Source organism: Perognathus longimembris, chromosome 8, assembly GCF_023159225.1.
Source record: "Perognathus longimembris pacificus isolate PPM17 chromosome 8, ASM2315922v1, whole genome shotgun sequence".
Classification (NCBI taxonomy): domain Eukaryota; kingdom Metazoa; phylum Chordata; class Mammalia; order Rodentia; family Heteromyidae; genus Perognathus; species Perognathus longimembris.
This window is the reverse complement of record NC_063168.1, coordinates 65,639,433-65,783,611: the sequence shown is the minus strand read 5'-3', so window position 1 is coordinate 65,783,611 and position 144,179 is coordinate 65,639,433. Positions and strand designations below refer to the sequence as shown.

Genomic DNA, 144,179 nt, shown 5'->3' with positions numbered 1-144,179 from the left:
ATTTTGTCATGGCATCCTGGCCTCAGACAGAAGGCATTATCTTTTAAATACCAGCTATATCTTAGACACTCTTTCTCATTTAATCATTTGAACTAAGACAAAGGAGGATGAGTTAGTTCAAATTTGCTAATGATGAGAATAAAGTTCAGTATCACATAGCTAATATGCTGGCAGATGTGATCATATATTGACCTCCACTCCAAAGCTTTTCTGAATTTGGAGAAAAAACTATGGATTCAAACACATAAATGAAAAATAAGGATAGAGAGGATTGGAAAGGAGGTAATGTGCTATTTGTACTTACCTTTTCATCCTACAGGTGAAACATTCCACTTTGAATGTAGGCTGTCTGTTTATTTCTTATTGATATCAGGGATACTAGCTACTCCTTACGTTATAGAGATTTATTACATGTGTCTTTTAATTTCATTTCATGTATATTAAGAGATAATTTTTTTTTACAATATCTGAGGCCAAAATCTGTGATTATTTTTCTTTTTCATAGTCATATGCCTCTAGCTTGACCTCACAGTCTCACACTTGCTAGGTAAGTTCTCTACCATTTGAGCCCCTCTCTCAGCCCTTTTTATTTTTAATTATTTTTTAAGTAGGCTCATGTTTTCTGTTCCTTCCCTGGACCATGACCCTGCGCCTGCATCTTCCCATGCAGCCGCAATCACGGGTCCACGCCACCATGCCCATCTTACTGGTTGAGAAAGGGGTCTCATCAAGATTTCCTGGGGCTGGTCTAGAACTGCTTCTGGCCCTTGTTTATTTTTCACTCTATTATTTCTGAATGCTATTTTATACTCAAGAGGCCTTCTTGCTCTACAAGTAAAAATGGTTACCTGGGTTGCCTCCTAATGTTTCATGAGTCAGTCATTCATGTGTAGGTATTTCAGGCTTGGATATAGACCTGCCAGGACCTTGCATTTTTGATTCAAGAGGAATGTTTCTATGTTTTCCAAGTAGAGTTTTTATTATAGCTCTTCATCAATCCACTCACAATTTTGGGTAGAGAATGGGGAGGAGCAGTGAACTCTTTATTCTTTGGTCATACGCCCATCAAAAACTATGTCTGCATTTGCTGTTTGGACTGTGTAGCACTCAGAACTCTTCAATTTTGAGACTGAACTAGCAGCTGCATGGGATTATGTCATCTTCCTTAGCAGCTGTTGGGAAGGTAGGTGTCCACTCATGGTAGCCAGAGAATCTGACAGAGGCAGGGAGCAGAACCCCTCTCCAGCTCTTCCTTTACCTACACAGACACACAGCTAGCCCCAGTGCCAGCTTCCTGCTCCTCTCAGTAAAGTTCAATCACATGATCACATTCTTTTCAGTATATTACAGTGAGAACAGACATTTTGGAAGTAAACACAAAGGCTTCAGTTGCACCCTTCCATCTTATTTTGGGGCTGGATATAGCTGAATGAGACCTAGGAGATTGGGAGTAAAATTCTAGGATACCAGGTACTTGAAAGATGAATTGTAGTCACAAACTCTCAGGTTAAATTGAAACACCTTTGCACAACTGCTTAAAGGTAATAAAAATAACTAACTAAATAAAAATAAACTGCACAGAAGAAGGATTTCTGCTGACCAAAAACTTAAATAAGCTTCTTTGATGTTTGTTCAGAGTGACACAAGAACAAAGTTTAAGTTTGCTTTACATTTCTGGTGGACAGGCAATACTGAGCTAAGGAGATTTACCTCCCATTTCTGTTATCAAAAGACTTTGTTGCTATTGCTTGAATAAGCAATGGAAAATTTGACATCTATCAAGTACATCACCTAGATCTTCTCCTTAAGTTGTTCAAAGTAATAAATTACAATGATTGTAATAGTCAAGTCCTCAAGAGTACGTGAACATTTAAGTCACATTGTTATATATGTGTAAATTATCCAAGAAGCCACATTGAAGGATCGAATCTTGGAGCCTTTATTAGAACATTAGCAGTCTGCAGGCCGCCAGTTGTTACAAAGGCCTGCAGCCCACACATACCCTTAACACTATCAGGAAACAGGCCAGAGAGGGAAGAAAGAACAAAAGCAATACCAACAAACCAATTCAGCTCCAATGGAGAGCTGACTTGGGACGCCATGGTAATGAGAGACGAGCCAGGAGACAGGACACAGGATTCCAACATGGAGACAAGTGGCATGGCGTAATGGCGCCTGAGCTGGCCTAACCCTTAATAGGGTCAGGTCAGGGGGCTGGGTCACAGGAAGCTCCCAGTTCCAAGCACTTGACAGACTGGTTCAGTAACCTATAGGCCAAGTGCCCACCCTTATCTCTAGGGAATCAGGAGCACCAATCACCTGGGGATGGGACTTCCCTTCCTCTAGGAATCCAGGCACACACATCAAGACAAGATACCAGATAGTATAGCTCGCCATGTGGCCAATGATGGTGCTGGCCAGATCTGACCTCCAGATTACAACTTCACTATATGCTGTTGTTCTAATGTAAATCTGGACTTGAATTTGATTATAATATTAGCATCTATTCAAATGTTTTATTGGTTTATGCTTTTCTGGTTTCCTATCCTTTGTGAAAATTTGGCATTAACTGTGTTCTAGATACAAACAGAATTTTCATAGCTTTTTTTTTTTTTGGTCTTTAATAAGTCATATTATAGCCATTGGGATCTACTATTTTTTGAGAATATAGCTATTACTAAGGTAGTCATTTCTTCTGTTGTTATTGATATATGTATTTTCTCTCTTCTTCTTGAATCAGTTTCTTAAAAATTTCTATTATGCTTAAAATTTATCCTTGTTTTATTAGGATTTTAATAACATGTACTATAGCCCCTCTTCTAATTGAGATTTTTTTTTTCTTACTAACAGATTTCTTAAAATTCCTTCTCTGGGCTGGGAGCCAGGGGTTTATGCCTATAATCCTAGCTAATCAGGAGACTGAGAATTGTAGTCTGATGCCAGCCTTGGCAGAAAGCTCTGTGAAACTCTTATCTCCAACTAACCAGCAAAAAGCTGAAGGTGAGGACGTAGCTCAAGTGGTAAAGTGCCCATTGGCAAGCAGAAAAAAGCCAAGTGTGTACAAGGCCCTGAGTTGAAGGCCTAACACTGACATAAAATAGAAGTGTGAACAAATAAATTAATACATTACTAAGCAAACATGATTTCTGCTCTGTTATATTTTTTGCTTATAGCTTTTAATGCTTTATTGTCAAAGAATATTCTTTGATTTTATTGTACCTCTATTTTATGTTATTTTTGCTTTTAATTTCATTATTTTCTTTTATTTTCCTCTCATTTTTTCTAGCATCTTGAATGCTACTCAATACTTTTGTTTAATCAGAAGATAGCTGAATTTGTGAAGTTTCTCATATTCTACCAATACAGATCTGCACTAATTTTGTCCTACGATTTAAAGGTAATTTACTGAGTAATAAAATACATGATGAAAAGTCTTCTGTAACGAAATTTGTTTTGGGCCAATCACTTCCAAGCAGATTTTCTGTTTTGCCATGGAATTTCGAGATGTGTCCAGCCATGTTTACTTCTCATAATTCATATCAGATGAACAAATAAAAGAACCAAGGTAAAATCCTTATAGGATGTACTTAGTATACCTTGGGCAACATTTTGGAATCCACTGGAACCACTTTAATTACATAAAGATTGTGTTTGTGTGTGTGTGTGTGGGGGGGGGCATGTGTGCTGGTCTTAGGGCTTGAATCTCAGTCACTGAGATTTTGTGCTCAAGGCTAGAGCTCTACCACTTTAGCCATAGCTTTATGCTTTACTTCAGGCTTTTTGGTGGCTAATTGGAGGTAAGCGTCTCACAGACTTTCCTGCCTGAGCTGGCTTTGAATTTTGATCCTCAAATCACGGCCTCCTGTGTAGCTAGAAGTATAGGTGTGAGCTGCTGGTACTTGTCACACGTTGTTTATACAAGCATAGTCATACTGTAAACAGTTAATGGTCTGAATTTTACAAGCCATCCATTTCTTTTGCATTACTAATTTGGAAAATACCTATTGAACTGTACCTATACTCAAACTTTTGATTTTGAAAATTATCAAAAATAGGAGAGCTCAAATTAATAAAAATTGTTAATACTTTCAACATGTCCATTCCACATCTAAAATGAAGCATCTTATTCATCCTATATGGCAATTTATGTTTCATTATCTTCATTTATGGAATTAGTGTGGGACAGAAATTTAGTATGACCATTAAAAACCTTTCTATGATTCGCTATAAGGCATTTATCTTATTTGGTGTTGAAGATTGAATTTAGGGCTTTATGCATGGTAAGCACATACTCTATCACTAAGCTTTACCCGCAGCCCTCCCATAGGGATTTAAAGCCGTTTCTTTTGTCTTCTCTAGTCATTTCATTTATTAAAACTAAAATCCATGACTTTATACATAGCAAATTCGTTCCTTAGGAGTCTATTAAATTTCATCTCTGCTCTACATTTCCAGAGTTTAGAATATGGACTCCAGCAGCAATAATTATCTTTGTGATACTCAGCAAGTATCTTAACCTCTCTTTAAGCTTCAATTTCTTCAAGTGTAAAATGGAGACAATGAGTGTGCTTATCTCTGGATTTTTCCCAGAGTTCAGAAAGTACTTAGAACAGTCCTGGGGATAATGTCAGTGCTGCATTAGCTAGCCATTTTTATTAGAATCTGGGAACAATTGCAGCTACCTCCATTGAAAACTTTCTTGCTGACTTTCTTCTCATTATCAGAGTGCCTTTTATGTGTGAGGGACATACACAAATTGTCACCATTTTATTCCCCATCGTCTGCTGTAGGAATTATAAATCTCAGCATGAGGAGCTAAGAAAAATGAAATCGCTGTGCAGACACCACAGTAGTGGTAGAACTGAGATTTGAATCCACATTTTCTTGTTACTGCTGTCTACACATTTTTCCTCTTTATCCCTCAGGCTATGGTCACTATTCTCCACAGAATCTATTCAGTAGCTTAGGGGTAAGTCATGTCCTGCCTGAAGGCCGTATAAGGCCTGCTGAATTATGTGATCTGGCCCTGCCGAAGCAACTCTAGGCAGGACTCAGAATTCATTATGTTCAAGGAGCTTTTTTTTTTTTTTTTTAATATAACAACACAAACATCAATACCACTAACATCACATTCCAGTGGCCCTTGTCAGAAAGATTTCTGCCGTCACTACAGCAAAACTTCATTGAAAAGGTTGGTCATAGCCTGCCTTCCCTCCCTCCCTCCCTCCCTCCCTCCCCCCTCTCTTCCTTCCTTCCTTCCTTCCTTCCTTCCTTCCTTCCTTCCTTCCTTCCTTCCTTCCTTCCTTCTCTCTCTCTCTCTCTCTCTCTTGCTTCCTTCCTTCCTTCCTTCCTTCCTTCTTTCTCTTTCTCCTTCCTTCCTTCTTTGGTATGTCATCCTTTTTTTTTCTTTTTTCTTGCTTGAACTCAAGACACTGTCCCTGAGCTTTTGTGCTCAAGGCTAACGTTCAACCACTTTGAGCCTTATTAAAATTTGACCCTGATTTAATAGTTAATTGGAGATACGAGTCTCATGGACTTTCCTGCCCAGGCTGGCTTTGAACCACAGCTCTCAGTCCTGCCAAATAACTAGGATTACAGGCATGAGCCTTCAACTCCTGACTATGTCACCCATTTTTGGTGTGACATACATCAGGTTTGGAAGGGTCTTATTCTTTCTATCTCTCTTATGGAATAGTTTGAGGAGCATACTTGCTCTTGTCTAAAAGATGTGGTGGAGTTCAGTGGTGAAGAAGCTATCTGGTCCTGGATTTTCTTTTCTGGGGAACTTTTAAAATTATTGCATTGATTAAATTGCTTGTTACTCATCTATTTAGGTTGCTTTTATACTTGGGTCAAGTTTAGTAGGTATTGTGCATCTGGAAATTTCTTTACATTTTCCAATTTATTGGAATACAGATTTCCCAAATATTTTGTCATGATCTGGATTTCAGTGTTACTCAAGGTATCACTTTCAATTTTATTAATTTTAATCTTTCTCTTTTTCTCTTGATTGGTTTGACTAAGATTTATATATTTTCTTAGCTTCTCTGGGAACTGTATCTTTGTTTCATTGATGTACCCCACTGTTCTTTTTATCTCTATTTTATTAATTTCCCTTTGATTTTTTTTTTTTGTTGTTGTTATTTGAGTCCTGTGGCTTCAACTCTGGGCCTAGGTGCTGTTCCTGAGCTATTGTTCTCAAGACTAGCACTCTACCAAAGAGCCATAGCCTCACTTCCAGATTTTTTGGTAGTTTATTGGACATAAGAGTCTCACAGACTTTCTTGCCTTGGCTGGCTTTGAACCTTGATTCTCATATTTCAGTCTTATGAGTAGCTAGGAGTATAGGTGTGAGCCACTGATATCTTTTTATATCTGCTAGGTTTTCTAAGACATTGAGATGCTTTATTACAGTATTTATTTGGGATCTCTCTGGTTTTGTAATGGGATCAGTCATAGTTATATGGTTCCTTCTTAGAACTGCCTTTCTGTATCCCACAGATTCTGATAAGTGGTATTTTCATTTTCCTTCCATTGCTTTTTAAAATTTGATCCTGATTTCTTTAATGATCCATTAATCATTAAAGAAAATATTTTGCTCAATAGCTATGTTTCTGTGTTTTGCTTATTGGTTTGCCATTTATTCCATTATGATGAAATAAGATATAAAATTACTTTGTTTTCTTTATTTATCAATACTTGCCTTATTTCAGGATACTTGCTATTCCTTTCTTTCCTTTCTATTTAGAGAATCCTTGAAACACAAAATAACGGTTTTAAGTATTTAAGTATTTGTCCAGTCTGTCCCCCAAAACCCAGCATCTTTAATTTCTTTTCTCTTGCATTTGTAACTCTTGTTTCTTTTGGAGTGGGGAACATGTAATGGCCATTATATTTGTTTTTAGTTTTGATAAAATCTGTCTAACATGAAATTTACAATCTTAACTAGTTTCAAGTGTAGATTGTAGTGTAATTAAGTGCATCCACATTGAGAAGCCTCTGTAGAATTTGCCATCATCCCTGATTGAAACTAAGTACTCGAAGCACGAAATTCTCATTCACTATCCCTCTAGAACCTGGCAACGAAGAGAGGAGTCCAAAAAAAAAAAAAAATCTAACTCACCAGGGGTCCTGAGCCATTCCTTGGACAGTTCACTTTTTGTAGCGTTATTGAATTGATTGATTTTACTGTGCTCCCTGGGGGAGACAAGAAGGAGTTGCAATTTTGGCTTGAGATTAAAGTGGACAGCTGCAATGTTCAACCTTTATGAGCTGTCAGTGCTGGAGCATGAAATGGGAACAAGGTAGTAGAGAGTTAAGTTAGCTGGATCCTTATTTGCCACCAATTAACTTAGATCAATGTCTTAGATCAATCTCTGGGGAATTTTGATGTCCACATGCCTTGATTCATGCTGGAAAGTCTCTCTCTCTTCTTATGCAGAACTATAATGGTGGACTGTTTCAGGATCTTATAAAACCAATTCTGCCTCAAGGGTCAATTGTTTTATTTTTCTTTATTCATTTAAACCTAAGGGTTGGAAATTGAGAGAGACAATGCACAGTAAGGTAAAAAAGGCAGAATAAAAAATTTAAAAAATGAAAAGGTAGGCTAAACACACGGATCTGAGACTTGTCTAAGTAGGTATGTTTTCTGTTGGCATCTATTCAGTGGCTTTCAATCTTTTTTTTTTTTTTCTTGCTGGTCTGGGGACTTGAACTCTGGATGTGGGTGCTGTTCCTGAGCTTCTTTTTAACTTTCTATCACTTGAGCCATAGCTTCCCTTCAAGTTTTTTGTTTTTGTTTTTGGTAGTTAATTGGAGATAAGAATCTTATAGCCTTTCCTGCCTGGGCTGGCTTTGAACTGAGATTCTCAAATCTCAGTCTCCTGAGTATCTAGGATGACAGGCATGAGCCACCAGTGCTGGGCCTTTCACTCAGTCTTAATTGCCTGAATCTCAGTATCTGTGATAAGAACTCAGGAGTAATGTTTTACACCTCTGAATTCCTATTCATCGTGGGCTGTGCTCTTGCAAGTACGGACAACAGGATTTTGCCAATTGGGAGCAGACTTTTCTCTGTAAGGCCAGAGCTTTCTGGAGGATATAATGTTGCACACATTTTCATGGAACTGGCTTGCTTTCACAATTTTCATACCTGATTGTAAAATCTTGGAAAAGTCCCTCTCCAAGTATGCATTGATATTCTTTCCCATCACGTGCCAGATGTAACATTTAAAAATCCAAGGGAGGCACCCACAATTTTCCTTCTTATTCTGTAAGATTTAACTGGTTTGTCATATTTCTAATCACAAAAGAGTCTGGTGAACAAAATCTGTTTTGGTAGGATTATGAAAAAAATGTAATCCTTTAAAATGTCCTACAATGAAAAGATAAATTTGAAAGAAAATGTTTTAAAGAGTGTCACCCCATGTGGCAAGCATTGTTGGCTTTGTGACAGGGGATCTTTGTCATTCCTTCACCTTAATAATGCAGTAAAACTCTGGCTTCCAAATTGTTGGCAACTTTGAGATTTTTATGACTTCATGAAAAATCTCAATTTTTCATTATTTGAGGAAGACTTCTAGGACTTGGGAAATGGTTTTGACACTATTTTTTTAACATTATTTAAAATTTCAGATTATGAGCTAGAACTCTCCAAGAAACTCTCCTAGAGGAGTGACAGCTAAGGCAGGGTGGAGAGCTTCAACAGCGGTTTCTGCTTCTTCAGTGATTTGCTCTGTGACTAACAGAAATGCTCTTTGTTCTCTGTTCCAGAGGAGAGACATCTCTGCCACGCAGCACATAGATTTATAACTCTGGCCAAAGGTTTCCACAAATACAGATTTCTCCCATTCAAAGTCCATCTGTGGGTGTTCTCAGAAATTAAAACAACACATTTCTGTCTGCTTTTCTCTGGCACTGGGATCCTTGAGAACAGAATGCAAAGGCATTCCCAAAGAGTTCTTTCATCTCTGTTAATAGTGACTGGCTCAAACAGGCTGGTGTTGTCTACCTTATGGGTTTTATCTCTCTCTGTGTTTCCTTTTCTTTGAGATGGGTCTCACTTTGTAGACTAGGTAGGCCTCAAACTCACAATCTAATATCCTCATTCTCCTAAATGCTGGGATATGGGAATATGGCAGTTACAACCCCCACCCCCACCCCGGTGTCTCTCTCTGTCTCTCTCTCTCTCCAAATTGAGGTCATGTCAGCATTGACTCAGGCAGTCCAGAAGAAGATTTAGTCTATTGTGACATTTATAAGGTTAGCATAAATGGAAGGATCACAACTGCAAGATGTGATGAAAATGCATTTGTTTTCCCACACCATCCATTGTAGTGTTGCAATGACAGAAGAAGAATGTTTTTAATGAGCTAAAAGAACAAACCAAATGAAGACACGTGCCAGGAATACATTGGAAGATGTGAAAGACGCAGGAATATCACAAGACATCTGATTTCATATGAAGAATCTCCATCATGTCCTGAGCAATAAATCAGAATGTTCCATGGCTGAACTTCTCTCTCACTCCTCCTGGGAATATAGGCATCAGGGAAAGCATGTGAACTCTTTCAGGCCTTATGGGTATCTTGAACAATTTATTGCTTTGGTATCCCACATAAACATGGCAGAATAACAGATAAATCTCACCCTGCTCCTCAGCAGTGGGGTTTGGCTTTGATGTCTGCAGTCCATGTCACAACACCATTTGAAAAACATTTCACTTGCAGCCAATATAGTGATGCTAAGTAAATCCACTGCAGTGAGCAATTTCAAGTAAGGCGTCCATTCTTGAGACCAGCCCTGAAAGTAGTGGAACTCAGTTTCTAAGTGCAGTCTGATCTACCGCAGACTGGTATGTGGTATATCACTCTTCAGGTATGGTATCAACCTTTGAATTATTTAATCTGAGAATAATCCAGTAGGTCTAAGGTACACCTGAAAATGAAACACTACCAACCAGAGATGGGAAAGAAGGTTTGTCTATAAATTCTGATAAGAAATCTTTGATTCAGTTCTTGAGAAATTCACTGTTTAGTGGGAAAGTAAGATTAAAAAAAAAACCTCAAAAATAATAATTGAAGTGCTTTCTAAGGATCTGTCTGGGGTGGTGTCAGAATTCCCAGAACAGTCATACAGTGAGATCAAGGGTCAGGGTCAGGGGAGGCTGCTACCATATCTACTTATAAGAAATTCAGAGTACTGTTGTAACATCCGTCCCGAAGATGACAGTTGCCTCCCAAATAAACTCCTCCCAAAACCATTCTGAAGGACTTCGTTGTTCTCATAAAGGGGCTATATATTTGTCTGCATTGTCAATGGATGGAGAAGGATTCCAAAAGGCTTAATTCTTAAACATAGGTTATAATACTATTTTTAAAAATTTTTAAGAGTATGTTTAGGGGACACAGGGTTTATGATGCATGTATGTAACATGTAATGATCAAATCATTTCTGTTTTCTTAAACGTATCATTTTCTTATGTTGAGGACCTTGAAATTCCTCACTTGTAGTTTTTTAACAACAGTAACAGAAATTGCTCTAAACTATAGGGCCACTGTTTTTAACCTTTGGTCCACTCACTGGTTTGTTTGCTGAATTAATCCTCCTCCCTACATGTTTTTCTCTACAAGCCAATTCTTTCCTATCTTCCAAACAGAGCCTCTGCTTGTTTTTATATAATTCTATAACAGATCTCTATATAACCACTCATATCATTTAACTGCGTGAGACTTTATTTCTTCGGGAAGATAAAAGCATCATTACTTTCAATGCAGTTTTCTGATTTACCTGATGCAAGATGATACTTTACTTGGTGCCTGCTATTTTCCCTTCCCTACCTTCCACACACTTCAAAGTTGTCTGAATTGTCAACGCTCGAACAGTATGACCTTGACTGTTACATTCAGTATGAGATCTCACTTTATAACTAAAACCTCACAAAAATATACTCATCTCCTGAAAAGTTGGCAGAATTGAGTGAGCTTGAAAATTGGAGACCCTGAAGCTTCCAGAAGAGTTCAAGGCCTTCCACTTAAACGCCATCTTCCAGTCCCCCTGTGAAGCTCTTTGTGTCTTATAGCTTAGGGTGTTTCGTCTATCTAGGACCGGATCTGACTCGTGACTCAGAAGACAGCCTGACAAAAGGAGGTTCAAAATTGGAAACCTCTTCTTCATTTATCTGTTCTCACTGGTAGTGTTCTAATGTCCATTATTCCACTGGTCTGCAAAGATGGCTGGGGTTACAGGGACGACCCTTCTCCCTATGGGCCAAAGTGACTCCAGTTGTGTCTTTTATGTGCTCTCACTGTCTCTTTGTGGGGGATGACATTTCCCTCTTTGAATAAGGACTAAACTCAAGAATTTTTAGCCAAAATTTTGACCAAAGGCAGGGCCATTTCAATTACCCTGGAAATGAGAATGGTCATAGCCAATGGAGAGACGGATGTTTTCAAAAGCCATAAGCAGTTCAAAAGTAAATGTGCAGCCACTGATATGATCAAGAAGATTTTCTTGTCAGATATGTTATGGGACCGATTTTAAAGATAGATTAAAGAGTAAGTTTTATTGAGATATAATTCACTTGCTAATCAAATTTATCCAATTAAGGAAAACAATTAAGTGGTTTTTAGAATAATCACAGAATTGCGCAATTGTCACCACAATTTAATTTTAAGATCCTTTTATCATTTCCAGAGAAACCCCTTTCAATAGTTGTCACCACCAAATGTTCCAAATTTTTCCCTTATCCTAGCCAAACAATCTGTTTTCTGTTTCTATAGATTTTCTGAACTGGACATATATAAGTGGAATCATGTAATATGTGCTCTTTGGTAACTGGCTTTTTTCACTTAGCACACAGTTTCTAAGATTTTCTCTGTTGTAGTGTTATCAGTAGGTTATTCCTTTTTATGTATATATATATATGTATATATATATATATATGCCAAGTTTTCTTTATCCACTTACCAATTAGTGAACATTTAAGTTATTCCCACTTTGGGGGCAATAGTAATAGTGCTGCTATAAGCATTTGTGTACATTTAGCTGGACACACATTTTCATTTAGATAGAATGGATAGGAAGTAAATGTAAAATTGCCTGCTCATATGGTAATTATATGTTTAACCTGTTAAGATCTGAGGGAACACAGACAATAGTGGGAACTTTTCCTAAGAAGATGTTAAGAAGTGAGAGTAAAAAGAGCTGTCTCTAGCCAGGCCATGTTAGTTCTCATGACCTGCTTATCAAGGGTGGTAGCTGTAGTGTTCCCAAGGCCATTCTTAGAAAACCAAAGTGAAAGCTTTCTTCCCATGATCACAACGTTTAAGATTCTTTTTTAACTCACAGAGAAAGGTAGGTAGTTTTTCTACTGTTTTAAGTTATTTTTATATGACAGGTCTCTGAAGCACTTAGGGGGAAACAGTGTGAGATCCATTATCTATCATCAAATATACATCTGTTCACTAAAGGTGAGCTGTCGAATGTAATGTAATGTAAAGTTATATATGACTTAAAAATTAAATTAATTCGAGGAAGAGCTTCAAGTTTGCTTCCTGATCACACTAGCCACATCTCTTGTGCTCATTGGCCACGTATATTTGTGGCTATAATAATCCACTGTATGGCTGAGGAACATTCATCTTACTCCATCAGTTTCTGTTTCTCTTGGACAGGATTGTTTAGACAATCAACCTGCTGTTGATTTTTACCCCTTTGCCTAGAGGAACTGGGCATTGTCTGGGGACATTTACTGTTGTATAACTCAGAGGAAGTAGATGTTGTTGGCGCCTACTGGGTAGAGTCCAGAGATACTTCTAAACACCTTGAAATTCAACACCTGGACATTCCCAAATGTCAACATTGCCAAGGCTGAGAAATGTCTAAATCTTATGTCTAGATCCAATCAGCATTTTGTCAAAAGAACAAAAGAATCAAATAACCAGATTTCAAAGTCCATATATATGGGTTCCACTTTGAAGTGTCTGATTAAAGAATATGAGGAGAGTTTAGGGATGTGTTAGTCTAAAGCTTTCAAAGTGATTCTCAGGATTGACTATATTTGAAACTATTGTGTTAGGCTGACTTTCAGCTCTCAATTCCAAAGAAAATCACCTGGTAAGCATTAGCAGTACTCCCAGAGTAAGTTAATGACTCCAAGGCCATTACCTCATTTGCTTAATTTCTCCAATTACCTACCTCTCAATTAATAGGGTCATTAAACACTTAAGACTTGCATTAATTTCCCTCCTCTCTCTTTCAATTCTTTCATTCTGAATAAATCTAGTTTGCAACTGATTACATCTTGTTAAATATTGTACACTTTCTGTTTACAAACAGAACAAATGACCTAGAAAATGTTTGGCAGCTGTCTTTGTTCGTTGGCAGTTAATGGAGACTGGCTGGGCAATCAGGATTACTAGCCCTGTAGACGGCATGGCAAGACATGATCTAGTCCATCCTTTGTTTCCAAATACCTTCAGACACACAAGTAGAATCCCTTTCAAATGGTTTAAAGTTGCATATTTTAAGATCAATATAAGTGATGAATATAAAAGGCATCTAAGTGAATTAATTTTAGTCTTAGCTTTTTTCTTGTTCATCATTCTCTAGAAAATTAGGTAAAGGAAAAAAAAATACTGCTCTCAAGATAGTGAAAAGGTCCCATACTGTACCAGTAGAAACAAGAAGGAAAAAGTTAAACATCCCAAGAGGAGAAAAGGGGACTTGAGACAATGAGATGTTTTCAGGGGGAAATTTTCATGGAAGAACCAACATCTTCCTCTTTACTCACCCAACAACTACTGCCGGTGGCTACTTTGTGCCAGGCCCATTGTACAAGGAACTGGGAATAAGTAGGCAGAGCTCTTCTATTCATGAAATCAAGCCTCCTGGAAGCTAGCCAATCAGTTATCAACTTTTTATTGTGTGCCTGCCATGTGCCAAGCACACAGACAATTATTACAATTCTAAGTGATAAGATGCATGAAGGACGTGGTACAGTTAATTCTGGAACTTTGTTGAAGCACAGACATTTCATTCGCAGAGACAGGATCGAAGGGCACTTACCCACCCTCACCAGTAATTAATCTTGCTATGGAACTTAACATCAGAAATTTGGAGACAGGTTACAATATTTCAGTGGATACTTGTCTTAACTGTGCCTTCTTCAGAAAGTGGCAAACAATTGTAACAGAGAGTCTACTGACAGAATTAACAATTTATTAATTCCTCCAATTTTTTTTCTGATAAAACTAACATATTTTGATTCTCATCCATAAATCTATTAGCTATTCCAGTTGTGAGATTACTTAGGAAAACGATGGCTTATAGTAATCAATCAAAAACGGTTAGGTTGGGGCTGGGGATATAGCCTAGTGGCAAGAGTGCCTGCCTCGGATACACGAGGCCCTAGGTTCGATTCCCCAGCACCACATATACAGAAAACGGCCAGAAGCGGCCCTGTGGCTCAAGTGGCAGAGTGCTAGCCTTGAGCGGGAAGAAGCCAGGGACAGTGCTCAGGCCCTGAGTCCAAGGCCCAGGACTGGCCAAAAAACAAAAAACAAAACAAAAAAAAAACGGTTAGGTTTAGTCAATATGCAAATTATACTTAATAATAAAAGCACATAAAGTGAAGAAAATGGATACTTATAGATAATACCTACTATCATATGCCTAAAAGATAATATTTTGAGCTGGGCACTGGTGGCTCACACTTGTTATTCTAGCTACTTAGGAGGCTGAGATTTGAGGATGTTGGTTCAAAACCAGTCTGAGTAGGAAAGTCTATGAGATTTTTATCGCCAATTAACCATGAGAAAATTGTATGTGGAGCTGTAGTTCAAAGTGGTTCAAAGTTATAGTTCAAAGCTCTAGTCCTGAGCAAAATTTCTCAGGGACAGTGCCCAGGCCCTGAGTTCATGGCCGACAACTGACAGAGAAGACTGCTTTTTGCCTTCACCTCTATCTCTGTCTTTTTGTCATTTTAAAGGAATGAAGGAAATAGAACACTTACATATGGGCACAGTCTCCTCTTATGTCTCCATTTCCCTTTCCTCAGACTTCTTCCCAGAGGAAATGAAGATCTTAAAATTGATAAACTGGCCTTCTGACTCCCTCAACTCTATTTTCTCACAAAGCCTCATGATATGATATGAATTACTCCATAAGCTTCTGTAGCTCCACCATCTATTCAAATGGACATCCTGTTTAGCCCTCTAAAGTCTAGTGTGTGCTGCTTTTCAGCTGCATCCCCAAACAAGTGTCTCGCTTTCTCCTTTTGCACAATTGACCTCATGTTAACTCTGTGCCTATTCCATTTCTTTCTTTCTTCCCTGCCTTAATGGTATTACCCCAGCATTCTGTGTTCTGCCTTTGCCTGAACAGTCCCTCTCTCCTTCTATGCTTAATACAGTGTCACGTCCTCTATCCATGACTTCGGGTACCCTACCTCTAATAGCAATTGCCTTTAATAGAAATATTTCCTTCCAGAAATACTTGGATCAGCTGCACTTCTCCCGAGAACGTACTTCATCAAGAGGGTTCCAACTATCGTCACCTTATATTCCCTCCTATATTCTAAGTCCTTACGTATTCCTAGGTGCAGACATAATTAATGCATGTTTGCTAAAAGTATAAGTGAAAATAAAAGACTCTGGAAGGTCTGAGATGTTCCCACATTGCAAGCTTGACAAATCAGCTTGCCATGCTATGTCTTAGGTGCTGATAGAACCTGTGAGCTGAGAACACGTGAGTTGAAAACTCTTATTCAGAGCAATAGGAATGAGTGGAGGGTCCACCTGATTGCACTGGTTCCTGGAGCTCCAATTCTTAGTGGGGGGCCCTGGGTGTATGCCACACATGGAGAGGTTGTGTTATAGGTGCGGTCACAGAGCCCAGACGAGGTGCTTCTTAACATGAAGCAGAGTTTGAGAGCAAAGGTTACTGCGCCTCTTAAGGGTGCTCACTGCAAACAAGGCCTTGAGAAAAATCCCAGATAAGAAGTGGTCAGGGTCTTGTATTTGTGGCTTACCCAACAAGGCACCTAGGAGCTTGAGATACCTGCAGACATCATGTTAAAAAAGTGTGTGTGTGTGTGTGTGATGACAAGAAAATGATATAAAGCAGATATGAGAATTTAGTATGCTAACCTACACTGGCCAGTCTAATAGTTCCTTCCTTAGTCTCCACTGTAGTGTGGTAGAAACTCACAAGGAAGGCTTGAAATGTTAAGGAGTTAAAGCATTTAAGAAGGCAGTTAATGTATAACAGGCCATTGTGTTTTAGAAAATACTAGCTAAAAGTGCCAACAGTGAAGATTTGGTTCTTAAATAAATAAGGTTCAGGAAACTAAGAAAATAAAGTAAAATAGAGCAACGCAGTCCTTGGTAATGATGGATTAAAAGTTTTAAAGGCACTTGTGAGATTAAAGGTATTGGCCTTTTGTCAGAGTTGATGTGCAGGTGTAACACAAAGCACTTTATTTTCACACACTTACCAAATGCTCATGTGTATCTTTTTGGCTACTTGTTATTGTACGTCAAGTAAGTTTTACATTTTATCCAGTTTTACCTTGACATTTTGGAGATGTTGAGAACATCATTTAAGGTACCTGCTCTCTGTTTCATCACCAATAATGAGACCCCAAATGTAGATTATACAATCCCTGCCTTCTCATGTGTTTTAACTTTTATTGGATACTTCAAGGTCTTCATTGTGAGATTTTAGGTTCCATTATCATGTGTATCACATATTAATGACTATTTTGTACTTAAAGAAATCTTTGTTAAAAGACTATAGCTCTAATACACATGGATCAACAACATATATTATTTATCACAGTTCAATTTCCAACATCTAAAAGAATCCTTTGCTACAAGGACTAGGTTGACTTTCAAGTGAGATTTTAAGTTCTGTTTAATTTTTTAAAATGTTGACTTGTATCTTGTCTTTTCCTACTGCCTCCTCATTATTCTTTAAATCATAGAACTTATAGAAATTTCCACTTGGAAAAAAATTTCACTGGTTTTCTAAGTTCCTCTCTATGAATTAATTCAATTCCTATTCATGTTCAGAAAAAAACCAAAAAACGATTTGTGACAACCATTATGAGACAGTAGGAGGTAGCCAAGGTAAGAATATATCTGGATGACATTTATGATTGTTTAAACAGAAAATAAGATATTTAAGAAAGCCCAACTTGCAGAACAAGCTGAATGGCAAGGAAGTTTCCGTCAGAAGTGAGGAGGCCATAGAGACTGGCAGAGATTGGGAAGAACATAAAGAGACAGCATAAAAAAAATGCCCCAGGAGAACATTTTTAGGTGAACATTTTTAGGCTTGGAGAAGTAAATGCAGGCTCTAAGTGACTGTAAGAGGAGTGTGTGTGTGTGTGTGTGTGTGTGTGTGTGTGTGTGTGGGGGGGGGGGGGGAATATGGGCATTGGGAACATCCAAGAACAAAGAGGAGGCTAGAGGCCAGGCATGAGGGCCACATAGGTTAGATATAATCCAGAAAGACATGTGCCAGAAAATGATAGGAGAGGACCTGAGATGGAGGGATAGCATCAGAGGTAGAAGGGAAGGAGCGTGGAGCTGGCTGCAGACTGAAGGGCTCTGTGCTTGGGAAAAAGGAAGAGCTGTGTGAAAAGGAAAAGCGGCGGATTGCTCAAAGAAGTGTCTCAAAGAGGGAACAGGACAGGATGTCAGAGAGAAGAACCTGAGTATGTGTAGGAATATGAGCCTTAGGCCTTGTAGGAAGGAGGGCACGCGGAGCCAGGTAAGAGATAGAGGAACTGAGAACAAATGCTGCCCTTCTGTGTACTGTGTAAAATTTTCATGTGTGCCACTCTGGAGATAACATGTACTCCACTTTGAGAGAACGTTTCAAAAACTCCATTTTCAACCAATAGAGAATGGTCCATTCTTTAGTCCAAATACATGTTTTTTTTGTGTGTATTTTCACATTGTTTCTAGTTGATATTATTATACACACATTGCACCAAGTGGCCATGTGACTAAAGCGTTATAACCATAAAAATTTCCTTAAGAGATATTGATGAGGAGGAAGAATGGACGTGGAAAGGAGGATACCAAGGAGAAAGGATAGAAACTGTGTTAGGGCTCCAGAGGTATACTTTTATAATTTCCCCAGTTAACATGAATACAAGTGTGTGTATGTGTGTATCTGAATGATGGTATTTATTCCATCATGTCCTCTTTAACACTAAGGATTATTTTAAAGAAAAGATATGAACTTTAATTGCATGATAAAGAGACATTATCCTTTAAGAAGTGACAGGTTGACTGCAGGTCCCAGGCACGGACCAAACGAGTGCTGCCTCCTAGTGGCACTAAAAAAAACACAAAAATTGACAAGACAGCAAAGTCTACAAGGCTCTGTGAACAAGTATCAATTATTAATATGTTAATTTTACGTAGGGATAACATTCTGGAAAATGGAAGACACAGACAATAAAAAGAAAAACAGAAAAGCAACAAAAAATTAAGGGGGATTTCTTATCCATCATGATAGACTACGTGACGTGACGTATCTGGTACACTCAGACTTGATTACTTAAGCTGAGTGATGCTAATGAAGAAAACGTTTCAATGGCAGGCTCTGAGCAGAGGTCATGTGCTAATGAGACTGACTGCATCATGTGCATTGAACATCTGTTTCTCCTCGGAGAATGGAAGACAATGAGGCACAAAGAGACTAAGCAGTTCGTCCAGTCACACAGCATTGTCTTCTAACAAAATTGTCCCACTGAAAGGAACATACCTAACAATAATATCCAGAGTCTTAGACTCTTTTTTTTTTTTTGGCAAAACAGGTTTATATTTATTTTTACTTTTGCAAAAACACTGCTCCTCTGGGACAAAGGAGGAAGTCGAAGGGGAAAAGCTGTAAAGGCAAATGATTATCTTTGTCCTAAAAAATGAAAACAAAACAAAAATGATTGTCTATTGTGGTTTCCTTAGTTCTGTCCTTGCTTCCCTTGCCTGCACGGGAATTCATTTTCCTATCCTATCTCTCACTTAGAATCAAGGAAGATAAACCATATGCTCATATTGATTCTCTGAGATTCAATAAAAAAAAGCATAAGCACATCAATAAATAAGTGTTTGCAGATTACAAGTAAGAGAAATTGCTTAGGTTATTCTGAGAAAGCATAAGTGAGTTTAGTGGGTCTTAATTTTTAAAAATCTCATATCCCTATTGCACTTGTATCTCTGATGATTGATAAATTGCTTAGATTCTTCAATCTTTTCTTTTAATCCTAAAATTACATACTACCTGACTTGAAAAATGACTTCCAACCATGCTATTAGAATCATACACTTTTTTAATTTCTGGAAAGCTTAACAAAAAAGTTTCACAAATATTACTAAAGTATATACATTCTTCTTCTTCTTTTTTTTTTTTGGTGGTGTACTGGGGCTTGAAGTCAGTGCCTGGGCACTGTCCTTTATATTTTTCCACTCAAGACTAGCACTCTCCCAATTGAGCTACAGCCTCACTTCCAGCTTTTTGGTGGTTAATTGGAGATAAGAATCTCATGGACTTTCTTGCCAAGCCTGGCTTCCAACTATGATCCTCAGTTCTCATTCTCCTAACTAGCTATGATTACAGGCATGAGCCAATGGCACCAGATGTATTGTTCTTTTAATGAATGCATAGCATGATTTTTTTCAAAAATGTATTGTGGTAAAACATACACACCATTGTGCATGCATCTTTAATATATTGATTAATGAGTTTTTAGACACTGGAAGCAATGATATCTTGATTTGAAAATCTGCTTAAAACATTTTATTTTATAGTAAGGGTTTAAAAAATTCTTAAGGTTTCCAGATAAAGCAAATTTCTCAGTTAAGTTTGAATCTCACAAATTAATAACTTCTCAGCATTTTAGTGGATCTGGAGTATAAGTATTCTAACTATTTGCTATTTATCTGAAATTAAAATTTGATTGTTTTTCTTTCTACTTCCAAAATCTGGCAGACCTACTCTTCTTTAATTCTACAGTATGTCTATTAGCAGCTCAACATGTATCAAAATGTTGTGTGCTTCTAATGCTGAGTTTGCTAGTCACAGAAGAATATGCATGAGATAAGGAATGAGGCAAAGGGTCCATGAAACGAAGTTTCAATGATGCTAGTATTTAAAATAACTGCCTATTTAGTGCTTGAAGGGATTGTTTTTTCTCCAGGGAAATGAACAATAATAAATGGAAGCAAGGCAGACATATCTTTATTTTATAAATTAGGAACAAGGCAATAGTGAAAGGGCAGGGGAAAGGGCCACTCACAGAGGCCCCTTCTAACAGATCTCAAGTAAGAAGGGAATATTAAAGTAAAAGATGGGTCTGTGTGGTAGTAATAGAAAGTCTCAAGGCCTGTACTCATTATGAAGAGACTTAAGATAGTAGCTTTAGAATTTGTACATTTTATTTTCAAGTGTTAGTAACTGCAGAATGACTACCAAAATCACATCCATCTATTACACTTGAACATAATTAAATATGTATTCTAATAGTCATTTCAGATTGTAACTAAAAATTATCAAGTAAATATCAAGAGGTTTAGAACCAGTGCAGACAAAAAGTCTGGTAGACTCCATTGCCAAAACAACCTGCAAAAAGTAGGGTTAGAGGCATAGCTTAAGTAGTAGAATACCAACTCAGCAAGTAGACCCAGTGAGTGAGATTCCCAGATAACACAATACACATTGAAATACAGAAGAAGGTTCAAATAAATAATATAACTCAAAGGTGAAACAACGAAAAAGGTACAGTTTAGCATAGGAATATATAGTAGAAACAAATTATAACATAAAAATGAAAGAAAAGATTAACAAAATTTGTCAAGGAAAAAGGAAGATGACATAAATAAAGTACAGGATAAAGTAGGAAATAGCCACATGCCACACATATAAATTTTAAAATAATATGAACACACTGAAATTAGGTTAATATAATTGAAAGTTTACTAAGGATGAATATCAAAAAGTACAACGACAAAACTCATGGAAGTACCAAAAAAAACCAACTAGTGAATTTAGAAGGTGAACTAGCATTAACTAGTTAATTTAGAAAGTGAAAATTTTTCCTACCTCCTAACGCCCATGTCCAAATGACTTTATACCTGAGTCACTAATTTCCCAAGGAACTGTCAATTCCTGCGTTTTATAAATTGCTACAGGATGCCATACATAAAAATAGTGAGTGTTAGTTACCTGGTTCATTTTATCAGGCTACTTTTAAGTGATTTTTTAAATCAATAATTTCAAATTTATACAAAGTGACATTTAGTACAGAAAGAATAGGTTCCCCAGTTTGAGAGTCGACTGCTGACATGTCCATTTTAACTCCAAATATTTGACTGATTTTTTTTATTAAGAAGGATTTTTCCTCTACACAACCAGAATATACAATTGAAATTAATATCACACTTGAATCTAGACCACAGAGATTCAATTCAAAACTCCCCCAAACAGAAAGAGACGCACAATACAATTGCTGTGCCATGACACACAAGCCTAATTGGTGCTCCGTCAGCAGTCACTCCTTTCACCAGCCTGTGGGTCAATGTGCATCCTTTGCACAATCAGGGAAGCAAAGCCACCTCCCTCCCTGCCCCCTTTATTGTGCACAGCTGAACAAGAAGCTCCATCTTCTCCCTCACCTTAGCCTCACTAGGAGTCCCCTACCCTCCCTGACCCTCCTTCCCAGTTCCTCAAAGACAAGACGCGGCCTGAGGATGCTCAGCTGCATCCTGCAAAGCTCAGGCTGGGGGCTGCCCTTCACTTCCGGGGTACAGCATATCTGCTCCACGGGGAGAGCAACTGTGGGGTGCCCCAAGGCGCATGCGCGCAGACCCCCAGCCCACCAAGGTCAGAACGGGCCGGCATGCGCGCCGCCATCTTGGGCCCTGGGGCTGCCCTGAGCTGTGCTGAGGGGATCTAAGTAAGCTGGGGCCGCCCTTGTGCCTGTTGGTTCCGATGGAGAATTCCCGTCTCGCCATCTCTCCCGAGATCCTCAGTGGATCTGGCTACTGGGGCCGGGGGCCATCTGCAACCTGGTGGAGCCCTGGTCCTCCAGCCTCTAACCGGCTGCTGTCCCCCATCCCCCCTTCCCCACCCCGGACCCCCTTTGCCCTTGGGCTGCGGCCTTCCACCCCGGCCAGGCCAGGCCAGGAGGCACAGACAGGGTCCTGCTGTTGGGGGTTACTGCTGTTGGGGTGGGGGTCCTGCTGTTGGGGGGGTTCTGCTGTTGGGGAGTCCTGCTGTTGGGGGGTCCTGCTGTTGGGGGTCCTGTTGTTGTGGGGGGGGTCCTGTTTTTGTGGGGGTCCTGCGGTTGGGGGGTATCCTGTTGTTGGAGGGGTCCTGCTCTTGGGAGGGTCCTGCTGTTGGGGGTCCTGTTGTTGTGGGGGTCCTGCTGTTGGGCGGGGGGCGGTCCTTTCAGAAGACAGCGCCAGAATAAGAGGTGCTGTTCCAGAGAAACTTGTTCTGGATGAGTTACTTAAGTTGAACGTGTTGCACATTGTTTTAATTCACTTGGAGAATGAGGTGGACACTTACATGTTTACTGAAGTGTCAGTAAACATTTAATTCCCTTGGGGAATTATAAAAATAAGGGGAGTCCTTTGTAGCATGTCATCTAACCCAGAAGGTTAAAGGGACCCCCCCCCTTTTCTGTTTTTCTAGTTCTTTATCTTAATTTATCTGCCCACCGTGTAGCCCTCACACCCTTCTCCGTAGGCGTGCAAACACTTTGGTGTGTTATATGCATCGCTCAGGTAGCAACCTCCAGTCTTAACAGAGTTCCTAAGGCCTCTTCATCCGTCAATAAAAATATATTTAACTTAGTCCTTTTATTAGTAATTACAAGGAATATATTAGATGCTGTGTAATTTTCTGCTACCCCTGCATTAACACTCAGCTTGTGTGTTTTACAGCTTTACTGAAGAATTAATTGAGGCTCAGCAAATTGCACATATTTGAAGTGTAGAAATTCAATGGCACTTGAGTGTGTATTAAACCTATGAAATGATTACAGTCAAGACAATAAACACTTCCATTACTCCACCCTCCTCCTAAGTTTAGCTTAACCCTACATGCCCCTCCTCCTTAGGCAACCACAGATATATTTGCTTTCTGTCACTATAGATTGCTTTACGTTTTCTTTTAGAATTTTATATAAATGGAATCCTACCAACTTGATTTTCTCTCTGCCACTTTCAGTAAGTGTATTTGGAGACTCATTCATGTTGTGGTGTACATTTATATTTTATTATTATAGAAAAATTTCAACTATTGAAATAATTTATGGTTCTGTTGTTTATTGTATTGAATGATATTTGGATTTTCTTCCAGTTTCTGACTACAAGCCTTTTATATACAGCCTCTTACAAGTTTTTGTGTTGATGTACATTTTATTTCTTTTAGGTAAATGCCTAAAAGTGGATTCTCTGGGTCATATTTAATATACAGATTTGATATTTAAAGAAACTATCACAAGGAAGGAAAGGAATTGCCAAACTGTTTTCCTTAGTAGTTGTACTATTTTATTTGTCCATCTTCTGTCTGACGTTTTCAGTTACTACTAAATATGTCATGTACTTGGTAAGGTTACATTTTGTACTCAACTATTTTTGTGGGCATGTAGTGAGTATTAGTCTGGTATGATTTAATTTGTATTCCTCTAGTAACAATGATGTTGAGCATGTTTTTGATGTACCAACTTTCTATTTATGTAGCTTTATGTAGCTTCTCCCCCATGTCTCCCAATACCTCCCAATACCTCCATCTCAATTGACCTGAATCTAAGTTTATGTATGTACATAGGATATAATGGATGCATTCATCCACCCTTCCCTTCCCATTTGTGTTCTGTTTTCTTCTCTGGGCTTGGTATGTGTATCTCAGTAGTCAATCTTCAGTGCTGAAGATGATGGGTATAGTCCTCTCTATTCAGTGTAAGGAAGCCTGGCTGTAAAAATGATTGTATTTATAGACCCCTATCCTTGAGATTGCAGCAATCCATGATGAAGACTAATTCCAGTTACTTCTCCAGTATCTTTAGATGAATACAGAAGCTAATATGAGTCTCTGTGCTACTCTGTTATAGTCTGCACCTGCGATTCAGAAGACACACTGTGCTGTGCTTTCCATTCTCCTGTTAACATGCTCACTGCCACAATATCCTCGATGTGGCTGTCTCTAGTAGCAGTGCTCTGCCTGGCTGAGAGATTGTATGACGATATCTTTGCTATGTTTAGTTCTGAGACATAGGCACGCTATGTCTGGGCCTTGAGCCTATGATGGAGTTATGATATGCTCAGGAGCCTTGGGGCCTCAGTGCAATCTACTAGGGTCTGCTGTACAGGAACTTACGGTGCCGGAGGTAGTATTGTTGGTATTGTGTGCCTTTTTGGATACCTCCACACCCTTGTTATAGTCTTTGAGGTCCTGCTACATAGGGGCCTTCAGGTATTTAATTTTTAACATTTGTCTTTAAAAATTAAACACTCATACAAAATTTTAAAGCAGAGCACAATGAATTCCATTGGATTTACTCATGGATTATTTAAGTGGTGGCTCTCTCATCTTTGTATCTGAATCTGTGTTGGATCTTGTCCAATTGTAGAAGTTGGTAGATTGTTGCATATGTCTCAGCTGGATATTTTTGGAACTGTGCTACCAAACATAATAAGGCAAATTACGGAATGAAGTTCTGTTAGCTCATGTTCATGACAATGGCTTTATTTTAAAGTTTGATTCTAAGGGAAACAACTTTCCAAATTTCATATACCTAATTCTGAATTTATGGCAGAATCCTGTCTGAATCTTTGATACATAAAGTTAGCACTGTCTACATCATTGATATGTTTGAGGGCATATAATACTTAGGATTGGATCTAGATCATCTTAAATTTATGTTTTAAAATGATAGTGTTTATTAATTGTCTAAAATAATTGACAGACAGTAGTTATTTTGTTTTGCATTTACTCTGGATTACAGTTGGCTTTTGGATACATACTTAGGGGCTTAATCCATGACACAATGTCCATTCTTCATGATCCTGTTGAGCAGGCATTGTAGGTAGGTAGCAGGTTGTTGTAGGAAGTGGATTGGCATTTACAGAATAGGTTATTCTGTTTACCTGATTAAGAAATTTTTCCATAGTGAAGCTCTTTGGTGAGTATCACATGGCCAATTTACCCACAAACCTCTCCTCAGACTTGTTTGAAATTTATCTTCCTGTCTTTTTCCTTCTGAGCTCTGTATTCCTACTGGACATCGTGGCTCAAGCTGTAATCCTACTTACTTGGGAGGCAGAGATCACAGGATTATGATTTAAAGCCAGCCTGGATATAAAAAGTTTGAGAGTCTATTCAGCCAATGACTGGGTACAGTGGTACATGTTGGTGATTCCGAGAGACATGGAGAAGGCCCAAGGAAGATTATAGCCCAGGATGTCCCAGACACTAGGCAAGACCCTACCTCAAAAATAACAAATTTGGAAGGGGGCTAGTGGCATGGCTCAAGTGGTAGAACACCTTTCCTAGCAAGCCCGAGGCCCCACGTTTAATCCTCATTACCACAGACATAAAAAAAGAAAACCAACCAAACAAAAAATTCGGAACTGTTATATCCTGGAGTAAACACCAAATGACATTAACTTGCATATATCTCTAACTCAGTCAATTTCGTCTTGCAGCAACTTAGATGTTTATCTACCGTAAAGATTTCTTCTAATTTCTCAGGCAAGGCCTCCCTTGATAAAGCCTCAGTAATGGATTGCAGGATATCACAGGTATTAAGTGAGAGCTGCGAACAAACCAATCTCAGATTTTCCCCCTCTGATGTAATGACACCCCCTCGCCCACCCATAGGCCAATTGTATTTTTTATAGGAGGAATAGTAGTACTATGAAAGAGAACATTTCTGATAGCTTGAGTAATCTGTTCATAAAACTTCCTCAGTCTTTTGTATATTCAAAGGCTTATGCTGTTTTTAGCAGTCACAATTAATAAAGGAGTCCTTCTAGGCCCATCTTTTTTTTTTTTAAATACCTAATAAAGTGTAGCATGGTTCCTGAATGGATTGTGTATTTTTTCCTTTTCCACTTACAGAGGTGAATGGCCAAAAAATCTTTAGTTGAATACTAGGGAGACAGTTTTAGGTGAACTGAAACCTCTTTGTACAAACATTTAAACATATTTTAAAGTGATTTTAAAAAGAAGTCAAAAGAAAGTTCTAACTGTCTAGTATTGGAGTTTATGGGTGCTTGGTTTTGCCATGATGGAAGCAACTACAGGTTTAGAAACTGTAACTGAGTGAAGACCTGTGACTACATAGTTAAAGCTTAAGAAAGACCTTTATGTCCAGAAGCTTTCTGCTTTTTTACAAATTAGGATCTCAGGGTATTGCCTGTTGATTTTATTCTCAGAGACTCCAGGATCAACTAAATATAGACAGGAATCTCTCTAAATGGCCATGACACCAAATTAATTACTGAGGAGGAAATAAAAAAAAACACAGGTATCCAGAAATCTTATCTTTTCCTAGGTTTTCAGTATTTGTTTCAGTTTGTGGACTTGAGTCTTAAGAACAAGAGTCTTGTTCTGTTATTTGATCTTTTTTTTTTTTCTGGGATAACTCTTACACTTTGGGAAGGTATTATATTCCTGTCTTACATGCTTCTCTTTCATCCTTTTATCCATTTTCCCTGAGGTTTTGGATGTTCTGTTGAGAAATTTTCTTCTATTTATCTTTATTTTGGTCTTACTTTTCCTCATTATATTTTTATATATTTCATGATTGTGTAGGTCTTCCTAATCTCAGTTGTTAGCTGCCTGCCCGCTTTGTCATATAAAATATATATTATCCTTTTTTGATGTTTCTGAGAATAAGAATCCGATTTTTGGAAAAAGCTTCTTTACTATTTCTTGCAATGTATTTTTTCCCTAGTGAAAAGAAATGGTTCCTTATAAGTGGCTCCCTTCTATTTTCCCTATTGCCCATCATTCTTTCTATCTAATCCTTATAAAGAGAAACCGATGCTTAGCAACTATTGATTCAGTCAAGGAGGAGTTGTACTTTGTTTGCTCATAGTAGGTAGCCATTTATGTCTGAAATTGGGTGTGATATGTTCTTGGCTATGACAAAATATCTGACATAAACAGCCTGAAAGTACAAAGCATTTATTATCACTGACAGGTTTAAAGGTTACTATCTGTGGTCAACTATAGTTTCTGGACCTCTGGTGAGGTAGGAAATCCTAGGGAAAAGGCCTGATAGTGCGCAGTTACTTACTTCATGGCTGCCTGCTGGAAGAAAGGAGATATAAGAACCACGGCATGCATATCTTTTCAGTCACTGATGAAGTCAAGGTCTTCATGACCTATTCACCTCTCAATGATTGGATCCCTTAACCATGTACCAAGCCTGCAATACCTAAGCCTTTTAGGGGATAAGACTTCCTCTCCAAACCATAACATTTGGGAGTATTTTATTCTTCATGAATATTTGTCTTATCATTTTTAGGTCCTTTGACCTGGAGGTTAGCATAGAAATAAAGTTCTCTACTATAGCAAAGGATTTCTCCATTTTGTGACCTGTCACACTAATGACAAGACCTGAATATACCTAACTTGCCTCAGTATCTTTCCACTCTTAGCTTCCTTTACTGTTACCTAGTCCTTCCCTTATTGTTCTTGGTCAAAGAGGTCCCTGGGGTTTCATACTGATGCTGCTAGGGTCTGAATCCTCCTAATTAACATTGGGCAGAGAGTGCAAACTGTGTGTTCGCTAGTTGGTTGACATGCCATTTGCTCTTGTTTCTTTTCATTGACTCCATTGAATTATAGATTTTTCTAAGGAGTTTGCATAAGGGAAGGTCCCTAGTGAACCTTGTTTATCCCCTTCTATAATACCACATCTAACATGGAGTAGAAATTTGTTTAGGTTTTGGGGAAGTAAAGGTATTCCTATTACTCATACCTGTATACATATGTGTGCATCTTTGTTTTTTCAATAAAAATTTCTAACATAGAGAAAGAAGTGAACATAAATTTTGTTTTTATTACCAATGTCTTGTCTAGTATATACAACTTTTATGAACAAGTTTACTTTGATGAAAACACAACTATTTTAAAAATGTATATGTAAAATTTATATAATGTTAATTATGTTTAATTTTTCATCCATCTGGTCCAGAAGCTAATTATTGTTTATTTTTCTTTTTTAGAAAATGGATTCCACATCTTTCTTACCAACATTTTTCGATGTGGACTTGACAGTATCACATATTGAATGTCTTCATAAGGATATTCTGGTGAAATTTCAAGGCAGCTATAACAGTGAATGTCAGTTTGACTACCACATATTGCAGAAGGAAATACAGCATATTTCAAAACTGAAAAATAATGTGGACATTGATGAATTTTGCTTGGTGGAAGAAAGAGTAACTGGAGAATGGTATAGAGGAAGAGTCATGGAAAAGAAAAATGAACTCTATACAGTACTCCTGATAGATCGTGGTGAAAAGCTGAGAGTTGATAGTACTCATGTTGCTTCAGCCTGTGAAAATTTATTTGAGCTCCCACCACGGGTTGTATGTGGTTATTTTGCCAACATCCTTCCAGTTGGGGACAAATGGTCTCCTAAGGCTTTAAATTATTTCAAATCATTAGTAGGAGTGCAACTGAAAGGTTATGTACAAGCTATTTTGCCTCTGCAAATGCTGCTCCTTGAAGTGCCAAAAGTTATATCTGGGGCCCTTGAACTTCAGTTAGGAAGATTTATTGATGGAGATTCATTTCATCTTATTGTAGAAATGTTAAAAGAATTCCATAAACAAATGCCAGACTTACTACAGCATAAAGGATCTGTATTGTCACTAAGTAATAACAGTTCTTCACTTGACGTTCAGCATGTTCTGGATAACTTACAGCCATCTTTGTCAGTAGGAAGTTTTGAAAATATCAAGGTATCATCTGCACTGAGTCCAGGTAAATTTTACTGTCAGTTAATTAAATGGATCCCAGAGCTAGAAAATTTGACAGTGTGTATGAATTTGCATTATAATATCACCAGTGAAGACACCAATCTCACTTGTGATAATTTTGGACTACTCTGTGCTGCTAAAAGGAGAAATGGACAGTGGTATAGAGGAATCCTTCAGGAACTCCTGCCCAATAATCACATAAAAATTTGGTTTATGGATTATGGGAGTACTGAGGCTGTACCCTCTGTTCATGTAAAGAAACTGAAACAGGATTTTATTTTATTACCACTGTTTTCATTTCCGTGCTCTCTAACATATTTACGTAGTCCAGACAGAGATGCTAGAAAACTTCAACTGAGTGTGTTCAAGCAAGCCTTATTAGGACAAATTGTATATGCACACATCGATTCTTTCAGTAAGGATGAGCATTTGTATTATGTGACATTACAAACTCAGGAATCTGCAATTAATTCCAAAGGTCTGCTGAAGACTGTAGGTGTACAAGCGAGTTGTTCAGCGTCTGATTCAGAAATCTCCAACATCTTGAATGAGACAAGTGTTTCTGTTGTAAACAGCTTTGCAGTTGATGGTGTTATTGGAAATGATGAACAGCTGATAGATTGTCTAGATAAAAAAGACATTTTAAGATCAGGCTTTCCTATTAAAACTGTTGAAATTGAGATAGAAGCAGCTTACATTGCGTTCGTAGTGTATGTCCTAAACCCATCAAATTTCTGGGTACGCCTTAATGACCATCAGAATGATTTTCAAGCTATAATGAAAAACATAAACAAGCATTATGATCTGTGTGAAAATGATGAATTGATTCTAAGAAATCCTGAACCTGGATTATTCTGTTGTGCCCGATATAGCAAGGACAGATGTTTTTACAGAGCTGTCATCACTGAAGTTAATGGTCTTAAGATTACTGTTTATTTTTTGGATTATGGAAATACTGATTCCATCCCATTTTTTGATGTAAAGATTTTGCTTCCTGAGTTTTGCAAGCTTCCTGCCTTAGCTGTTTGCTGTTCACATGCACATCTATTTCCTGTGGAAGATTTATGGGTAAAGGCAGCAATTGATTATTTTAAAAGAATTGTTTTGAACAAAGCAATTTTGCTCCAGGTTATAGCAAAGAAAGATGACAAGTACATGGTGAATATTCAGAGTCTTGAAGCCTCAGAAAATATTGATGTCATCTCTCTTATGTTACAAGCTGGATATGCAGAATACTGGGAAATAGAACCACAGTGTTTCCTAAAGTCTGTAAGCAAATGTTCTGTGTTACATTTACATTCTAAAAACAAAGTTAACATTGCAAAAGTCCTGTCTTCCCTTCTTGAAAGACCTAAACCTAAAAACTACCAGTCCAAGAAGCTGGAAGAAAATCTCTCATCTTTGCACAAATTCCCAAGTTTAAAAAATCCTTTTCTCCTGACCCCTCCTGCCTTATCACAGCCTTATAAAGAATGTATGTTTAAGCCAGGAACAGTTCTTGAGGTCAGATGTTCTTATTATTATGGCCCAGTTGACTTTTCATGCCAGCTTCAATGTAAGTTAGAAGAACTAAAATTTCTAATGGACAAAATTCAAGCTTATTATAGCACCCATTCTGACCCTTATGAGACCGGGCAGGTTGCTTGTGTTGCTAAATATTCCAAGGATGGGAAGTGGTATAGAGCTGCTGTTTTGAATCAAGTATCAAAAAAAGAAGTTGACATATTATTTGTTGACTATGGTTACCAAGGAAGAGTTTTAATTAAAGATCTCTGTGCCATTAATCCACATTTTCTTTATTTGGAAGCCCAAGCCTTCAGGTGTTGTCTTAACCATTCAGTTGAGCCCAGGAGCTGTAAATTATTTGACTGGACAAGAGAAGCATCCAGAGACTTTGGAAATTTTATTTCTTTATCTAGAGGGTTATTGACTTGTATCATATATGCCTTAGTTCTTATACATCCTAACTGTTTATGTAACTTGGTGGATTTATGGTCATCATTTGCTAGTGCAAGAAAATTTAAAATTAATTGTGGCTCCACACCATATAGCATGCTATCAAAGCCTCTCCCCTTATCATTTAGTTTTTATAGCTACTATTATTCTTCCTTTAATATAAAAGTTGGAAGCGAAGAAGAGGTCTATATATCTCACATATATAGTCCCCAAAATTTTTATTGCCAGCTTAGTAGAAATAATAAAGACCTAGAGATGCTAGAGAAAAAAATAGCAGAGTTGATTAGCCTCAAAAATTGCCCAAAGTATGATTCTACTAAAATGAGATTGTGCATCTCAAAATATGTAGGAGATGGTCTCTCATATAGAGCTTTAGCAAAGCCAACAGATTCATCATCTGACCTTCTTGTGTATTTTGTGGACTTTGGAAATAACCAGTTAGTAGAAAAAAACATGTTGAGGGCCATTTCTAATCAGTTTCCAGAGTTACTGTTCACACCCATGCAAGCTATTCAATGTTTTTTGTCAGATCTTAGAGATACAGATATCCCGGCAGAAATCAATAGCTGGTTTGAAGATAATTTTGTGGGGAAACGACTAAAGGCTGTAATATTATCCAAGGAACCAGATGGCCAGTTAGGTGTAGAATTATATGATGAGTATCAACATATAAATCATACAATTAAAATGTTACTTAATGCTTATGGAAAAAAGCATTCTGACCAAGCACAGTGTGTGAAAGAGAGCAGTAAGTTAAGTGAGAATAAGAGACTTGCCACTGCTTTGAATGGCAAAATAGTAAATACTTATCACCATGATGTGATAAATAAATCCAGTCCACTAACATGTCCCAAAAATAAAATGGATCAGTTAATGTATCCTAAAGGTATACATGCCAGCCTTGGGAAGCCACTCGTGTCTTATACAATTGAAACTACAACAGAAAACCAAGTGAAGACGTCATTTAGTGATAGGCCTAAAAATAAAGGCGTAAAACCCATCCTTGGCTCAGCCCACGTTGCTGATGAAAGTGATGTGGATCTGAAGTCAGGAAAGGTTGTATCACTGTCATTTAACAGAGACTTAAATCCAGCAGCCTCCAAAAGCCCATGCAAGTTTATGAGACCACAGATCAAAGACCTTCCTCAGCTCCATGTTCCCTTGAATGCCCAGGTTAAAGGGTATCTATCAAATATCAGTCATCCTGCAAGTTTCCATATTCAGCTTACTGAGAACGAAAATGTCATCACCAGACTTGAAGATGCTCTAAATGAAAGAAGAGCAGATCGAGTGAAGGAGCCAGGCCTGGCTGAACCTCAGGTGGGCGATATTGTAGCTGCAGAATACTCTGGCGACAGTGCCATTTACAGGGCAGTTATTAAGAAAATTTTGCCAAGGAATTCTTTTGAAGTGGAATTTTTTGACTATGGCAATACTGCAATAGTAAATATAGCTAACATTTATGAAATCAAGAGAGAATTCCTAACTATTCCTCAGCTAGGAATCCATTCTTTTCTTAGTGGAGTGAAGTGGCATGAGCCTGAGGAGATTTGGGACAGCAAAACTGTGGATTATTTTGCTTCCAGAATAAGGAACAGGATTGTTTCTTGTGAATTTTTGAAGAAGTATGGTCACAAATGGGAGGTAAATATAATTTGTGACGGGAAATGTGTCACTAGTGAACTACTGAAATGGACAACTTGCTCGAAACTACAGAAGATGGTATCACAGGCCCCTCTCATTCACTCTCAGAAGGTTAGCTCAACTGATGATAATGCTGCGAAGGCCCAATCAAACCATTATGAAAGTTCTCTGCTCCTTCAGCCATCTGGGCAACAGCTGGTTAAAATTCCTTCTGAAATGTTCAAGCCTTGCCAACTTGAAAAAGCTGAAGTACTTTATGTTTCCAAGAGTGGCAGATTTTATGTGAAGTTATCCAAAAATAATAAAATTTTATCCTACTTAACAGGGTTAATTACCAAAGAAGAAAAACGACCCTCTTTCTTATCAAGGGAGAACATTGAAAAAGGCTTGGAATGTTTGGCGCAGTCTAACAAAACTTACAAATGGTACCGGTCCAAAGTAGAAAAGAAGTGTGTTGATGAGAAAGTGCTTGTTTTCTTAGTAGATCATGGTAGGTATGAAATAGTGTCTTCAAGCAATACCAAGTTACTTAGCAATGAAATCAGAAATATTCCAAGACAAGCTGTGCCTTGTAAATGGATTTGGTTAGAAAATTCCAGAAAGATGCCATTTCCATTCACTCGGTGCTTATTTGCTCACTTGGAAGTGAGCATCCTTTTCCTGAAATATTTAGACCCTGCTTGGGAAGTTGAAATTTTGGTAGATGGCATGTTACTTATGGAGTATTTAAGTCTGAATATAGTTCAAGTTGGAAAAAGCAAAATTCAGTCCACAGGAAGTATGTTCAAAGTGCAGACTCTCTTGTCACCATGTGTACGGAGGTCGTTTCCTCAAGCACCACTCCGAGAGGGTAGGCGGTACTCTGGGATCGCCACTGCTGTTTGTGATCCTTGGGACTTCAGTGTTCAGTTAGAAGATTCTTTCGATGCAATGAAACATGTCTTCATGTTGCTTTCAGATCTTCCAGACACCTTGCAAACACTGCCCAAAGAGCTGGTAATTCCTGGTTCTAGTTGTTTGTTCAAATATGAATCAGAAGATCAATGGAACAGAGTAGAAATCTCTGGAGTCTCTGATAAGTGTTTGCTTCTTGTGTTGATCGACTATGGATTTTCTATTTATATACCTTATTCAGACATAAATAATCTTAAGGCTGCCCCAGAGGAGCTTTTGAATTTGCCACGGCTAAGTTATCCGTGCTGCTTGGATGGCGTTGTACCTGCCACAGGAGAACACTGGAATGAAGAAGTCACAAGTTTTCTTCAGGAGTTTCTAAGCAAACAAGGCCTGGTTTTTGAGCTTAGGGAGTGTGGCTCTGAAACAAAGCTGAAAGTAGACGTCCTTCATGACAAAAGTAGTTTGGCAGATATATTAGTTGCAGCAAGTCTTGCAACATATTCTAAGGATTCAGCTCATCTTGGAGCTCCAATTACTGAATCTACTAAGATCCAACATAAATTTCAGAGTAAACCTATTTGCCCATTGTTGGATCAAATTTGTGATAGAGAAGATACAAATTGTAGCAGTAAGACTCAAAAGTTGAAAAAGATACCTATTAAGAGGAAAGATGTCTTTAAGAGCCTCTTAAGTAGAAGGCATACTAGCAAAAAGTCGCATTCTAGAAATTTAACATGGGGAAATAAAGTTGATAGTAGGAAACATAATGGCCAAGGACTCATTATATCTGATACATATGAAGCAGCTTCATTCTGGGAACTGCCTAATCACTTGAAGAATAACATCCATCATTTTGAAAACCATTTTGAAAAAGCACTCACTGAAGGAATACAGAAAAATAACACAATGGACTTAAAAACTGGAATAAAAGCATTGGATGTAAGTGAAGATACTCTGTCAAGAAACTTAAAAGGCAAGTGGCTATTTTCTTTAAAAATTTTATCAGCATAAAGTAGTTTCATTGTGGTATCTACATAGTGCACAGAATGTACTTTGATCAAATTTGTCTCATGGTTATGCAGATAGCCATTTTCAAAAGTAGTTTCTTTTCTATAGATTGATTTTGATTGTTTTTCATATACTGAAGTTGTCCAAATTAGAAATATTTTATCACACGAAACCTTACTAGAAACTCTGAAGAAGTAGGTAAAGTAGGAGTGATCATTTGGATTATACAATGCTGTTGAATCATCTTTACCTTTTTCTTCTTACTGGCAGAATTGAGATTTGAACTTGGGGCCTTGTGCTTCCTAGGTGAGTGCTCTTCCACACGAGTCACATCTCCAGCCTATATTTACCTTTTCTGAGTACTAAACTTTTCAGAATATTGTGGAGGATTTTAACCACACTGAATGTATGCACTCATGATATTTTACAAATACTTCTGAGTTTCACAAAATTCCTGAGGTCCCTAGACTTCAGGTAGATCAGTCTTGATATTACTAGTTAGCTTCCTGGATTCATTCTGAAGAATGCATTTTCCATTACATGAAATATATCTATTTTTTTTTTACCCAGTATGCTGTTGGCATATTGCTCAGCTAGTTAAAATTTATAGAATAAACTATAGCTTAGTTTCTATTAGACACCAAGCTGATTTTAAAATAGTGTTAAAACATTAACTTTTTATATTCTATAGGATTGTCTGATTCTGCTTACGTGTATATTAATTTATTGTACAGATTCATTCCTGTGGATTTTGTAGGCTATGTTCTTTTTAATGATCACTTGTTCTGATTTCATAAATAATGTTTGTTCCATATTACAACTAGATTCATAACAGACTAAACCCTGAAATATGTGAAGATGTCATGCTTTTATTGATGTACTGTTAGAAAGTGTTTTACTTAAATTCATATTTATGTTTTTATAGGGAACTGATAAATATTTCAAAACTTTCTCTGTTTCTTCTAACTTTTGAATCTTTTATCATTATAGTAGTGATTATGGTTGTGAGGGGGCAGCTACTGTGTTTTGAGTGATTGCTATGTTCTATTCACTACAATGAGAGTGCGTTATCACTCATTTAATCCTTACCACAATCTATAAAGTAGGTTGATAGTAAGTGGAACTCATTAATCCCCACTTCGGATTCTTGATCACTTTAGAGAGTATGAGAAGAATAAAGGTTCTCAACAAACAAAGCAAAACACAGTATTGAAAAATATGGTCAAATGAGCTTACCAGTACAGAATTGAAGAATGATTTAGACTAACTGCACAAGCATAGGACAGATGGTCTTCAGACCAGGGCTACCCAAGTACAACAGCCTGTCTTTCTCTCACAAAGGAAGGAAGAGGCTAATCCAGTATGTGCCCTACCGGACATTGCCTTGTTCCTGAAAGCCTAAGTAAAGAAGCAGAGAGACAGGGAGTGTTAGTCTCTGAGGGGAAAGAAGCATCCGGAATGAGGAAAAAGCATTCTCCCTCAAGCTTATCATCACCGCCTTGTGGTGGAGGCTCAGGGAAATTAACTTTGTCTATGAATATAAAGCTGATAAGTACAGAACTGACGATATCTACGCTTGCTTTTATTCTTCTGACTTTAAAAAAGTAGATGACGTGAGGAAAAGAATATAAACTCTTTTGTCCTTTCTGATCTCTTAGTGCTTTTATCACACAAAGAATCACTACACTACATGACTTCAAGTACTAGTAGTTATTGTAAAAGCTGCCAGAGAACCAGGTATTAAAATATATTTCCAAAATTAAAAAATTTAAAGTCCCAGTCCAGTAAATAACTTTGAGACAACTATAAGAAGCATAATCCCGCAGACTACAAATAAGTTCCTATACTTGCTACATAGTTTTTAAACAAAGCAATCCTCTCAAAGAAAAAAAAAACTGGTTTAATTTTCTTGACTACCAAACTCCTATCACCTCTACAGTTCTTCCAAGGGCAATATATATTTCTACTGTTGCTTATTAGTACTGCCTGCAGCTATGGAATATAGAACAGAATGATTTTAGTTGTTTCTTTTGGTTGAAGACACCAAAAACAAAACACAGAAATGCCTGTTAATCATTAAGTCCAACAAAAGAACCCAAACACAGTCTCAGCCTTTGCTTTGGATTGTAGTAAACAAAGGAAGCTTTGAAAATAAGATTCTCTCTTTAAAATGCTTTCTTTTAATGGATAAGGGGACACAGCATTATCATGGGGATTTAAAAGTTCCTTCGGTGATTCTCACAGCCAGTCAGAATTGTGAACCACAGCCCCACAGTGTACTGTGGGGGTCTCTCTGAATTATTGTGCAAGAGAAAATATGTATGAAAACACTTCTATCACTAACCAGTTTGGAGTTTGCTTATTAAAAATTCACTTAAAATTAGCCACAGAAATTCTGTGCTAAACTTAATTCAGAGTAAATATACGAGTAAAACCTCATCTGAGGGGCTGGGGATATAGCCTAGTGGCAAGAGTGCCTGCCTCGGATACACGAGGCCCTAGGTTCGATTCCCCAGCACCACATATACAGAAAACGGCCAGAAGCGGCGCTGTGGCTCAAGTGGCAGAGTGCTAGCCTTGAGCGGGAAGAAGCCAGGGACAGTGCTCAGGCCCGGAGTCCAAGGTCCAGGACTGGCCAAAAAAGACCTCATCTGAGAAATGGCCAACCCATATAAAGATATTATTTCATTTCTGGCCAAATATTGTTCTATAGGCAGAAAAAGAGGCCCTCTATGTTTAGAAAAGACGTTGTGTAATTTTACACTAGTTTCAGTGTACTTTTGCCTTCAATATTTAAATAGTCAAGGTAAGTGATTTTATTTTGACTCATTAAAAAATTTCTATTCTTTACTGCAATTTTAAAGGTGATGTACAGAGGGATTATAGTTACATAAGTCAGGTAATAAGTGAATTTCTTTTTGCTCTCTCCAGTTTTTCTCTTCCATCCTCACACTACTCTTACTTTCTTCAGAACCAAAATTTCTCGTGATTTTTTTCCCCAAGATTTTTCTTTTCACTAAAAATATTTGCCTGCTTGCTTGCACACTTTTCTTGCCTGGGCAGCTTAAAATAGATAATTATGAAACCAAACTATAATAACCCTTCAGGATGAAAAAAGTTGACAGAAGAGTCTGGCCATCCTTTGGTAATGAGGTAGTACTTGCTAATGGTTTGTGCCTCCATGCCTCATTGTTCAACTGGAAGACATCTTTGAAAGAAATCTGAAATGGTAGAGTTTTATTTGACATTTTACACTGGAGGTTATATGTGGACACACAAGATGGCAGACTTAATCTGAAGAACGCACAACTAGTGAGCAATGCAGATTTGTGAATTGTTTGCTTTGGAGAGTACTTTAAAGTATGGCCATGGGTCCTAGTTCCTTGAGGCTGCATAATTACTCCATAAATTGCAAAAAACATGAGCAAGCTTTATAACTTCTCTGTACCTCTGTCTTTTGTCTATAAAATGAAGATAACAGTTATTACAATCCCATGGGAAAGTTGTGAGGGTTATGTTAAAACATATCAAGGATTTTCTTTTTTTGTGGGTTTTGTTTTATTTTAAGTTTTTATTATCAAACTGAATTACAGAGAGGTTACAGTTTCATACATTAGGCATTGGATACATTTCTTGTACCGTTTGTTACCTCGTCCCTCATTTCCCCCTACCCCTCTCCCTTTCCCTTCCCCGCCCCCCCCCATGAGTTGTTCAGTTTATTTACACCAAACAGTTTTGCAAGTATTGCTTTTGTAGTTGTTTGTCTTTTTTTTTACCCTGTGTCTCTCGATTTTGGTATTCCTTCCAATTTCCTAGTTCTAATACCAGTATACACCGTTTCCAATATACTCAGATAAGATACAGAGATAGTATAGGTACAACCACAGGAAGGTGATACAAGAAGATCATCAATAATAGAAGCTACAGTTACACATGGCACATTGAAAGTAGTTAGTTGTGATATAACAATCGTTTCCATAACATGAAGCTCATTTCACTTAGCATCATCTTATGTGTTCATAAGGGTATAGCTATTAGGCTCTTATGATCCTCTGCTGTGACTTGCCTAAATCTGTGCTAATTATTCCCTATAAGGGAGACCATAGAGTCCATGTTTCTTTGGGTCTGGCTCACTTCATTTAGTATAGCTTTTTCCAAGTCCTTCCATTTCCTTACAAATGGGGCAATGTCATTCTTTCTGATAGAGGCATAAAATTCCATTGTGTATATGTACCACATTTTCCTGATCCATTCGTCTACTGAGGGGCATCTGGGTTGGTTCCAGATTCTAGCTATGACAAATTGTGCTGCGATGAACTTTGTACCTGATGTGTAGTAAATGCTCACTAACTCTTCAAAATATTTTTAAGGATCCTGATGAAGTTCTTATGTTTGTTTTGAAATGTATTTATGTGAAATAGTTAAAACAAGTTATTGTTTTATTTCATGCAATTGAAACCATTTCTGATAAGGCTGTGCAGTCATGTGGAATACTTAGGGTGATACATACAGTTTACTACCGGGGTTATATTCATGATTGGATTTCTATTCTAAAGAAAGGATTTAGGATTAAGAGGTAGTCATAGTTCTAAATAAAGAATAGTTTGTATTTTTTTCCTAATGTGTGGATGTGTATGTATATATATTGTAGATTGTTAGATGTTCTAGATATTTTAGTTATATATAATTATGTAGGATAACTATATAATTTATACCATATTTTGTTTGTTCATTATGATTTATATTTAGCTTTCAGGAAATTTCAAGTAAGCACTTTGAAAATTAAAACACACTTATTTTTCTTTGTTTTGCAGTAGAGGGAGAAGAGAACTCAGATTGTTTATGAATTAATTTGGAAATAAATGATACATAGAAGACCTAGTAATGCCTACCTTGTTTTAAATGCTCCAGATCTAGAATAAAAGCGGTACGTATGTTAGACTGACACTGTCCGATTATTTCCCTTGGAGACCACATTAGGCCAACTGTGTGATGCTTGACTCTCAGTAAGATTACTTGGGAAATATGGTTAGCTAGCCTAAGGTATATAGAAAATATTTTGTTTGATCACTTTTAAATATAATTTCAAATCCAGTGTGTATTATTTTACCATTCTGGGTTTTTAAAAGATGTTTTTCCTAGTAAAATCTTGTTTCACTTACTAGTTTGTAGAGCAGGAACTGCAGCCCTGATTGTTGCCTAGAGAATTAATTCTGACTAACCATTTTCCCTAGAAAATATAAGTGCCTATTCATGTTTATTAAAAAGGTATAAAAGAGAGGTCAACCCTAATCCTACCCTTCCCTGTCTGTAGCTCTTCCATAGTACTTTCTTTCCTCTACTTTATACTTATATCCGTTTTTAATTTGATTTGATATTTTGGGTTATTAGTTTTTATTATTTTTAAGTAACATGCATTAATTTGTACATATTAATGGATTCAGTGAGAATTTCCACTTGTGCACTGAGCAAATCCATCCTCCATTACATGTCTCACTTTACACCCTCCCTATCTTTTGTAATTACTGTTCTATAGTCAGGACAACTTAAGGCTTGAAGCTTTGCAGGTTTGTAACATATAAGAGATGGTAAGGCCCTATTTTGTTATTGCCTTCAATTGTGAATTGGAATTTACTAGTAAACATCAATCAAGCATTCAAAGATTGTTTTGATTACAAAAATTGAGACCATATAAATACACTTGAGTCACAGCCCAATAGTTTTGAAGAACTGAATATTAGATAATTTGAAGGGTGATTACAAAAGCATTACAATTACAATTCTTAGGCAATTAAAGGAAAAAATAAGTGTAACATCTGTATGTCTATATTGAACATGTTGATATTGTTATCTTTCTGAGATTGGGAAATACTTTCCAGAAATACTGTTGTTTATAAAGATAATGTGAGTATAAAGACAGTATTGTGAGTTTTAGTTTATTAGTTCTAGGAAACTTTATATATATATATTTCATATATGTTTACACATATATATTTTACATATATATCCATATATGTTTACATATATATTTAGTCTCAAGACTTGTAACTATTTTAGAACAGAATTTAGTATCTCTTTTATTTAATATAAATTTTCTCAATACTTCTGTTATTTTTCCTCCCCTCCCTAGAAAACTGTGACACATTTTCATATTTATGAAGTGTTTCTATAGGAAAATTAATTTACTCTGTATAGCTTCAAGACTATTGAAGAATTGGAGCGCTTTCTTGTTTTTGTGGTTTGATACAGAACATGGCAAAGTTAATGATCTGAGTTAACTGAAGTGAATTTGAATGCTAAAGTAAGATTATATAATATTAACATTTCTGGGTGGAGAAAAACCAGTCTTAGCTCATCAGGCAGGGTCTCATAAGCATTCAGGTTTTCAGAGTTATTTTAAATTTCATCTTCATGTTCCAATATTTTCTCTTATGTTTGTAAATAACAAAATAGGCAAACTAGAAAATGTATTTGTAGCACTTAAATTATTGAATAGTATAAAATAAATTTAAAAATATCCATATCACTTGTTTCTTAATTGACTTTTGCTTATTTGACAGAAATTCAATAAAGAAACTAGCTGAAAATACAATTAAAATTACTTTTCCTTTTGTTAGATAACTACTGTTTAATTTAAAACTTTTTTCATGTTTTCGAAGGTTGATTAGGAAGTGGAGCTGTAGCTCAAAGTGGTAGAATGCTAGCCTTGAGCAAAAGAGCTCAGGGACAAATCCCACTGTCTGAATCCTAGCCCCACAACTGAAAATAAGCAAACTAATAATAACGGTTTATTAATTATTTTTCACATAATATTATTTCATCCCACTATATTTACAACATGAAACATACATAGTAACAGTATGGTTTAATTCTGAATATTTTCAAATTAAACAAGATCTAGCATATTTATGTTAGGGTGCATATATTCTTGGGAGAGTCAATATTGAATAAATGTATCATTCTCACCTAAAACATATTGATTTAATATGTAAGATATGTTATTTTTGAATATTGGTAGAATGTTTTTGAACATTGGAAACGTTTTTGAACATTAGAAAATTGGGAATCAGAGCATAAGATATTAGGTAAAAATATCAAGATTTAGTATTATTAAATTAAAGCCTTTGAAATTTCATTTCCCCTTATTTTTCTAGATAGAAAATATATGTTAAACTCAAGTAAAATAGCTTCTCGGTATAGAAAAAGGTAGGATTACAAAGCTTTTCTCATTTGCAAGCTGGACAGAATTATCAATAGGGAGTAGCTATGCTTAGAAATAGGGAATAGCTCCACAACCTATTAGCTTCATGACTGTCCTAGTTTTATATTCTTTAAAATAGGGGCCATAATGTTGGTTTGCAAGACTAGCCAGGGGACTGAATAATTTGTCAAGGTTCATGGCATAATACAGGCTTGTGATAAAGGCTCAGAAAACCCTGGATGCTGTGGTTGCCTTCCTAACCTACTGTCTGTAAAATGGGAATTATTTTGTAAGTAATTCTTTGTTCCTCTTTCCTTTAAAAATTTAACAATATATGTCAAGTGTCTAGTGTCCGGCCAGCCATAGACACTGGTTAGCCATTAAGCTTCTGCTCCTTGTTTCTTAATGAAATGTGTTGCCTATTTCAAATAATAATTACTGATTCTCAGAAAAAAGAAAAAGGTATGCTTCATCAGGAAATTGGTTAAGATGATTGACTTTCAGAGAATATTTTCACATCATGCATCTTTCAAAGATTTGTATTGAAATAAAAACACTCAGATACTGAACTTAAGGACAAATTAGCCAGGCACTGGTGGCTCAGGTCTGTAACCCAGGCTATTTATGGCTGAGATCTGAGGACTGCAGTTCAAAGCTAGCCCAGGCAGGAAAGTTCATGAGTTTCTTCTTTAGTTAACCACCAGAAAATCAGAGGTGGTGCTGTGGCTCAAAGTGGTAGAGTTCTAGCCTTGAGCAAAAGAGCTCAGGTGCAGTGCCTAGGTGCCCACAACTGACCAAAAAAAAAAAAAAAAAAAGAAAGAAAGAAAGAAAAAAGGACAAATTATTTATTACCAGCATAAGTCTTCTGAGTCTAAACTCTTCACTGCAATATGCTCATTTAATTTCAGTGTTCAGTTTTTCTCATTTTTAAACTCTTTCCTCTGAGTATATTGAATTAATATCAGTAATATTTTTCTGATTTTTCCTCAGAGTATTAAATTCTAATACCACTTCAAAATTGTTTTGAGATGTTCTTGAATTTTAGTAGTGTATAGTCATGTGAAGTTCTTTTTTCCTCATGTAATGACTATCTTGAGTCAGAATCTTTTCATAATAAAATACTTTGTGTTTCTGTAAAGTCTGAATGTTTTTGTGTGTGTGTTGAAAGGGACTAATATAGCATTTTAAAAAAATTCATAGCATGACTACTGTGATGACATGTTAAATTCATGTAAAAGTTTCTCCAAAGCAAATGTAGTTCTGATTTAAAGAATCATCATATGTTTACTCTTGTTTTAAAAAGTACTTATGACTTAATCGAGCTCTATTCTTATTAGGTTTTCTTTCTTCATCTTTAACTTTTAAGGGATTTCTGATTTTTTTTTTTTTTTTTTTTTGGCCAATCCTGGACCTTGGACTCAGGGCCTGAGCACCATCGCTGGCTTCTTCCTGCTCAAGGCTAGCACTCTGCCACCTGAGCCACAGCGCCCCTTCTGGCCATTTTCCATATATGTGGTGCTGGGGAATCGAACCGAGAGCTTCATGTGTAGGAGGCAAGCACTCTTGTCACTAGGCCATATTCCCAGCCCCGGATTTCTGAATTTTTAACATTAATAATCTTTTAAGTTTTATTTGGTCTGTAGTTTGTAAAGCAATCATCTCAACTTTGGTTAAAACTTTTCAACATTCAATTAAATTTCTTCCTATTTGAGGATTTCAGAATAGCTTTCTTGGCATGAACTTATTACATAACCAGATTATTTAATATTGTACTAATTATTGCCCTTGGCTATAATGTAGTAACATCTTGACATGAATCTTTAAGTATTTGTTTTAAGTTTTCATATTCTCGTAATTTCCTATTAATCAATGAAGTGATCCATTATTGACTAAAACTACCATTATTATATTACAAATCCAAATCACATTGTTGTATCTTTGTAATCTTTGAATATCTTTTAATTCTTATTAAATTGTCCTCCTTTATAATTGAATTATCATATTCTTCTTTAAGGTGCATTCAGTCATCAGATATTATGTAAGTAACATAGACATGTAATTAGACATGAAATACAAAAATAGGTGAGTTAAATTCCAGTTCTAAAGGTGTTCTTATTACATTTGTATAAACAAATTAAAACATAATCAAGAGTAGTTTATAGTAAACTATGTGGTTTTTATGTGTGTCCGTGTGTGTGTAGTTGATACATAAGAGAGAAGAGTGTCTCAAATTTCCTAGATTCAGGGACCTTGAAAAGGCATTACAAAAATTCATCCAGTGAGTATGAGTCTTAAAAGATATGTGGTCATGATTTTCTAGGAAACGAGCAAACATATAAAAAGGAAATTATAGAAAATGTGTTACTGTCAAGCAAAGTTGACGCCTTACAATCACATCACTTTTGTTGGAACTTTTATTCCTTCTAAGAGTGAAATGTTTAGGGGATTTCTCAGGAATCTTATCCTGTAGTACAGAAAGTAGAAATTCATAGAGATAGTATTTCATACCTCTGAGTCCCTAGAGCCCCTATGGTGTGTCTGCTTCTGTGGCATTGACTGCTTTAGATTCCACATACAACTGAGATTTGTCTTTCTGTGTCTGGTTTACTTCACTTAGTATAATGTTCCCCGGGCTCATCCTTATTTTTGCAGATGTCAGGATTTGCTGTTTAAAGGCTGAATACTATTTCATTGTGTATATAAGCAACACCTGTTCTTTACCCATGCATCTATTCATGAATACTTCTGTTGGTCCCATGTCTTGGCTGTTGTGAATAATGATGCAGTAAAGATGGGAATACACACTGATTTTATTTCCTCTGGATATATTCACATATGAGATTGCTGGTTGGTAAGGTAACATTCTTGTCTGCTACGTGGGCTTCATGTAGACCAAAATGTTCTCTGAATGTCATCTTAGAAATCTGTTCAATCTTAAGTAAAGTCACCCATGTCCACAGCATGAGTGAAAACATTAAACATGGGATCATGACGTTGGCCTTTAAGTAGAAATTTATTTTCGCCTTGACATTGACCCTATCTTTGGGTATGGCTAGAAGAAATTCCAAATCCACTGACTAGACATATGAGTCTGCTGCTGAAATGAGTGTTTATTCTCTAGAGACACCAAAATCTCTGGATACTCCAGTCCCTTATGCAAAATGGCACAGTGTTCGTGTTGTAGGCCCTACTCATATCCTCTTACATACCACTGGTCCCTTGTATCTGTGGATGCCACATTTATAAATTCAACCAACTGTGGATTAGAAATGTATTTAAAGCCCATAGTTTCATCCTTATTTGACATGCACAGACTCTTCCCTGGGCATTATTCCATAAGTTAAACAGTAAGCCAGAACCAAAGGAACATAAGTTGTGTGGTTTCCCTCATTTGTTGAAATTAGAATGTGCCTATAAATCTAAAAGTAAACACAGAAGAAGATACAGTTGGATATGATACATTAGACAGGACTCTAGACATTAATACAATGAGACCAAAGGAGCATATTCTTAGGATCACAAAGGATCAGTAGCTATGGGCATATGATCATACAAAATGATATTTATTGTAATGAACTCCAAGAAATAGGAACAAGAGGATGTTTTTTGTTATTTCTCTTTTTTTCTCCTTTGTCACTGTTTTTGATTTCTGTACCTTTTGTCTTTATGTAAGTTTGTCTGTTTTGGGGAGGGCAAGAGGGAGCACAGAAATGGTAGGACAAAGGGTGAACAAATGCAGCAGTAATACTCACTAGACACCATGTTGAGAATGAATTTGTGGGTGAGGGGGATCAGGAGGGAAAAACTGCAAGCAAGGGGACACTGTTCTAAAAGAAATGTGCTCATTACTTGACTCACGCCCCTCTTTACATCACCTTTATGATAGTAATTAAATAAGAACTACAGATATATAGCATTTACATTGTATTGGCATTTAAAATGTAATGATTGTGTATAGGTTATATTCAAATACTATACCAATTTTATATAAGGGACTTGAATATCTTCAGATTGTGCACGCGTGCATCTGTGTCCTGGAACCAGTCACCCATGGACAACAAAGAAATAAATGTATATGTGCTTGTTTGGGATGTGTGTCAGGTTGGCTGTACAACTTTTTCAGTGCTCTCTCAGTATGGGTTTTACAGAATACAAAGTTTGAGGTAAGGTCATGAATAGCATTACACTGTGAACAGGATGAATGAAGTGAAGGAGAATGAAGCAAAAGAGGAAAACCATTAATGAGGCGATCATTAGGTGCAGCTGTAAGCCAAGTCCCCAAGAACTGTAAGAGTGCACATGGAACTTTTCCACCAATTGGACAGGAGATTGAATAGGTTTTATAGAACCAGAGAAGACTAGTAGACAGAAGATGGAAAGACACACTACTCATGCTCACAGTAAGATGCCATTAACTATACCACCAGAAAGTGAGTTCCCAGGTACCAAATTGAAATTAGTTAAGACTGAAATTAGTGTTAGATTGGAGGAATTTTTTTTAAGACTCTGGTAGCATCCGCTTTAATTCATTCCTTAAGCTACTCACATCTGCCTTCCAACAAATGAAGTCTAATCTGTCTTTGAGTCAATTCGATGACTGATTGCAATCAGCATAAGAGTTTATTAGGGAAGAGTTGGTGGAATATGAGACTCCCCTTCACACAGTTATAATTTATATGCCACCTCTCCTTCAGCACATAGGTTTCCTCCACCTTTGTCAACATTTTAGTTAGTCTAGATTGCTTGCTTCTGCGGCGACTGGGCCATTATACCCAAGGCACTGATCCTTTAGGTTTTTGCAGTTGCCTACATCCAGGTCACTAGGCATAAAGTACCAAAGACAGCCAGTGCATCCTTTTGAGTCCAAACATAGTTCTCTTTGCTCCCAACATTTAAAGCAACTTTAACTTCCCATGACACTTTCCAATTATGTGACTAGTTGTCTGCTATTTACAAACAAGAAATATCCTTGTTTATATGCGTCTATTGTATTCTGAATGTCAGTAGTTCAGGCCTCACATGTAGGCTAGTTCCATGGGCATTTTAAGGTCCTTTTCCCATTGTGTTGTATAGATTGGCAGACCAATGTGTGGTAAGGTTAGTAGATTCTATGGCTTTGAACTTTTTATTATACCTTCTTTATCATAAATATGTCTATATGAAATTTCATGTAAGCTTGACAGCTTTGAGTTGTTAAAGGAGCTGACAGATAGCTAAGTCAAGGAAGTTAACTGGCATCTAAATACATATTATTTCATTCATTAATTATTTCAATTACTTTATGAAATGAGACCTGTGTAACATATTTGTCACCATGTGTCTGGTTATCTATCCCCTATGAGGATTCATTATTGGTATGACAGGAGTATCTGCAATAGAGCTTGTTAGATATGGCTTTTTGAAAAGGGTCCAGAATATTCCACAATGAGTAACACCTGTTCTTGCCATCAAGTAGCCATTCACAGTGTGTGTGTGTGTGTGTGTGTGTGTGTGTGTGTGTGTGTGTGCATGGCTGTGAATAGAACTTCTATGACACCTACCATTTTTACAGTATAATCTTTCTGGGGTCTCAGTTGAATGATCACCTTGCCTTCCAGAGTTCTTTCACTCTAGCTAAGATCAAAATGCAAAATCTAAGCACTTGTCATCTCTAGAATCTTCTCTCACTTTATGGTTTCTTAATACTGCCCACTAACTAGAGTCTTTCCCTGGGGACTTCAACCCACAAGTTGGTTAAGGACCTGAGGGGGAATTACCACCACTCAAGCTTTTGGGCCTGGCTTTCCTCACTAGAGCATCCAAATCCCAACTACCTGAGGAGCTGTAAACTCTGATCTCTTCATCCTTTAGCAAATGTCTGCTTTGTGCTTGGCTTATCACTCCATTACTGTAATCCATGTAATTTTCCTGGGGAAAGGATGTGGGCAAAATAGTCATTTTCTCACGACTAACTTCCAATGCCTGTGAACAGTTTCATATTTCTCTTTAGGTTTCTTGCACAGTTATCAAGTAATCTACCTACTATCATGGCCCATAATAGGATTATCCAGTTCTTTTTAAAATATAATTTTTGTTATTATTACAGTGTTGACTTTTTGGGGTAATGTCAGCTCTTCCTTCACTTTCCCCTCAGTTTCTCTCTCCCATCCCTGCCCACAAGTTACATAGTTCATTTTCCACATAATGCATACTGAATAGTGTGATTCCATTTTTTCTCTTTTCCTCCCTCCCTTCCTGTGTCCCCTTTAAGTCCCTAGAAACAAACAAAAGCACAAACTACTACCACCACCACCGCCACCACCCCTTAGTTTTTCAATGAAGGATGTAATATAGGCAATCACTTAGATTTTGTGGATTTTATTTCCTTATCTTTTGTTTGGTACCTACCCTATTTCCCCAGCACTCCAGCCAATACAAAACTTCATTCTTTGACTATTAGTTCAGTGATATGAAAAACTCAGGCATTTAAAAAAACACTCAGGCATAAAACTGTCAGACATTGACGTCAGCTTTTCGTTCATTGAAACATTTGTTGGATTCCATTGTAGAAACATTCTTCCTTTGAGCACCAGGCCTTGAGTGTTTGCAGCAGAATAGTGCTTGTTTGGCAGCACAAACACAAAGCCAGCAGGACCTAGAGGTTTAGGAATGCAACGTATAAACCTTAAAAAAAAATTTTTTTTGCTGGTGGTTGAGGATTTTCCTCTACCTTGACTTGTACCATAATACTACAATCACCTCCTTTTAGGTCATTTTAGTATGACTTATAAAATTGTCTCTAATTCAGATTGAACATTTCCTTCTCAATCACTGATCACTTTGGTCAATCCCTAGGGGATGCTGATGTTGAGATAAGGTACTAGGGTATGGGGCTGATAGGGCTTCCTTATATAATGAGACTCCCCAGTGTGTACTCACCATCTGAGACAGTCATTGGTAACAATGGGGTATAGACCCTTTCTTTGTGCATGAACCCCAAAACATATTTTACATATATATTTGCATCCACACATATACTCACATAAACCTCACATAAGGCTTTTCCCTTTTGAAAGGGTTTACTGTTCACACTCCCTGTTTCTTTATACTCAACACAGTATACACTTCTATATTTAGTCTTCAGTTTTGCTCATCTTTTCTTCAGATATATTAAGACACTTGCAGAATGAAGGGACATAGCTAGCTCTTCCCAGTAGCCCCTGGTTGAGAGTTCGGTATTATTTTTTTTCCCAGGGCAGAGTGGTCCTTGAAAGGTAGCCTTGCTAGACTATATCAAATGCTGTCACCCTGGGACAGTGGAAAACACATGCTTGCCCTTGAAAGTAGCACGAAGGCACCGTTCTTGGTAGATCCACCTTAAGGACATTTTAATGTCCTTGCTGAAGGTCAGACATTATAGAGCTAAGAAAAACCAACATTATTGTGTTCCATGAATTTCTACCTTACCGAATCTACGGGCACAATAATATGCTTTTACTATTAAGTTTTGGAATAAGTGGTTATATAGAAAAAATAACTGGAACATATTTGGGTCCCAGAAGTGAGATGCTATCATAATTTTTGGACTAAAAAGTGGACAGAAGAGAAAGAAGAGGAGAAATGGACAAGTCTCATGAAGTTGACATTTCTAGATGGCAAAATGTTCTGATTTTAAAATTTGCCCTAAGGAAAAAGATGAACCCAAGGTTCTGATAGGAAAACGCCTTTAGGCCAGAGATTTGAGTGTGACCAGAAAACCCTCTGTTAAGACCTTAGAAATATCTAAGGTGATTTCTCAGAAACCCTTTAAATAGGCAAAAAAGGCTTTTAATGAGCTTGAAGACACATGTCTAGTTATTAAAGAGAGCCCGTGGCAATGAAGAATTTATTTAAAGGGGTATGTGTGTGAACTTTTTCTGAATGGACTGTGACTTGAACTACAGGGAATTTAGAAAAAACTTTTTAAAAAGTTCTATCACGTTTTATGAAACAAGCATAGTGAAAAACAAGAGGGGCCTTTGAGTGTCCTGCATCTCATCACCATGAAGCAGATTGCTCCCATGTGAACTTGATGGAGGAATGGAGAAGGCAAAGGTTCAGACTGAAGAGCTGAGAGGAGCACAATTTATAGGAAGCAGGGCTAAGACTCAATCCAGAGATTTGTAGCATCCTTCCATGGACCAGTGCCTGCTACATGCCTTCTGGTTCTCCCTTGTTTTACTTTGGAGGATGATGCGGACATGATTCTATACTTGTGTCAAAATTGTGTGGTGGATGATTTGTGGGCTTACTTACCACTCTGTTTTACAGGTCTTCATATCAAGAGGAAATGTACTCAAGGATCAACCAGGAAGCCCGTCCTGCCTCTGGACCTGACTTCGATGATGAGCTCCAAGACTTTGTTCTAGTGAGACTTCGGAGGTTTGGGAACAGAGTGGAGTGTGCCTCACATATGGGAAAGATGGAAATTGTTGTGGACAGAAGGCAGATTGTGTCAGATTTTCCAGACTCACATTATTTCCCATCTTACATGTTCTTATACAATATAACCTTACCACTCCCTGTCAAAAGGTAGAGATTGTGATTGACTTTTCCTTGGAAGTAATACTAACAGTGATGCTATCTTATATCCTAGACACAATGCCAGTGTAGACTAGAAGTAATGTATGTATGTGTCCATTCGAAGCTATGCTATGGGACCTTCCAAGACTGAGTTATAAAAGGTGATGCAGCTTTCACCTTATTTTCTGAAACACTTGTATCTGGTACTGTAGATATTTATTTAAGAAATCCCAACACCCAATACAGCCAAGTGCAAGCCGTGTGGGGAGGCTGGAGTCTAAGAACTCCTGCCAACAGAACCAGCCCCTAGCTAGTTGAATTATCCCTATTGAAGCTATGGGTATGTCTTGTTGAATTCCTATGCTCAGGATTCCAGGAACTTGATGAAACAGTTATGTTATACTCTAATCTCTGAGTTACAAATTGAAACAACTAGAAATCATAAATCTCATTATAAGATTTATAAGCTCTTGGTACAGTGAGGTATAGAGTACAGTAATGAATACTGTTTAAGTTCCTGTAAAAACATTTCTGACACGTATTTTAACTGCACGATGACTTTCTTGCTTATATGTTTGGATTTAAAATGTTGAGTTCTGGATGGTTGGGGTGATGCTGTCTTAGTTGGGACTCTTTTATTTGTGACATTTCGTTTGAGTTGCATTTTGTTCTACTTGATTAAAAACCTCAATAAATATGATTGTTTCAAATTGCCTTGATATTTTATACATAATAGATATGAGATAAATTCATAAAGACAAACTGAGTATTAAGTTTTGAAGAGCATATTCCGTGAGTTAAGTAACAATGTGAAAATGCTACAGATATCTCAGAATATAGCAATTGTATATATTGATGAGAATCTTTTAGTAAGACTCTCAATCTGTCTTTTAAGGAACTTTATTAATCTTCTAGTAATCTATATATCTAATTTGGATATTATACAAGTCACATATGCTGTAAGTTAGAGATTATAGATGAAGATAATTTTTTTCTAGTAGTTGAGAAGAATGTTTCTATAATTTGGGGGGGATTTTACTGACATCTAGTGGCATTCAGTTCTATAATTTTTCTTTTAGCTGTCTTCATTTCTGTATTAATCTTTAAAACTTCCTTTATAAGAATAAGATAAAGTGAGACTAGCAGATTTTTGTAGATGCATAGTATTATAAAAATATATGTAATTTGAATATCAAGGAACAAATGTGATTGTGACATTAACTTTGGAGTGCAGGCTTTTTCTTACCATATTTATTTTTATTTCTTTTCTTGGGTCCTCACTCCCCTTTGTTTTCTGTTCATGTAATTCCCTTGTAGCCTTGAGATATGTTATAACAACATCCTAGTTTTTCTCCATGTGCATGCAATTCAAAGCATGAGTGAATATACAAATACAATGTGTACCATTTTACCGTATTTTAGAAAAATACAATATTATTTTTACTTTTCTCACTTGGCATACCTCTTGTAAACCAAAGATATATAATGTAGTTGTTGTTATTCTTTTAAATATGTATATACTATTTAAAACTGTGAATGTTTTTATTTTTTTCAGCAATTTCCCAACTGATAGCCATTTATCTTTTTATGGTTTGCCCCTTGACTGTAGCTACAACACACTTCCCTATCATATGTCCTATGAGATGGCATAGGATAACTTTATATCTCCAGGATTGTGTGTGTGTGTGTGTGTGTGTGTGTGTGTGTGTGTGTGTGTGTCCTGAGGCTTGAATTCAGGGCTTAGGAACTGTCCCTGAGATTTTTGCTCAAGGATAGTGCTCTACCACATTGACCACAGCTCCACTTCCATTTTATTAGGTGTTTAATTGGAGACAGAAGTCTCAAGGCCTTACTTACATGCTCAGGCTGGCTTCTAAGTATTTAGGATTACAGGTATAAACACCAGCATAGACTTAGCATAGTGTTTTTTTAATCAACAGAATTGCTGGGTTAGCAATGTGTTGGTTTTAATAGATGTTATCACATTGATTTCCAACAACTAGAATATCTATGATTCATGCATGAAAATACCATTTTCCAACATCACTATTAATAGATTTGTATATCACTTTAAACATTTAGGACTGTATGAGAATTTTAAAATGATTTATCATTTAAGTTTGTTCTGATTACTACTGAATTCAGAAAGCTTTCTGTGTTCACATTCTTGTGTGAATTTTCTAATTTTAACTTCTACCCTTCGTACTTTAGAAAATGTTAACCTCTTATTTCTCATCTACTTTACAGAACATATTTTATGGCAGTTTCATTCTTCACTGGAGAATTATGCCAAACATATAATTAGGGTGTAACACAAATCTATAGCTTTTCTGTAAAAAGAAAGAAAAGACATACTTGTCTACTCAATTTATGAGAACAATTTAATCATTATTATTTAATCTCTTTAAAATTATCATAAAGAAATTTAAATCTTAACAAATCAAACCCAAAGAAATGTAAAAATGATAGCATGCCATAACCAAGTTGAATTTATCTTACCTATTTATTTTTAGATTGAAAAATGGAATTACTTTTTCACTATTGCACTTGATTGAGATATATTATTTAATATTTGGAATGATTTTCCTATGTATGAAATAAAATTATTGAATCAAATTAAGGGATGAAAAAGTGGTAGTAAGTTTTGTTTAGTCTTATTTCCCTGTACTCATCATGATCTTGCCTCTGTCTTTTTTACACTCTCTGGCTATCTTCAATGATTTCATTCGGTTTTCATGCTCATTCTCACATAGCGAGGGAAACTCCTGTTTTATACTAATTTATTTTATATTTACTCCCACACCATAGCACTTTGGAGATATGGTTAAGACATAGAAGGAGCTCTGGAACTGCTCAATTATAAAATATACCTTTACATTCTGGATTAATCTGCCACCGCTTTTTCAGATATTTGATTCATTCTGAGGAAAGTGACCCACATTTTTCCACTGATCAATACCATGAGTTATAAGACAATTGTTTGTTGTTTATGTATTAATTAAAAATATTTCCCTTGAGGTATAGCACCATGTATTCTTTTTTGTCTTATTTATTGTCAAAGTGATGTACACAGAGGTTACAGTTTCATACGTTAGGCATTGGATACTTTTTTGTACTGTTTGTTACCTCCTCCCTTATTCCCCCTTCCGCCCTCCCCCTTTCCCTCTCCCCCCATGAGTTGTTCAGTTGGTTTACACCAAACAGTTTTGCAAGTATTGCTTTTGTAGTCGTTTGTCTTTTTATCCTGTGTCTCTCAATTTTGGTATTTCCTTTCACTTTCCTAGTTCTAATACTACCATATACAGTTTCCAGTGTACTCCGATAAGACACAGTGATAGTGCAGGTACAACCACAGGAAGGGGATACAAGAGGATCATCAACAATAGAAGCTACGATTTCAAATGGCATGTTGAAAGTATTTACAACAGTGATATATCACTCATTTCCATAACATGGAGTTCATTTCACTTAGCATTATCTTATGCATTCATAAGGGCATAGCTATTAGGCTCTTGTGATCCTCTGCTGTGACTAGCCTAAACCCGTGCTAATTATTCCCTATGAGGGAGACCATAGAGTCCATGTTTCTTTGGGTCTGGCTCACTTCACTTAGTATAATTTTTTCCAAGTCCTTCCATTTTTTTACGAATGGAGCACCATGTATTCTTGATGTTTTCTCTTGGGTGTCTAATAGGGAATTCAAACTTGCTCCTAGGTTGACTTACTATAATCTTCCCCCATATTCTCCCCCCATATTCTCCATCCCAGTAATTGGCCTCCCATCCATCTTATTGTCATGACAAAAACCTTATCATTATTCTTATTTTTCTTTCTCTTAATATCTCACAAAATTCCTGTTGGCCTTGTCTACAAAGTATCCCTCTTATCTTTTACCACCTTTGCTTCTATGAACTTCAGTCTTTAAGTCACCACAAGTTTTCACCTGAATTGCTACAACCAGTTTTAAAATTAGATTTCCTGCCTCCCTCACCTCCTTACACCCAATCTGTTGTTCACATAGCAGCTGAGTAAACCTATTAAAACCAAAATGTGATCGTGTTCAAAATATCTAATGTCTTATCTTCCTATTTAGAATATAATTTGAATTCTTATGTGGCCCTGGATGATCTTCCTTCAGATTATGACTTTGACCTCATCTTCTCCTGTGTTTCCAGTTATGCTTTCTCCAGTTGAAAGAGAGAAGATCTAACGCTCCAAATGGTGAGAGCTAAGCATTGTTTAGAATTTTAATGTCATGGCAGGTCTTCATTGTAAACACCCTCTAGTGTTGATGTTTCCTTTGAATAAGCTAAGCAGTTGGGAGGTTGATTAATTTGACTTTGTGATTGACACTTGTCAGATCCCTCCCTCCTGCCTGGCTGCTGACTGAGTGGCCATTTTCTAACACCTGGCCACACTGTCATCATGACTGCCTGGTTGCTTTGAACACTCCAACTATGAAGACCACTGTGATCATGGCTGCTGCGGAAGCCAGGACTGCTGCTCCAGGAGGCCTGAAGCCAACCACTCTACACAGCTTTCATCGGTTCTAGGAGACTTCCCTTTTCATGTCTGCCATAATAATCCCCAGTGAACTCTAGAGGAGTGTGGCTATGGTTGCTGTAGAAGGCCTCACTCACTTCATAGCTATCCTCACTTGGGCCAAGAGGCAAGTCAGACTTTGGTGCTCAACAAAGAGCTAGCCATTGATGGATGGAGGCTCTGCACACTCATGACTTGTACTGGTGCATATTTAAGATTTGTGACTGGTCAAAGTAGAGTCCATGTATATACAAGACTGTGATTGCTGGAACTGGAAGCTGTGCACAAGCATTCAGTGCCCCCTTTCTGGCTATGTAAGTAATGTATTTCTTTTCCTCCTTCTCAGGTCAGTCAGCAAGGTTTTTCTCCTGTGCATTAAGCCCTGGTGTTGCAAGATTAGGTTCCAATAAAGACTTCTAGATAGACTTTTGTCTACCATTGACTTTGTTAGAGATAGAGAGCTGAGCTTATTGTGAAGAGCAGACCAAAGCCCTGGCAACAGAGAGGAAAACAGCAGCAATAAAAACATGGCAGAAGAGTTCCAGAGAGTGGACTGGAGCAAAACTGTCGGACCTAAAACAATGAGGGAATGTGAATAAACTGAGACCAAGACATGAAGAGATGGCAGGGCATAGAGGCCACGGAGGCCACAGCAAGTGAAAAGATACAAAGAGCAAAGATAAGAGATAGTTAAGAGCTGACTGGGGTCCAAAAGGCCTGATCGGTGGAAAACTTCCAAGGCGCTGTCAAAGGTTAAGCATTCAGGTTCTCTGACACCTGAAAGTCTGGAGCTGTAATACTAGCTAATGAGTGGCAGGTGCCAACACATAAAACCCAGAGCAACAAGATGCTTTGATTTGCCCTGATGGAACTATAAGTCTCTCTCTATTAATACCTGGTGCCATATTTTCTAGTTCTCAGAGCCTAGAGCCTCTATAGTTGGAACTCCATGCCGGAAGTTCAGATTACCAATACTTAGGGAACTTTTCTTGCCTATTCATAATTTCCATCTGTGTAGAGCAGAAAGGCCCCACCATAAGACAGCCATTTGTGACAGGTACCCTATTCCACTTACCTATGTTTAAATATATTTTTTACCCTAAGCCCTTTGTGCATACTATTCCTAAATTCCTAAACTTCCTCAGGATACACAAACCATCTCATTGAAATCTTTTCCTTAAATTCATCTTACTATAGGAGACCATTCTCTATAAAGTAGTAACGTGTCCTTAACTCTAAAATGCTCAGCCACTTTACCATACTTTATTTTACTTCTTACCAAAAAGACAAACATTTTAGTATACATTTATTTTATCTCCCCTTCTATAATATAAGCTCTTGGCAAGAAAGAATTTGCTTATCTTGTTCCCTGTAGCCCTTGAACATAAGAAGATTTCTGAATGTGAGAAAACTTCTTTCTCTGCTCAATTCAGGATGTATTTGCTGCTTGTACGGGTAGTTTTTGTATAATGAAACATATAATTCATAGATTATTGAGTTTATGCTTTATTTTAGGATAATTCTTTGTTAACCTTCACTCTTGAGAAGATGTACTGAAAAACTAGTTCAGAATGTTTAAAGCTTTTGGCCACCAGATGGAGATACAGTACTGACTTTTTGTGATAGGTTGACCATCCCAAATGTTATCTTGAAATGAAATGCTTAAACTTAAATGCTTTTGTTTCCCTCCCTTTTGTATATTCCTAACAACTTTTACTCATTAATGCTATTACCTATGTTCAAGAAAAGGTGGAGTCTGTAGTGAGTTGTTATGCAAACAGAGAACATCAAGGAACCTGGTCCACAGGTACATAAATACCCCAGGGCTCTTCGTTCAGTCCCTGGTGAATGGAGACCAGGTGAGCAAGACTACTGAAGAAAGGGAAAATGTGTGGGTAAGGCTGAGTGGTCAGATTTTAGAAGTAAAGGGATTTGTAGGTAGGAAAATATGCACAAAGATTAAAAACGCAGGATAAAACAAGTTTAATAAGTGTGTATTCCTGATGCAATATAGTTGAGAGACAATAAAACCTAATAGGTAGGAGGGTTCCAGAACTTAATTGAGGACCCAAGCTTCCGGGGAACTTTTAACTGGCCAAGCCAGTTGGTTTTTGTTTCTTGTTTCCTAAGTGGCTAGTGATATCGATTCATTATTATAACTTCATCCTTTCCATTTTTGGAATTGTTTTTCCACTTATGCCATGTAATTTGGAGACTGCTTGTGTCACATAGGAAAAACTCTAAATAAAGCAATAAACATATTTCTCTGAAGTTCTTAGCAAATACAATCTCTTCATGCCCAAAAGTAAACAACAACAACAAAAAAAGAGATTCCAGACAGGAAAATTAAAATATGAGTTTTTTTTCCCCTCACTGAGCTTCATTTATTTCCATAATGGCAAAACAAAACAGAGAAAAAGAAATCCTCTCTCAGCATCAATGAAATAAATAGTTTGTAACTTTTATGATTTTTAGAACATCACAAGAAAAAGTTGCCTTTTGTTTTACTGTTATCTCACAGAGGTGGTAAAGATTTCTACTGTTTTTTGTTTTTTTCCCTCTAGTCCTGGGGCTTGAACTCAGGGCCTGAGCACTGTCCCTGGCTTCTTTTTGCTCAAGGCTAGTACTCTACCTCTTGAGCCACAGCACCACTTCTGGCTTTTTCTGTTTATGTGGTGCTGAGGAACCGAACCCAGGGCTTCATGCGTGCTAGGTAAGCACTCTACCACTAAGCCACATTCCCAGCCCCCTCTACTGTTTTTCTTTCACCTCCAAATAGCAACAGCCTTTTCACAGATCTCCCCAACGTTGCTGCCATATCTGTTTTATTGGCCTTCTACACATGCATTGAGCTTATTTACCTAAAACACAAATGACTTAGGTGTATTTTCCTTTTTCGCTAAAATCTTCAATACTGCCTTCAATGCAGGGAAAGAAATCCAGATGCAATGGAGTAGCAAGTTCCTACTCACTTGATTCTCCAATATCCTGGGCCTGATGATGTTCAGCACAGCGTCACTTTTGATGCCCGCCTTAGTTCTCTTGAGCAAAAGTGACCTAGCTCCCTCTTGGCCGTTCTAAGGGATTTGTGTCTGTGTGCAATCCTCAAGTTACTTGCACATTATACAGTCATGTGTTGCTTAGAGATGAGGACACATTCTGAGAAATGTGTTCCCAGACGTGGTCACTGTGTAGACATCACAGGGTGTACTTTATGATCAATCCACTGTCGGCCAAAGCATTGTGCTGCAGTGCTTCATTGCATTTAATTGTATTAACTTTTATTTTGCATAGGCTTTGAGTTTCTTTGGGATTTCTATCATATTTGCTAGGGTCCTCAGCACCAGAAATAGTGTTATTACATCAAGAGAAAATCAGTAAGTTCTTGATGAAACTTCCATTTTTTATTTTTGTAAAAACAGATGGCATTTATTTCCTGCCATGTGATATTTTAGACTTTAGATAACTCATTTGATTTTAGGGGGGCATGGCAGTCGGGGCTACATAGTGAGTCCCTGTCTCAAAAAACCCAAAGAAAACATTATTTAATTTTAATGCCTAATGCCAGAATAACCAGTTGGGAAAAATAGACACTAAAGGTATTATGTTTTATCCTCTTAAAAATATCAATAATGGATTACCTTTATTACAATGTGGGTAAATGTTTAGAACTATTTTCTTCTTTAAATATTAGATATAGCTGGCAGGGCTCCATAGTTTAGGAGCCTGAGATATGAGGATCGTGGTTCAATGCCATTCTGGACATGAGACTCTTTTCTGCTATTAATTACCAAAATCCAGAAGTGGATCCACAGCTCAAGTTGTGGAGTGTTAACCTTGAGCAAAAATGCTAAGGGACATTTTCCCAGACTCCAAGTTCAATCCCCAGGACTGGCACACAAAAAGTTATATATAAATAGAATACTAATAAAATTAGAGTTAATTACTGTCTGCATGCTGCCTTTCATCAGTACTCACACCAAACATACTTAAAACAATGAAATACAAATTAATTGAATATAGTGCATTTCATTGAATACCATATTGAGGGATGCCTTAGAATTCATTTAGCAGAGAAATTATTGAGTATCTCTGGTTAGCCAGCACAATCCTTTGTCTGCAGAGTCTGCAACCCTCAGCCAAGGAGCAGTTTTCTCCTTTTCTCCTTTATTAGATGATGTGAATAATGGGGACTGTTTGGATGATATTGGCAGTGAAAAGCGTGCGGGAAAGTTTATATATGTGAGATGTATTTTGGAGGTAAAATCATTAAGACTTGCTGACAGATTAGAATCAACAGATAAAGAAGAATCAAGGATGATTTAAATTTTATACAGATTGTTCCCTACACAAGGAGATAGTTCAATAAAGATGCAGAATGCAAAAGAATTTGAGACTTAAAGAACTCCCTACAACTAAAGAGACTTAGCAGTGCAACAGAATTCCTCACGAGATGATGTATCTGTCAGGTGGTGTGGGATTCTTTCTGTATTACCCTTAAATTGTTCTCTACCCTCTTCAGCCTGCTCCATTTCCTGGAAGCTGACTGGATGATTGTACCTCTTGCCCTTTGGCTTTTGCTTACATTTGGCCACCAGGATGCAGTGGCAGAAGATTGGAGGGGAGAAAGTGGGTGAGGTTTACTCTCTTTTAACCACCAGCTTGCCATGGCCTGGCTGTGTGTCTGTACTGAAAGTCTCAGCTCCAGCTCAACCATCTTCTGTTATCACTGATCTCTTGAGGTTCCAGTGTTCAGTCTGTTCTTTTGTTCCTACAAATTTAGGGGGCTTCTGGCTGTTTAATTATTTGTTACTAGCTCCTTTAACTTTTTATATAGACCCTGTAAAACATCTGCTCAAAGATTCTTACTGCACCGTTTACTGCCTTCTAGGATCCTGACTGAATCGCGGTGCCTTTGTTTTAAGCCTTTGGCTGAATTTAAACACTAAGGGAGTTAATTTGTAGAGGGGATTAGAATTAGCTAATAGAATTATCCAAAATCATATTGCATACTTATCTGATGAGAAAACTGTGACTGTTGCTTCTGTCTTCATGTAAGCCTTGATAAAATTGTTTCCATCATCATGTTCCTTTTGGTGGCATTTCGGATTCAGAAATAGTCTTGTCAGTGAGAAATGGACACTCTTGTCACTTAAGCCAACCCCAAATGAAGCTAATGAAAATCTGTTTTTCTCACAGTGCTATCTTCTAATTGGCTATATATGGTATGACAGTTGTTTGGTTACTCATCACAAATTCATATTCATTTCACACTTAAACTCAAGATGGACAGATTACATTTATTGAGTATGCAGCTATCATCTTAAATAAAAGTGAAAATGTGCTCTTACTATTGTTAAAAGGGGCAGCCTACAGTCACGAGTGATTGGCTAGGCCAAATAACCCCAATACTAGGGAGAGATAGGCTGGAAGATTGTGGTTTGAGGCCAGTCTAGATATAAGTTAGGAAAACCCTATCTCAAAAACCAAGCTGGGGCTGGAATGTATTTTAGTGGTAGAGTGCTTGCCTAGCATGCATGAAGCCTTGGGTTCAACTCCTCAATACCACATAAACAGAAAAAGCCAGAAGTGGCACTGTGACTCAAGCAAAAGAAGCTCCGAGACAGTGCCCAGGCCCTGAGTTCAAGCCCAGGACTGGCAAAAAAAAAAAAAAGAAAAAGAAAAAAAAAAAGCTGGGCATGGTGGTGTATGCTATTGATCCCAACAACTGTGGCAGCAGAGTTGAAAGACTCTATCTGTAAAACTAAAAGCAAAACAATTGAGGTGTAGCTCAAGTAGTAAAACACTTGTCTATCGTGTATAATGTCCTGACTTCAATTCCCAACTACACACATGCAATTGCATGCATGTGCATGCGCGCGCAAACACACACACACACACACACACGCACGCACACACACACGGAGAAAAGCAGCCTAAAATAATTTCCTAATTCATTTAGTTGTCATAGTTGTATTATAATCTTGTTTTAAGCACTTGATAACTGATAGACTAAAATTTGAAATGAACTGTTATCCTGCTCACAACAGTGAAAGTGAAAGGAGCAAAGAAATTAGGTAGAATGATAAAAAAACATATACTTATGACAAAGCAATGAAGAACCTATGGATAAGGTATGGAAGAGATGAATAATAAATAGATGCTATAGCCCCAGTTTCTTTAGTTGTAAGTGCATGGCTGGCGTTTGAAGTTTCCCTTTTCGATGTGAACTTTGTGTATTCTCTTCTTTGAAGCAGTACCTCAGCAGATCTTGTTTCCCCCCATAATGGGAGATGAAAACTTCTGTTTCTGTGGGATTGGAGCCTTTTGGCTGGTGTTTCCTAGTTTTTTTCTGGCGGTACTCCAGGGATCGTGGGTTGTGTACATCCCATTCCTGTCTCAATTCTATAGAAATACCCTTACTTTTTTTTATTGACAATTAGGGTCAATCACTCTAAAATGCATTACAACCTCTGCTCTTTCAACCCTCTTCTTAAAAACCTGTTCATTTATTGGTGCATTCAGTGTCTTACAGGTAAAGTACTAGATTTCCTTTGTTTGCAATTTAAAGAGCAAAATGTGGAGCTAGGAATGTGGCCTAGTGGTAGCATGCTTTCATTACATGCATGAAGCCCTGGGTTCTATTCCTCACTACCACATAAACAGAAAAAGCTGGAAGTGGCGCTGTGGCTCAAGTGGTAGGCTGCTAGCCTTGAGCAAAAAGAAGTAAAGAACAGTGCTCAGGCCCTGAGTCCAAGCCCCACGACTACCAAAAGAAGGAAAAAAGTAAATAAAAAGAGCAGAATGTGCACTTGTCTACCTCTTGTTTGTTTATGGTACTGGGAATTAAACTCAGGTCTATACCATTTGAGGCATGTCTTCAGCCCTTTGCTGTTTAGCTTGCTTTTTGTCATTAGGGTCTGGCTCTTTTACTTGACCAGCTGTGGACTCACATCCTCGTACCACAGCCTCCTCAGTGGCTGGATTGTAGGCCTCTATGTCTGGATTGTTTTTGAGATAGGGCTTTCTCCTGGACTGTCCTCAAACCACCATCCTTCTACCACAAGAGTTAAAGGTAAGACGTGTTGGGTAACAATTATTTTTCAAGTAAGTCAGTAGCTGGAAGAGTGAGATATGATGACCTCCACCATTTGGTTCCTCTGTTTATCTTTTTAAAAATTTGTTTTGATTATTTGAATTTTTATTGTAAAGGTGATGTACAGAGGGGCTGCAGTTACATAAGTCAGGTAACAAGTACATTCCTGTTTCAACAGTGCCACCTCTCCCCTCCTTTTCTCCCAGTTTTTTTTTTCCCTCGCAACCTTTCTCCCTCACAAGTTGTGTAGTTCATTTGCACCCTGTTTATCTTGTTATGGGAAAACATGTGTGGATGTCTTACTCAGAGCATCTTCTACATCCACTGAGATTCCACCACATTTTCTAGAAGGAATTAATGCTTTTTGACTCACATGAGAAGTGAATCTTCAAACGAATTTGCCTTTGTGTGGGGTATGTGTGAGGGATAAACTGTTGCATGCGAGTGAGGCGTTATCTGTTAAGACCAATGTATCCAATGAACAATTGCAGCTGCTATTTTTTCCACTTTAATGTTATTTATTAGAAACAAGGTGTTTGGCACAGTGATAATACACACTACATTTGGTAAGTACTCAAGTGATAGAGCTGATGGCAGAGGGCAAACATGGAAAGTAAATGCCCTTTACTGGCACCCATTCTAGAAGGTACCAGTGTAACCTGCCCAGTAACTGATGGTCCTATGGAGTATGGAGCTGTCTTTAAGTTCATGCCAATCTCCTTTGCTTGCAGGTTTGCTGGTCAATAATGGCATAACCTTAGATAAGGTGAAGCTAATAGTACTGAAGCACTGAAAATGCCTGTACTGTACTGACCGTTCTGGCCATTTTGTTCATTAGTTTGTAAAGCAAGCACTGGGTAATCTGGGAAGGCCAGAAGGCTGGCAGTTCTAGGCTGTGTTATCCATTCTGCATTGTTGTTGAGAACTTCTTGTTCATAAGTGATCATTGCATAGGAAACAGTTTTGGCCCATTCTTGAGGGGCTCTTGCACAGCTTTCTCCATTTTCTTCATGTTTCATTCATTAGGCATTGTATTTCTAAGATTCCAAACAATGGAATGTTACACCTTCATTGTTCCCTAAAAGACTGCCAGTGTAGAATAGCAATGTTCTAGCAATTTGTTCTTTCTCTGGCTGCTGGCCAGGGGCAATGGGAGCTTCCTTGGAGCCACAGGTGTGGATGAAGGAGGAGATAGCCAGTGCAGCATACACCAGGTATGTTGCTTCCAGGCTCTGAAGAAGTTCTGCAAGCATTGTCTGCTTCCTGGCAGTGGAGACAAAAGGTCTGACCACTTTTCTTTTGTCTTGCAGTGACTATTGTAACATACCTCAGAATATGTTAGCCCAAGAATCTTCCTGAAGGCTCAGGTCTCTGTATTTTCATGGAATTTATCTCAACCTATTTCTAAATATGTGATGTATGAAATATCAAGTCTATTTGATACTTCCTATGCTCCAGATTGCTTCCTTGCTGTTCTGCTGGTTTATTAACACCGGCATCATGTTCTGTGGTCTGGGAGAAAAAATAAGGTTTAGTAGACAAATGGTTTTTATAGAGCCTGAGATTTGGACTTTCCTGAAATCAATTAGCAAAAGTTACTGCAGTCACTGATGAAATACTCAGTATTGTATTGTATTGTCTAATGGATAGTAAAGAATTTCCAGTCACATCACTCCTGGTACTAGGAATTGGGGTGGTTGATTTTAGCCAAGAAGCCACAACTTAATCAGCTGTTAATGTAATTGCTTAGTTTCTAAAACCTGCTTTAGAGTGGAATTCCATGCTGTGCATGCCCCTGTCTCTGAATTCCAGAAACATCTTTACACCTTCTAAGATACTACTTAAAGATGGCCCACCAGAAATTTCCACTTGGTGCTTCATATCACAAAGGATTCTTCCTTTATTTATTCCAGTCCTATATTAAGGATATGGGAAAATCAGAAAAGGATGAGTTCACAGAATCATCCCGGAATGGTCATAGTTCTGAACTCCATTGATCTCTGACTCTGGGACAAGAATCTTTCTGGTTTTCTGGGTTTTAACATTAACCCAATGTCAATGAACAAAATTCTCCCAAAGATCTAGGTATTTCCCTGGCCTGAGTGATTCATATCCCCTTCGGGAATGTGAGGGGATATTGATGCAATATATTTCAGTTAATTAACTTCCCTATTGTTTGAAGGATTTGGGATCTAGGAACTAAGATCTAAGTATTGTGGGAGTGGCGGAGCCCCTATTTTGGTGGCTCTTCTCTCCTCACCAGATAGAGTAGTTGGAGGTACAAATCACATGGAATATGAAAAGGCTGCTTATTCATTGCAGGCTTTCCATCAAGGATCTGACAGCAAAGGTCACTCAGAACATCCTGAATGCCACCCCTGAAAACAACAGTGCCTTCTTTCCTTTCATCACATAAGGGACTCTCCTAAGCTACCTTCCGGAGAGCTGGTCACTGCAGTTGGAACCTTTGCCCTGTGATGCTTACAGCATCATTACCAGTATTCTTGTTCTTCTGCGCACACTGACACTTCTGAAAGATGCTGGCACTCCACCAGGATAGTCCTAAATGATTTCCTAAGTGTGTGTTTCCTAAGTTTCCTTGGGAGACATAGAAGGGTGGTGTATAGATGTTTCACTGTGAATGAACACTGGCCTCACCATTTCCCCAAGCTTTTGAGTTTCCTCCTAATGGCTATACCAAGGATTTTATGACCTTTTCAACCTAATGTGGTAATGTTGAGAACAGGATTTATTTAACCAAGTGAACAAAGTTCAGAAATACTCTGAGCTGCTTTTGGAGGGAGAATCTCACATTTAGTCCAGGCTGGTGTAGACCACAATCCTCCTCTTTATGCCTCCTGCCCTAGATAGGATGACAAGCTCAAGCCCTGCATGTCTAGCTTTGTTGTTGTTAGTGTTGTTGAGATGAGGTCTTGTGAACTTCTTGGGAAGGCTGGTCTTAAGCCACAATCCTTTCAATTTCCCCCTCTTGCACACTGGAATGATAGGGGCGAGCCACTGCTGCCCAGCCATTGTATTGTATTCTTACTTTGAAGTGAGTTGTCTTTTCTTGGGCTAGCACCCTCAGAATTCAGTACCAGGAATAATTTCTCTCTCCTGTTAAATGTTAAAATAGGCAAAGTCTTGCAGTGCCTTTCATGATTAAGCTTTTCCCTATTGGGCTAAATTTTGCAGCTGGTCCTGGAACGCTGCAATTTGATTCTGGTTACAGGTCAAGTGGCAATTTGAAGGGGTTTGAGGAGAATTGTCTTTTCCTTACAAAATAGCTGCTGTAGAAAAGGTCCCAAATGATCTTGCTCTTCAAGCAAATTAAAAATAGCCCCATAAATCAGGAGGGAGCCTGCTTCTCTTGGCAAGGAATTTGCAGTGGATTTAAGTATTAGAGTAATTTGGGTCATTTCAAACTTCTTACATATCTCTATTCTGATGTTTAGGGGCATAATCTTTCCTAATTATTACCCTGTCTTTCACACTAGAGACCTAGAGAAACTGTAATGTCAATACTTTCTGACTAGGATAACAAGAAATCTACATGATATAGTTTTACTTTTATAGTTCTACTTAGCTACATTGTGTTTCAGAATGTTTGTAGCCTTCAAGCTTTAATTGGCAGTGAACATTTAGAACTTTGAATTTACATTCATTTAAGATGTCCAAAGAAGTAAGCAGCAAGCAGCTACTTATCATCTTCGAGTTCCTCATGTTGTTCAAGCAGATCTGTGACAGTGACCCTGAGTCCTTCAGAGCATTATTTCCGATGATCATTTCACTTGTAGTTCCTTAACTAGCAGTTTTATCAAGTGTTTTGTGCCCTTTCAGTTACCAGATTCTGGTAACATTAATTTTGACCGATTGATGGAATTCTGACAAAATGGTGTTGGGTGATCTGTGGAAATAACTTCAATCACTGCAGAGCTAGCAAAATAAATTTTAAACTGTATCCCAGTTCTTACCTGATGAGGAAATAGTTATTGAGGGTGCTTCTGGGAAATGTGATGCCGCCGATACTGCCTCACCAAGCCTACTTGCACTAGGACTTTCAACTGTCAAATCTAGCAGTGCCACCCCCCACCCCTGCTCCCTTGGGACTGCAGGAAACCCAGACATCTGCTCATCTGCTTCTCAGCCCGCAGGTGGAGTATGGATGGAGGAGAACTTCCTCAAAGCCTTTAGAAAACATATTGGGATATCCAATTTCAAATTTTGTCCAGGTACAATTGAGCTTAAACTACTTGCCTGAATTTTATATTTTCACTTGTGTTGGGCAAGTAGATCTATGGAGATGAGAATTTTCCAAATATAGAAAAGCTATTGAAAAGATAATGGGTGATCATGAGAAATATTCAGGGAGGATATCAACTATTTCTTTCTTCATTTATTTTACTTTAGGTTCCTCCATAGTGCTAAATGATGTTATTTATCACTATATTTTGAGTGAAAGGAAAATTCTCCTGAAATATTAAAATATAATTTAATTCATATTAAACTACCTGGAGAGGTAATGTGTATATCTAAATAGCCATGCATGAAAATAGAACTATTATTATATTTAAGTGGAAATAAGGTATCTTACTATGTCATAACAATATTATCTTACCTAAAATGAAAATTGCATTTCTTTTGCAAATGTGTGTATGTGTTTTGTTTTTTTGTTTTCTTATTCTTTATTTTATTCAAATAAATGTAGAATTCTGAGTTTTACTAAAGTAAGCATGTGGATATATGAAGCAATTTTAAAATGATTTTTTCCCATGTGTTTATGTCGTTGTAACTTTTAACCATGGTTTCATTTCTTGTTTCCTAGTAGGATTACCCACTGTTGCAACTTTTAGACGTGCTTTTTATAGCACCCTTCTGTATTCTCTGAGTTCTGGTGATTAGTTGTTTTTGTTTTTAAATCTTTGTCCCTTTCCTTCCTGTCTAAGTTGCCTGAAAATATTTTTCTCAGTGTTCTCTTTCCTATGGGTCTGCTTTCTTTCTCATCATACAGACTAGTGATATCATGCTCCATTGTTGCAACCCCTGCTTCTGTGGGGCCTGATATACATGGTCTCACTCTCCTCACGCCAGTGCCATGTTTCCAGTGGTGGTAACATTTTCCTCCATGAGTTTCAAACTGGGTGTTATATTCTGACATAGTTCTTTAACCATGCTGTCAAATGCGGTTCACTTCTCCAGTACCTGGTTCAAAAAGCTGTAGAAGTGTTTACCCTATGCATCATGTCTTTCACACAGCCAGTGAGTCCATTTGTCCAAATCTTTTTGCATAAATTGCTCTCAAGTGATTTAGGGCTATCTTCTTTTGACTCCTTCTTCTTCACGTCTCACATTGGAAGTTGCTTCTCTAGAGAACTTCTGAGATCTTCAAATGTTAAGGCAAGCTAGGGATATTTTGGATGATTTTTTTGAGAGCAAAAAGAGCTCTACTGAAGCAAATACATGAAAACCATTGGCAGATAGAGTGGGCTCAGAAAACCAGCACAAGATGGGGGAGTGTGCAGAGGACTCTATACGAGGCAAGTATTCAACTGCCAATCTGATGGGCAGTTTTGCTCACCCTTCCTTTCTATGATGTGAAATCATAAAGCAATCAATATTTAAGCAAGCCAAATGAAAGTATTTCATGACAACCATTTAAAATTCACTGAGTTCAATATCCAATAGCGGGGTGGCGGGGGGAGGGAACCCACTGGATTACTTGAAACTCGACGTTTCTTTTAGGTTATTATGGGTAAGAATGATTATAAAACAAAATTATCCATTTGACATGATCTGTAACTTGTTGCATTAACTTCAAGCATTATGAACATTTTCACAAGCCAGTGAATAAGAAGGAAGCTGAGGCCATGAGTATCTGCCAAGGCCTGGTCTTAGAAGGTTGGCTAAGTCCTCCACATGGTGAAATGTAATATAGTCCTTGTTTACTCCTGAACTTTGTGTCCCTGACCTTCAATATGTTCTCCCATGTCTTGTTTTCTATTGGTTACTGTAAAATTATTAGTTTTCCAATCCTGGGGCTTGAACTCAGGTCCTAGATGGTGCTGTCTCTGAGTTGTTGTTTTTTTTGTTTTTGTTTTTTTCTTCCTCAAGACTAGTGCTCTATAACTTGAGCCACACAACTTCACTTCTGGCTTTTTTGGTGGTTAAATGGAGAGAAGAGTCTCATGGGCCTTCCTGCTTGGACTGGTTTTAAACCACAATCCTGAGATCTCAGCCTCCTGGGTAGCTAGAATTACAGACACAAGCCATCATCACATAGCATAAAATTATGGTTTTAATAATAAGCACTACAAACCTTACCTCACTTTGCCAGTAGATTTCTTTGCTTGCCTATTTATTGTTCCTGTTTAAAGTTAAAATCTTATTTGCCTTCAAATAGTTGGAAATATTTTGGGGAGTAGGGTTTTTAGAAACATATGAAAATAGCTTCCATATTTTCTTTCTTTTATGAACTTCAGCTACAAAAGAGCTGAATTTATAATATTTCTCAGATCCTAATGTATTGTTAACATCATCAATCCATGTTTTACCTGTATTTGGTTTTGTTTTCTGTTCTTCCCCCTCACAATTCTACTGCCACTTCCATGCCCTGCTCTCAATAGGTAGGTACTCATTCAGACATATTTGCTATATGTCATAAAGTACCTATGTATCCTTGTATATTTCTACCCACATTGAGAATATCTGTGCTTTTCATATATAATGCTGTAATTCTTCTAAAAAATGTAGTCCGTGTCATTTATTTTTGCTCTTAGAGAATTATTTTAGATTGTATTTTATTATGTTTAAGTAGTTGTACAAAGAGGTTACCAACAGATCACTTTATAAGTACAAAACCTTTTCTTTTCTTTTTCCAGTCCTAGGGTTTGAACTCAGGGCCTGGGCACTGTCTCTGGCTTCTTTTGCTTGAGGCTAGCACTCTACCACTTGAGCCACAGCTCCACTTTCAGCTTTTTCTGAGTAGTTTACTGGAGATAAGAGTCTCATGGACTTTTTTCTGCCTGGGCTAGCTTTGAACCACATTCTCAGATTTCAACCTCCTGAGTAGCTAGGATTACAGGCATGAACCACAAGCACCTGGCAATATAATGCATCTTGATCAAAATAATCCCTTTGATCATTCTCTCCTATCCCTTCTAATGCAACCCGTTCCCTCAATTTTCATAGAGAAATTTCTTATTTATGGCATCATCTCAAAGCGATAACAATTTTGTAGACACTACAGAACACTAGTTTTTTGTTTTGTTTTGTTTGGTTTGGTTTGGCCAGTCCTGAGGCTTGAACGCAGCTCCCAAACACTCTCTCTGAGCTTCTTTGCTCCAGGCTAGCACTCTACCACTTGAGCCACAGAGCCATTTCTGGCTTTTTCTGTTTATGTGGTAATGAGGAATCAAGCCCAGGGCTTCATGCATGCAAGGTAAGCACTCTACCACTAAGCCACATTCCTAGCCCCAGAACACCTAGTTTTAAATAATTTTATTTGATGTGTCTTTGTTAGTGTTTGCTCAGGCTACAGCCTATGTAAGGCACATTGCAGTGAACAAAAACATGCATATGTTTCCTTGTGGAACTCTGTGAACAAGATTTTATTTCTTCAAGTAGTTTAGTCCATCCTCAGCATTTGTCTCCTTTGAAAGTCTTGCTAAGATTGGGTGAATAAATTTGTATTTCATTGTGGGAATTTGCATTCTTCTGATTATTCTTGAGTTTTCCCATTCTGTTAGCCACTCAGACTTTGTCTTCTGGAGACGCGTGCATTTTATTTTGTACATGTTTCCTGTTTCTTTCCTCTTGATGTGCAAATATTCCCCACATATCCTAGGTACTGATCCATTATTGGTTTTAGATGTAATAGTATTCTCTCAGTCAGTTACCATTGTCTATGGCTTTCTTGAAGGCAGTCAAATACCTCTCTCTCTCTCTCTCTCTCTCTTTTAAAGACATGATGACTATTGTTGAATCTCATCAAAGAAACATTTGTCTAATGTTAATGTTTATTAACATCTTGTTATAATCATTTGTATATTTTGCGTTCTTATTTTTGCTTTTTAGATCTTTGACCCATTTGAAGTCAGCTTTGATTATGATATAACGTGTGGATCTTTTTCTCCATAGACTTTCTCCTTCAAATATTCTTTTATGATTGTACCAGTCTTCTCATTGTCTGTACCCTTTCCAACACAGTCAATGATGCTATATTGAAGTTTCATGTGTTTTGTTTATTTACTGAAAATTTATAGTTCTTTTGATTGGGAGACTTTCCATTGATTTCTTTTGTCTATCTTTGTTCAAATGTCATCTACTTAATGAGAACTCTCTTGACGATACTACTTTCAAATCATAGTCCTCCCCAGACATTTCTGATCCTCTACAGACTCCTTAGTTGTTAGCACTATTCATAGTAATTTTTCATCTTCTAATGTACAGTTTATGATGTCAACTACTCCTTGTCCATCTCTCATAGACAGTGTTGTCCGGTCTATAAAGCAAGGATTATTGTGTAATTTGTGCATTGGTGTACCTGGAATAGGGCCTGCTACATGGTAGGTGTTTATTATGGGCTGAGTCATGTTTTTGAAATTCTTATATATTGATGTCCTAACCCAGAATGTGGCTGTACTTGCAGAGGGAGCCTTTAAGTAGGTAAAATTAGATTATTACAGAGGATCTTATTGCAATATGTCTGGTGTTATGAAAATAGGTTTGAACAAAGATACCCACAGGGGGAGGAGATTGAAGGCATCAACAGATGGTAACCATTGGTAAGCCAAAAGACAAACCAAGCAGGGCTGCCGTCACCTTGATCTCAGACTCCAAACCCAGTTTGTGGTTTAAGCTAACTAGGTCTGTGGTACTTTGTTATAGTGACCCTAACAAGTGAATTCCTATTCTTTTCTATGGTATATTTTATTTCTGTTTTCTAGAGCTCTTTATGTAGTAAGGATATTTACTTTTCCTTTCCCATGCTGAAATTGGTTTTCCTAGTTTTTCTTTTGCTGTTTATCTTTTGTTAACATTTAATTACCTCTTAACTGGGTTTACAGTGGGCTTTTTAAAGATCTTGTGAACAAATTTTTAATATTAGTATAGTTAAATCAATCATTTCTTAATATCCCTGGAGTTATTTTGGGGATTTTTATTGTGTTCATTTCTAATATCCGTTCATTTTAGTACTAGTATCATACTTTTTATTATTATAAATTCCTAGTATGTTTGAATGTCAGTTTCCATTAATTTCTTCCTTATAGATGCAGTGTTTTCAAGTTAGCACGTGAACACTACATTGGGATTTAATAATTTCTTTTTGTTGCAACAAAGTATTTAGTTTTTCAGATTGGTCATTTTCTTTCATCCTAAAAATTTCTCTCATCTGGGATTGTTTATTAAATTACAAATTGCTTGTTATCCTTTCTGGCTTGATGGTTATATTTTGGTTAGGGAAGTCTATATTAGTCAATGATTAGAATTTATATAATTTTGGAAGTGACTCTGTGGCTGAAAGGGTAGAGGGCTAGGCCCTGAGCTCAAGCCCCACAACCAACTGAAAATTGTTTTTATATAATTTCTCATAACAGACAAAAAGTTGAATTACTGGGCTTTTTTTTGTTTTTGTTTTGGCTGTACTGGGGATTAAATTGAACTCCTCACACTTGCAGGGCTTTCTTGCTCAATGCTGGCACAATACCTCTTGGCACACACCTCTAACTTGGCTTTTTGCTGGCTATTTTGCAAACAGATTCTCACAGATTTTTCTACCTGGGCTGGCTTCAGAGGATGATTCTCTTGAGTCTCAGCCTTCTTACATACAGTTGAAATTAAATTCTATACAATTTAAGTTTCCTTTTTGCCTACCGTTAGTTCAGGAGAATTTTCTAATATTTGTAAGACTTTTTGAGACAAGGTCTCTCTCTGTGGCCCAGGCTGGCCTCAAACTTACAATCCTTCTGCACCAGCCTCCAATGTGCTGGGGCTACCAGCTTGTACCACCTCACCCAAATTGGAAAATATATTTAATAGCTGAATAATACTCAAGAAATGAGTCTATTGTGCTTTTCTCTGTCAATGGCTTCTAATTGTTTCTTCATGAGAGATCTTACAAATGTAATGATGGTCAGAATTTTTATAACCATATGTTTTCTGTATGTAGTACCATTTCTTTCTTAACTTTGGTTGTACAGAAGGGAGATATGTAAGTGGGGTTTTGGATGATAAAATATAGCGCATTATATAGAAATGTTTTTGGAACACTGAGAAGGTAATGGAATACTTGGCCTTGGTATTTGATGAATGGCATTTTAGATGACCTTGAAGCTTTGTAGAATTTTTAGAGTTAAGGAGAAATAGGTAGACAAAAACATGAGTAGAGACATAGGATAGGAAACACAAGGAATTGGATTTTGATTCTTTTAAAATTTGTGCTTACCACAGCCCACAGTTTAATGTAGACTTTGTACTGTCGAATATTTTACTATACCTATTTATAGACCTCTACAGTTGCCAATGAAACAATCTGCTCAATTTTGTTTTTCTCTCTCTGTATTTCTGATTTCTTCCTCTTTTGACTACAGCTGTGAAAAATAAAATAGGAAGCAATTAGTTTGGTTGCAGTCCTTTGACCTTTAATGTACTCAGTGGGAAGTCGTTAAGTTTTGGGCATGTGAAATAGCTATAGAAAGATAGAGACCAGCCTGAGGAGGCTGGCAAGATCTTGCTTGGAGACCAATGAATCACTTCTTCAGCAACAATCCTGGTGTTTGGAGCTAGAGTGAGAACTAGAATATATCATAAAGGAAAACAACTTTTGATTATTTGCCCTTGCATGCCTCTACATTTGGAAGACTCAAGATCCGCTGTGAGTCAAGAATTCCCACATAGAAGGATTTATATCCTAAATATTTTGAACAGTAAGTGGGCATTATCTATGTGCTTTAATATCACCAGACGACATTTTAGGGGTAGAAATCATCCATTCTGGAAACAAGGACTAAAAAAAAAAATCAAATTAGCAAAAGGGCAGTGAGATTTGTTAAGGCTGGAGATGTAATGATTAGATAATATGTCAAGTCTGTGGAGAGCACTAATTGCAACAGGAGATTAAAGTCTCTGCTGAAATCACTTACCAAAGCTCTGAAGATTTGTTGAAGTGAATCAGAACAATGTCCCATGTCACCAAGCACTATCAGTGCCCAATGAAAGAACATCATGCACTACTGTCTTCTGCCTATTTTCCCCATTGTCCTCCAGACAGTGTGGCAATAGTTATCACACTGAGGGGGATTAAGAGCTTTGCACCTCTAATAGCAAACCCACAATTACCCAATAGGGGACGACCTAGTAGATTAAGTATAACAAAAGGGAGATGCACATCAACTTAATTTACTCAGGCCACCAAACTATTGTACTTTGTAAAACAATTCTGAACTTTGCACAAGATAAAACTTAATGGCAGTCATATTTTAATTTGAAAGTCAGTAAATTAGCATTTTTAGACTACCTGTGACTATAATTCAAACCTAAGAGGAGTTAGATGTGTATGTTTCTTCTTTGAGCAATGACTGCTTCAATGCACTCTCTCTCTCTCTATGCACAGATTGTGTGTGTGTGTGTGTGTGTGTGTGTGTGTGTGTGTGTGTATGCATAAATATAAAAGGTGCTTAAAAGTCCCACCAAAAGTGAGAAGCACTGATTACTGGGTTAGGTCCATGAATTAGCTCAAAGCAAGATAAAGGTCGGCATCTAGCCTCCATTTTATATCTGTGTCCTTTGTCCTGAGCCATTTTCTGCAGTGTCCTGCAGCCACTTTGCAGCCATCTTGGAAGGAGCAGACAGCAGACCAGACCACCTGCCAGGTGTCGATGATTCTCACTGTAACAGGGCCCCACCTGACCAATCATGAGGCAATGGACCATCAGGCCATTGTGACAAGAGCTCTGGCCACTTCAAACAACCTCTGAATGTTTTCAGGGCTGTGCTGCTTTAGTTATGCATACCTTCTCACCTTCTGGCTCCAATTATTTCTGTTTGACCTAAGGCAAATGTCTGCTCTGGGAAGGTGGCAAAAGAATTTCCTGGAGTTCCTATGCACTGTAACAAACCTCCTTTTTCTGCCATTCACCATGCCTGTTTTCTTTTTTTTTTTTTTTTTTTTTTTTTTTTTTTTTTTGGCCAGTCCTGGGCCTTGGACTCAGGGCCTGAGCACTGTCCCTGGCTTCTTCCCGCTCAAGGCTAGCACTCTGCCACTTGAGCCACAGCGCCGCTTCTGGCCGTTTTCTGTATATGTGGTGCTGGGGAATCGAACCTAGGGCCTCGTGTATCCGAGGCAGGCACTCTTGCCACTAGGCTATATCCCCAGCCCCCCATGCCTGTTTTCTAAATCAATATTTTCTTAGCATTAATTAGTTTTCAAAGGGTTTCATTTTGACATGACCATATATGCATACACTATAACTCGTTCAAACTTACACTCTCTGTTGTTACTGTCACTCTTCCAGAATCTCTTTCTTTGGTATATAGCAGGCAAATGGCAGGCTAGAGCTTGGACCTGGGGTCTAAACACTGGTTTCATGTGTGTGTGTGTGTGTGTGTGTGTGTGTGTGTGTATACCCATACATGTATATGGGTATATATGACATAAAATTATTTTAATGTTCTTGGCTACATGGACTTAATCCAGTACTGGATGCTTCCTTCAACTTCAGGTAGACAGTGTTTGTTTTGTATATATATTTGTTTGTATATATATATATATATATACTTATATGTATATATGTATATATGTATACATATATATGTATGTATATGTATACATATATATATACATAACTCAGCCTATAATTTTCTTGGAGACACAATTGTTAGCATCATACTGATAGCCTTTAAGCTGAAAACAAAAACAGATTTTGTTTAGTGAATGTATGATGTGTTTATATATACACATACAAGATGCATACACATAAATTTCTTTAAAATGGAAATCATAATGAATGTACGTGTTTATGTATATTTATATATACTTGTATATTAGTACTACTGATATATACTTAAGTTCAACTTCATGTAATGAATCAATTACGATTCTTATTGTTTGCTTTAAAATGGCCTAGCTAGTATAAGGGCAATAGAGTAAGAGTTAAGAATATACACACATGGGAAATGGGGGTGTGGAGGAGGAGGGAGGGAGAAAGAGGAAGAGATCAAGGGAGAGGGAGAGAATCCATTCTTTAATTTGGAAGCATGAGGATTGTACTTGAAGTGTGCACCTTGTTTCCCTGTTCTAAATTGCTTCCAACAAGTGAAATTTGTTACCTGTAAGAATATACTGCACTTGTCTCAAACATCATGATTCCAAAAAGATCTTGTTCTTATGGCATTTCCCCCAGCGACTCAAAATTGATTCATTCTGCAGATATTTTGGTGTGTCTGCTGGATACAAGTCATTCTATAAATATTTATGCAAGACTTATGTTTGAAACACAAATGAATAATATCATTCTTGACCTCAAGGAGTTTATTTCTGATAGGGGAGAGGAGAAAATTATGGTTATCTGTAATAAAAGGTGAGCTAGAGTAAGTTCTGCATTAATGTCCATTTAATATTTAAAGAGCAGGGCAGAGCAAGATTCAGTGTCACAAACGGATTTTAATTTTACCTCATACCAACAAAGAGAGGGCTTTTTTTTTTTTTGGCCTATTCTTGTGCTCCACTGTATGAGGTGAATTTATTTTCAGAAAGAGCACTGTCACTTTGCCACTGAGAGACTGAGCAATTAGATGAAGAGTTTGAAATCTTCTGTTTACTTTGCCATGTAGGAAGGAAGTTACTTTGCTCTTCCCCCATTCAAATAATGAAAGCAAACAAACAAAGGAAAACACCTGCTTATTTCACCTCTAATTGTGTTTTCCTTCATCCTGGCCCCTATGGGACAGATTTAGTCCACAGCTGTGCACCATGTGTGCCCAGAATCTGTGGGAATGTATGCCATGATCTGCAGAGCACACTAATTCTGTTTCTTTCTATCTCTCCTTCCCTCCCTCCTTCTCCCGTTCCTCTTGGAATAGTAATGATTGAGGTTTTTCCATTTTAGCATTTAAGAGCGTGCGTGATGAGAAATCACACATATACACACATAATTAAAACCCTTCAGTTCACGGTGGACATAGTATCAAGGCTCGTCTCTCTGTATTTGTCAGAGTAGGGGCATGTGAAGAACTGCCCTCCCTGTGGCCTACTTTTTCCAGGGAGGAGAAAAGGTCCAGCTGTTTTCAAGGTGATTAATCTACACACTTCACCCAGGGAATTGTGTGCACTGGGGTCCCGTTTGATTGTACTGGGAAATATGAAAGTTTCATTTGCGCAATTAACACAATGCTGAGGAAGATAGTTATGGAGGGGGGTGGCCGTTATTTAAATGCTCATTTGTTTCTGGACTCTGTGTGCTACAGCTGGCACTTAGGTGGCCCTCATACAAGATGATCAAATGTTATCAGCTTTGTCACCATGAATCACTTGTTTTAGCAGAAGATGCAGAGCCAACTAGTTAATTTGATGTACAGTGGGAAGAGAAACGACCTTTCTGAAGGTGCTGCGGTGCCTGGTTTGCTATTCTGCCTTGTTGCTAGAGGCTCCCAGTGGTGTTCAGGTGCTGAGCGACAGCACTTTTGCCTTATTGTAAACACTAGTGTGTTCATCTTATTTTAAATGTGCTTTGTTTTATGATAGCCTGTGTTCGTTCTGTAAGCAGTGTCTGCACACCACATAAATCAAGGCATCAGTAAATGAGAACTCAAGATGACAGTGTCCACTTGGTTAAAGTGGTGTTATAGGGATGGAAGGAAAAAAAGATCGGGGTGGGCAGTGTGGGTAATATTCAATGTACATAGGTGAAAATGGAACTAGGGAACTTGAGATGGGTGGGGATGCCGTAGATGATGGGAGGGGAAGGGGAGAATGAAGGGTGAGGTGACAGTCATTGAGATTCACTGTGCATATAAATGGACACATTAAATTGAAACTCCTTTGGATAACAATTTGAAGATAATAAATAATACAACAATATAACAAAAATATAAATGGCCAAATTGGCTAACAATATTCCCCTTTAAAAAACATCTCTACTAAGTTTGTGTCTTGCATAATCTCATCTTCACAGACGTTTAGTAAACTCCCTGGGTTGTATGAGTTCATGTGTTCACCCAGAAAGAAATGGTAGTTTGGGGAATTGGTAGGATATTCTTGATCTGTTGTATATGGTACCATAAAATGCTTTCTGCTGTTTTTGTTGTTGTTGTTAGCTTCCATTATTCAAGGCTTGCCTTTAAATGTTGTCTAGTCTTTCAGGTGCTTTTTGTAAATTTTGTTTTGGGGGGATTTTTTTTTTTAAGTGATGGGTCTTGACTGTATCAACACCAGTGGCAACTACAACATCCACTGCTTTTCCTTCTGGACACTCAGCAGAGGCATTCTGACGCTGAGCAGGACTTCAGCGTTGCCTTCTGGTTTGTTGATCATCTTTTCAGCTGGCCGGAAGAAGCCTCTTGGTGATCTCCCGGGTCTTGGGATAAAGGTTGGAGAATAAGATCTTCAATGATCATGAGATTGGTGAAGGAAGACAACAGGGTACAAACTGTACATATTTTTCCTGACATAAATTATGTAAAAAAAAAAGATGTAATAGACGTCATAGATGTAATAGAAGCCCACTGGCTCTATTAATCAGACATTTCTAAGTGTCAAAATAAGGTAAATCAATTTGAATTTTGATGAGTCTATGGGATGCTCAATTAAACGTAGTAATGAAGATTTACAATAGGAGTAGGACTATTTTGGTAGAGGTTTCTAGTTAATTTATCCATGAATCATTGGTCTCATCCCTTTCATTTCTTTCCTGCCCAGAACATTCTGAAAGACATGCCTCCTACAGGAAAATGTTTTAACATTGTCTGTGAGAGCGGAATGTTGGAATATTCTGAGCTGCAATTTTTGCTTCTGATTTGGATTATTTTATATGCTCCATGAGATAGAATTTAGTTATCAGAAATAGTCCTGTGTCAGTAATGCATTATTGCCTATTTATGTCCCCACATACAAAGTTTTGACCCACAAAATTGATATTGATTTGGACTATGTTAAAAGTTTTCCTTTTATATGAACACCTTGATGCTTTGAAAAGACAACAGCAGTTATCATATCTTGTCAGTTTCGCCTTTGTTTTTTGTTAACTAAGAATTGAACTCAGACCATGATCCTACTAGCTCCATCTTCCATGTGGCTGCGATCAGTTATGCCTCAAATGTTAGAGTCCTTACCTAGAAAACTCAAGGGGTGTGTGTGTGTGTGTGTGTGTGTGTGTGTGTGTGTGTGTGTGTGTGTCCTTAATGCCTGAGGTCTGTCCTTAAGATATTTTGCTCAAGGCAATTGCTCTACCACTTAAGCCACAGTTCCACTTCCAGACTTTTGGTGGTTAATTAGACATGTCTCATAGACTCCCCTCCCCCAGGCTGGCTTTCAGCTGGAATCCTCAGATCTCAGCCTCTTCAGTAGCTAGGATTACAGAATGGTCACTGGTGCTCAATTGGCTTATTTTTGATACATGGTCTGATTTGGTCACCAATTATTTTCCAGGGCCACAATCTCCCTTTCCAGTTTGCCTTAATCTTTTGCAATTGCTATGTTTCTATTTTCAGAACATAAAGTCAGCTCAGTGAGGTATCTGCATTTTTTTTTTTTGCCAAAGTAATGCCTGTTGATGAGAAGATTAATCTAGAATCTTTCCTTTGTCAAATTTAGAGATAGCCTGTTTAATAGGATATGTTTTTATGGTTGTGGCAAAATGAACATGTTGAGCACATTTCTCAGATTCTCTGGGAAAAAATACTGAGTTATAAAAAGAAAGCCATATTGAATATTTCAACATTTCTTTTTAAATCATAGAGTTTTATGACTAATACAAAAATTAAAGTTCAGTCTCTACCATTCAAACATTTGATTTCCCTTATCCCTGTTGGGATAGGGAAAATTAAAAATGTACTGCTATAAGAAGAGATTCTGAATAAATATTGCCAGCATTGAATCTATCATCCGGCCTCCAAGTTTCAGTATTTATAGCTTGTTTCAATGGTATGTCATGAGAGTTCTCTTTTCAAGGAAGCAAAGCATGTGGTAAGGCCTATGTTTTTTGTTAGACTGTTTGTAGCAACCAGTTATACTATAGCTCGGGAAAGGAAAACATTCTATTCATATCATTGCTTAATCAGTTGTATATTTTGACAATTTTTTTGAAAGCTGCTAGAGCTATTAATGAATTTCAGAAATGAAAAAACAACAACAGGTTTATCACTTAAATAATTGGAAAAAATAATTGATTTTACCCCTTCTGGTTTCACTAATAATAAAAATTATTAATGTCAGTTATATGATATGAGAAACAAAGCAATACTGATCATTTTGAAAGCCTTCACATGTCCTGTTGTATTTACATGGTTCGTTCTTCCTTCCAGATGTATGGAGGGAGAATGATCTTTTCATTTTAGGAACAAGTACTTGAATCTTGAATGCTTTTCTGTGTAGTTTTACTATACTACTGTCTGTTGCAAAAAATGATAGTTTTATTTTTCATTTCTTAAATGATTTGTATATTTTCCTTTGGATAGCATGTATTAACAGTACTTAGTAATGAATGTAGCTGTGCTTAATTCATTTCCTGAGATTGATGACTTATATCGTCTCTGTTTTTCTTTATCAATCTGCCTAAAGGGTTATCAATTTTATTGATCTTTACAAACAATCACCTTTGACTTTCTCTACATTTTGTTTTCAATTTCATTGATTTCTGCTCTTTATTATTTCCTTTGTTTAATTTGGGTATCTTTTGCATTTGTTTTTCTAGTCTTTTATAGAAACAGATAAGTTTCTTTTCATATAAGCACGTTTCTGTATATTTCCCCTAAAGCCTGGCATTATGTCTACTATACTTTTATTTATGGTATTTATTTATTTACATTGTGCTATGTCTGCGGCTTGAACCCAGGACCTAGGCACTCTCAACAAGCCTGCCTGCTTGCTTGCTTCCTCCCTCCCTCTTTCCTTCCCCCCCACTCTTTTTTCTTCCTTCCTTCTTTCCTTCCCTCCCTCCCTCCCTCCCTCCCTCCCCCCTCCCTCCCTCCCTCCCTTCCTTCCTCCCTCCCGTCCTTCCTTCCTTCCTTCCTTCCTTCCTTCCTTCCTTCCTTCCTTCCTTCCTTCCTTCCTTCCTTCCTTCCTTTTTTCCTTCCTTCCTTCCTTCATTGCTTTCCTTTCTCTTTCTGCTAGCACTCTACCATTTGAGCCATAGCTCTACTTCTGGCTTTTTGGATTGTTAATTGGAGTTTAGAGTCTCATAGATTTTCTTGCCTGGACTGGCTTAGAACCATAATCTTCAGATCTCAACCTTCTATGTAGCTAGGATTGCAGTCATGAGCCACCTGTGTCTGACTTGTTATGTTGCGTTTACTACAAAGCTTTTCTAGTTTTCCTTGTGATAGCTTATTTCATTGGGAAATTATATAGAAATATATTTTTAGCTCCTACATATTTAGAATTCTTATAGACATCTTTGATTGATATTTAGCCTAATTCCTTGTGATTGTATGACTAATGAGCCCACTTTGATGATTTATATCCTTTTCAATTGGCTGAGATTTGTTTTATATCCCAGAATGTGCACTGTTCAGGTCAAAGGTCTGTGTACATATGTGTAAAGAGAATATGTGTTTCATGGCTGAGTGTTCTATAAATGTCTTCAAGGTTAAATTGGCTTTATGGTTTTACTGACACTTTTCTTTTGTGTTTTGTTTGCTTTGGGGGAATTTGCACTCAGGGCGTTATGCTTGTTGAGCAAGTATTCTATCTCTGGAACCATGTCCCCTGTACCTAATCTTCTGGCTTGTGCTTCCCAGGAAGCATAGCTGAGATGGCCGATGCATGCCACCATGTGCAGCTTCTCATGACCTTTGTGCCTGGCCTAGCCTTGAGCCACAATCCTCCTTGTCTCTGCCTCCTGAGTGGCTGGGTTACAGCCAGTGATGTTTACTTTTCTAGCTTTATTGCGTATTAGCAATAATGAACTTTCCAACTTTGATTATGGAGTTCTGTATTTAGTTCTGTAAGATTTTTGCTGTGTGTGTGTAAGCTTTTAGGCAAAATCACCTTACTAATTGTCAAATCCTTTCACATTATTTCCTTTAGTTCTGTGATATTCTTTGATTTAAACATGACTTTGGTTTCCAAAAGTGACTCCTAGTTTCTCTCTCTCTCTTTCTCTCTCTCTTTCTCTCTTTCTTTCTTTCTTTCTTTCTTTCTTTCTTTCTTTCTTTCTTTCTTTCTTTCTTTCTTTCTTTCTTTATTTCTTCTCTCTCTCTCTCTCTTTACTTCACCATTATTCTCTGCTTTATTCACTCAGGATTTATTGTATCCTTGGCCACACATGCTTGTGTCCATAAGATATGTTTCCTTCCATTGAATTTCTTGAGGGACAGAAATATATACATTTATACAGTACAAGAAAATGAGTGTTTTCACTTTTGAAATTATCTTTCATAAACTTCATTGTTAAATAGAAGTTCCTGATTCTTTCTTTTTATCTTTAAGTAGTTTTACAAAGGAGGTGCCATGTAACAAAGCAGTTTATGAATGTAGTGCATCTTGAGCAGTGTCACCTCCTTGAACATTTTCACCTCCTTCCACCTACCCTTCTCTTACTTTTTAAATTTTGTGGTATATTCAATGCATTCTTCACTTCCTTTTCTCCCCTTCCCTCCTTCATTGGTCCACCCCTCTCTCCTTGGCCACACCTCACCAATTGCAGTACACATTTCCTGATATTCATTTTGTTGGGCTTTGACATGTTCTCTCAGAAAGATTGTACTATTTGAGCATTCCACCAAGTCTATTACACTTCAGTTAATTAATCTGCAATCACTTCCTTGTGGCTTGTCCAAATGTGTTTACTTCTAGATTTATAGTTACAGTTCTATCTATAACAACTAAAGGAAAGAAACTATACAACCTTTGTTTCTCTGGGTCTAGATTACTTCATTTAATAATTGTTTTCAAGTCTTTCTGTTCCTTAAGAATGATAGCATTCTTTCTAATAGTGGAGTAAAATTTCATTGTGTATATGTACCACATTTTCTTGATTCATTCATTCATGGGCTGATTCTGTATCTTGGCTATGGTGAATAGTGCTACAAAGAACATGGTTGCGCTGGTGGCTTTACTGTATCCTTGTTTGTGTTCTATTGGATAAATGCCCAGGAGTAGAATTACTAGGGCATACTGTAGTTCTATGTTTAGTTTTTTTGAGGAACCTACATGTTGCTTTTCAGAGTGGTTGAACAAGCTTATATTCCCACCAACAGTGTAGTACAGTTTCCTTTTGGCTGTATGGTTACCAGAATTTATTGTTTGTTTTCTTTTTTTTTTTTTTTTTGCCAGTCCTGGGCCTTGGACTCAGGGCCTGAGCACTGTCCCTGGCTTCTTTTTTTTTTTGCTCAAGGCTAGCACTCTGCCACTTGAGCCACAGCGCCGCTTCTGGCCGTTTTCTGTATATGTGGTGCTGGGGAATCGAACCTAGGGCCTCGTGTATCCGAGGCAGGCACTCTTGCCACTAGGCTATATCCCCAGCCCATTGTTTGTTTTCTTGATGATGGCTATTCCAACTGGGATGAGGTCCAGCATCAACTCAAAATGGATCAAAGACCTCAATGTAAAAGTTTACACCTAGACAATTTTACCAAAAACTTAAGGAAAAAGATTTCTACATAAACTGTTCAAAGAAATTCAGAGGCCAAAGTTACTCTAAACTAAACCAGACAAAGGCATTACAAGATAATAACACTGTCGACCAATATTCCTCATGTACATGTGCTGAAATTATCATCAAAGTATGTACTGTCATTTCAGAAAGTGTCTGCTGTCATTCTCACAAAATATCTACTGTCATCCTAACAAGAATTGGGGATGCAAATTTAAACAAGAGAATTTTTAGCATCCCACATGTTAAATTTGTTTTGCTTTATGTAAAGCCTGTCTCAGATTTTGACATTTGGACTTTCAATTAAAGTCAGACCTTTTGTTGAGTTTGAGTCGATTAACCTTTTGCAGTAGATAACTTTCCTTTCAATAGTGCCAAGAGATCCCCTGAGGAAAGAATTGAATGAATACTTATTTATAGTCACAATATTATAATTCATCAGTCTTCACGTTTTTTATATTTTAAATCAGATTAAAGTATTAACTATCAAGGAAAATTAAGGTTGCCTTAAAGGTTTTATTTATCATAAACATGAATGCTTGAACTTATTTGGCATTGCATGTAGAGAATTTGGGATTATGAGACATTGATCTGAGATAATGTATGGTCTCAACTGATGTTGGGACTTAGGCAGAGCTCAGTGTCTAACTGCTATGCAATGTAAGTATTCTTTATTTTATTATTTTTTAATTAAAATTCTTTTTTGTTGCTTGTGGGAATTAAACTCAAGGCCTGGGCGCCTGACTTCTTCAGCTCACAGCTACTGCTCTCTCTACCACTTGAGCCACAGCACCACTTCCAGTTTGCTGGTGGTTAATTGCAAGTAGGAGTCTCACAGACTTTCCTGCCTGCACTGGCTTTGAACCATGAGCCTCAGATCTCAGCCTCCTGAGTAGCTAGGATTACAGGTGTGAGCCACTGGTCACTGATGCCTCACAACTATTCTAAGATTTGAAACAAGTCTAGAGTGTAAGTGACTCTTCAGCTTTTTTTCCAAAGTTAACATTATTTTAGCCATCACTCTGATGGGTACAGCAACCCCGTAACCAATGACTTTAGTTTGACAAGGGTGAGGGACTTCCCAGGATGTGAGACTCTCACTGCTAAATCTGGAAAAGACCTGAGTAAACTGGATTGAGTTGTTCACCTGCATCATCCTTAGATTTTATTGCATCGTATTTGAATTTTTTTGTTTTCCTTTACATTCATTGCAATGTTCAATATATTGTCTTCTAGGTGGTAGGTAAATAAAAAATGTTATTTGAATTATTGAACATAGAGCTCTACCCTCAAAAATTTTCCAATGCAATGGAAAAATAACTGTCATATTGCTGGAAGTGAACATTTCAGTTGGGAAAACAAATATATGAGAGACACTTGCACCTGCTTTGCTGATACCACTGAAATTCTGTAGTTGCCCAGGTATGAATATACTGTATTTAGAAGTTTCTGGGGCAGAAGAAACAGGAAACATATTAATTTTTGGCATATTGTGGACTCTTAGTTTTTTTTCTGGTAGAAAAAATGATACCAATAGGATTTTTAACAATTGAAAAACTACAAAAGACCTGGTCTTATAAAGTTGATGGGAGAAGCAGAGTGTGTAGAGAAGGATGGGGGGAGGGGGTTCTATGGACATACCACCCTGAACGCGCCTGATCTTGTCTGGTCTTGGAAGCTAAGCGGGTCGGGCCTGGTTAGTACTTGGATGGGAGAAGGATGGGGGAGAGGTTGATCAGTGGGTACAAAGTTACAGTTAGGACTTAGAAGCTTTGATGAAGCAGTTCCTAATAAGGAAACTGTAGATAATAATTATGTACTGTGTAGCTCAATGGAAGGACTTGGAAAAAATTATACTAAGTGAAGTGAGCCAGACCCAAAGAAACATGGACTCTATGGTCTCCCTTATTGGGAATAATTAGCACGGGTTTAGGCAAGTCACAGAGAGGATCACAAAAGCCCAATAGCTATACCCTTATGAACACATAAGATGATGCTAAGTGAAATGAACTCCATTTTATGGAAATGATTGTTATATCACAGTTGTAACTACTTTCAACATCCCATGTGTATCTGTAGTTTCTACTATTGATGATGTTCTTGTATCACCTTCTTGTGATTGTATCTACACTATCTCTGTAATCTTATCTGAGTATATTGGAAACCGTGTATACTGGTATTAGAATTAGGAAATTGAAAGGGAATACCAAAATTGAGAGACAAAGGGTAAAATAAGAGAAACAACAACAAAAGCAATACTTGCAAAACTGTTTGGTGTAAGTGAACTGAACACCTCAGGGGGGGAAAGGGGGAGGGGGAGGGGGGTATGAGGGACAAGGTAACAAACAGTACAAGAAATGTATCCAGAGGGACAAGGCAACAAACAGTACAAGAAATGTATCCAATGCCCAACGTATGATACTGTAACCTCTCTGTACATCAGTTTGATAATAAAAATTTGAGAAAAAAAAGAAATGTATCCAATGCCTAATGTATGAAACTGTAACCTCTCTGTACATCAGTTTTATAATAAAAACTTTAAAAAAAAATCTAAAAGTGAGGGTATTGAATTTTTCACTAAAATGACAGATAATTGAGGAGATAGGTTTGTTTAACCTCATCTTAACATTATACTTTATATATCTATGTTGATACAACACATAGTAGGTACCTCATTAATATGTATAATTTGAGGACTTTTATGTATCAAAAATAATGGATGGTCAAAACATACAGGATAAAAGATTTTTTTTAGAAAGAAAGAAAAACAAATATAAGAGTCTGTACTCACTGAAGGTGATGTTATCTTTATTTCATCCTATACCAGAACAATGGATGCTGTGTAATGACTACCTTTTTAATTAACCACAGAAAATTGCTTTGGTTCAGAATTTTGGCTAAGGATATGGAAGACGTTGTGTGTCATCCATGAGTATCAGTACTTTTGATAATTTTCCTCATGTTTTCATTGCTTCTAGTTCCCTAATGCAGTGGTGAGTGACAGGAACACAGCTAAGGAGGGAGAGGCAGGAGTAAGGAAGCATGAGTAAACATGGGAGGCAATAATGACAGGAGACAGTGAATGATCTAATGTAAGGATTGAATGAACACAGATGTTAACTCTGTGCTGGCCCCAAGCATTCTGATATTACAGCCTGGGTGAAACAACCAAGCTCAAGGTCTGGCCTACTACTACAGGTATCATGACAGTGAGCTCCCATGTCTCCCAAGCTCATGGCTCATTTCCTGTGAATGTCATAGCAAATGAGACAACTTGAATATATAAAACTTCATTATTTTCTAATTTTCATTCACCTGATTAGACTCAACATTAGACACTAAGAGATTAGAACCTGAATTTTTCTCAAGAGCTGGGGCTCAAGTTAATCTTTTCACGTATATCCCTAACATTTCAAGCTTTATATATATGTATGTATGTATGTATGTATGTATGTATGTATGTATATATGTTTGTATCTGTCAATAATTTTAAGTAGTTGCACAAAGTGGGTTTCACTTTAACCTGTCAGTTTAAGAACAATGCAGCGTCAGTCCTATTTTCAACTGTATGATATCATCCAAACTTCCTCAAACTTTGTATTATGTTGGAGTAAACCAGACTAAATGTAAGCTTTTCCCTAATAAATGTTTGGATATATATGCATATATATATACATTTCTTCTAATTAAAATGTCATTATATGCAATTACAATATTAAATGCATATTGTATGAAATTAAGAAAATTGAGAGGATGAGTTAGGTTGGGAATGGGTTGAAAGTTGTAAGAGGTGACACTGATGAAGAGCATTGTTCTCATAAAATATTTATTGAATGGTAACTTCTTTGTACAACTACTTAAAGACAATAAAATATAGTGAAAAAAGAAATAAAATGCCATTATATTATTTTGCTAGGATCATTTGAATAGACATCATACACATTTGTCTTTCAATGACCTTGGCTTCTTTTCCTACAGTAGTCTTCAGGGTGTCAAACCAAACACAATTCATTGATTATTGTCCACTGCCACTAAGGTATGGAAGAAATCAAATAATAAAGCATGATCCCTACCTTCAATAGCATAAGAAAATAGCTTGAGTGTCTGGGGAAGGAATTGGCATTCTATATGGTAGATCACAAGTAGTAGTTACAGAAACTTTGAACAAGGAAGCATCATCATGTGGAAAGTGGTCTTGGTTATTCTTCGTGAGTGTTTTGTAGATAATGTTTTCAAGTGTAATGTTTGTTTTCCTGAAAAAGTAAATGATTTGGTTAGGAAATTCCTGCAGTAGGAAAATGTATAAATCTTCTTTCTCAATTGACATGTCTGAGATTCAACTTTAGTATCTTTCTCTAAATTTTCTGCTTTTACAAATGTATGCAGATCTGTATCATAAACCCATAGAGTTTAAGCAAAATTGGGACCATCCTGTGTTTAAAAGCAATATAGGGAGTTTTTTCTTCCATATTTTGCTAGGATCTATATTTTATTTAAAAATTTTTAATTATATTTTTTTTCTTGAAGTAATTGTACAAAGAGGCTTCAGCATGTCAGTTGAAGAGACAATGTATCTCAACCAATATCATGCCTTTCATATTCTCTCCCAGTCATCCCCATCCAATCAGTCCCCTCCATATTCCCAGTTTCATAGGACATGTATTGAATATATATGTATATCTACATATGGATAGATATAATATGACTGCATTCTCACCCCTTCCTATCTTCATTTATCTCTTCCCCTTGGCTTCCCCCACCATACATCAAGAGCCAGCTTCCTGACATTCACTTAGATTGTAAACAAGTTCTGAGGAGTTACACCATTTGAATTCTCTCCTACATATACCATACTTTGGTTAATATGTTTACATACATGTGCATCTGATCCTGCATATATTTGTTTATATTAGATTACTTAAATTAGATCTAACTTCCATGTATGGAAGAAAACATGCAACATTTGTCTCTCTGGACCTACTTCACTTAATATAATTTTTTCCAGGTCCATCCATTTATTTCCAATTGATGTAATATCATTCTTCCTAATGGAAAAATAAAGTCCCATTGTACATGTAGACCACACTTTCTTCTCATCCATTGGAGGGCATTTACCAGATCTTAATGACTGGATCAGTAACTAAGGGAAGGAAGCACCTGGTAGACTAGGAAAGATTGGTTAATATTACTACTATTTTTAATACATTTGCATATGTAATAACAATATGTCATATTATATGGGGAGTACTTTGCTTTCACTGAAGAATAGCTGAACTGCTTGGAAATTCTGTGGTGATAGTAGATCTTTTCCTTTTCCTGATACCTTGGTGGCTATTTTTTTAAGTGTGTCAGGGATTTCTTATATATCTATTGTAAGGTTGCTGTTTCATGGATGGGGCAGAAGCTATGAGATTTCTAGATCAGAAATTTCTCATGTAGCAGACAGCCTGAGCAGTGCCATGTTGGCAGTGGTTCTTGTTGCTGTGTGTCTTTTGGAGGTGACATATAGGGTCTACAACAAACTCAATGCATTGTGGTACATTTTCATTTCAGACAGGAATGGCCATAGAATTTTTGAGATTCAGTGGAAAATGAAATGAGTGTCTTTAATTAAACAAATTTGATCACTGGAGGTGTTAGGATATAACCTTCTCCTTTTCTTCTTTGACCTCATTTTACTTGTTACTCTGGACCTTTTCCTGTTTGCTATTTAATGTCATTCTAATTAACAAATATAAATTTTAATTATCATCATGAATTTAACTAATCATCTTTATACAGTGCAATGATAGTTTTAAAGTCATGTGGAAGAACACACAAATGAGCAGGAATCACTGAAATTTCAAAATTTGTATTTCATAGCTTTCCTATGCATATGTATTTGCTTCATAGCAAAATAGTCACACAAAATAAATTCAACTGCTTCAGTTTTTGTTCCTAGTATAGATGCATTTTGCCCAATTGTTAACACTGATCTATACAAATGACAAAGCTAAAATGGAAATAAATGTGGGCTACCCTATCCTTTCCTTCCCTTTTATGTCATTGTTTGTAGAGTTAAGTGGTGGGCTAGTACAAAGAAATAATGTGAGCAGGAAAGAATACAATCAAGTTCAGTGGTTGCTTGTGTATTTTAGAATGCCATTGCTATCTAATGCTGGTGGCTCACACCTGTAACCCTACCTATTCAAGAGGCTGAAATCTGAGGATCATGGTTCAAAGCCAGCCCCAGCAGACAAATCTGTAAGACTTATCTAACCAGAAAAATGCTGCAAAGTTGCTGGAAGCAAGAGCATGAAGCCCTGAGTTGAAGTCTCAGTTGGGGGCACACACGCGCATGCACACGCCTTTTGCTATGTTCTACAGTTCTGACTCAATAGAAAGTGTAGCATCTTGGGGGTTGATCAGGACTCTCACTTAACAGGTACCATGTTTCCTTTCACTTGCTTTAAGTCTCACTGAACCCTAAACTTCTGTGCTCATAGGATTCTGCATATGGTCTGTGAGGGGCAGTGTGCACTATCTCTGCTCTCAGATATGCTCCATTGTTTGTGTGTGTTTGCCTTGTACAAAATACAGACTTAAGGGAAAAATTATTAAGAATGTTAACATGGTGAATGAAAGCTATTCAGTATGGGACCTTTTTCAACTGTGGACCCAGTGTGACTAAACAGATCAAATTCCTGTGTAGTTGGCCTACAACTGAGGAACACCAAACTTTGAGAATCTACTACCTTTATCATAAAAAATACACATCCTTTTCTTTGTAGCAAATGACATTACCTCATCTTTCAGGATTGCTTGCTGCAAATACAGCCCGGAGAAATGGCCTGGGTAGAAAGCTGTCAGGATATTACATTCTTGGCATGGATACACAGAAACTCTGAGACCTGTTGCAGATTGCCTTTCTCAACAATGGCAACAAAAAATCATAAGGAAAAGAATTTTCTATGTGCCCTGGGGTGAGATTGGAAACATTGTGCTTGGAAATTCTGTAGTTGTTGCATACCTGTGTCATCTCCTGTTCATTTTGTTTATGGGAGGTAAAACTAAGTTTGGTGCTTATTGACTTGACTATTTCATTTGCTGCTTAGATGGAAACTTTAGGGAGAGGAGGTAGAGGATGAGGTATCTCTCCTTCATGAAAATAAAGATTCTGGCACATTTGTGAGTCACCTTACAGAAGGTGTCAATTCATACAGGGAACTGCTTCTCAGCTTATTTTGCAGTTATATTTACAGACTAAATTCTGCATCTTGAAGAAGTGGATATGTATTCAGGAGTTGTTCATTGAATGTATTTCAGTTTGGTGTTATTATATGCAAGGTACTACACTAAGGTCTGAGAGTAAGATGATCATATAGACAAACTTGCGTTATGCCCTAAAGAGTTTATATTCCAGGCGGTGAAGTAGTTTTAGCAATAGAGACATTAATAAACAACAAAAATATGCTGTGAATTTGAAGCTGCTGTGTCTGAAAATAACTGAATGAGAAGAACCAACTTGAAGGAGTGGGTCCCTCTGAAAAGCTAGAGGACCTACATGGAATAGCAGAAGGAAGAGCTTTCCAGACAAAGGGAACTACCAATCAAATTATCTTAATTAGGTAGGTGCCTATGCTTTCCTAAGGATTCTTCAATGGTCAGTCTGGCTGGAACATGATAAATGGAAAGAAGAGACAGCGGAAGGGTTGAAGGAGAAAATATTTCCACAAGATTCTCACTGGGTTACATTACAGTGTTGTCCTCTGTGATGGCTTTTTAGTGTTCCTTTTGCCTCTGCCTCTGCCTTCTCCTCATCGGCCTTGTTGGTATGACAATGCCTTCAGAACAGCTGTCTCTAAGGCTGGATACAGCAAAGACACCTGCATACCCATGTTCATTGCTACACTATTCACAATAGCCAATTATGCAAATAGCCCAGTTGTTCTACAAACATGAGTGGATCCCCCAAATATGGGGCCTATACACAATTGAATTTTACACAGCCATTAGAAAGCATAATACTATGTCATTTGAGGAAAATAGATTGACCTAGAGTAAATCATGTTAAGTGAGATAAGCCAAGCTCTAAGAGGCAAACAGCACATGTTTTCTTTCATTCGTGGAAGCTAGATGGAAATACACTGGGGCATGATAAATTATAAAGAACTGTAGACATTCACAGTGAGACCAAAGGAGGATGTTCTTATGGGAGGAATATAAATATGCAATGCCTATATGCAACTGATCATATAAAATAATATTTATCAAAATAAACTCCAGGAAATGGAACTAAGAGGGTTTTTTCCCCAGCTGTTGTATTTGTTCCCTTTTATTTTTTTTGTCCTGTTTGTTTATCTGTCTTTGGGATGCTAAGCCAGGATACAGAAATGAAGGAACAAAGTGTGAACAAATGTAGCAGTGGTACGCACTAGACACTGTGTTGAAAATGAACTATACAACTTGTGGGTGGAGATGGGAGGGGAAAACTGGGAGAGAATGAGGGGGAAGTGACAGTGTCTAAAAAGGAATATACTCATTACCTGGCTTATGTAACGGTAACCCCTCTGTACTAACCCCTCTATACTAACAATAAAAAACTTTTGAAAGGAAAGACCAGCTGTCTGACTTGCTTAGGAAAGCCATCCCATTGCAGTAGAGGATGTGGAATCACTTAGCCACCTCCCAAGGCATTTATGTGTCTCTAGTGCCTAACTCAGATCCACAATTTTCAGGAGGCCACCTAGGAATTATTGTTAATTGTAACATTCATGTAAATGTCCCTGTGAAACTTTGTCTTGTGTGCCAGATCCACTTAAAATTCCATGTAGATTTAATATGAGAAGAAAATGGAAGAATTAACTGCATATTGCCAAAATGGATAAAGATACATAAAAGAACAGTTGCCAAGGAACTATTTTTTTGGTCAACATAGCCAACTATTACGAGAATACAAATGGGAGCACAGTTTTGTGGTCATCTTAGAAAGGGCATTCATTTTGCATGATGCAAAAGATCACATTTCTTTTTAGAAGTGCAATCTAGATAAGTTTTGAATAGTCTTATAATATGGCTCTGATAAAATTTTCCCCCATTCTGTTTTCCATTTTACAAATTCTCCCCCTCCTTGCAATCATTTATCTCCTCTTTAACCTAATTTTTTTGGCAGCCACTTTGAATCTAAAATGCTGCTGCTTCTGGGGTTCTGAAGTGCTGTCGGCGACACATCGAGTTATATGTAAAAATCTGCAGCAGAGATGAGCAATCACTTCAAGTAAAGTCATTGACTGCCCACTTACAAGTTGGGGCACAGATAAAATCTAGGACAACAGTGGGTGAGGGGGAAGAAGGGGATTGTGGGAGGTGAAAGAACCACTTCTCTATCATGGCTTCATCCTGCTGAAGGTATTTTTAGCTTTTGTGTGTGAGACTCAAGATTCTTTTGATCAACTTTAGTGGAGAGATTTTGTGCTTTTAAGAATGCAGCCTATCTCTGAGGAGCATTTTTTTTTCTTCTTTTGTTGCTCTGATTTAACCTTCTTCAGATTTGGCAGAGTATGAGAATTATTTTTCTCACCCATTGGGCTCATGAATCTTATCAACAAAGTTTATGGAGTGAACAAATCTAAAAAACTTAAAAAATCATAGATGGAAGTATACACTTCTGATTTGAGCTTTTTATGTTTATTAGGCTTATATTATGAGCCACAATATGGCAAATGATCTGGATATATTCAGAGAGACTATGCAATCTACTGTCATTGGATAGAGTATTCTATAAATGTCATTTAGGTCAAGTTGGTTAGTAATGTTGTTCAAATCCTCATGTTACTCTGTCTATTGTTATATCAGGTTTTGAGAGAACATATTGAAATCACTGGTTTCAACTGGGAGTGTGTCTCCCTTATAAATCTACCAGTTTGTGTTTCATTCATTTATAAGCAGTACTATTGGGTACAGAAATATGTGGGAATTATATAGTTTTCCAGTCTCTCCCTTTTAAGCTATCTGTGTCTTCGTACTTATAATTCAATCTAATTTTTAGATGGTTTGATATTGCTTCTATATCTAGTCTGACAATTTATAGATTTTAATTCAGATTATCAGACCACTTTATGTTTGCATTTGATATGATTGTCACTGGGAGATATTTAAATCTGTCATTTCTTTATATCTCTTTGTCCATTGTTCTTTCTTTTTCTTTCTCCTTTTTTTTTGCTTTCTTTTAGTTTTGATTCTGCTTTTATCACTTTTGTTGATTTATTAGCTATAACTCTTATTAATTTAGTGATTGCTTTAAGGATTAAAGTTATACATTTAACTTACATAATATTTACTATATGTATATTATGTATGTACAATATATAGAATGTATAGTATACATATTTGACTTTCATAGTAGCTTACACATTTAACTTACTTTTGAGTGATATTTTACTGCCCTGCATACAGTAAAAGAATATTGTAATGGTGTATTTGCATACCTTTAGCATATTGTTTTCATAAATTTTACAGATACATATGGCATAAACCCCATATTGCATTGTTACTTTTGTTTAAACATAGTTATATTTTAAGAAGATGCAAATAATCTGTTGCATTCATCCATATAGTTGCCATTTCCAGTGTTCTTCTTTCCCTTATTCAAGTCCACATTTCTCTTTGTTGCAACTTTTTCTTCTGCTGAAAGAAAATGTCTGTTTTCTTTCTTTTTCTATTTTCTTCTTTTGGCATTTCTTATAGTATATGTAGGTCTACTGGCGTTGGATTCTTTCAGTTTTCTATGTTGGAAAATTTCTTTTTCCCATCTTCATAGCTGAAGTATGTTTTCTTGTCTGGATATAGAATAAATAGTCTGACAGACTTGTTTTTTCCTTCCTTCCGGACTGGAGCTGCTCGCTGGCATTGTTTCTTATGAGAATACTGCGGTCCCCCGAATTGCTATTTCTTTCTGTTTAGTGCCATCCAATTCTTTAGTTGTTGTTAAAATTGCATCTTTTTTACAAAGCAATTTGGTTATAGCTCAACAAGCTATGTCCATATGAACACATCAGATTATGCTAAGTGAAATGAACTCCAAGTTATGGAAACAAGTGGTTTATCATTGTTATTTTCAACATACCATGTGAAATTATGCCCTTTTTCTTTGGTCTTTCGTTCCTGTGGTTTTACCTCTAATATCACTGTAACTGATTTTAGTACCCTGGATATTGTATACACATGTATTAGAACTAGGGAATGGAAAAATCGAGAGACAAAGGATAAAAAGACAAAGCAATGCAACAGCAATACTTACAGAACTATATGGTGTAAACCAAGTGTACAACTTATGGCGGGGGATGAAAATGGGGAGGGAGGACACGGGGAAAATGAGGGAGGAGGTAACAGTTGGATAAGAAATGTACTCACTGCCTTACATATGAAATTGTAACCCCTCTTACATCACTTGAGCAATAAAGAAATGGAAAAAAAAAAAAAAAGACCAGCCCACTCAAAAAAAAAAAAGCAATCTGGTAATGATAGATGTGGCACAACTGTCTTCATATGTACGTTTGTACCTGTGGTTAGTTGCGGTTGTTGGATCTGTGTGTTTATAATTTAATTATATTTGGAAAGTTTCTTGCCATTATTTCTTCACATTTTTTTTGTATTACTACTATTTCCTTTAATGATCTTGGGCTGAAGTTAGCTGTGTTTTGCATGGAGTCATACCATTCATTATTTTGTCTGACCCTTTTGGTTCTAACCTCAGGTACTACTTACTCTTTTTTGAAATTAAGAACTGGAAGATTATTATGCAAATCTAAAATTTCCAGTGCTCTTGCAACTACCTTTCTCATTCTGAGATCCCTTGTGTATTTCAGGGAAGTAGATCAAAGGTGTATGAATGAAGTGCCATTGTCTGACTTATGTCTCATCTCCTTGGCCACAACATAGCAGTGAATTTTGATAATTATTCTCATGTTCTAAAGTTGTTTCATGTAAGTCTAAAATGATGCAGTTATGTTTAACAACCCACTTCATGAGTCATAAATTGAGAATCTGGGTAGAGGAAGTTAGGATAGATGTGCTGTCCAGTGAATTGCAAAACTGTGTAGCTTGCTTTAATTTGACAAACCTGATATAAATCCTATGACTATTTATGTCTTCCATGGTAGAGGTAAAAATTAAACTAAATTCTAATAAAGATCATCCCCTAAAATGTAATGTAAATAGGATGTCAATTATTTAGAGGTGGGAGTCACTAGTATGGACATAACAATTTCTCATTAGCACCAGCATCATCAGAGCTCTTTTCACATTAGATTAAAATAGTAATTTAGCTGCTTAGCGAATGATTAAGTACAAGGAGTATTATGTAATCTGTTGGCTAGGCATTGGTAAGTGTTGCCAAGTACTAATGATTTATTTCCTTAATAACACAGGAAATGCTAGGCCATAAGTTTCTGTTAAGGAGGGTCTGTCTGGACTGGATACAGCATGGGTATTGAGGTAACACAGCTGGCAGGTAAAAGAGGCATGAGCAGATGTGCCTTTCAGCCCTGCTTCTGAGGTCTGATGTAACTGTGATCAGATTAACATCTGTGGAAGTGCAGCCTTCCTTCTTTCAAATGCTACATCTTTATAGAATTTTTAATTATTATTATGAAAGTGAAAAGCAAAATGCATCTACAGTACTTTCCTTGTTAGAAACCACATAGCAATGTGTGTGGTTATGATATTCTCTAGTGTTTAAGGTGACTTTTTTCTCTTAAGAAATAATATTCTGTAGAGAGAAACTGGAAAATGCAGCAATTATTGTCTTTGTTACAAGAATTTGGGGGGAAGAATGAGGCTGGCTTACGGGTGTGTATTCCTATTGTTTGTCTCAACGATGAAGAAATCCAAAGAAAATCACCTAGAAGCAGCAAATATATAATGGATACTTATGTATAAAGATATCACAGAATCTGAGAACAACTAAGTTTGTTGTTAAATATATCTTACAACTAGGGAACTTGGAAGTTTCACAAACAGTACTAGATTTAAAGATGGGTTTGATAGAAATAGGTTGTTACATTAAACAACCTTTGAAATGGTGGAAGTAGTCTGGGTTAAGGAGAGTAAGGAGAATGAATTGTCGGAAAATATAGTAGTTAGGGTTTTTATAAAAGGAATAGATGAATATTATTAATGAATGTTCACAAAACACCCCTAATCTCATATTCTCTCTCAGTCACCTTGTAGCTGTCAAAGTCTACCTGTGATTGTTTTGCTACTATAGGCATGTAGTCTATTCGGAGATAATACTGTTGTGCACACTCATTTCCTCTCTCTCTCTGTCTCTCTCTCTCTCTGTGTATAGGCATTTAATTCATTCTTTTAGTGAACATTCTTTGGATACATGTTATGTATTAAAATCTGAGGATAGAATGGTAAATAGCAGAGAAAATTTGTGCTTTAATTGAGCTTTTATTTTGGTAGGGAAAGGCAGACAATAAACATAAAATATTTAGTATGTTGGGAAATAATATGTGTATAACATGTGATAATATGTGTATGAGGAGTGTACTTGTCTAGAAGGTCATATTTGAGCAGGCCTCTGAAGGAGGTTTGTGAATTCATTATGGTGACTTTCAAGGCTGGGAGAAATCTTCCATATGGAGGGACCAGAAAGCACGTAGGTTGTGTACAGGCTTTTGAGTGGCCTCCTCTACTTAAATCACAGCTGGAAGGCCAGTGTTACTGGTGCAGCCTGGGAGGGGAGAGGCAGAGATCTCAGTGACCATAGGTGGGTCAGATAATAAAGGCTGGATAGTCCATTCTTACTTGAAGTGAAGTGGAAAGCCAATGCAGAGCTTTGAGAGAGGACTAATGCAACCTGCCATATTTAAAGGTTTACTAGAGCTTCTCTATTGAGAGTAGAATACAAGGGGGACAGGAAGGACTTGTGAAGAGCAATAATCCATTAAATAGAGCTAAATTACAGGGTCACTCAATTGCCTTCTTATATATGTTGTTCCAGGGAGAAGATTAGCAGTGAATGCCCATTAAATCTCTGGGTGATTGGAAGGGCTGGCTTCCTCTAGGGGACTGCGTGTTCCTTTTGGCAGATAAGGAAATATTTCTAGGTGACACACAGGTGTCCTTTTTCTTATTAGTGGTGAGTGGGTGACAGGAAAATGAACTTATTGGCTCTGTCCCACCTGGATGTTTCAGATCTATTTCTAGAAAGCAAGTTTCACAAAGTATGCAAGGAACTTCTTCCTTTCATTGCAACTTAAAACGTCCCCTAATTGGGTTTAGTTCAGGTTCTGTGTCATGGTTCTGTTTTGCTGGGAGAATCTAATAAAGAAGGAAGCTATAGGTTTTTAGGTGTAGGACAAATGGAGTGTAGTAATTAGGCAGTATGGTCTCTCCACTGGACAAAAGCCTTAAGCAGCTCAGGCAAACAGCAAACAAAAACCTGCCACCTGCACACAGATGTAGATGCCTGGTGAAATCTTAGAAAATGTGTCCACATTTATTTTCTGACAGTTGTGTTCCTTTTTGTAAAACCTTCCATACTGTGATAGCTATGTCATTAGCCTGATAATCTCAAGTTAGTTTTGTATTGCTTTTTATTTTTTTTCCTTTGTGTATTAGTTTAGAGCAGAAGGCTGAAAAACTTAACAAGAGACTGGCCAAAGAAATTGCAGGTTGAGTAGAAAAGTATAGTTAAGTCCATTACAGCAAGTGTCTTTGAATGAATGGGTGCTGACTTCTGTTTAGCAGAGGTTAAGATATTTCCATAGATCCTACATTGTCCAAGGGAAACAGGGCCAGCCACGGAGATGCTAATATCTCTTTGGAGAGACAATTGCATTGACACAGGCACAGTTAATATTTCATTGTAAGGTTAATAAAATTTTAAGACAGCAAGAACTGAAAAAATGAGGAAAATGCTGAGTTATGAAGTAGGAAAGGTACATCTACATGTTTTGTTTTTTACTGGAGATAAGGTAATTTTTAATAAAAGGGAACTCTTTGATTTAAGTCTAAATAATTACACTGATATAATCATGTGACTAATAAAGTACACAGACAACATTGCAAATAAAACTGTGACTTCTAATTTTATATAGCACTTGAGATATTTCTACTTCAAAGAAAAAATATCAATAGACAATTCTCTACAGTTATTTTGTAGATATTGTTGAGCAACACAACTAGTCTTAAGTTGGTAAAGATATTGGGTGACAATATGGACAGTCATATACCACCTGTGGAGTACTCTAAATAAGACTTTTCTTTATATTTAGTCATACACTTGTTCAGTGAATACCATATAGCAAGAAGCAGTAAAAAACAACAATGCATAATATTCATCATTTCATGGCTTATAATATCACTTTTTCTATGATGACCTTGTCAGGGAATTTCCTTTTATGTTATTATCACATAGTGTAACTACATTTATATTTATAAACCATGATAATTTGTTCTCTACTTCTCAGTCAAATAGAATATCTCTGAATCTATCTATGTATCTATGTATCTATCTATCATCTATCTTTCTATCTATAGCTTATTGCTTTGGTAGACTTGTTGCCTTCACCATAATTTTGTATTTCCCAGCACTGGTTTATGTGTTATTTTGCACAGAACTGGCTATTTTGTTAATTTTATTTTTTTTTCTCATTTTCCTAGTTTTACTCAGTGTAGATTTGTTTATTTATTGCCATTTAACAAAGCAGCTTACGTGTTCAATGTATCTTGATTATGTTATAACTTTTACAACTTCACCACCCCCCTTCCCCTATATTTCTCAATTCTGTGGTATATACAACGAATTCTTGCCTGCATTCTCTTCCCTTCCCCACTTTGGAGAGTATCTAAGAGTCTCTTCTCTTACAAATACCCATTTCTTAGCGCTTATTTTGCTGGGCTTTGACTTAGTTTTTCTAAAGAATTATACTATTTGTACTCTCCATAGAGTCTATCATACTTAAATTCATTTGTAATCCCTGGTTTGTTATCTAGTGTGTTTACTTATAGATTTATAAGCCTATAGCTTATAAATAGCTTATAGCTACCACAAATGAGGGAAACGATGTAATCTACACTTTCTGGATATGGCTTACTTAATATAAAATTTCCAAGTCTTTTCATTTTCTTATGAATGGTACAATAAGATTCTGATGGATGAGTAGAATTCCATTGTGTATATATACTACATTTTCCTGATTCATTCATCTATTGAGAGGCATTTGGACTGGTCTCATATCTTGGCTATGGTAAATAATGATGCAATGATCATGGTTGTGCTGGTTGCTTTAGTGTGGCCTAGTTTGTGCTCTACTGAATAAAATGCCTGGGAGTGGAATTGCTGGGTCATAGGGCTTAACTGACCTAGTGAAAGCCAATTCTTTGTTCACTTAAAAGTCCAGGGCAGATATGTATCATCTGAAAGTAGCTAACTTCCATGTGATAATTCAGGAACTCAGGCTATTTTGCATATGATGCTCTACCATACTTTTATTTATTTATTTTTCCAGTCCTGGGGCTTGGACTCAGGGCCTGAGCACTGTCTCTGGCTTCTTCTTGCTCAAGGCTAGCACTCTGCCACTTGAGCCACAGTGCCACTTCTGGCCATTTTCTGTATATGTGGTGCTGGGGAATCGAACCTAGGGCCTCATGTATACAAGGCAAGCACTCTTGCCACTAGGCCATATCCCCAGCCCCCACAGTGCCTTCTATATATGTGGCTTCTTCTATGTATGTATGTGGTGCTGAGGAATCAAACCCAGGGCTTCATGTCTATGAGGCAAGCACTCTTCCACGAGGCCATATTCCTAGCCCTCTCTTACTTTTCTTAATTTTCTAGAATATGTATTAAATTATGTTTGCCATTTAACAAACCAGTTTGTGCATACAGTTCATCTTAATCTATGTCATATCTTCAACATTTTGATCTGCCCTTTGACCTACCCCTTCCCTATTTTTCTTAATTTTGTGGTATATACAATGTATTCTGACTGCATTCTTCCCCTTCCCCTCTTCATTTGTCTACCCTCCTCCCCTTGGCCCTAAAATTACATTTCATTTAATACACTTTAAATTATGTTTTGTTTTATATGCAAAGCAGCATATAAACCATCTTTGATTCATAATATAACAATATCATATAATATTCTTCATACACTTAACAATGATTTTTTTTCTTTTTTTAAGAGACAGGAGAGAGCATCTCATTATGTTACTCAGGCTGGCCTTGAACTCCTGGATTCAATTGATTTTCCTTCCTCAGCATCATAAGTGCTCTGGCTATTGGTGCACATCTATATACCTTGTTAACATTAATCATTATAATAATTCTTGAGTCACTTTCTATTTATATGAAGTCATTTCATTCCTTGTAACAATTTTATGGAATTTATACGGACTTTTTTGTAATTGATCAAAACCTTTCTACTACTGGTAAGATATTTATAAATTTGTGTACTATTAACACTGTTTCAATGAGGCTTACATACCTTAGCTCCTAACTACCAATATATATTAAGACAATAAATATACACAAATGTTGAATTAAAGGGCATAGGCATTTTATATTAGGGAACATATTGCCAAATTGCCCTCTAAAGAGATTGTGTCAATTTTCCCTCCTACTACCAGCATATGGGAGCATCTGCTTCCCTTGATCTTGTAAAAATCATGTTCTGTCAAACTGTTTGATCTACACCAAGATCATTTATTTTAAAAATTCCTGTTTTAATTGGAATTATTAACTAAAGTTGAATGTTTTTTGAAATGTCTGTGCTATAGGTTTAAATGTGTGTATTCCTTTAAATTTCTTATGTTGAAATATAATCACCCAAAGAATTAGAAAGAGGGTCCCCTGGGGGGTTGTTTAGGCCCCAATTCCTAAAGAAGATTAATGCCTCAATAAGAGAATTTTCAGAAAGCTTTCCCTCTCTCTCCACCTTTACCCTATGTGAGAACATTTATGAATCAGCCCCTAGATGAGATAAGCCCTTATCAGATACCAAGTGTGTTGACACTTTATCTTAAACTACTGTCTACAGAGTGCTGAGAAATAAATTTCTAATGATATGTAAATCATGAGTTTAAAGCATTTTATTATAGCAACCTGAATGGACTAAGATGGTCTATTAACGATTGTATTTTCTGCTAATTATCTGTTCATACAATTGCTCATTTTTCTGTTAGAATTTGTTCTTCTAAGTAAGTAGACTTGATAGAAAATCTTATTTATTTTCTATTTTGCAGAAATCAGGATTTGGTATGTATGTATATTGTAGTTATGTTTTTCAGTTCATTGTCTTTTAATAGTTTTATTAACTTAGAATTTAAAAGTTTACCTGGCACTGGTAGCTCACACCTGTAATCCTAATTACTCAGGAGGTGGAGATCTGAGAATCAAGATTTCGAGCCAATGCTGGCAGAAAAGTCTATGAGGCTCTATGACTAATTAACTAGCAAAAGGCAAAAAGTAGAGCTGTGACTCAAGTGGTACAGCACTAGCCTTGAGTGAAAAAGCTAGTGGATAGCTTAAGCCCCAGTATGAGTGCACAAAGACACACCAAGCATTTACATGTATAATTTATTTCCTTTGTCTTGAGATTTCTAGGTTTGGGGTCTTGTCTATTCTATTTTCTTCTTATAATCATTCTTGCAAACCTTTGAATCTCTGTTTCCTGTTCTTACTCTTATGTAAGGTATAACCCTCATGGGAATGAGGGTGGTAAAAGGGGGTGGGATTTCCCTATATACTCTTTGGCAACTTCTTGTAAGCCTATAATTATTGCAAGATAAAATATAAAAAATAATTAAGTGAAATAAAATGAGGAAACTATTCTGCCCCAGAAGTGCTATGAAGGACAGTCTGGTGACCCTTACCTCCTTCAGATGCTTGAAGAAGAGAACTTGTTTCTCTTTCAGTAGTAGCACGCTCCTCCAAGTTCTCTGGGACCATGCTTCCAGATAGTGTGATGCAAGCAGAAACGAGTGGCTCCTATGTACTGGGGCAATATTATTAATTCCATCACTCATAATGCTTCCAGCTTCCACAGCATCCTTGTAAGAATACAGGCGCGTTTTCTCCCAACAACCCACCCTGTGAGACTAATTGCTACTCTTCCTTCTATAAATGCAGAAATGAATATGTAGAAAAGTGACTTGTGTAAGCATCTAAGGTTAGCAAGTGACAGTGTTATAAGGTGAGTTAAATCAGCAAGATACAGAGAAGCCACATTTTGAGAAGTCGAATTGGGAGTCATTATTAGAAAGCTGGCATCTTCAGGCAGACTCCTGTTGCAAAGACCTGCAGCCCTGTGAATACACTTTACACTGTTAGAAAGCTGAGTCATGAAAGCAGGAGAGGAAAGAAAGAGCAGAAAAACAATACCAATAACTCAGATCAACCACAGTGGAGAGCTGAAGTGGGATGCCATGCTGACCAGAACAGGGCTAAGAGACAGGAGACATGAGGCCTGGCTCATGAGCTCCTCTCACCCTAAAATAGGCCTGGGTGTGGGGGCAGGGTCACGGGATACCCCAGAGTCTCCCAAGTGCAAGGCATAGGACTGACAGGTCCAGTAACCTGCCGTCCAAGTCTCTGCCCCTGCCTCTAGGAATTCAGGCACGCCTATTGAAAGAATATGTCCCAATCATCCCAGGGGACCATGCGGAGATAGTCATGGACAGGAGAAGAAGATTTATAAGGAAGTTTATTAGTGGGGCCATAGTTCCCACAGGAGAGGGAGCAACATGGCGACTGGCTTCTGCACCTTATCCTGGTGGTAGCTTATATATCTCTGGGGCTAAAGGGGAAGTAGGTAGGTCTGTCTGGTGAGTGGGAGTGGCCCATTATAGCTCTAGGGCAAGGAGTTTAGGTATGGGTGGATCTGGGGCTTAATGGGAGGAGCTGAGGACCTGAGGGGGCAGGATGCTAACACCTATCATCTGGGAGGTCGCACTTCCTGTGGCTAAACAACAGGTACATTTAAGTATATCCTCTCTGGGTCTAAACAATATAGTGTATCTGCAATTCAAAGGATGGTTTGTTTTACCTCAGGGCCTTGGAAGCTGGGTGGACAGCTCCCATCACTGGATTAGGCACCAGGATGGCTGTGAAAAGGAGATGACTGACCTAGACCTAGTCTTTCCTTAACTTCAGCAGACCTGGTGCTGGTGTTGCTTCTGCTAGGCCACAGTGGCCTTTGAACTTTTGTGACTGTTTCAGGGCAGAAGGCTGTCTTTCCTACTGTGTGCAGACGATGCATAGTGGGGAAGAATGAAGAAGACTCATGAAGAAGGGTACACATGGGGCTGGATGAGTGACTAATATAGATGAGTGTGACTGATAATTAATGTGAGTACTACAGCATATAAGTGTTTTACATAGCATTTGCTGTATATTATTTTGTGCATATTTTGTGAAATATTTATTATCTTTGTTTTATAGAGAAGGCCTCAAATTGTGGATTTATCAGTGTTTGTGTGATTCTAGTAAGTGTGGAGAGAAAGGAATGTGCAAAATAGGATTAGATAAACTTCATTCTTTCATTGTTTCCTTTTCTAGAAAAAATTTCTAGTCTATTTTAATTGCATGCAATTCAAGTGATTTGAAGATACCTTTCTTAGGAGTTTCTAGCTTCTCCTCACAAGACACAAAGTTCTTAGCAAGGCCCCTCTCCCCTTCCTTTCCTTGTTTTGCTTCCTTGCCTGGCAGCAGGCTCTGCAAGGAATGTCCCTTGGACTGCTTGTTTACATAGAGTCAGGACCATTGGTAGCATCTAAAGTTGGTATTCATTTTTAGAAGGGCTTGTTTGTTTACTCATATCCTCTTACCCTTCCTATTTTATGGATAATCTTACTGATTTTGACTGCATTTTAATGGAATGTAAGAAGACTGAGAAGACACCAACCCTGCAATTAAATAGTTCAGTGACCTCTGCTGTGTAAGAATTTTAAGGCCTGAGAAGGTAGGAGCCTGCAACATGATGCATTTTTAGTTAGTAAATGTTTACTCATATGCATTAGCTCTTTATATTTGTAAACTCTGAACACTCATGTGATAATGGTCTTATTTTCATTCCCTGACACTCACACGATGGGATTTTTCACTTATATCCATCTGATCCCAGGTATAATTTAAATTTCAAATATCACATGCCCTTCTCTATTTGTACATATACTTTATTCTTAAGTCCTTTTTCTCCGCATCACTTGTCCTAATGGCTTTGCTGCTAAATATTTTGCAAACTCAAATTCCTCACTCTGCCTCTGCTTTTGACTTAATATTTTTATTAATTGAGAATTTAAAAGCTCACCTGGAAGTGGTGGCTCACACCTCTAATCATAGCTACTCATTCAGGAGGCTGAGATCTGAGGCTTGAGGTTTGAAGCCAACTATGGCAGAAAAGTCCATGAAACTCTTATCTTTAATTAACTAAGCTGTCGCTACTGCCAGTCCCAGGAGGCTGCCACCCTCTCTGTATTGACTTTTATGTCCCTGGATTGTCTCTTCTCTCAACTCATCTCCATACTAGAGACAGAATAGAGCTTCAAAATTCTTATCACTCCTCTCCCCAGTTCTAAAGGCTTTACAGTGAATTCACATTTCTTTGAAGTGAAGCCTATTTATTTATTTATCTTTGCGCTAGTATTTAGGCTTGAACTCAGGGTCTTGTGCTCTCCCTTGACTATTGTTGTGTATGGTTGATTCTCTATCACTTGAGCCACTCTTCCATTTCCAGCATTTTGCTTGCTATGTGGAGGTAAGGATCTGAAGTACCTATTGCCTGGGCTGGCTTTGATCTGTTAGTCTCAGATCTCAGCCTCTTGAGTAGCTAGGATTATAGGAGTGAGCCATTAGCACCCAGCTCAAGTGTAACATTCTTAAGCCCTCAGTGTCTGGCTTCTTGTTTCTTTATTTATCTGAACCTCTTCCCTCTTCCTCTAAACTAACTACTAATATTTTCTAGCCTCTCAAGCAGTCTAGGTTAGGATGTCTTCTGTGTTTTGTTTTGCTTTACTTTTAAATAGCACCTATCATATTGAATGTAAAACCATGCATATAGTCATTTGCATCTCTTTGGAGCCAGTAATGGAAAGATCAGAAGATTCAATCAAGTAGAAAACAAGAAAAACTTTCTATTTAACAGTAATTGTCTCCTGTTTCTTACATTCCCTTAGTGAAATATAGGTGATATGATAAACATAATTATTCATTCTTATAAAGGACAGCATTTATCTTACCTTTGCCATATTTCAATCTTGAAATTTCTTTCAGGTCAGTCTGCATTTTATATTAAAGAAAAATAAGGTACAGTGAACAAGGTGACTTATTTAAAATGAAGAGACTGGGTTCAAAGAAACCAAATTATAATTTTACAAGAAGTAAGCATTAGGCTATTTGGCAATTTACTTTAACTGATTAAATTATGCCCAGGGCATAATTTCTCAATGTAAGGGTCAAACATCACAAGAAGAATTTGCTTAGTGTTCATGAGAAACAAGACCAGACAAAGTCATCTTTTACAAACAGATAAGTGTACACTGAGGGAAGGACAGGGATTGAAAGCCACTCTCTATGTACAAGGGACATGACTTCTGTTTATGGAGAGCTATGGGACACAGTACTAAGGTTAATGATGGTTTCAAACCCAGAGAGAAACCTCTTAACAGAATGGTGTCTCCATTTTTTCTTTATCTGCCTCAGGTTTATGATAAGCAAAATCGAAGGACAGTTGGAAAGAAAGGCATGTATATTAATTAATCTGAAGTGCAGATTTTTTTTTAAAAAGGAAAATATAACCCAGTTTTAAACATAGCTGATTAGGGAGTAGTTGTGAAATCTGCCAGAGCATTGTTAGAGTGCTTTTGAAGCAAATACCAGCATTTTGAGTTGTTTCTACTTAATCATGAAGAACCTTCCTGAGAGGTACAGTGATTGAGTAAGAAGAGGTGGGGATGTGATGTGATATTCAATAGCTGAATTTTAGAGCATTTAGGGGAATGGACTAGTGTGTGAGAAATGAAGGAAAGGCTTGGGCCTCTGAGCAGCTACTTGTTTGATAATGGGCATCCTTTCTGAGCCAGGTGTAAAGGACAGATGGAGTACTCTGGAGGGGAGGGACTAGAGGAGGAAATGGGATGGAGCGGGAGTCAGTATCTTGGCCCCAAAGGAAAATCTCAACCGCTTTTACCCTTCCTTCCTTCCTTCCTTCCTTCTTTCCTTCCTTCCTTCCTTCCTTCCTTCCTTCCTTCCTTCCTTCCTTCCTTCCTTCCTTCCTTCCTTCCTTCCTTCCTTCCTATCTTGTTCATTCGTTCATTCTCCCTCCCTGCTTCCATACATGTATACTTTCTGTCTGTCTGTCTGTCTGTCTGTCTCTTTCTCTAATTCTCATCCACCTTCTTTAAGCTGGCCTAGTTACATGTGGCATAACTGCTTTGATGTGGGCTTTTGCCATGGCCCAGGTACTTGTACCCAGAGAAAACAATAGTTCAAAGCCCCTTTGGATACTTGTAGAAACTTTGAATGCACTGTGTAGTTGATGCTAGTATTATATGGCAATCTGATAGATAAAGAGAAGGGTTCAGAGAGGCTAATATGACTTATGTCCAAACAGGAATTACTGCCAAAATCTTATGCTCCTCCTGCTTTGGGATAATGGATTATGTGACCATTATGTACTAGATGCTTGTAGGGATTGGTACTTAATAAATCTGGGATCCCAGCCAGGGTTTTAAACAGCTTTTGGCTGGATAGAAAACTGGGAAGAATATCTAAACAATTTATTTGCCTTTATCTTCTAATATTTTTTTCAGGGGAGGGGGATTTTGTTTTGCTACCAAGGAGCCTATTTTTCTATCATAAATGATGTTGTTCACAATAAGACTAAAAGCTTCATTAAGCTAAAATGCAAAAGAAACAAAAGAGATAACATCTCAGTATTTCATGGAAGTAGTTGTGAAGAATACATTAAAGTTAATGAGTATTAGGCTACTTAAATTATTTACAAGACTTCAACATTTTAATAGTTTGTCTGGAAATAGAAGTCAGTTCCCTTTGCACAATCTGGTCAGTCTTTTGGACTACAGGATGGTACAAGTCTAGGACAAAGGCCCGTCAATGCTTTAAGCTTATGGAAAATGGATGGGTGGATGAGCCTCAAAGAATTAGGTGGAGGTTGCAGATTCATCCCCTTCTACATCCTATAACCCCTGTCTCCCCAAAGTCACCAGCTCTGGACCACTCTAACTCACTCTGAGGACTGAAGGTCTCATAATTCCTGTAAGTATTATTTTTCTCTTCTAATAGAATTCAGTAGAGAAGGGATGCTGAAGTCATAAGGATGATCCATAAAGTGGTGGTATTTTGAGCAATGTTATACCTAGGTTTGTAAGCCAACCTCCATCCTTGTTGTAAAGGCCCATTTACTCATTATTTTCCATCTGTCTGATTTGCTTTAGAAAAAAAATGTCATACGTGTAACTTTTATGTAGGTCAGATAATTGTGGCCAAGATCACATTTTGAAAATCTTCCTGAAAAAGTACATGGTAGGAAAGCAGGATTTATCTGGAAGTCCGGAGACTATTTTACCTTCACTAGAAACTTATTGTGTCTTTGTGCATATATATACACATAAACACACATTTTCTAGACTCTTTATTCTATTAGATAGATCTACATGTTAATCTTTATGTTACTGCTACAGTATATCAGTCCTGTAGCTTTGGACTAAGACTTATAAGGTAGTGGCAGTCTTCTGACTTTATGCTTCCTTTGTGTGCACCAAAGACTTGTCTATCACACAAGTCTTTTGTATTTTGATATAAAGCTAAGGTCAACTTCTGCTTCTATCCAATATATGAAGTCAGATGTTTGATTCATTTTTGTCTAGTGCTTTATTCAATTACAGCCAGAGTGCAAGTCTCCCGGCAGCTCCAGAATCAAGGTGTGATGATGGAATTTGATGTGTCAGCCTAGCTAGGCTACAAGGTCTGGTTGTTTGGTCAAGCATTAGCTTAGATGTTGTTCTGAAGACATTTTTGTAGACGTGGTTGACACTTATAACCCATTTGTTTAAATTGAGGAGGTTGCCCCTCCATAATGTGGGAGGATTCATTTAATCAGTTGAAATGTAAGATCAAAAACTGCTGTTGCCTAAAAGAGAAGAAATCCTGCCTCACAACTTTCTTGAATTTCTAGCATGCTGCCCTGCTGAACAGATTCTGGGTTTAAAATTATGTCTATTCCTCTCTAAGTTTATAGTCTACTTGTTTACCCTATAGATAATTGAACTTCAGAGCCTGGCTGGTACAGAATGCTAAAAGAACACTTTCTTTTTGATCATTTCCACCTCCTAACAAAATCCTCCATTCAACTTAACACTAAGCATGGCATAAGTCTGAGGAGAATAATAGGCTTTTATAAAGGGGAAAAGTGAGAAAACTTCATGGAAACTCCCAAGAAAGGGTGGTTCTTTAGGAAGCTGTTTATGTGAAGATTTGAATGAAACACATTCAAATTTTCACATAACATGCTGTGTGTCTTCTTTTAATGTATTGATACTGGCTCTGTGAGAGGCTCCAGTGCTTAGATCAAAGATTCCCTCAAGGAACTCATGGCTTAATGAGAGACAGTCATACAAACAGATAACGTGTAATGAGTGTGACAGCAGGACTGTGTATAAAGGATGCTCTGGGAATGTGTAAGAAGGCTGGGTTGTCCTTTAATGAAGCCCATATAATGAGTTATTAGAGGGAGGAGACAGTCAAAGATGCAGAGGGGCAGAGGAGAAGGTGAAAGCCTGAGCTGTGGTCTGACCCCTGGCTGACAGAACCAGGCATACACATGACTACATACACGCATGGGAGTTCTCTGGAGGGTTGAGTTCCATGTTGGCAGGACCCTCTACATTCTCATCTTCTCAGTGGGGAATCTTTTTGGCTGTGAAGAATGTCACAGTAAAAGAAGATCCCAAGAGGTTTATTTCCCTTCAGGTCAATCCCCTTGCTTATATGTGGAACTGCAAAAGAAGATAACAAAATAAAACCCTTGTCTAAAAACACATGTAAATAATTGTTATAGCACAATATCCAGGCAATTCTACTGTGAACAGTCTTGTGATTAAGATCTCAGCATGCCTCTTCCCCTGGTAGTAATTGTGCATGGGTAAATGACTGGGCTATAGAGGACAGCACCCTATGTTTGCGGGTTTCAATCTCTTCTCTGAGAGCTGTGCTCCTGAATAAATCATTATTTATTTTTTGTGTCATATAAAATGGCACACATAGAAGAGAAAATGAAAATTCAAGACTGATGGTGGATTTCTTAGGTCTTCAAATCAATGATATATTTGGCTATCATCTATAAAGTAAAGATGATAACCATCCCTAATTAAAAAAAAAAAAAGAAAAGAAGGACTGGGCAGTGGAATTTCACCAGTCCTCAAGCGACTTGGTTCTTGAACTTATTATTTTAAAATTAGTGACAAGTAGCAATGAGGTGGATGTTGGATAGCTATTACTTCTGCGCCAAGAAGAGTGAAGAAGAGCATGGGACAGGAAATTGTTATCATCTAGTCGACAGTAGGTAAGGAATTGTCTTTAAGGGCAAGACATACTTCAGGCTCAGCAAGAAGGTACATGGAACATTCACTGAAAGGGGTGAGGATTTCAGGGAGTTAGTTGATTATGGACCATGAATTCCAGAGGAACTGGTATAAGGGAGTTGAGATGAATTGAAGGATGAAGTCAGATGAAAGGATTGGAGGGGCCACAGGGAGATAAATAATGAAGTGGACGATTTAAGCTACTTTCCCTGTGGCTGAACCCAAACCGTGGACATTTCCCATCTATCAGCAAATACTGTTGGTTGAAATCTGAAGGTAGACCGATCATAACTCCTATTTCTTACCACTTCTACCATTACCATCTTATTCTTTACCTCCTTTTCTTGGTTGGATTTCTAACTCTACTACCTTCTTCCATCTTCCCTTCCTCTTTCTTATTCTTCACATATTAGCAGTGGGGAATATTTTCTAAAGAGACATAATCAGATCATGTCTTTACCTTGGGAATATTATCATGTTTACATCTATACCAGAACTTGTATTGATTAATACTTTCTGACCTGGAAATGCTTGTAGATCCATTTTTTTTTTTTACTATTTCTGTTCACTGCCTATTTCAGATATTCCGTACCCCATTTTCTCCCCTATCACTTTTACATAAAAATTAGCAAGAGGAGAATGTTAGATATTTCAGTAGAACCTTAAATTGAAGCTGTTACTCACCTTTCAACTCTAATGCTCAAGTCTAGTATATCCAATAAGATTTTTAACTGCATCATACACAAATTATTGTATATTCATAGAGTAGAAATCACCTGCATGCAAGTTGTATTTAAGATAGTTTCTTCTACTTTGCACATTTAGAGTGTATTAACAAAGGAGGTATAACAGTACTTAAGAGTGAGTTCAACTTTAGATCCTTCTGAACAGCAAATATAACAAGGCAAATCATTTAGATATTGGCAATGTGCCCCCATAGGCCTCATATTTTTCTTAAAACACTCAGCAAGCTAATAGGATCTTACTCAAATATTTACCTACTATAAAGCTGTACAAACTCCATAATATTAACTGTTATCACTCATGTTATGAACATCTGTGCATTAAAGTATAGATCTCAACATGGTTTCATTCTGTGTGGAGAAGAATTTTATCCATTGGTGAGGAGCCAGAAATGTTTTAATTATCAGGTGAATCTGTCTTCAATCAGATGTCATATTTTAACAAAGCTGTCATCCAATCACCAGAAACAAATGTCAATGCAGAATTAATTTGTTTTATAATTAACATTCAATTTTTGGTGTCAAACGGATATAATAATTTAATGGTAATTATAAGACTTTATTATAATTAGCTTGAAAAGAACACACTCAGGGCCATGTAATGTTTAGCAGTGTTCTATATTTAATGTTAATTCAATACATATGTTAAACTTTAAAGAAGCGTAGGTCCAGTATGTATTTTTTTAAAAAACCTGTTATTATACAAATATTTTCTATTATTGTAAGAAACATGTTTTTGTTTAAACTTTTTACTACTTAAGACTTTACACTGCTTTCCACAAAACCCAGAAATTTTAGAGGCAAAGCACACAGATTTGATTTCATGAAGTTTAAGCAAACAGTAACATTAGTTAATTTATTCAGTTAGCCAGTATTTATCTTGTTGTTGCTTCATGTAAGGCTCAAATCACAGCAATATATAATTAATATGGCATGGAATGAGTTAATAAAGAATTCCTACAAATCTATACCATAAAGAACAACTTGAAAGAAAATGAGCAAAACACTTATAATGGCAATTTATCAATGCAAAAAAGCCAATAAACAAATGAACAAACATGATCTATAATCAGAGATGTAATTTAAAGCAGCAATGATATATAACTTTTCAATTATAGTATTGATAAAGATTTAAAAGCATGGTGCTATCTGTTGTTGATACATAATGGTTTAAGCAAATAAGTATTTCAACTTCCACTGTGAGAATGCAAATTGCAGTTTGGGGAGAGCAGTTTTACAATGCATAATAATATTTAAAATGTGCATGCCTTTTCATCTAGCATTCTATTTCTAGAAATGGACCCTAAAGAAATTATGGAACAAGTATGCAAAGATTTATTCAGAAGGCTTTCATTTGCAGCCATATTTACATTAAAAAATAAGTGAAGAATTACCTAAATATCTTCAGGGCTTTGCCAAATTAATTATTTTTCATCCATATTATGAAACTCCATGAATCTATTTATAAATAAGGTAACTATTTATATGCTTAGATGAAAATATGCCCATAATATACAGTATGAAGAAAATTAGTTTTACAGCATGTAGAGAATACCTTTATTTCAATGGTATATACATGTAGGTATAAAAATACATAGGATTTCATGAAATTCATTTTTCTCTGTTTATATACTAGTATATTTGGGAGTAATTAAAATAAAGAGGACCCATTATCCTTATGATAAAAATGGCATTCTCATTTGAATAACAAAATTCACAAAACCATAAATATAAACCATTATAAACTTTTAAGAAGTTTCTTTTTTATTGTTATTGTCAAGATGATGTATCGAGGAGGTACAGTTACAAAGGTCAGGTAAAGAGTACATTTCTTTTGGACATCACCCCTTTCCTTGCTCTCCCCCAGTTTTCCCTTCCCATCCTCACCCACAAGTTATATAGTTCATTTTTAGAATAGTATCTAGTGAGTCTAGGGAGTTTGAACAGAGAGAATGGTGATATGCTTGCAATCTCAGTACTAGGGAAACTGAGGAAGGAGGATCATGCATTATATAGTGAGGCCCTGACTTAAGAACCTATTTTTGCGGACCCAATTCTCTTTGGCATATATTTGCCATGGGGATTTATATGCCCTCTAGTCCAAGGTTTTGCCCTTTATTTTGTTTATTTTGTTTTTGAGACACAGTCTTGCTGTGGAGCTTAAATTGACCTCAAACATATACTTCAGCCTCTAGGTCTTGAAAACTGAAATTTACACATGTATAACAGTGTGCTGGGTAAAGTGGGTTTTGGGATGTGGGGAGTGTGCTATTTGATGAGAGATTTACTTTGTTCTCAACAGTCATTTTGAAGAGAAGTTCCTTTGGGCCAGATACAGATTCCCAACGATGACCAGGACTTGATACCTACCCTCAAGGCGCTTTGACATCTTACACTCTGATCAACTTGATGTAATAAGGTAGAGCGTTCTGCTTGGTACATCTACAATAGCAACATCAGTGGGGGCTCCTAAGGAATGATCTGAGGTGGTTCTACATGATTCATCACAGAACATTCACAGCAATGACTCCTGGCTTCAATGTCACTGCCTACCTGTGGCCATCCCGGACTAGAAGGATACCTGCCTTTCTAAGATGAACCACAGCTTGTTCGCTGAATATACTGATTGAATGGTGGCTCTGTTGAATCTGTAAGTTCAGAGTAACCCCTAACTCTGTATTTCTGGCATCATCTCATTTTTTGAAAGGCTGAATGAGAAAACTGACACCACAGTTGTATCAGCCCAGTTCTAAGGGCTGAGCTAGTAGGTAAATAAACAATTTTTCTGAGTATCTGTTTCTTACAGGGATGAGCTAGCTTTGCTCCTAGGCAGATGGAGGGAGTTCTGGCTCTCAGAACTGGATGCTACCAGTCTCCCTTATTGGGATTCTGCTACACTCAGAAATTCTTCTACCCCCTTCCTTCCTTGAACCAGTATTACATTCATCTGGCTTCCTCTGATAAGCAGAGCCTTTCATTCTAGTTGACTGAAGTGTACGATGCAGCCCTGACATGAGTTTTTAGAAGGAACACGGGTGAGAAGCACACACATCAACTCAGAGACATTATTACATATGGATTCTGTCCTTTTAGTCCCCCATGTCCTGTGGAGAGGGAGTGGGTAAGCCATTCGCACATGTAAGTGAGTGTGAATTGCAGAATGTGAAGAGCAAGTTGAGTGCTGCTGCAGGCACTCAAAGGGAGGAGAGTTATGTCCTGTGATGGAGGCATTAGAGGCTTAAAGGAACAGATAGCACATAGGATGTGTGAAATTCTGGTGAATGGGAATGACAGAATGATTGTGGAAAAATGCCCTACAGGTCCCTTTCCTACAGGCACATTTTGGGGAGTGGGGTACTTGTGATTCATAGATTACCACAATGTTCCGGAAAATATATGCTTACTTGAGAAGCCTTTTGGAAAGGAGAACATGAAAAGGACACAATATAGAACTTGGGTAATACATATTATCAGAGTCTGAAAGATAGGTAAGTAACATTATAATGCTTCCTTGTCTATAGTAATAAGAAAAAGAGAAGCCCAGAGGGCTTTAAAGCACCTTAACAGAAAGTCATAAACAACAGTGTTTTGCCCAAGAAATCGTAGATTCTGATGGTGTTCCTATCTCCAAACTTGGCTCATTTATTATTCTCTCTGCTCATGACTTTTCCCCAGAATTCTGTTCTCTGTCACCATCCATATATATTCTGTGTCTTTCAAAGCCTGAAGTATACTTGCCATGATGTCTCCACTCACAGACCACAGAAGCAACATGTTTACCCTTGACTGGCTGAGCTTTAAATCCTCTTTTGGGTACACTGTCATTTATGTACTGCCATCTGGCTCGTGGTGGTTGTATGCATTCCATGTCTCCTGATAAAACAGACACTGCATTCCACCCATCAGCATTCACCGTACACAGTAAGTAACTATGCAAGTTGTTGAGTAAGTGATGAGTGAATATTAGTACAGAATTTTGTCTAGCTCAGTCATTGTGATAGTATATCCTCTGAAGAGCTTTGGAAATTTGTGGCTATCACAAAGAGATCCTCAGAAAGAGGTAAGCAGCATTTGCTAGACATGTACTAGGCATTGTATTATTTATTTTGAAATAATTTTTATTATCTTTAAGTAGTTGTGCAAACAGGTTTCCGTTCGCCATGTCAATTTATGAGTTCAGTGCATCATGATCAACGCCACCCCTTGAACTAGGCCTAAAACTATATGATATGGTTCTGCACAATGACTAGTCCTATAGCTAGGACATGATTTTGAAAGACTCGTCAAATATTCAGGCATGTATCACACATATTCACAATTATTTGAGCTTGTAAACTCCAGAAACAAAGTCTACACTGAGTTTTCCAAGAATATGATTGCTATGTAAATTGAGGGAAAGTTTTTAATTCTTTTATGTTTGGAACTTTACCAATTGGACAAATTTGGAACTTTGCCATTTGGACAATCCGATCCTGGAAGGTGATATTGCTGATAAGAAATGAAGTACCAATATAAGCCCTCACCTTGACCTTGTGGAGAAGTCATTTATGGACTTGCTATCTAACGACTTTCTGTGCTCTTGAGTAGACATGCCCAAACATTGGTGTTTTATGTTTCTTTTGTCATTAGGACATTTTCTTGTTTTCAGTTGTACACAGGAAAGTTAGTTTCACTTTAGAGCAGTAAAGGGGCAGTAGGTCTGAGGTTGAAAACTACTGATCCAGACTGTGAACTTTATTGTGTACTAAAACCTAGGTACCCAGTGCGGCAATTGCAGAAATGTGTTCGATGTAAGTATTCTTCATGAAAACAGCTACTTCCCACTAGCAGTCCCAACTAAGAGCCAGTGCTTCAGTGTTGCTTAATGGATCTATGGAGAGTTGCTCCAATATTGGGACCCATATGATAAATCAAAATTATTCAAAGTGCAGGAAATAGGATTAAATTGTCTAATTGTAGCTCAGTCCAATCCCAGCTGCCATTCCCACTGTCACAGACAAGGCTTCCCTTTTGAATCTTGCAGTACTGTTAAGTTTATCAGCTATGTGGACAGTGGTTCTCACTCTGCATCTGAGTTAAAGGAAAGCTAATTCAGGCATCGACTAACTGGCTTTTCCTCTAAAGTTTATAACGCAGTATATCTGGGAGGCAGCAGGAGATGGGCTTTTAAAGAAAATTTTTTAAGTACAGGTGTTTGAATTCAGGGCTTTACATTTGCTAGGAATGCCCTTTACCACTTGATCCCTGCACAACCCTCTTTTTCTTAAATTATTTTTTGATACGATCTTATTTAAATTTTTTTCCAGGGTTGGCTTAGATCTCGGTCTTGCTACTTAATGCCTTCTGTGTAGCTGGAATGACAGACAATGTACCATGTACCATCACATTCCTATTATTAGTTGAGATGGGATTCCACCAACTTTTTGCCTATTCTAGCCTCAAACTGCAATCCTTCACATCTCTAGCTCCTAAAGAGCACCATCATTTTTCAAATTCAACACCTTCTTTGGTGATGCTAATGCTGCTATTTGGGGCTTAATTATTGATAACCACCCTGGAGATGTTAGAAAGATATATGTGTATATAATTTATATATTTATCATATTTATGATAAATATATAAATTATATACACATATATGTATATATATGTGCATATATGTGTATATATATGCGTATATACATGTATAATTTGTCCCTGCTTTGTCTCATGGATTTCAGTAAAGTTACATACTTTTGAAAGTAGTGTTAAAAAGAAAAGAAATCTGAAATCTGAAATGACTGTAAAACACAAACACAAATCCTAGAATTTCATCCATTTGCCAAGGAAAATGAGTGGACACAAATATAATGCATACTTTAATAGAAATCAGCAAATGCACCTGCAGAAGAACCACCAACTCTTTGTATTTTCTGACTGGGATAGAGTTTACAGCCAGCCTTTATAGGGTGAGTCTGTCACTTCATTCTAGTAGATGCATACATATAGAGTGAATAATTATGTCAGAGCCATTTGATTTTTGCAAGTAATTATAGTTAGATGCCCTTAGTTTTTCTTACTTCCTCTAGCCAGGCCATCTGTCTTTCACTTTGTAGCTACTGCAGCTGGAAAACAAACTGGATAGTCAATGGAGAATGCCAGTTCAAACCCTTTCCCAAAGGAAAACACAGAATTCCATTTTAATTTATTGTCCTTTATCAAGTTCAAGTGTAATAGTCACGATGAATCCTTCACACATGACCAAGCTATTCTTTATTTCTGATTGTCTCCTACAGCGTTTATCTTAATGTTCTTCCATGTGTATAATTTCCCAGAAAATTTAGTACTTAATATTCTGATGGTTTCCAGTACATGTTTTTTTCTCCCCACTGAGACAGTAAGTGATTCAAAGGCATAGTCTATGGCTTTCTTTATTTTCTTTATGCATTTCTTTGTTTTCCAGTGCTGGGATCGCTGGAGATGTTAAATAGAGAAACAGTTCTTCACGTGGGGTAGAGGTGAAAGGACACATCAGAATCAGATGGGGAACTTTTGTAAACTATGCATACCAGTTATCATCCATAGACAGCTACATAATAACTCATAAGGTGCTAGATTTTGAAAAGAAAGGTCATGGCTATAAAAGGAAATACACATCACAGGAGTAAAAATTTAAAAGAGGAAAAAGTCAACAGTCAATATGTGTTCACGACATCGTATTTTCTTTGGAAAACCTTTTCAATTATCAAATGAAATGTGACACCTAATAAGGCAGCTCAGCAATGATCCTAGATACAAAGGCAGTTTATTAAGTTCAATAACTTTCCTCAACCTCAGCAGTAATCAGCTAGAAAATAATACTACATCAAAGGTATTGATAACAGGCATAAATATATAACACCCAGGAATTAACCCAACAAATGATGCACAAGTGCCTTAGAAAAATACATATCACCATATCAAAGGACATAAAATTTGGATAAATTGAAAGAAGTTGTCACTGGTAGGGATGGAAATGATTTAAGATATGAGTAAGATGTAAGTCAGATATCCCTAAATTCATCTATAAATCCTCAATAGATATTAAAGCTGGTTTCTTTGAAATTTTAACAAACTTCCTGAAACTTATATTACATCTATGAAGGACTATTAACTTAAAAAAAAAAGGTTGGGGGATGGAGGCACTGATGATTCATGTCTGTAATCCTACCTACTCTGAAGGCTGAGATATGAGGATCATGGTTTGAAGCCAGCCAAAGCTGGTACTTCCTTGAGTTTCTTATCTCCAATTAATTAGCAGAAAAACAGAAGTGGAGCTTTGGCTTAAGTGGTAGAATGCCAGCCTTGAGCAGCCAAAAGCCAAGGAAGAACAGGAATCCCTGAGTTCAAGCCCCCAGTACTGGCATAAAACAAAAACAAAAACAAGCAAAAAAAAACCAACCAGAAACAACATGAGAGTTTTCAGTAAGTGTATGCTATTGTGACAAATGTAATGGTCATTATTAGATAGTTTGGGAGACAAGATGGATAGTCTAGAAAATAGACAAGTAAGTGAAAGAACTCTGGTGGGACCAAAGGTAGGTTTCAGGACCAAGGCCAGGGCTTGCAGAGAAGAAGGATACATGCAGGTATGTAAAAGATTGTGGCTGGCTATCAGATTTTAGGACTAATTCAGTATTATATTATTTTTAATCACTGTGATTTCTTAAAATAGCCTCAGGTGTTCAGGAAGGTTGGGTAACTACTACAATCTAGGATCAGTTGTGGTTTATGGTTGCCCTGGGGGCTGGCAGCAGCCAAGTCATGTTTTCATTCCCAGGAAACTGATTAAGTAGGGACTTGAAATAGAATTTCCAAGTCTTTTATTTGGATAAGGAAAGAATGGCTCCAGAATCAGGAAAACTTGAGGCTAATTCAGTAACACCAATGCATAGCTTTCCATCTGGTATTCTGCGCGTCACCCACACTCACTGCCTAGTGTCTACTATGTTTTGGGCCTATCCCTTTCTATTGCTTGGCTTTTGTATGAGTTAAAAACTTGGCCTTTGGTTGTTTTTATTTGCTTGGAACACAGGCAGACAAACCTTTTTTTTTTTTTTTAAATAGAGGACAAGATGTTAAAATCAGTTGCTTGGGGATTTTTATCTTCCAGATGTGGTTAGGATAAAGTTGGTAGAGACAAGTGGCTACATGTCCTTGGGCCTGTAATGATGAGGTCCTGGAACAAAGTAGGGAAGACTTTGATTGTTCCTTTTCAGTGCCCTCCTCATCCTGCAAACTTGGATTCCAGCTCAGCCTCAGGACTGGAAAAGGCCAATTTAAGATTGGTCAGACTTGAGCACCTCCCAAACAGCTATCGCACTCCAAGTCACTGGTGCCTGAGGAGGGAAATTAGCATTTATCGCATTTTAGTAAAAATGATGTGGCCCAGTTAAATTAGATTTCCTTTCATTTACAATAGACTTAAAATCCTATTTAGCTATAATCCAGCCATTGTAAAATTGGTTACAAGGATCCTAATTTTCTGAGATATTGAAGCCTCCTTATTTTATCAGAGCATCTTGATTTTATCCATTTTCATCCATCGTTAAATTTCTTATGACTGAGAATGCCAGAGGCGACCTACCTTTCCAATCTGATGCTACATTCAGCAGTGACTGGATTGAGATCAGAAACACTTATTTTACTCAATGCCTTATCTGCTCTTTTCCACTATTTAAAATACTATGGAGGGTCAGACTGCAACAAAAATCCTTTTCTGATTCTAACTGTAATCAAGCAGGAAATGGCTTTATTTTATTTTAAACTAATATCAAGCTAAGAAGACATTATCATTTTATACAGTTGAGATTGAATGGCCCATTGTGCCATTGCTTAATATGTATAGTTTGCATATCTTATCACTCTCCCTATGTTTAGGTGATGATTCACGCTTAAAGTACTCTGAAATATTTTTCTACTTAAATTGATGTGTCCCTCATTTGAGAGGCTCAGAAGGCATTGCCACTTTAAAAGCCTATGGCTACAAATGATCTCTCTCCTTCATGTGGCTGCTCTGAGTGTTTCATACACTGAGTGTCTCTCTGAGCAGTCTACCCTTTGTAGCATGAAGTCCTTAGTTTACTTCTGTGTGACTGTATGACTCCTGTCATTCCACTTAACTTGGGTTCTTGTTGAAGGCTGAAACAACCACCTAGTCTACTCTGCTGGCCATACCCAGATGCTAGGAAAGGGTTGCTGATGGATTTATCCAATAGCAAGGAGCCTTGTGTGTGTAAAAACCTGGGCTTTTCTGGGTCTGATATTAAGACTCTTCAAATGTTGGAATAGCTTATAAGGGACTTTTGGCTCCCTTTACCCCTTGACCTCCCCCTAGGCCTGTTGTAACTTCCAGGATGTCATCACTTGACTCAGCATCTCCCCAGTATTGGAACTATGTGACCTAGGAGATGGGGGTACAGGGAAGAAATAGCTGGAGCTGACTTAGCACTCTACTTTGTGGTAGTGCTGGGGTTTGAGGGCTGGTGGTTGGGGTGGGGGGCAGAGACTTGTCTACTATGGCCTCAGCATTCCAGTTACTGAACCATCGACCTAGAAGGACGTCATTTTAGTTCATCCTCACGAGCTTCCACCACTCAAAGACCTAGCACTCAAAGAAAAGGAAATTATTGTGGCTTCGAGGAGGATGGAGTATGAGTGACCCCTTAGGGGAATCAGAAGGTTGAGATCTGAGAATCAAAGTTCAAAGCCAGCCTGGGCAGGACAGTCTGTGAGACTTATCACCAATCAACCACCAAAAATCCTGGAAGTGGAGCGGTAGTTCAAAGCGGTAGAGCACTCACCAAGGCTTCTAAATAGAATGGAATTTCATTTACTAGTTATTGAATCTCCAGGACCTCCTGTCAAGCAGAATGTACAAAACTGGAAACGTTCTTCCCTGGTGGAGCTGGAGGTGAGGACAGCGACCTCACGGTGTGCTGTAGGTGATACTGGGCAGAACGTGAAATGCCAGAATGAGCTCCAGGCGCAGGCACCTCGTCTGCGCAGGCTTCCTGGAGCTGCAGAGGCAAAAGGCATGAAAGACATGGGAAGAACACTTTTCTTTTCAACTCTGAGAAAAACGTTATCAGCCAGAGTGCCCATAGAAAGAACTTTTTATGGTTTCACAAAGTTTGGGTCAAATTGGGATGTGTGTGTATTGTACTGCAGGAAAACACAGGGAAGGCAAAACAAGCCAGGGCTCTAGGCTGCTCCTAGGTGCTTTTCTAGTCCCATGGATGCTGGAAAATAGGACTGCAGCGATTTGCCAAGTGTCTCCATCTTTAAAGGGCTATGCCTCCCTTCTTTCTTCCATATCTATCTATCTATCTATCTATCTATCTATCTATCTATCTATCTATCTATCTATCTATCTATCATCTATCTATCTCCTGTTCTATCACACAGGACCTAGAACAGGAAGGAAGACAGAATGAACCCTTTAGAGACAGGCTTGACCTGAGTTGCTCTTCAGCTCACCTCTGTTCTCCTTGCCTGCTGAAGGTTTTTCCCAGGACTCCCATCATCTCACTTTCCCATCAGCAGCCAGCCTCAATCTCCGTCATTGGATTAAAATTGATGTCAGCAGGATTCACATTAGAGGGCAGCGAAGACACCTTAGGATAGATTTTCTGTTGCAGCTGCCCTTGGAGACTGCCTATCAGTGGAGCACGGGACTCTGTGTAACATAGATGAAGAACCCACTTCTTAGTCATCCAACAGGACTGGAAGAGAGGTCTTCATAAAGAGCCAGGACTTTATGTGGTCTAGCCACTTAAAGACCTCTCTCTTCTAAGCTCCTTATTCTTACAGAAAGTGGCTCCCTGGCTTGAAGGTTTCAAGGACAACCTATCTAGGAAACTTCAGTATATTTGGGGGCAAGAGGCTGTGTCTTTCCTCACAGTCATCCATGACTGGAGCAATTCCTAGCAAATGAGCTGTGTAGACTAGAGGCACTGTTATTATGTAGTCAACAGAGTTCCAGGTAAATACTTGACCCTGAAGCTCTCTGCAAGGAAATGGGACAGATAGGCTAGGACATTTTTTAAGGGAATATTGCTATGATTATGAGCAAGAGACAGGATGGGGAGATCCTAACCTTGGTGCTCAGTGTCATAGGTGAACTGGGGTGTAGAATGGACTTCTAGCAAAGGGTCTAGGGAAGCCAAACTGGCCAGTATGGAGAAAGGAGCTAGCAGTCAGAACCGAGGTTGAAGTTCTCTCTTCTGGAGCCAGTCTTTCCCTACTTGCCTTTGCCACTGAGTATGCATCTCTGAGATGCTAACGCAAAGGCAGGCCATCCGCTGGTACATGTAGCATCTGAAATCACAGTTCACGACCTCTATCTGTTTACCAGGGAGATTGAAAACTCAACCCTGCACACAGGGCTACCCTGATTTCAAGGTAGTTCCATAAGTGTTTCAGACAATGGCTTGTAAGTGATGAGACAGATTCATTTAAATTTTTTTTTTATGTCTTAGATGTTGATTGACAAAAGTCCTGTGTCTCATTCACCTTTTTATTTTACCATTGAAAAGGGCCCATGCAATTGAGCCTTGAGAAAATTATCTTCTGCCTTTGAATATCACTTCTTAATAAGTAACATGTACTCAACACAGGGTCTTCAGAGGAAATAGAATGTTTTGCATGATACTTGCGCATGTAAGTCCCTCAGAAAATGGCAGGCATTTAAGTGGGGCTTTGATTATCAAGATTATCTGTGGCTTCTCCAAAGGGCCAGGAAAACACAGGCAGAGGACAGTAGAGGAGGGAAGAGAGGAGGTCTGGTGTTCTGATATTTGACTTTTCTTTTTCTTTTTTTTACCTTTCTGTCTTTGGTTGCCAAGATTACTGCAGATATGATCAGCCTCAGTCCGAACTGAAGTCTGCTTCATATTAGCTTTTTATTCTACTGGGGTCTGGACCAAAGCCAGAAAGATACAATGAAAGATGTTTCCTTTTGTGTCTACAGCTGCTTTCTAGTTACAACAGTCCATTGTTGGCCCTGTCACAATGGAAGGGAAGTGTAGCGGGCTAGATTGGCCAATTGATTCTGTCTCAGGTCAGGAACCTCAGGTCTTGCTTTGTCAGGGTCAGCTGAGGCTTAAGGAACTTGTCTCAAATAATAAATTAGTTATTGCTGACTGGTAGAGGATTAAGGGTCTTAATTATTTTCTCCTTTCTTATAATGGAATTATAAACACATGAGCTTTGCTATGTGACTGTGGAGTACCTCTCACTAGAGCAAGAATATATGCCTCATTGATGCTGGGCATGGCCTTAACTGATGGATGTAAGCATGTATGATGTAAGAAGAGACTTTGAATGTGCTGAGGTGGTTTGCCTTGAACTTATTTCATTTCTTATATTTGCTGCAATAATAACACCCTGGATAACTCCTGGTCCACGGCGAATGAAGAGACACACATAATATATAAAGGCAACTCTCGTCCAGACTTAATTCCCCACGGGCTTAGGTAGACTCAGATGAATCCAACCATTCTTGCAGGCCTATGAAAAAGAAGAATGTTTACATCAATAAGGCTTGAAGATTGCTTATGATTCAGTGTATTTTTGAACGAATAGCTTGCTGATGCACTCACCCCCTGTAGAATAGGGATCCACAGAATTGATGACCACAGAAGACTGATGTAAGAATCTTAGGAGGGCTCTAGAGTTTTCAGGACCAGAATGCTCAATTAGATTTCTTTTATCCTGGAAAAGGTGATAGAAGGCACTGCCTGGATTATGGTTTATCTACTCTCGTCCTCCTAAGTCCTTGTTTGTAGGTAGAAAGCTGATAAATGCATGTCTTATGGAAATGGACTGAAATGTAGCTAGGCTTAAGATGGTTGGTTTCTAAAATCAGGGCTTTCTCTAGGGATATCCAAAAACAGACAGAAAAGATGCCATGGGAAGGACGAGTCTACCATCCAGGACAAGGACAACCCCAAGAGAACTTCCGGAAATATCCCGAACCTATTAACAATGTGGTGACTAGAGACCATACCTTGCAACATAGCATCTTTGAACTCACACTTCGCAGACTGCTATAATAGAATACTACAGACTAGCTGGCTTAAATAACAGAAATGTGTTTCTTCTAGTTCCGGAGATAGGGTTGTTCAGGTCTTTGTGCCATCATGACCGGGTTCCTGGGAGGGCCATCTTCCTGCTTTGCCAATGTGGTAGAAAGCAAGAGAGATAGGAGTACATTCTTTCAGTCTCATATGGGTGCAAATACTATGAGAGCCCTAAGCCCATGACTTCTTTACTTCCCAAAGATCCCACCTTCAAATTAGAATTTCACCAGGCAGATACATGGAGATGCATCCGTTCCTAGCATTTTATCTTCTAAAAGCAACTCTTGATTATGTTTCCTGTGCTCCCTTCCCCATAGCCTACTCTTCCCAAATTATCCTGTCCCGCCGTCATGCTTCATCCCAGCAGAGGCTGGCTGTTGGCTGATTCCCCCACCTACCTGATTCTACATAGACAGGAGAAATAAATCTTCTTAGAGATATTTGTGCCTTGAAAGTAAATTCTAGGAATTGAAAAAGCCTTCTGTTAACAGAGAAATGAAGTACTGACAATAGAATATACGATTTGGGGAAGCTGTCACCGTTCCCTGTAAGAGTTCTGTGAGCTCTCCCCACCCCAATCCCTCCATGGGGGCTTCTTAAACCCTCCTACAACGGGGTGAGACCTGCTCATCTGTTCCCATCACTCCCTTCTCTCTGTCTTGAGGATGAGACAGAGACAGGCAATGAATTGTGCAAGTTGGTTCTATTTAAAATTACTGAAGGCCTCAGGGCACATGTGTTTGTACAAGTGCCTGCTTGTGCTAACACGTGCTGTTGGGATGTAATCGGTTCCCCTAGGATTTCCTGAGGAGGTGAGGCCTGGAGATTGCTTTCTGCTGTTTCTGTCTGCATCCAGTGTTGATGTCTAAAGGGAAGCTATTTCTCTAACTAGCCCCTTGGATGAATTGGACATTTCAGCCCACTGCTTTTAGGCAAAGGTTGATTGGCATGAATAAAGGCTCAGCCTTGGAAAACAACTGGATCACTTTCTGATGACTGTAGGGAAGCAACAGAACACTGGGAACGCCTGGTGGAAGGCATCCAAGATTTGGGGTCTCAAGACTTGAAACTCAGTGTTCTCATCTGGAAATTATAGGAAACAAAGACTTGTTTCACAAGTCATGAGGATCCAAGGATACAGATATGAAAAAGCACCTTGAGAGACATTAATTCTGTGTAGATAGATATTTTTCTTCGGTGGTAGTTGTGACTGATGTCTTGTGGCTGATGAAGTTTACTGCATTTTCTCCCTTCTAGACAGAGCCTCATCAGGCAAGATGGTAGTCAGGTAGAGGTGTGCCAATATTGTTCAGTTGTAGGTGCTAATGTCGATTCTACCACCTGTTGGCTATGTGATCTTGTGTAGGTAACTTAGTCTATTCTTAGATTTCACTATCATCTACTGAATGAGGAAAATAATAGTTTCTATTTTCCAGGTTGGCTGGCAAATTCGAGTGAGTTAACACAGAAAGCACATTTATAGAGGGCATGGCACATGGTACACTTCCAAGAAAATCCTGTTATGTTTTTAAACTTCTTGTTTTGAAATAACCAAAGATTTCTAGGGAACTGCTCCCAGCCCTCCTTCCTAGTTTATCCAGACTCATCTAAAGTGGATGACTGGCTTAACAGTGGTTCAGTACCCCAACTAGGAAAGCTAGTTCAATGCTTGGGACTTTATCAGATTTTTCAAGTTGTGTGTGTGTGTGTGTGTGTGTGTGTGTGTGTGTGCGCGCGCGCGTGTGTCTGTGTGTCTGTGTGTGTGTGCATGCACACACATGTGTGCATAAGAAACTTCATATGTATACTCCCATTGCCAAGGCATACAACAGAATTGTCATAAATGACTCCCCAGTCTTACCTCCTATTTCACCTCAAAGCAAATTTCAGCTAACCTAAGTGGTCTAGAAATAGAATTTTTTTTTCAGTAGAGAAACATGTCCATAGGAAGAAATGCTTGGCTTTGAATTTGTGAAATACTGAATTCCCTGTCCTTAGAATCATTTAAGAGGAAACTGGGTCTTCTTTCTCTGGAATTTTCATTGTCATAACATAGGGGAAAGAGAGGAGATGACCAATTCTGAACTCTAATCTTTGCTTTGGCTTGAGCAGTGGAAGGAGTTGTGGTGGAAGCTGGGATGAGAGGAGGAATCTGTGGAAGGCAGAGCACACAATGACAGAGAAATCCAAGTGACTCATTAGCTACCCAAGCGGAGAAGTAGAGGAGGAAGCTATGTGGGGGAGAGGGCTTGGCTGGGTGGATGAATCTAGCCTCATGGTGGTGGAGCAGCAGCTGGAATGCCTGAGAAGGCAACAATGTAGGACAGGCCCAGAAATCCTCTGGCTGACACTCTGGGCATGTGCTTTTCCAGTAAGGGCAGGAGCAAAGGAAGAGTGCTGGACAAGGTGCTGGCTCACAGGGCAGAGAAGGCAGTGGGAGCTGGGGGAGGTAACTGGTAGGGCAGGGGGACGGATTCACTGCAATCTGTCCCAACCCCATCAGACATCCTGACCAAAAGTAGCCATCCTTCAAGGCACATTCATAAGCCTTAGCCTTAAGCATTCTCACTCATAGGAACAGAGCTCCTCAAACTCAGTCCCATCAGATTACCACTTTATAGCAATGCTCCTACAGAAAGGATTAAAGGACACCAAAAGCCTCACAGAGGAGAGGAGATTTCAAATGGGCCTTGATGAGCAGGGAGGCCAAGGGCATCGGGGTGACCTTCTTAAGAGAGAGCAAGCAGGGCAGCCATCTTTTCTCTTCTCTAAACATGAGAGCAAAGACACATCTCTGAAAGGTAAGATTAGTAATCTAGCAACATTTTCCTTCTATAGATTCCAATGGATAGGCTTTTTTTATGGCTTTTCTGGGTCAAGGAGTTAACACCTGGGTTGTCCATTTATCACACTGTCTAGCAAGAGGCCAACTCTTAAAGAGAGACATGACCTGGTGAGCTGAGGCTTCTTGCTCTTCTGGGCTACCTGTTCTGGATCTTTTTTCCTTCAGTCCATGTTCCCTCAATGGTGATCCTGTACTTGTTTCTTGCTGATAACCTGAACTGCTTTTTGAAAGGATATATGCACAGGCTTACTGGGGTTGGCTCTTCAAGCACCCTCTGTGACATTGTCTTTTCCATTCTTCTTTCTTTTTCAGGGGGCCTCAGCAGGTAATTTAAAAGACTAACAAACTTTGGCATAAATCACTTTAAGAGCCAGAGAGCTGGCTGGAATATTAATGAAGCCATCTAGTGATAAAGTTGCTTCCTGATGCAGGCACATATCAAAGAGGTTAGGTCCATGAGTGTTTCTCTGCAGAGCCCCATCTCTATTATCTACCTCTTAATTACTTCATTAAAATGCAGCAGAGGAGCTGCCCAAATCCAGTAGCATGCCCAAGGCTTGCTGGGTGATTTCCCTGCCTCTGGCCATACGTGAGTTTTAGTTCTTTTGGTCTCCAGAGATAGAAGGGCAGATATTAGACAGACAGGGCTGCTGCTGGCTGTGCTTGCTAGCATCGATGAGGCTTGCTGCTGCCCTTCTGGACAGCTGAATTTATGTCCCTCAGGCCCATTGGTTCCAGACCCCCCCCCCTTCATATCTGGTTTCCTGGAGGAAAAATGTCTCACAGATATCTCCTTGGTGAGAGGTGCATGTACTTTCTGGAACTCTTTGGAAGAACTGTATTACTCCCAGCCGGTCTTGCTAATCATCAGCAAGGATATCACGTTTTTAAAGATGGGTGTCTCATCTGGAGAAAGAAGTAGAGATAGTGAGTTTTGACTTGTAGATTTCCTTCTGGTTTTATGGCCTTCTTGAGCCTCCATTTTCCTATATCTCATATGAAAGTTGTTCTCCTTGGTCCCATCCTAGCTCTAAATTCTCTTGACCATTAGCAGTACTGATTTTCTTATAGTGGTATTTTAGCATGAAGCCACAGCAGACAGCTTGTATCTTAAACTGTCCCTGTTGGCTTTCCCTTCTCACTCCCGTTACAATTAGTTAATTACTTAATTTAATTAATAGTACATGAATGTATGTGTGTGTGACAGATAGTACTAAGGCTTGAACTCAGGGCCTGGGCACTGTTTCCTAGCTTTTATTTGCTTAAGGCTTGCATTCTACCATTTGAGCCATAGGTCCACTTCCATCTTTTTGGTGATTAATTGAAGATAAGGGTAACATGGAATGTCTTACCTGGGTTGGTTTTGAACTGTGATCCTCAGATCTCAGCTTCCTGAGTAGCTACAATTAAAGATATGATTCACCATTGTCTGCGGTACTGTTCCTTATAGATTCCTCTTTGCTTCTAGACTTATAACTACTTGCCTCTGGACTTACAATTATTAACTAGCTCTGAGATCAGGAAAAATGCCTGTGGTGGTTTTAAGTATAATAGTATGTCCACAGGGTAAGTCCACACAAAGGAGGTGCTACTCTTCTTTTTACTATAAGGAGTAGGTCCTTTGACAGCCCTTTTTGTGTCTCTGGGTTTCTGTCTGCGCTCCAAGTGGAGTGTACTTCTCAATTCTTTAAATAAGCTCATTGACATAACAAAAGATAACCCAGGGAACATGTCTGCTATTTGGGAGGGGCAATGTATTTAAGGGTAAAAGTTGGAGATCCTTTTCCCTTACTCATCTTCCTCTCGCTTTCCTGTTTATTTTTCCTTTTTTTCTGCTCACTGTGTTTCTCAAAGTTCCCAGAGCAAGGGAAGTTTATTAAGGAGCTTCTGGGATTTGGCTACTGGAGAATTCAATGCTCAGTGAAGTAAGAGGCCCCTTCTGGAGACAGTGAGGTGACACGCTGTGGGCAAACTCTGCCTCTTGCAGGGCCATTCTGCCATGAGACCCCTCCCTGTTTTAGCTATAAAGGTGTTTAATCTAGGGCCAGAATTTGGCAGGAGCTTGGAAAGGTCCATATGTATTAAATGTCAACTAAATGGGAATGCTATCTAGCTTGTTTGCTTCAGAGACTTGCTATGCGTATGAGATGATGAACTACGGAGTCTGTAAAATACTTTTGAAAATTAGAAAAAATAGGCATATGATGCTTGACTTTTATAGGGTTTCTTTTTTTGTTAAAATTTTTTATTTAAAAAATTTAATTTGTCAAGGTGATGTTCAGAGGGGTTACAGTTAACATATGTAAGGTCATGAGTACGTTTCTTGTCAAACATTGTTGTTACCCCCTCCCTCATTTTTCTCCTTCCCCAGTCTTGAAAACATGGTTACTGTGAGAAACTCAGAGAGCTCATTGTATGGAGTAGAAAATAGTTGGCACTGTGTTGGTTTATTTCTGGTTCTAAATACTCAATTTAATGCACTGGAGTTCAGCTTCTTATGGAATTCCTATCAGGTGTCAAGTCAGTCCTGTGCTAGGGAAATGTGGGTAGTGTGGCATAGAAACAAGTTTATTTCTTCATGGTCACTTGTGTCTCTGATGGGGCCAGTACTTAACCTATCTGATGACTGCTTTTGGCAAAGCCCCATGCACAGTAGTCTAGGTCCTTTAGAAAGTTGTCCTTACAGCTAGGATGAAAGTGCTAACACTTTGTTCAAAAGGTACGAGTCCAAGGCAATCAGGATGGAGGCAGGAAGGGGGAAATGAGGCAGAAAAGATGAAAGCAACGCTGTGTTTTCTGCTACTGTGCTGGCCGGAGGTTTCTGCTGAGCACACATTGCAGACACATTAGAACCACAGCAGGCATCGATGCTTGGCACCGTGGATTTCTTGGGAAGATTGACAAGACAAAAAAAAAAACACCCAAAAAACAAACAACAACAACAAAAAAACCCCACTCTGAAGCAGTCTACCATGGGGAGAAAAGAGGGCATTGATCTGTCCAGTGATCTCCAATTCCTTTTCTCACTAGTCAAGGTTCTAGCCAGAGGGAGCATTCTGAAGACGAGGTTCCATAAGCAGGGACCATATGCTTCATACACATGCAAAAGTTGCTGGGCAGCTTCGCACAGGTGGGGTCTTACTGAAAGAAGGGAAGACTTAGGGTTGCCTGAGAAGGAACACAGGTTTCAGGCTCTTTTCTTTGACCCCCCTCTTTCTCAAGGTTAGAAGAATGTGGAATCCAGTGGAGTGAGGGGCTGGATGTAGATGGGCTCGTAAATTCCTCCTTTCATCTCTATCTGCTGGAAGTGATTGTATCCTGCCAACAGGCTCCTCTGCTCAGACTCCTCATCCAGGAGCTTAGTGGAAGCAGAATGGCTTCTGATGCCCCACCTTGGCCTCCCTTGGGGGACCCAATCCAGCCTTATCCTCTCCAAGATCCCCTACGAGATGCCTGAATCCTTATTAAGAAACACTATGGATTTTTAGAGTAAAAAAAAAAAAATCTATAGAGAGACTTCAGAAAACAGTCTGGGGAGATTATAAAGAAATGTGGGCCAGTTTTCCAAGGAGATTTTATAGAATATTCAATAGCTCTCATGTCATAAAAAAAAAAGGCCTATGGAGGTTTCCATAGCTGAGGTTGGCGTTGAATTATGATTCTCCAATGCAGAGCCCAGAGAAAGGTCACAGCATAACAGATTAGGGCTTCATTCTGTGGCGCTTGTAAAAATAGAGCCACCTCACTAAAATGCAGTGGGGATATTAATTTCCAGGGCTGAAGTTCAATTTAATAGAAAGACAGAGTAGAAAATAGAGCTGTCTTTTCAATCCCAATAGTCATCATAGAACCCCACCCCGCACTTCTCTGGAAACTGTCTTCTAGTCAGCTCGTAGACATTCTGAAACGTGCCTTATGCTTTGCGTTGGACAATAAGCTGGAGCAGAGTAGCTGGAGGGATGGCAATTACTGTCTACAGACGAGGAACCCGAAGCATTCAGAGGTTAATCTACTCTCACACAGGCACAGAGCAAGGCAGAGGATGTGCCAGCTTGCAGTTCGTAAAATCCCACTCCCGAATGGAGCAGTGAGATGACAATTACCTTGGACTTTTGTGCAAGAAAGAAGGTTATTAGCATGCAGATTTACTGTGCTCAGGGTCCTGTGCCAACCACCCAACATACGTTCTCTCCTTGAATTTTACAGTAATTGGCTAGGTCAATGTTCTCTCCATTTATTTGGAAACTGAGGCTCAATGGGCAAAGGACGTTTGCTCAAGCAGGTCATGTTGCTCTAGGGAAGCGTGGAGCTGAGCACAAGTGGTGCCACGTGGTCTGATGGGTGTAAATTTGTGCCTCTCAAGACAGCATGACTTTCTGCTGTGACCTCTCAGCAAACTGCTGCAACCTTCCTAGGTTGGGAGATGCGTCCTGGCATGTCAGTGTCAGGGCCGGGAAATCCAAGATGACTCCCAGGTGGAAATCCAAGAAGAGATTTCTGGAGAGATGGGAGAATCTCACTTATGTTCTGAAATTGTCTTGGAACTTCAACTGGAACCTTGTCTCCAACCTTAAAAATTCAGTCTCTAGGTGGGCAGTGAGTTTGAACTGGACGTGAATTTGCCCAGTGAAAAAGCAGAGATCTGTGCAGGTCAGGCTTCCGAACCTTTAAAGCTGGGTACTGGTGGCTCAAGCCTGTAATCCTAGTGAGTCAGGAGGCTGAGATTTGAGGATCACAGTTCAAAGTCAACCCAGGCAGGAAAGCCTGTGTAATGCTTATCTCCAATTAACTGGTAGAAAACTGGAAGTGGAGCTGTGGCTCAAAATGATAGAGCACTAGCCTTGGGCAGAAAAGTTCAGCTCCACAACTACTATCACCACTACCACCAACAACAACAAAAGGAAAGAAGGAAGGAAGGAAGGAAGGAAGGAAGGAAGGAAGGAAGGAAGGAAGGAAGGAAGGAAGGAAGGAAGGAAGGAAAGAAATCCTGAGATGTTTCCATTTCTAATGCAAACTCCTGGCAAATTTTCCTGATCTATGATGATTTCCCCTGGGGTCCCTCACCATAGCTCAACAGTAGCTACTAGTTTAGGATGGAGCCCAGTAGGAAGGCTGACCCTTTGCCCAGGGGTGCTGGAAGATGCTCACCTGGTGTATAGTCAAAGACACTCCATCAGATGTTTACCAAACGAGATGTTTTGTGCAAGATCAGGTACCAGCTGGACTCTTCAGAGGAAGATGAAAATGGGAATGGAGAATAACCCCGAGGCTGTGGATTATTGGGGCTTTAAGGGTTAGCCTCACCTAGAGCAAGAAAAGAAAGAGAAGACCCAAGTCCAGTCCATCAAAGGCTCCTGCTTCAGTAGAGAAGGAGAAGATCTGGTTTATAAGAATGGCCTAACAAACAGAATGTCGTGACAAGGGGAAACTGAACCATATTTGTTTCTTTATTTTGTAGGACTAGCATATTACCTGTCTATCGTATGTTGGTGGCTGATGGAAGGGAAATGGAGAAATGAGGAAAGGCACTGAGTACAGGAGGTGGTATGGTTGGGGCTTAAGAGTCCAGGGGTCGGCTGAAATGGGGGCTTGGTGGGTGGGCAGACCATGCTTGTTAGGGGAACATTGTGAGCGGTGGGTAGGTGCTGTGTTGTGTGGCCAGGATTTCCTTCAGGATTTGCTGAACTAGTGCTTTTTGTACTCTCCAGGATTAAAAAAAAAAATTCTTTGTTCGAGGTCAGGCCGTCTTGGTGAAGAAAGCTCCGATTTGATGACTTCGTGGTGAGGCAGATGAAGGCAGCTCTTCAGGAACACATCACCTCTAAGGGCTGTCTGTTAGATTCCCTGTGATGTTCGTGATACATTAGACCGTAGTGTTAAAAAATGTAAAGGAGAGGGGAGATTGGCATATGGAAAGGTGAGGAGGGAAGTGCAAGAGGCAGGTATGGACATGTTTTGTTGGAATATGGGAATACCTGGATAAATTAATCTAATCTGTGAATACTTCTAGGTGGGGATCAAAGAGCTCTAGATAAGAGGAGGAACTGAGACCAGAATTCCAATCACAGCTCTGAGGCAAATTTTTTCTGTGATCTTGGACAGGCAATTTCACTACTCTGTGCTTCAATGCCTTCATCTCAAACATAAAATAAAACAAAACAAACTCCCTGAGGCTGATCTTGGCTGGTCTCCACGTACCAGACATCTGATCTCCCTGCCATGATAGTTTTCCAAAGGGCAGAGCCCAGATACCCTTTGGAATACTTTGATTTGGGTCCTCCTCATTTCCTCTCTGAGCCTGGCTCTGTTTCTTCTACATGTGGGAGGAGCTCAGTGTTAACTGATCGCTCATTCGGCCTTTCTACTAAGGACTTACTGAAGGGAGCCCCAGGAACCATCTTGATGCTCCTTGGTCTCTGCCAGTCGTGTATGAATGACATGCTTTTGCCTGTTACCTTGTGATATCAAGGCCAGTACATGTGGGCATTCAGGATATTCTGACTGAATTGAGGGAGGTGCTGATAAGGAAATGCAGCTGAAAGTACCCCAAGCGTGAAACCCATTCATATTATATCTGTCCCCTGCTGCCTTGATTTTACTAACCCCCATCCCAGTGCCTCTTTGTGGTCACCCAGTACGAAGGTACCAGGACAGTGGTGACTCCTGTGAGCTATGGAGGTCTCTATCTAACTTGGGGATAGCTGTAGGAGCATGGCACAGTTGAGATCTATACTTATAAATAGGAGCTCAGGTTGGCCTGTGGTCGGAGACACTTGCTGCTATAGCCTAGCTCACACCCACAAGGAGTCTCATTAATACTCAAGGAAATCTTTCCCTAAGCCCTTTCCTCTCCTAAGAAAGAGCCGTTTTAATTGCACTGATCACCTTTGGAAAAGACCTTTATATCATCTTTCTCGTTTTCTAACCTTCTAAGACGTGTGTGTGTGTGTGTGTGTGTGTGTGTGTGTGTGTGTTTGTGTGTTGCTTGCACCTAGTGGCTGTGAAATGCTTACATGCCTGACTCTGAGTGGGGGAGTAGGGTGATATTTAATGGCATTATGTGAGAAGTGTCATGGCTTCCATATTTGTGCACAAAGGAGATTCTATTTCCAGCTCACACCCCATCTGCAAGTCAGTTTTCTAGGCAAAAAAACAAAAAACAACAAACAACAGATGCCCCCAGTCCCTTCCTATTGCCACAGTATGACCAGCACTCACAGGTAGCTAGAGAGAACAAAAGGTTTGGATCCGAGCTATTAGCTGTACAATTTCCGTGTGCATTTCATTGCAGGTGTCTGAATTACCTCCTCCGAGATCCTGATTTGAGAGATCCAAAGTAAGGTTGGAGCACTTACATTCTTAACAACCATTTTGGTTCAGGGCCTCACTTTTAAAATCACTGAGCTAGAAAATGAATGAGAGTCAGATAGCTGTGGTATTCTATCCAGAGAGAGAAAAGACATTTCTGCATTTCTGGGTGATAATTATCTGCTGGTGGAACATGAACCTTCTTCGATGATAGAGTTGACAAAGCCTTAGAGTTTGAGTGGCAACATGTCCTGTTGAGTCTGGGTTCCTGGGTAAGGTAGATCCATGAATGCCTGTTAATTGCATTTAGTAGTACCTCCTTTCCCCGCCCAGTAATGTGTCTGTGTTGGCCTATCAATGATATAGTTACCCTACTTTAAAGGTAACTCTGAGCAAGCTTTCTAAAGGGAGGAAATATTTTTTTTTCTCTTCCATGTAAATGTGGATTCTGGAGATGAGTTAGTGGTCCCTCTGTCCAATTTGAGGGCAAAAGGAATGCCACATCTGGTTCTCCTCTCTAGTGTCTCCAGCTAAGGGATCAAGGCAGGAAGGTTAAAAGGCCCCTGATCTCACTGAGGTTTCTATGGCATAAATGATTCAGAAAGGTCACAGGCATGTTTCCACAGGCATAACAATCTTATTAAAAATCACTGGCTTACTCTCAATAAATTCAAACCTACTCAGATTGAATTTACTACATATGGCCACAGACAAGCTCTACTCTCTCCTAATCTCAACAATTTTCTGCCTTGTTCAACATTCAGATTTTATTTCCACAAACACAGAACTGCATTCTACATTGGAGGATGTCATTTAAGGCCGAGAAACTCCAATAAAAAAGCATTTATCAGCAGTAAAGTTTGTTTGAGGATTACCCACTGCGAATAAAGCCAAGCTCCCCTTTTAAACTGAAGCATGCTATTTCTGGAATGTGACCCCTTTCATGAATAAATGACATGGTGACATTTACAGATAAAGCAAGATTTAACTGCAATGAAAGGAGATGACAAATGTCAGGATGTCAATAATGATCCGTGAACATAATGGTTTCTTGCCTGAGCGCTGAGCAGATACATAATGTAACTTCTGCCTGCTAGCATTCTGCAGAGAATGAGCCTGTGCTCAGGCAAGAGCTAAGAAGCTTCTCAGCATCACCAGAGCCAAGGGTCTGGGATGATGGGTGGCTGAGTGCAATCTGGCTAATAAATGAGGCTACTAACTCCTTCACTGTGTATAGCAGGGGGGGTGAAATTTGTCTGCCTTCTCTGGCTACAAAGATGTTAGAGGAGGATTCAGATGTTGTGAAAAATCACTTTTGAGTTATGCTTTCCTTTTATTCCACAAAACCAGGAGTTTAGAGAAAAATGTCAGGAGAAAGTCCATGGGGGCATTCTTCTAGTGAGGTCAAAGTCATGGGTTGTTTCTGACCAGGTGGTGCAGACAGGAATATCCACACAAAAGCCACTTCCTTATTGGGCTTGGCACCAATCAGCTGTCACAAACTCATGTGACCAAAGTCACAGAAAAGAGAATGAGGATGGCTCAAGCAAATACAACGCGAACATCGAAGGCTGAAGCTGGTTTTTTGCTTTCTTTTCACGATGTTAGTACATTTTCTGTTGTTAAAACCATGTGCCCGAGACTGGGCACTTTATAAGTAAAATTGGCTCATGTTTCTGTAAATCCAAGAGCATGGTGCTGGTATCTACTGGGCTTTGGGTGAGTGCCTCAGGCCAGAAAGTGTAAGACAAGCAGGCATGTGAGCAAGTAAAGAAAGAGGAGCATAACTGGCAGGTAGTGAGGCCATTTACAGAGAAAAGCCTTAAAGGCCTCATGAGAGCTCTATCTCCATGACCAAAGCACCTCCCAGAAGGCCTTTTCTTTCAACAAGGCTTCATGAAAATTAAACCTCAGTTGGAGTTTTGGTAGGGACAAACCCTATTCAAATATGAGCACTGGCCTTTAATTTCTTTGCTTAAAATTAGATGCCCTTTGGGCCTGCTAGATGGCTCCTAGAGTGTAAACCCTGATTTCCTTTCCGTTTTCTGTGATGTGAAAACCATCTTATCCCTCACAACCAATTAACAAGGACTTTCCAAAGGGAAACAGACCACAGAATGGAGAGAAGATGCTTCAGTATCCCATAGTGATCTCCAGGATCTTCTCTGTGCACGTGTGCTGATACTGGGACTTGAACATAGGGCCTGAGTGCCGTCCCTTAGCTTTTATGCTCAAGATTAGCACATTACCAAGTGTGGCGCAGCTCCACTTCTGTTTTGGTAACTGACTGGGGATATGAGTTTCACAGACTTTCCTGCACCCCTAGTTTGAACTGTGGTTCTCAGGTCTCAACTTCCCGAGTAGCCGCCTGTACTGGCTTTCTTCTTTGCTTTGTTTATACTCACTCCCTGGCCTCCATTGTCACTCAGCTGTCATGTTCATGCAGAGACCCCAGTGTGCATGTCCTCCAACTGTCTGGAGGACCACGTCCTGTGCTGCCATCTTGCCGCTGCTCTGCTAGCACAGATCTCCTCCACTGGTGTCGCCCATCTGTAGGGCACAGTCAGCCCTGACCATCTTTCTCTTTGGAGCTTTTTGGCCCTAGTTTATGGTCTCCAAGGCATGACTGTGTCCTACCCATCCCTGGTCTGCACAATGCTCCTTTTTTGTATAGCGCTTTAAGGTTTTCTTGTGATATATGCCCAGCCACTGCTTCATTCAGTAGTCAGAATGGGGGGAAATGGAGGCTCTGAGGCGCTGACAGCTCGAAGCCCTAGTGTTGTCTCTGGAGATGTGGTAAGAGCTCAGATTCCTTTCGCAATGCTCCCACACCATCTTCCGCATCCCTCAAAGCCTAGGCCCAGCTATGCCTCCAAATCATTCCCAGCTCAAATTTGAATCCAGGGTCCTGGGTTGGAGCATGTCAGTGGTGAGGGAGAATCAGGAGTTGGTGACAGTTGTCCTGGCATCCTGGCACATATTCCTTCCTTATCCTTGGCCTAGATGTGATTTTCTTGACCAGTCCTATGGTTCTATCCCTCTGCAGCTACCTGAAAAGCCATGAACTTAACTAAGAAGATGGGATTGTCCCAATGACACTACTACCCCCTCCCCCCCCCCCACACCTTGCTCTCATCTGCACAGTTGAAGTAGGCTTTGGACATTCACCTCGGTTTCTCTAAGTATATGGAAGCCTTTCTTAACAACAACATGGCCTCCTCATTCTTCTGTATTGTGCATGTCTGTATGACACACTGTGCCTGTGTACCCTTGGATAGCCTGCAAGGCAGAGGCACAGAGCCTCCCCAGTGCAGGGACAGGACACTGAGGATTGACAACCTTCTCTGGCTGAAAACCTTACTGGGTCAGAATTTGCAGAGGCTTCTTGAGAGGCAGGATTTAGTTCAGATGAGTGAAAGGTGCTCAGTAGCTAGAAGAGCAGGGTTGATTTTTCTATTTGAGTCTTCGAGGAGGGTTTTTGAGAGATAGCCAAGCTCTAGTATGGAAAGGACAGTTTGACTGGACATCCAGAGAGGAAGGCTGTGGCCAGAAGAGGTGCAGAAAAGCCTGTTAAGGTCTGCTTCCTGTCCTGCAATTGACAATGAGCTGAGAAAGAAGAGTCCAAGGCAGAACCCTGGGACCTGGCCTTCATTTCACTCAAGTGTAAATGACTATAGATCTTTGGCCCCCGAGTCTTGAAGGGGGCAGCAGAGCATGGAGGTTCCAGATCATAGGGCAAGAAGAGCCATTGATTAGTAGACCGTAATCTGTGGCCACAGACAGATCCCTGTCCTGTCCATTCTGAGATGACCCAGGCAGGGTGAAGGTGGGGCTACTTGGGGTTTCAGGAGTGCATGCTGGGTACCCTCTACCTCCTTAGCAGGTTCTCAGGCAATTAGGAGTCTGACTGACATTTATTCCTCCCCCCTCCCCCCAACTAGCTCACTTCCATCCTGCTTTACAAGCTGACAAGATTTCAACTCAAGGCAGGAGACTCGCGATGCTGTCATAAAGTTACATGTACAGAAGAACTGCAAGGTAAATGCTTTTCACTAGAAGTCAATTTTGTCTAGAAGTTTCCTTGTGGTTGGAAGTTTCTTTGAAAACTTGGTGACAATTAAGATATCAGTGGCAGGAAGGCATTGTGCCGCTGCCTCCCGGCGGCCCTGGCTCTGTCTGTGCTGATAGTTCTCCTCTTCCCTGGCCCTCTGCACTACACAGGGCATAGAAAGGACAAGGGACACAGAAGGGTGGGAGGCAAAGGTGGATCACTGAAGCTTGGTCCTGCAATGCCTGGTGCTTGCCTGCCTGAGACACTTAGGAATATTTTCATTTCCCTGTTAATTTCTTCATTGGTGACTTCAGTCTCAGACAGCTGCTCAGTGCTGCTTTGGTTCAGGTTCTATGAAGGATGAGGATAAGAAAATAACTAGCGTTGTCTTCAAGAATGTTTCTGTGTTGTGGTTGTTATTATTTTAGGAGTGTTACTCAGGACAGGAAGGTCATGTCCTTTAAGAGGAAGGCTGTTTCCTCATAGACCTGGTCATTGAGGCTGGATGACAGTCATACATTACTATCTCCAGAGAATGCATTGTTGGGAAAGGACAGGAGGCTTGGAAGCAAAAGAAAGCCCCACTCTTACTTACTGAAGTTGTTTTATTCCAAGAATTCTGCAGAGTGAAGAGCTGTATGTGTGGAGTTTGAATCGACATTTTGAAGACAAGTCAAGTCTCTGCCTGGTTACGCAGTTTAGAACTTGAACACTGCTCTCTTTATCATCTTCATTTTGTGGTCTGGTCACTGCTCCTCAGGTATTTGCAAGTCAGAGACTGTCTTCAGGGAGGCAAATCTGGGTCTGAGTGCTTAGCAAATCTTATCCCACCTGGGCTGAATTGAACAAAGAGCTTAGCACCTGCCCGGAGGAGTTTCCTGTCTCTCTACCAGGCAGGCCCCTTGGAGCAGGCAGACACTGGTGTTCAGGGACCTCCTTAGGAGGACTTTTGGGTTGACAGCCTTGATCTTCCTGTTTTGCTTCCCTACCTGGGGACAATAGAATCTATATTTCCCTCACTGAAACCTGTGTTCTGGAAGGACTCAGGCTGGAGGACAGCTTCTTACTCTAGGAGCCAAAGGCTATTCTCTCAGCCTGATGGCTCCTGGGGAGAGGAAAATGGGATTTCCCGAGGGTTGAGTTCTCAGCCTCAACCTGAGCCTCTGGAAGATTTATTCTTTGTTCAAATGAGTTCACTTTCAGACTGCCCGTGTCCTTTTGACTCAGCAACCCAGGGTCAGTGCCTAGAGTCCCCTCAAGGGATTAAATGGAAAGACAGCCTAGAATAGAGAATGCCACTATTTTTTCCTAATTAAACCATGGCCCTGAGAAGCTGTCAATGTCAAGGCTGCCCCTTTTGGAGATTTGTCCCACATTGGCATTGAGATGGCCCAGACACTGTGCGAAGCTTTAGGGTGAAACTGGAGCATCAACTGAACTATTACCAAAGCAAGTGCTTTGGGTCATCGTGTTTGGGAAGAGTGTACACGTGTGTGCCTGTGTGGGCTTATGCATGGATGAGTCTGTATAAAGATACCATCTGACATTCTAGTTAGGGTTAGCAGTTTACTTATACATCTAGAACTAAGCACTGAGCTATAGGTAAAAACAATGCCAGTTGAATACATATAACTTCCGCACATATAACTTCTCCCTAACTTCTGCATGGAATGTAAAGTCAGTTTTCCTTACACCCAGGGCATTGACTCAACCCAAGGTCTGTTTCCTGTTTGTTGTGTGGCCCCGTGCCTTGGAAGTTCGTGTACATGGAAGTACACGTAGTCTTTGGTGGCTGAGCAGAACCAGCTCCTCGGGGCTGACTCTGGCCTTTGCTTCACTCAGCTGAATCATTAGAATTGCTGTCTGTGTCTTTTAAACTTTCCAGGGTGAAGGGCAGAATGCCAGTTTTCGGGTGTGGCATTTCTGTGAGCGAGCAAAAAGCAGTCGGGGAGCAATAAACATGTGCAGATTACAGAGCAGTGTGTGGCTTCCAGGTCTCAAAAGCTGATGCTTTTCTCATATCCCACCGTTTTATGACTCCATACCTTTAAATATTCATTTCGATTGCTCGACATGAGGACATAAAGGCAGAGTGCGCGCTTCCCCACGTCCTGGTGGGTGCCGACCCCTGCAGTCCTGACGGTGGCTTCCCTCGGAGAGTTAAGTAGAATCTCAGCCTCCTCCATCCATGTCGGAGTGCGATAATAACTCTAGGCCAAAAGAGCTAGCCCAGCAGCTTTGGATACTGAGGGTGATGTGATGGAATGTGTCCCCCGTGAGTGCGGCTGGGGGTGACCTGTAGATGCTCCTCTTTTCTTCTACCACCAGACTTGGTTAATGCATTCTGTGATTATGTCTGTGGGTAGAATTCACTTCCTTTTATTTAGGAGGAAGGATACGCCCTTCTACCCCTCCAGCTCCCCCAAAACACTACATGTACCATAATGACCTGTTAAATCGATGAATAATTCTCTCATTTTAGAGCTGTCTCCTCAGATGTGGCTTTCATACACAAAGAGCACTGCACTGTAAATAAATGCAGTAGCAAGACTTACATCATGATGTCTTGGCATCAGGTGGAAGGACCATGTGACCCGTTTATGTCTTCACCAGCTTCTAGAAAACTCACTGGCTGACGAGCTGGAGGTGAGACCTGAGGTGCAGTGGCATCGTTCCATGTTCTCAGTGACACCAGTGAGACCAGGCACAGATGACAGAGCTCCAATTGCAGCTGTGGATGCTTCCAAAGGCCTCTAGCTCTTGCTGACCAAAGATAATTATTTGGCTACTAGGATTGCTTGTCTTTTATAACACACAGACAGAAGCGTGTATCCATGTTGTTGTTTTTTTTTCCTCTCGGAACACCCCACATTTTTCATTTTCTTGGTGGACATATATTACAGAAATATCAATAAATCTGATTCCTTTCAGGCCCGTATACAATCCCTGTCTCTGAGAAGGGATCAGGTCTTAAGTGTTCTAGGAGGAGTCCACCACAAACACTGAGCTTCCACCCTCTGTTTGCTTGATTTTCTCAGGATGAGATGTCTATGCAGTTCACCTAAGGTCACACTGGTGAGAGATGTCACTGAATAAGCAAGGATATTGACATGTAATATTCTAACACGTAATGATCAAATGCCTTAGCCTTCTAGCGCTTCATAGGCATTTCTCGATCTGCACATGTTGAACTTCTTTAAAGGAGTTGGATGGAGATCAAACACTGCACAAGATAGTCCTCTCCTTGAATTAGGCCATATGTAATTGCAAAAAAAATACTAATGACACAAGGATAGAGTCAGGAATGTGGCTGAAAGACTCCATACTCTATACAGGTCTTTCTCATGAGCCTGGAATGTTCTACTTCAGCCATTAAAACTGCATTTGGCTTGTCAACTGCACTTTGTCTCAGTCTATGACTTTAAGGATTTACTTCTCCTCTTACTTCCTTCTGTGTGACCTTCTGTTGTCCGTGTCAAGACCAATTGTGGGACCACAAGTCTAAGTCCAAGATTAACAAAGCTCTTCCTCCTCTAGCCCTGACCTCCATCCTCATACTTTCTTTTTTTTTATTTTATTTTATTTTTATTTTTATTTTTTTCTCAAATTTTTATTATCAAACTGATGTACAGAGAGGTTACAGTATCATACGTTGGGCATTGGATAAATTTCTTGTACTGTTTGTTGCCTTGTCCCTCATGCCCCCCTCCCTCCCCCCTTTCCCTCCTCCCCCAGGTGTTCAGTTCACTTACACCAAACAGTTTTGCAAGTATTGCTTTTGTAGTTATTTCTCTTTTTTTATCCTGTGTCTCTCATACTTTCATTGTAAGGCATACATTAGCATCCATGGTTGCCACAGACCTAAAATGAACTTTCAGAGAAGTGACTCGTTCTAAACCATTGAACTTTTCCTTTCCAAACATTCTCACCCATTTTCATAAATGTGCTAGTTTAATGCAGAATTGTGGGATGAGAAGAAACAAAGCCCCAAAGCGAGAACAGGATTCCTGACATTGGCCATCTCGAGGGCTGAGGATCAGAGCAGGAAAAGGAATCTTTGGATGCTCACCTTGGGGTCAATGCCTAGGGAATGTTGCCGGCAGAGGGCTGACTGAAATTCTTCTGTCATGGCTGGGGTCTGGCACTCTGACAAGTTTTAAGATGCTGCAGCAATGTGCCAGCCAGCTGCACTTGTGACTCAGTTCTGGGCATATCACAATCCCTTTCCTTCCAGAACCAACTGAATTAATTGAGAAAGGGAGAGAGCCCCAGTGACTTATACTCTGACAGGCCCTTGGTCTCTTTGAGCTCTGGTGACAGGCAGCCAAACTTCAAAAGCCCTTATGCCCTTCTCCTTTTACCCTGCCTGTCAGGAGAGTCTGTGAGGAGTGGCTGCTGAGGCCGGAGGGAAGCTGACCAGGGACTAGGTCTCTCTGACATTTGTCCTTCCCTCACTGCCAACAGTCAACTGGAGATCCACAGTTCTGTACCCTGCTGCCACAGCCCCAACCTCTCACACCAGGGAGACAGCTCGCCTCTACATTTCTAAATTTAGCAGGAGGAAGGGAAGGCGAGGTCACAGGGTGAGGGCTGAAGATGAGAGTGGAATAAAAGAGATGGTAGACAAGTGGGACACACACACACACACACACACATACACACACACACACACACACACGCCAGGGAAGAAGGAAGGAAAGGAGGAAGCTAGGGAGAAAAAGGAGAGAGGGAGAGATTTCTAGTAAGAAGTAGTTCTTAAATCTTAATTGAGGCTCATCTTAGGGCTTGGGGGCATGTGAAGAGTGACTGGTTCCTTCCTATACCAGGAGCACTACCAATGTGCATCAATGGAGTGGTCAGTTTTCAAGGTAGCTGAGTTGCAGCTCTCTTGGAATGCTATCAGAGAACATGGAAGCAGTTGAAGTGACTGTCACTGGAACTGAACCCATGGCATTTCACTCTGGTGAAAGGCAAGGTGGTAGAGGGGTACTTTTTAAACACTATGAATGGAATTTGCTCATTTCACTAGCTCATTGGTTCCATTAACCACTTGGTGGTGTAGCTTTCAGGATCGTTGTTTTTGAATTTTGGCTTAAGCTGAGCATCAACTCATAGACTTTAAGCAACTAGTCAAGGACTTGGTTGGATCTGTGCATTCTTAAAATACTGCTCATTCTACTTCTATAATAAATAAGAGAGTATTCCCTGCCCCTAATCCTACTTTCCCTCTCAGCTACCCTCCAACAAAAGTCAGTTTCCTTATGTTCTTTAAAGGCACATGACAGTCCTAAATGCACATGATTTGTCCTTCTGTTTGACTTAGAAAACCATGTGTGTCTTGCAGGGAGCTCTACGAAGTTGCAGAAAGCGGTGGCCGTCACAACAGAGTCTAACCCTGAGTCAAAGCCCTTGGTGGCTAATTGCCATTGAGAGATACTGACGTCTTCGGTTACCAGAGCAGGACCCCATGCATTTCCCCAAAGGAAACACTCGAGCAAAGGAAACATCTGGGTAGAAGCGTGTCTCTACTCAGGCAGAAGTAACATGAGCAGCAGCATGGAAACAACCTTTGAGTTCTCCAGTTATCCCAGGAAGCCTTTATTTTTTTAAACTGCTAAATGACAACATTGAGAAGGTAATTGTGAAGTACATTTGTGATTGTAATATTGCCACCTGTTGCTAGGCAACCGAGGCTTTCCACAGTCATCCGGGTGGGGACAAACCTTTCAGATCCTTGACCATCCTTGTGGGGCTTGGTTCTGGCCCAAGCATACTCAACAGGCCTCTGCTTAGCCATGATGGGGATGTCCACCCTCATCTTCTTGATTACCCAGGCAGATAAATGAATGAAGGGCTGTCCTTAAGGGAGATCAGATTCTATTCTTTTAAGAGCAAACCTTTCAATCAATTCTGCAAGTAATTTTGCAAGAGGGAAGAGAGTGAAACCAAGTCATTTTGCAAGGGGGAGGGGTGAAGCACATGTCTGAGTGTGTGACCGTTCATGTATGTAAAAGAGTGAAAGAGTAGGAGCAGAGAGAGACCAAGTGTGTGTGTGTGTGTGTGTGTGTGTGTGTGTGTGTGTATTGCTGAGGACTGGGTGATGTAGGTAAATATGTCTGCCAAACAGTCATCCTGCAGGACTAGGACCTGGCTCTTTTCCATCTGAACATCATTCCTTTTCTACCGAGGCCATCTGATCTGCTGCTGACCCCATAGACCAGTGTGAGCAAGTGCCCGCTCTCTAATGGGATTAGACTCTGCCTCCTCTGCCTCACCTGCCCCCAGAGAGGTAGGGAGCAGAGAATTCCCTGCTCTGGTTACACATGTATCCATGGGAGCAGTACAGGCCTATTTGTTGTACAATAAATGACTGCTGCTTATGAAACATGGTTTGTTCCCAGTTTAAGTGAGTTGTTTCCCCTGTATCTCTTTTTATGTTAAAGACTGTCTCTCCCTGTGTTATCTGATGGTTTCCTAGGGGATGCTTTCCCTGGCTATACTTTCGCTGATGCTAAAGTTGGATATTGTCTAAATACACAAAGTATCTGCTTTGTTCACCTAGTGCTCTCTGGACTGGTGTCTAGTTTCTTGCAAGAGTTCCTCATGTGTGGTGAGAGGAAAGGCTGTGTGGATCTGCTTTCTCACATCTTCGACTGGTCCAGAATGGAGCTCCCTGTCTTTGCTGATGGAATTTACTCATTGGTAATATAAAGACCTGGCTGGTTAATGTTGACTTTTTCAAATTGAGACAAGTTTGGGGCACAGAAACTTTGGTGCCCAAATGTTAGTTGATTCAGATGAAGAACAGAATTCCCCTCCTTAGAAGGATAGGCG

At 38.6% G+C, this 144,179-nt stretch overlaps 1 protein-coding gene across 1 annotated transcript; it reads left to right on the top strand.

The window, feature by feature from the left end:
* Nucleotides 1-28,262: 28,262 nt before the first annotated feature.
* On the top strand, nucleotides 28,263-129,443 carry Tdrd15 (tudor domain containing 15). Its single transcript, XM_048352231.1, has 5 exons — nucleotides 28,263-34,488; nucleotides 119,899-120,086; nucleotides 125,717-125,942; nucleotides 126,299-126,311; nucleotides 129,209-129,443. The coding sequence occupies exons 1-5, from the start codon at nucleotides 28,263-28,265 to the stop codon at nucleotides 129,441-129,443; spliced, it is 6,888 nt and encodes a 2,295-aa protein (XP_048208188.1).
* Nucleotides 129,444-144,179: the final 14,736 nt, after the last annotated feature.

What these genes read in the sequence shown, in the direction of transcription:
- Tdrd15 (XM_048352231.1), top strand. Translation starts at nt 28,263, where the DNA reads ATGGATTCCACATCTTTCTTACCAACATTTTTCGATGTGGACTTGACA. An exon ending in TCTGTCAAGAAACTTAAAAG is followed by an intron (nt 34,489 to 119,898) that starts GCAAGTGGCTAT and finishes TTCATTTACTAG; the next exon opens with TTATTGAATCTCCAGGACCT. An exon ending in GGCTTCCTGGAGCTGCAGAG is followed by an intron (nt 120,087 to 125,716) that starts GCAAAAGGCATG and finishes TCTCACTCATAG; the next exon opens with GAACAGAGCTCCTCAAACTC.